At 37.6% G+C, this 110,439-nt stretch overlaps 2 protein-coding genes and 1 long non-coding RNA gene across 6 annotated transcripts; 1 reads left to right on the top strand and 2 right to left on the bottom strand.

Moving 5' to 3' along the window:
* Window positions 1-1,498: 1,498 nt before the first annotated feature.
* Window positions 1,499-63,787, bottom strand: LOC105072618 (uncharacterized). The gene is made up of 10 exons (XM_045520073.2): window positions 63,625-63,787; window positions 57,351-57,433; window positions 52,910-53,036; window positions 52,547-52,642; window positions 44,952-46,528; window positions 24,427-24,592; window positions 23,174-23,226; window positions 11,862-11,985; window positions 11,461-11,556; window positions 1,499-7,261 (listed from the first exon to the last, which is right to left on the bottom strand). The coding sequence occupies exons 1-10, from the start codon at window positions 63,647-63,649 to the stop codon at window positions 5,817-5,819; spliced, it is 3,792 nt and encodes a 1,263-aa protein (XP_045376029.2). The 5' UTR covers window positions 63,650-63,787; the 3' UTR covers window positions 1,499-5,816.
* On the bottom strand, window positions 25,291-28,803 carry LOC141578734 (uncharacterized). The gene is made up of 3 exons (XR_012509398.1): window positions 28,765-28,803; window positions 25,719-25,815; window positions 25,291-25,610 (listed from the first exon to the last, which is right to left on the bottom strand). It is a non-coding gene; the product is annotated as an uncharacterized LOC141578734 (long non-coding RNA).
* Window positions 63,736-83,976, top strand: ZNF829 (zinc finger protein 829). Of its 4 annotated transcripts, none has more exons than XM_010959627.3 (5): window positions 63,736-64,092; window positions 64,699-64,772; window positions 68,061-68,187; window positions 68,488-68,583; window positions 82,144-83,976. In XM_010959627.3, the coding sequence occupies exons 2-5, from the start codon at window positions 64,740-64,742 to the stop codon at window positions 83,121-83,123; spliced, it is 1,236 nt and encodes a 411-aa protein (XP_010957929.1). In that variant the 5' UTR covers window positions 63,736-64,092; window positions 64,699-64,739; the 3' UTR covers window positions 83,124-83,976. The 4 variants fall into 4 exon arrangements, with proteins under 4 accessions (XP_010957929.1, XP_010957928.1, XP_045376040.1 ...); XM_010959626.3 differs by having other exon boundaries at window positions 63,736-64,331; XM_045520084.2 differs by lacking the exons at window positions 63,736-64,092; window positions 64,699-64,772 and having other exon boundaries at window positions 68,058-68,187; window positions 68,298-68,583.
* The last annotated feature ends 26,463 nt before the right edge of the window (window positions 83,977-110,439 follow it).

Here is a 110,439-nt window from a genome sequence, read left to right as displayed (position 1 = left end):
CAAGTGCAGAGAGTGGTATGCCAGGGTTACTGTGCATTATCATGCAAACAGGAACTTGATCTCTTTTTCTAATACTTAAGCTCCATCCACAAATCAATTAGAAACCAGGGACCGCAAGCTGGGAGCTAAGAGGACAGGAGCAGCAGAAGCCACCTGTCCTCTTTCCTCATCAGCCTTCTTCCTCACCCTCCAACACGCCTGAGCTCAGGGGAGGCGAGAAGCCCCACCTGTAAACAACGCTTACGCATTTGCTTTCTCCACTGGCCTCAAAGTCAGGGCACAGTCTGCCTATTATTTCATTTGGGGTCAGAGAAAGTACATGTTCCACCCAAGTAGACTTAATGGGACAGTGTCTGGTAAGAATGAATCTGCCTTGTCATCTCCCCAAGTTGTGATTACTCATTACAAGCCACACACTCACCCGGACTCCACTGTAGCTGGGCATGCAATTCGCTAAGGTTCTCCCAGGCACCCCCGGAACACTGGAGGTGGAGGAAGTGAGCAGCGGGGTGGGGGCAGCACATGGAGGGACAGGCGCCACAGTGGCAGAGTGACTGGTTCCCCTGAGGCGGCTGTGGAATTGCTGGCATCCATTCCCCAGAACAGTGGGTGACGTGCAGCTGGTGGCAGTGGCAGCAGCAGGTTTCTGTGAGCAGTACTGGGTTCAAGTACTGTTCAAGGAGCAGTGCACCTGAGCCTCGATTAGAGCATCTGAGGTACATCTGGGCCTTTATCTTTACTACTTTTTCCTGGGTTGTGCGGGCCAAATTTTTTGGCCTCCTGAAACTTGCTTCAAGTTCTAAAATATCCTTTATTAAATCCCTTGCTTCTTAAAATAGAGAAAAATTGCAGATACAATCCATTCTATTTTACCAGTAGAGACATCAATGAATAACTGCATAAAAATACAGCAGAGCAGGTAAAAGAATGAGATTGGTATTTTTCAGTAGTTTTATATCCTACGTACTGTCAATGCAAATTACGGAAAGATGTGTCACTGCTTGTTACTTAGGTGGTACCTAGTAATACGGGTCTCTATGTGTACATCTAAGTATTTGTTTGTGTGTGTGTGTGTTGGGGGGGGATTAGGTTTATTTTGATGGAGGCACTGATTATTGAACCCGGTACCTTGTGCGTGCTAGGCACGCACCCTGCCACTGAGCTGTACCCTCCCCCTAAGTACTGATTTTATTCAGCTTCCGCAGACCCAGGGAGAAGAGCAGGACCGAAGAGAAAACACTTCACCTGTTTCTGAGATGACTTACTTACGTTATAAAACATTAGTCAAAGACAGTAAGATGCCTAATTACTAGGCAGTAGTTACACAGGTGCTACTGCTTTTCTCTATTTTAGTCAAGGTTTAAAAGCATAAAACAGAACTTGGAAAAATGAGATGAAAGACAATTCAGGAATAAAACCAAAAACTAGATACCACATAGCAAAAAGATAAAATGGGAGTCAACAAACTACAGCCTGTGGCCCAAATGCGGCCTGTTGCTCGTTTTTGTGAATCAGTTTTATTGGAACACAGCCACGCCCACTTGCTTACAGATCAGGATTTCTCAACCTCAGGACTGCTGACATCCTGGACCAGATAATTCTGCTGGAGGTGGGGCAGGGAGCGGGGTGTGGGGAGGGTGTTTAGCAGCATCCCCGACGCCAGCAGCACCTCCCTTTATAGTGACAACCGGAAATGTCTCTGGACAGTCTGCTGGGGCCGGGGGCAGGGATGGCAAAATGACCCCTGGTTTATGTACTACGTGTTTTCACATTAGGAAGGCAGAGTATGACCACAAACCCTAAAGTACTTATTATCTGGTCTTTCACAATAAAGTTTGACTCCTTTTGTCATATAAAGGAAATACATGCTAGACTAAGAAAACAAACCACGACCTGACAAAACAATTTCCTAAAGTTTCTACAAATTGCTTCAAAAACTACTCCAATTATAAAATGAATGGATAAAAACAAGCAAGTCATAGAAATACAATTTAAATGACTCTCAGGCATGGTAGATAAGATGCTCACCCTCACTGGCAGCTAGGAAAATGCAAATTGAAGGCACATTTCCCCCCACCCCTCAACTTAACAAAAGTTCAGTCCTGGTTGAAGCTGCTACAAATGGACATAAAATCCTGTAGAGGTTAATGGCAAGTTTCAGAATATAGGACATTAATTATTACATTTTAAATGTGCTATGTTGTAAGGCAGGGAATCCAACCGTTAGGAATCCATCCACTTTACAGAAACACCAACATGTACAGTAAAATTGTTTTGTACAATTTGTAAAAATAACTCTCATTGGTAGAATGGACTGCATGTATAATGGTTTGTCTCTCTTAGGTCAGTGATGAAAGCTAAATGGTTACGTCTGTAGGTTCCAGTGGGAAGGCAGGCCGTGGAGTGTTACCAAGTGAGAAAAGGCGGCTGTGCTTCAGCCTGTCAGCACAACCCCATTCGAGCTACACCCTCCCCACCAGGACCCGATCACCAACAAACATCCCTGGTGTGGGGATGAGAATATGGAAAAAGCATGGGAGGGTTTTGACACTGGCACTTCAGGGAATAAGTATGGACTGCTTTTCTTTTCTTTTTTCCTTCCTGTTTAAACCTTTGCAGTACACCTCTTATTTCTGGTAAAACATGTTATATGACATTTACAATTCAACAAATGTTAATGATTGTAACAGAACCAAGTACACCTAGTTTTACCTGGCTTTTAAAGTTTTTCAAGTCTTCTAAAGGGCACATGTTCCCGTAGAATACTATGTACAACTTTCAAGAACAGACTTAAGAATAAATATACCAGTGTAGAAAAAAATTTGGTAATCACTTCCCTCTTTTAAAAAATGCTCAAATTTTTGTTATAAACTGCCTTCCAATGGATTGACTGATAGTTAGCTATGGCCAATTTAATCACATAATACATGTTTACATTAAACTTACTTAAAGTATGTATTCTAAAGCATGGGGCAAAGCTGGAACCCACTGAATGGTGACTATTCCAAATGCTATGAATGTCTAGACCATGAGGTGTGATTAAATGGACCAGAACAGTGACATCACAGCCCCTGAACACACATGCGCTGTAACAGTTTACTACTTTCAGTAAGTTATTTTAGTGTCTAGTTTTCAATGTGCAATGCTACACTTACACATTTCTTATAATCTGACAGGTCAGATAATGAACCATTTTATTCTGGATTTAAAAAACCCTATTTTCTTCTAAAGGGCTGCTAGATTTGACTTGCTATTTTAATTGGAATATTCATTATGAGTACAATGGATTATTTTTATAGCTGATTTGACCTGGAAGCTGTCCTTTTCCAAATGTGGTATAAGGGGTCTGCTGGCCTCATGGCTGATACTCTGTATCTTAAAGACTTAGAAGATTTTATCTGTAAGATACTCTAGTATAAGAGGAATTATATAGTGTAGCTCTTTAATCACTTTCTTCTTGGTTCTTAACTATGCTCAGAAAAATATTTTTCCTGGATTTCAGACATACTATAAAAAACTGAATATAAACATACATTATAAAATGCTGAATGTAAACAAGCATTTCCCACATCTTACCAAATCGAAGTTGTGCATATATATCCACATATATGTTTAAGAAAATACTTAAGAAAATGCTTTTTCCATAATTTCATATATACTATAAAAAGCTGAATATAAACATTTTCTCATCCTACTAAAGTTGAATAAATGTGAAATATGAAAATGTGAAATATGAAAATATTATTTTCCAGGACTCAGATATATTCTATAAAGTGAATATAAACTTAGGTAAGCATAAAATTTCTTATTTAGCACAAGTCCAGGCACAGGGCAATTCTGAGTTGTTTCATCAGCTCAACAATGTCAAGGACACAGGTAATTCCCATCTATTGCTTGTGCCAACCTCAGCTTCTGCCTCCTCTGGCTTCAAAATGGCCACAACCCACGTTATCCCACAGACGTACAGGCGTGCATCCTGTGTGTAGGAAGATTTCCTTTTACATTGTTAGTAAAGAAAATTTAACTGAAGCTCACGTGCAGAGCTTTGCTTAGATCTTCTGTGGCCAGGGCTGTTTCACATATGCAAAGCCGTTAGGAGGGCAAGCATCCTGCATGTAGACTTAGGTGGGTAGCAGGCAAGCCTGGCAAAGGGCGAATGGTGAACACCAACGGCCAGGCAACCAAGTGTCCACCATATTGACACCGCCTTATTTCTTGATCTTCATTTCTGTAGTTACGTATCCTTTCTCACTTACGAAGCTTGAGTTTTTTCTTTTCAGGTTGCAATCTTTTTCATTTCAAAAGTTTTCAAGGTGTTTTTTTTTTGCGGGGGGGGGCTCTCCACTTTGTTAGAGTACTTCAACATACTAGAGTTGAATGCGTGTTCAGTCACTCTCTCATTCCTCTGATCAACAAATCTTCTCTGGGAACCTACGAGGAACTGTTCCAAGTAGTGTACCAAGTACAGTGAAGTGAGGATGCATCCTGGCTTTTAATTGTCCGTTTCTACATATACTGAAGTTAAATTCTCCTAGAGTCATGCTCTGGTTGCTTGCTACAGATTTCAACTGAAGTTGTTTCTGTCATTCATTAGTAATGATAATTTGCTTGGATTTCCTTTTTAATATAAAACGATAGGCATCTTTTAAATTTCTCTGTGGAGAAATGGATTTTGGCTAAGGCTTTATTTCCTAATTCTCCAGAAAAGAGGTAAGAGATTGTGGCATGTCTGTTTTTTGGAAGGTTTAAAAAAAAAAAATCATCTAAATCTTCCCCCTGACCTCACAGCAACCCACTTCCATTCTGCTGGGGTTCTTTACATGATGAACCCCCTGACAGGGAAAGGGGCAACATGTGAATGAAAGCTTCAGTTTTTAATTTTTCTCCAGAAAGAGCTGACATCCCTCAAAGAGATGAGGTAAGGTGTTGATATAGTCACTGCACACATGCGGCCTTCCTCTCATCTTGACATACACAATTATGAAAAAAAGTAACAATAAAGCAGCTCTTATTTTAAACGTTCAGTATGAGCCAGACACTATTCTAAGGGATACTATGTACACAATGCTACTAAGAAACATGGTGCTAATACTACTAGCTTATAAGTGAGAAAATTAAGCTTATAAGTGAGAAAATTAAGCTTATAAATGAGAAAATTAAGTAAGTGGCCCTATAAAAATGAGTTATAATGATGAAGGCAAGAAAACACTAAATATTGGTTAAATCTTCTCCAACTCTGATTCAGTTCAGGTTAATTTTAGAGAATGAGCTTGCAAATGCTTGACAAGAATTGAGTGGAATGGAACAATCTGCGTTTTTAACATTAATGTAGCCTTCCTTTAGTACGAATTATCAGATGAATAACTTGTTAACTGAAGCAAATTGGTGTCCCACATATGTATTTGTCTTATGAATCCTCTGATTTCCCCTGAGGGCTAATGACTTGATGTTAAGTTCGAACGATTCATGTCTCTAACACATTCACTATCTTCCTAATAATAAGTCCTCCCACTTCCCTTATATTCGTGGAGTGTTTTCTACTTTTTCACCAGTTGAACTCTGACGTCTGATAAACTGTGAAATGCAAACCCCTCCTAATTCTTAACATTTAGGTGGTTTCTCATCAGTAATAAATGTCAAACTCTGGCCCCTAAATAAAGAAGGCCTCACATCCACATAAGAACTCTGATACTGAGTAAACAGTTCTCTCTAAATGCTTCCTTATAATCATTCCTTATAATCAGATGGGGTTTTATGATTTACTAATATGAATTTTCAGGTGCCAAATTCTGGGCCTTCATTCTGGGTACATTTCTTCATTCACTCCTCTGTCCGGTATGAATTCTCTGATGTTGACTGAGGTGTGAGCCACGAATGAAGGCCTTCCCACAGTCCTTACATTCATAGGGTTTCTTACCCGAGTGAATTTTCTGGTGTCGATTCAGTTCCGAGCCCCGACCAAAGGCCTTCCCGCATTCCTTACACTCATAGGGCTTTTCGCCCGTATGACTTCTCGCATGATGAGTGAGCTCTGACCTTCGAATAAAAGCCTTCCCACATTCCTTACATTTATGAGGTCTCTCACCCGTGTGAACTTTTTGATGTCGAATCAGTTCTGTGCTACAAGTAAAGGCCATTTTACATTCCCTGCATTTATAGGGTTTCTCCCCAGAGTGAGCTCTCTGGTGTCGAGAAAGTTCTGAGCCCCGGCGAAAGGCCTTCCCACATTCCTTACACTTATATGGCTTCTCCCCGGTATGGACACTCTGATGGCGAACAAGGTGTGAATCGGAGACGAAAGCTTTCCCACATTCCTTACATTTATGAGGTTTCTCACCGGTGTGAATTCTTTGATGGAGATTCAGTTGTGAGGCGCAGCTGTAAACCTTGCCACATTCCTTACACTCGTAGCGTCTCTCACCAGTGTGAATTATCTGATGAAGACTAAGTTGTGTGTCGTAACGGAAAGCTTTCCCACATTCCTTGCATTTATGGGGTTTCTCACCAGTATGGATTCTCTGATGTCGAAAAAGGTGCGAGGGACGGGTAAAGGCTTTCCCGCATTCCTTACATTCATAGTATTTCTCATCAGTATGGATTCTCTGGTGTAAATTAAGTTGTGAGGTAGATGGAAAGGCCTTCCCACACTCCGTGCATTTATACGGTTTCTCACCTACGTGAATCCTTTGATGTTTTCTAAGTTGTGAGCTAGAATGAAAGCCTTTCCCACACTCCTTACATTTATGAGGTTTCTCAGCAGTATTAATGCTCTGAGATTTAGTCATTTCAGAGTCACGAAGAAAGGCACATTTCTTATTCTCATTACTTTTTTTGCTTCCATGAATTCTCTGATGCTTAACCAAGTCTGACCTACTACTAAAGGCTTTCCCACATTCTCCACATTTAGAGCCTTTTTCCTTATGACGACGTCCTCCCTGTCGACTGCGGTGTGGCTGGCACCTGAAAGCCTCATTACATTCCTTGGATTCACAGGATTTGGCTCCAGCATGAACTGCCCGAGGTGCTCTACGATCTGTGCGCTGGATGGAAGCGAACCTTTCTCTAGAGGCTATTACGGCTTGTCTAAAACGCTCCTCCGGCAGCCTCTCCACGCGGCACTTGACCTCTCTGTTACTCCTGACCCTGGTGCACTCAAGGTGAGAACGTGTAGGTCTTTCTGTTACTTCCGGTTGCAAAGATTGAATTTCATAGCTCTCCTCCTTTAGAGAGAAATTCTTAGCTTCTCTTCTGGACTTCCAACCTGTAGGATAACAAGAAGGAAAACAGTATTTTCATGTTGCAGAAGAAGGAAAAGTTCTAAGGTAGGAATAACAAACTAGAAACAGCGAATAATTTAAATAGCTCTTAACACTGCACTGCAATTTGAAAAAAGGGGAATTGGGAAAATAATAAAGAAGGTGAAGGGAGCTTGTGAAGGAAGTGATTCTTTCATCTCTGGTGAGAATCTGAGTCAGCTGGGGACCCTGTTAAAAAATACGATTTCCAGACACTACTCAGCCATGAAAAAAAAAAAAATGCCATTTGCAGCAACACGTATGGACCTAAAGATCATCATTCTATGAGAAGTGGCCGGAAATAGAAAAATACCATATGACATTATTCACATGTGGAATCTAAAAAATAAATAAATAAAATAGAACATCTGATGTCCAGGAACCACCAAAGACTAAGTAAACGGGAATCTAAAGGAGCAGGACGTTGTATCTAACAGCAGTCCTCTCACGTGCAGCCTCAAATAGAGCCAGACTTTGCCTCCTTCTCTCTGCTACTAACTCTAGTGGAGTCACTTTGTCCAAAGCCATCCCTCACCAAGATTAACAAAACACTATCCTCATGCATCTCCCTGCTTCCACTGTTGCCCCTGTCACCCCACAGCCAACACAGTAGTCAGGATGTTCTTGCTAAAATAAGTCAGATCCTGCCAGTCTTCTGATCAAAAACATCCACTGGATTTCCTTCTCATACAAAGTAAAAGTCAAAACCCTGATGTGGTCTACAGGGCCTTCCCTGAACTTGTCCTGCACTACCTCTTTCTGACCTCAATGCCTGTCTCCTCCCCGTAGCTGACTCTGCTCCAGCTCCTTGACCAGCTGGATGTTCACATGTGCCAAGTACGCCTCTCCCTCAGAGTCTCTGCCTGCAAATGTCTCCCCTGAGATATCACTACGGCTCATTCAATGACTTCATTCTGACCTCAATTCAAATGCCAACTCAAGAGACCACTCTTTACAAAACAAGACCCACATCACTATTTTTTTTTTTGCAGTGCACTTAACCACATGCCATTTTATCTATTTCCCAACATTATTATGAAACCTTTCAAAGGAACAGAAAAATAACAAGAATTGGACAGTGAACCACCATGTTCCCAGTACCTAGATTCGACAGTCAACATTCGGCCCCTACTTGCCTTACCACACATCTGTCCCTCCTTCTCTCCAGTATCTGGACCCTGCTTCCCTGCTCACCTTCATTTGAAGAGCTCTCACCTTCACGCAGCATGAGCCCACTCTACTGGCCTCCATTTGACTCCCACAAAATGCCAATGACTGTCTCATCTTAGACCCTTTCAGGAAATGTTTCATCCTCCATGAACGTTCTCTGTTCCAGGATCTCTGCATGGCCAGCTCCTCTCATTCTAAGTATCTTATTTTCTGTCATGTATCCTGTTCTTTGCCCTCAATCTTTTCCTCAATTATGGAATTACATATTTGTTCATCAGTTTATCTACCGGTATAACTTCTCCCCAAATGGCCTAGAACTAACCGAATTTTTATTTTACTCTCCATGATATAACCAATTCCAATCCCCAGCATACAGTTCAGTTCACGTTAAATAATCTAATCCCCAGATGAAGGGAATTCAGATGGAAATAAAGAGAAACGTGCTGACGATGATGAGCTTAGGAGAGTGACCTGAGATGCAGAGATATCACTCCACATCACTAAATAGCTTTTAATTATTTAACTGGTGACGGAGGTGTCTTCTGCCCAGCTTCAACGTGCTCTCCCTACATCACTCCTCACGCCTGTGGCAGCGAAGCATAAACAAGCCAGCACCATTAAGAGTACGTCCGCGCATGTGCCTGCACCCGTCTCCTAGAATACCGACAGTTTTACACAATAAAAATCTTATGTAATCCTGAGAAAATGCCAGTGGAAATCAAGGATACTATGGCAACCACTTACAAGAGATTGTATGGTATTGTGACAACACATTCTAGAGCCAGAATGCTCGGGTGTGAATCCTAGTCCCACAATTTGCTGGCCTTCTGACACTGGACAGTTAACTACTCAGATACCAAGAAGGGCTGCTCTGAGATAAGGAGATGCTTGTTCTCCAGGTGCTCAGTGTAAGGTGTCAGAGCTTTAGGCAGGCACCCCGCTGCTTGGGCTATCCCCCTTGCTCTTGTTATGGTCCTGGGTGGCTGGACTGGCCCAGAGCAGGATGCAGAAAAGATAAACAGCTGGGAAGCCTGGAAAGATGAATAACCCTGGCACAACTGGTGAGCAGAGAAGTTCTTCTGTGACTAACACATGGTCTGTCTGTGGGATCTAATGAAAATGCCACTTACACTGGGGATGCTCTGATTTTGTCCTTGGGAGAAGAGTACTATGCAAGTTCTATAAGTGACTGGTAAAATAATGGCTTTTTATGTTGTATGGGAAGTTCCAGACATCAGATATCAGAAGATGCTATTACTTCAAATATTTTGGAAAAACAATCTGTCAGAAAAAAAAAAAAAAAAAACTGCAAAAAGCATGGACTGGAATCATAATTATGGACCTTAGAGGAATGTTCACAGCGAAAAAGTAACATCCAACAAGGATGCTCACATTGCTCTGTCCCGTGCACTCACTCATGAATGCTAAAAAACCGTTCCTCTAAATCAATCTCAAATCTCTCCACTTTTTCCATTGCACAGTTAATTTAGCACAAGTACAAATAAAATAGAAAAAAAAATAGAGAAAATCAATGTAACTATAAGTTGATTCTTTGAAGGGATCAACAAAAGTGACAACTTTAAACTGGATGACTGATCAAAGGAGAAAGAGAGGACTCACACTAATACCGGGAATGAAAGAGGGGATATTACTACCAACCCTACAGAAATAAAAAGCATTACAAGGTAATATATGGACAACTATACGCAGCAACTTAGACAACCTAGATGAAATGGACAAAGTCCCGGAAAGGCACAACTACCAAAACTGACTCAAAAGGAAAGGGAACAACTGAAAAGACCTGTAACAAAGAGATTGAATAATAATTTTAAAACTTTCCCACAAAGAAAAGCCCAGGACCAGATGGCTCCACTGCTGAATGTATTAAACACTTAAAGAAAAGTTAATACAAATCCTTCACCAACACTTCCAGGAAACAGAAGAGGAGGGAATACTTCTCAATGAATTCTGAGGCCACTACTACCCTGATACCAAAACCAGAAAAAGGCACCACAAGAAAACTATAGATTAATATTCACTGTTTAATATAGACACAGAAGTCCTCAACAGATAAAACCAACCTAAATCCACCAATAAATAGAAAGGGTTAGAGACACCATGACCAAGTGTGATTTACCTGGGCAAAGCAAGGTTGGTTTAACAGCCAAAAATGTATCAGCGCAATATACCATATTATCAGAACAAAGGACCAAGACTACATATCTCAATATATGCAGAAAAAGTAGTTAACAAGAGCATCCAAAAAACCCTTTCATGATAAAAACATTCAACTAGGAAAAGGGAAGCATTATTCATAACAGCCTAAAAGTGGAAAACAAACCAAATGTCCATCAATCAATGAACAGATAAACAAAATGTGGGATAGTCATAACTTGGCAATATAAATAAAGTACTAGTATATGCTTCAACATATATGAACCTTGAAAACATTCTAACTGAAAGACGCCAGTCACAAAAGACTACATAGTGTGTGATTTCATTAATATGAAATGTCTAGAACAGCCAGTCTACAGACGGAAGGTAGATTAGTGGTTGTCTAGTGCTGACTGTGGGGAGTTACTGCTAATGGGCATGGGATTTAATGGCAGGATGAGGAAAATGTTTTAAAATTAGATTGTTGTCATGGTTACAAAACTCTGAAAATACTAAAAACCACTGAACTGTATACTCTAAATGAATGAGTTGTATTGCATGTCGATTATATGTCAATAAAGCTATTTTAAAAAGTCAGAACAAAACTGGACCCAAAGTGCAGGGAAAATGATTGTCTCAAGGGAAGGAGGAAGGCACTTCCTTCCCAAAATCAGAGGGGATATGAGGAAGGGTGGCAAGAAAGTGGGAAGTGGAGTAAAAATTTGGGGGCTCATGCTGAAACATCCTTGCTTTCATCTCCAGATCTCAGGATTTTTCAGGGATCTTTCTTACCAGCATCTCAGGAGTGTCACAGGCCAGCTGGGTGACCACCATTACTCACCTGGGCACCATTCTTTTGACTCTTTGCTCTTAACCATCCAAGGGTCCTTCCCCTGCTCCAATAAGGAGATCACATCTGGCTTAGAATCTGAAAATCCTATTCAAGGAGGGGAGAAAAAGGACTAAGTTAATGTGTGGCTATCTCAGAATTAAAATCAGTCCATGATTATCAAGAAAGCAGAATAAGTAAAGTAAAGGTCAGAGGAAAGGGTGAAGGTCAGAAGAATGAAAAAGATAAAGTTGTCCAATGGAACAGCCAATTTCTAACTTCACAAGGGACAAAGCATTCTTTGATCAGCAAGAATCATTAATTCAGCCAGGCACTTGGAAAGCACTCATGAGAAATTTATAACAAAGATTCCAGAAGGCTGACTCTGAATTTTGGAGGGCAGATAAACTCACCCAGTGAGAGCAGGTTGTCATAACTCTCCAACATTACATCTCGGTACAAATCCTTCTGAGCAGAAAGCAAGCCTTCCCACTCCTTTTGAGAGAAGTAAATGGCCACATCTTTGAACTTCAAGTCCTGAAACCACAAATAAAAATACACAGAAATTAATGGACAAAACTTTGTAACAGGATAAAAGAAAATGGATAAAGCAATTCAATAAGGGAAAACAGGCTTGGCTGGACCTTTCAACACAGATGGGTCAGTGTGGAAACAAGGATGATCACAGCACACATTCCTGGTGCACACATCCTTCTCTTTTGTTTGAAACTGAGATATAGTTGATGTACTATAATGTTTCAGGTATACAAAAATAGTGACTCACAATTTTTAAAGCTTATATTTCATTTACAGTTATTATAAAATAATGGTTATATTCCCTGTGTTGTACAAATCATTCTTAAACATGCCTGCAACTACAGATATAACCTCTTGGCATCATTCTCTACCGTTATCACCCAGGTCTAGGAATAAACAAAGGTCAGATAATTGGTGTTTCCCAATTAAATGAAACTGTACACGCAAGTACACAGCACATGCTACGTTCAGCACACAATACTTCTGTCTCCTTCCATTCTTTCATTTAAAAAAAATGTTTAAAAGTTCAAATATATCTTTAAAAATGTCCATCTCTGGCAAGGAGGGCATAGCTCAGTGGTAGAGTGCATGCTTAGCATGCATGAGGTCATGGGTTTGATCCCCAATACCTCCGTTAAATTAAAAAAAAAATAAACAAATGAACCTAATTACCTCCCCTACAAAAAACAAACAAAAAATGTCTATCTCTGAAAATAGGATTTGAACATAACTTACATGATTTAATAACTTCTTAAAAACTCAGACTCACAAATATACTAGAATATTTAATCCTAATCATTTTCCATGTCACCACAAGTAGACATCATTTTTACTGGCTGACCAACACCCCCATCTTATGTAGTCAATGTTCATATTTTGCAGCACTAGGTTAGACAAGTTTTTTAAAATCCTTTTGAAGTTCTGAGAGTCATTACTTTTCAATAATTTATACACGTGGTTAAACTGTTCCTTTTACAATAAATCATCCCTAACTATTCTTTCCTTGTTCCTTAGCTATCAGAGCTGATGAAGTAAAATCCAGATGATGTGACCCAAGATGAGCATACACTAGGCAAGTTCAAAATGGACCCGAGACTCCTTGGAATATCATATAACTTTATACAGTGAATCTGTCATTTCTCCTGTCATATTCCTAGTCTAAAAAACCTGAGTTAAAGACATGGACAAATACTGAGAATGTAATGAATTATTATCAGTTACCTTCTTGTCTAATTGGAAAACTCAAATTCGCAACATGGAATCTCACTTAACCCCTCACCTCCACTTTATGCAATCCCAGGTCTCATGAGGGAGGTACCAAATTTCCAGCAAGGGTTGGTTTTCCCATCCCATCAGTACTTCTAGTAGAAGGATCTGCACGGAAGGAATGCTAAGTGGTTTTCTGAATGAATAACTAAGGATTTGCTGGAGATGAGAGGAACCCTTAGGGGACAGCAGCCCAAAGCAGCATCACTCACTGGAATGGGAAGAACTGGGGAACAAAAGTTCCTTGGAGGGGCTCAGAAATGTAGGCAGTTTCAAGAAAAAGAAATACACTGTTCAAATCTTCCAAATTAACAAATGCATTCCATGAAGGAGAGAAGACACATCAATTCATATAAACAATGGCTTTTAGAGTTGCAAAATCAGATCATTTATATCCTGCGTTCATCCTAGAGAAATGCAGAGCTTGAAAAGTCAAAGGAGGAAGAAGCAAGAGTAGCCCCAAGTCACCAGACTGAGCTCAGAGTCCCCAAAGGACTGTGTGTGCACGTGCATGTGCACGCGTGCGCGCGCGCTCTCGCTCGCTCTCTCTCTCTCGATATCTCGATATTTAGGGGACAATAACAAACCTTTGCTTTCCTTGAACCCCAGGGAATCCAACTATACATAATGTATTCAGAAGAAATATCTTTTTCACCATCAGAAGCTCATCTGAACCCAGAAGGGCCTACTCTGACCTGCCCTGGGCAGACCCTTGTTCTGTCTACAACCTGGGAGACACTGCGCTCCTCAGCCATGGAGGCAACCCAAAGACATGATGGAGCTCTCAGGCCCAGGAGCACAGGGTATTTGGGCAGGCCCAGAGCTGGACGGTTTCTGCAACAGAGGTCTCCAGCCTCCTCCAGGCCTAAGACTCAGTACATCAGGTACCTCCTTGGCTTTGTTTCCATGTCCCAGTATTAGGAACTTTAGAACCGAAATGGAAACCTCTTTCCACAAAGATCCTGTCCAGAGTCACCAATACTGAGCCAGACCACCACCAAGATCGGCAGGTCCTGACTTGCCTCAGCCAAGCTCAACTGGATGCAGGTTGCAGCGGCTTTACGTGAAACCATGGTTCTCAGAATCCTCATGCCCAGCACATCCTGGTTCCCATCCAAGGCTTTCCTGCCCGACATTATTCCTTCTCACCCCTACCCTCCGCCTCACTGCCTGACAAGCAGTGCTCACTGTGTCTCAAGTACAATGATTGTGCATTAAGCACTTTAATTTCCTGGCGCCTTGTATGTATTAATCCTCAGGAGAGGCTCACAAATATTAATTCAAAGGAAGCTTTAGCTTAGAGAAGTGTTATCATTTACTCAAATATGCAGTCAGCAAGGGCACTGCTGGGCTTTAAATCTACAGCTGAATGCCTTCCACTTCTGGCTCCTGCATATGCAGTCAGGGGTTTCCTGATCCTCTGAAAGAAACCTGAGCTGGACTCTGCACTTACAGGAGCAGAAAATGCTCGGTCTGCTCTGTTTGGCACTGCAGAGCACAGCACTCTATGAGGGGAAATCAAAGGCAGAAGGGAAAGGGCGGAAAAAAGCGGTTCTGCAGACAAAATTCCTTTATCCAGAAACATTCATCAAAATCCCCCATGGCTCTGCCTCTGCATGGGCACTGGGGACACGATGACTCTGACTCAGCACCTGTCCTTAAAAGCTCAGAATCAGGGAGGGAAACAGAAAAGCAGAGACAGTCACAGGGCATCAAGCTCTGTGGGGGGCTGGTTACCACAACCAAATCAGCAGCTGAAAAATAATGTACGGAATAGTAAAAAGATTTTAAGGGAATGTAATGATGAGCTGATAAGGAAGGAGAGAGGCTAAAACTGAGTCAGAATGGGAACCAACAGGGTGTGCTGAGCCACTGACGCTGATTTTACCAAGAGAACCTCTGCTGAGCCCAGATGTCTCGTAAGCTTTGATATGCGTGACCTTAAAGGGTCAGGAGAGACAAGACCAAGCCACAGCTGGCCCAGGTGAAGTCCAACTGGTCTGCACTACAAAGACCTGGGCGCTCGGGACCAGGCCCTCAGGGTAAGGGAAAGTAGAAGCAGCAATCCTATTCTCAGGCTGCAAGGAAAATTGCCTGACTTGAACTCTGGCTGTTGGTGGAAGGAAAACATTCTCCCCTGAGGAACTGTAACCACAAATCAGTCCTCACACTGGTCGGGGCTCACATGCATATTACTAAAGTGAATCTAAAAATCCCACCATCTATGAAACTACTTTCAGGTGGTTCTGGTTTGTCAGTGCTCCGGGCAGAAGCAAACACAGATGTGTCCTAGAGGAACAACCTTCCACCAGACCCCAAGAATCCATGGGTAGGATTCCAAGGAAAATGACCAAAGAGTCAAAAATAATAAAACAGCACAACATTGTGAATGCACTAAATGCCACCGAACTGTACACTTTAAAATGGTTAATTGTATGTTATGTGAATTTCACCTAAATAAAAGTTAAATAAAAATGAAACATGCAAAGAGGCATAATTCCATGATCAGAGAGTCAGGAAAATGAATTGTTTCAACTTTCCATTATATTTGAAAATTTCCATAATAAAATGTGGGAGTTGAAAAGATCACACCAACAAAAATTCATATATTATATAGATAATGACAGAATGTAAGAAAGGTATATTACATATATTTTTTTTTAAAAAGGTAAGGTAGTAAGAAACAAAACTCTATAAAAATAACAGGTAGATTTGAAAGAAAAAGAATTAAAACTTAGAATAAAAAACTACTTAAAATTAAATCACACAAGAGCTGGAATAAATATCTCTGAAGAGAAAAATTTCCGGACTGAAGGATTTAAAAAGAAATTGTGCAGAATGCTGTCGAAGACAATGTGGGAAAGTAAAAGAGAGGTTAAGAAGATAAGGTAGGAGGATTTAACAGATATCTAACTAGACTTCTGGGAGAAAAAAGAGAACTGAGAAAAAGGTAGTAATTAAAGACATAACAGCTAAGAAATTTTCATAACTGGCAAAAGAAGGCATTATTCAGAAGTTAAATGAGTCTCAAACAGAATAAATAAAAAGAAATCCCAGACAGTTATATCAAAACTACAGAGCATTAAAAGAGAATATATTAAAAGCAATTTGATAAAGACAGATTGTCTACAAAAGAACAACAGTCTGACTGACAAATCTCTTTTCAACAGCAATAATGTGCACCACAGATAACAAAATAAAAATTATCTCTCACAAGTGAGGACAAAGACATTTTCAAAAAACCAAGGAACAGAAATGTATTAAAATATTTACTTCCACCTAAAGGAAAGTGATGCCAGATAGAGTCTGAGACATAAGAATGGTGAATGGCGCCATTCTTTAAGATGGCAAATACGCAGATAACCTAAGCTAATATTCGATATATAAAATAATAAAAATGTGGGGGGAGGATATAGCTCAAGTGGTAGAGCGCATGCTTGGCATACACAAGGTCCTAGTTCAATCCATAGGACCTCCTCTAAAAATAAAACACGTAAGTAAACCTAGTTACCTGCCCCCTGCCCCAAAGAAATAAAATTTAAAAAACAATAAAGATTTTATGGGTTTAGAAAAAGAAATCAACGAAAGAAAAATACTTGACAACAATATAAGCCTTTTGATCAGCTGGAATCTCTAGTTCCTTACACTATGCAGCAAGAGCATAAAGATGTTCTTTAGTTTTAGACAATGGTAGGAAAATATGTTAAAATGTCTAAGGTAAACAATAAACAAAAATAGTTTATAACTTTCAAATTCACAGAAAGGAAAAGGGGGTGAGAGAATAAAATACAGAAGAGGTAGAATAAATAACACAAACTAAATCAACAATGATACTTTCAATTATATCAGTAATTACAAGCACTGTATAGACTAAATGCTCTCATTAAAAGACAAAGCTGATCAAAAACCAAAGCCCAGTTATATGCTGTTTATAAGAAACACATCCAAAACTTAAGCCTCCAGAAAGACTGGAAACAAAAGGCTAGCAGATAACTTGTGTACACACCTAACAAATAATAAATATACATCATACACATACACACACATAGAAGAAAAAGGAAGAGGATTATGACAGATAAGCCCTCACCATAGTGGGAGATTTAACATACCTCTCAAAATAACCAACAGATATAACAGACAAAAAGTCAGTAAAAATAGAGAATATTTAAATAACAAAATTAATAAGCTTGATTTAATGGCCACATACAGAAAAATGCACCCAATTCAAATAATATTCAGTGCAATCATATCTGGAAGATTCAGAAAAACTGACTACATTGGACCTTAACACAAAACACAAACATTTTTCATGAATACACGCTAATAAAAAGATGTTCATTAACAGGATTGCCTACGGCTGAGGTGGTACAGGATGGAATGGAAGAGATATAAATAAATCATCAAACAAGAGAACAACCTTGCTCAAACCATTAACAATATGCCATGAAGTGAAGATAATGATTAACACTGTACTCGATACCACCCCATCCTACCAAGGGAGTAAGACAAATGAAGAGAAGGGTACACTATAACATATTTTATGAGGCTAGAACAGAAGTCAGCAAACTTCTTCTGTAAAGGGCCAAATAGAAAACATTTTAGACGCTGTGGGTGATACCATCTCTTTCAACTACTTGACTCTGTCACTGCAGCTTGGAAGCAGCCAAACATGTTACATGAACAAATAAGTGTGACTATGTTCCAATAAAGCCTTATTTACGGACACTGAACTGTAATTAATATAATTTTCATATGTCATAAAATATTATCTCTCTTTTGATGTTTTTCCCCAATCATTTAAAATGTAGAAAACATTCTTGGCTTGCAGGTCAGGGCCAGTTTGCTGACTCCTAGGCTAGAGTAACCTTGACAGTTTTATAAGTTGCATAAAGATTTCATGCAAAATGGAAATTATAGGCCAAACTTACACATGCTACAGATGTAAAAATTCTAAGTAAATTATTAGCTGAATTCAGCATTATGTAAAAAAAAGTGTAACACGTCATAGCCAAGTTAGGTTTTTCCTGATAAAACCAGGTATAAATGATTTTAGAAATCAATTTAAGTTATTAAGCAATTAACAAATTAAAAGAGAAAACCTGTATGATCACCTCAAGAGATGTAGAAAGGCATTTAAAAAAATTAAATATTCATTTGTGATCAAAAACTCAGCAAATTAGGAATAAAAAGCAATGTCTCCCACCTGATAAAGAACATCTTTAAAGAAAACAACAAAACACCAAGAGAAAAAGTCATAAATAAAAGTAAAATATCAGGGGGAGGGTATAGCTCAAGTGGCAGCACAAGTCTTGGGTTCAATCCCCAGTACTTCTTCTAATAAATAAATAAACCTAATTACCTCCCTCCCCTGCCAAAAAACAAAATTAAAATAAATAAATTTAAAAAATAAATAAAAGTGAAGTATCAAAAGAATCTCCTCTAAAGCTGGGACTAAGATAAAGGTGCCCACATTCACTAGCTAATACTGTTCTGGGAGGTGGAGCCAGTGCAATAACACAAGAATTAACACTAAATAAAGGTTGAAAAAAGAAAGAAAACATCAATACTTATAGATAATACAATTATTTATAGACAAAAGGTGTTTTCATTCATCAATGATATGATTATCTAAGTTAGATGACCCCAAATCCAAAACAGTCTACAAGATATTAGAATAAATCAGAGTTCAGCAAATTGGATGAACACAAAATCATTATCTAAAAATCAATTTCATGTCTGGATACAAGAAATAATGACTAAATTTACACTTATGGTCAATTAATCTACAACAAAGACGGCAAGAATATACAATGGAAAAAAGACAGTCTCTTCAATAAGTGGTGCTGGGAAAACTGGACAGCGACATGTAAAAGAATGAAATTACAACATTCTCTAACACCATATACAAAAATAAACTCTAAATAGATTAAAGACCTAAATGTAAGACCAGATACTATAAAACTCTAGAGGAAAACGTAGGCAGAACACTCTTTGACATAAATTGCAGCAATATTTTTTTCAAACCAGCTCCTAGGGTAACGGAAATAAAAACAAACAAATGGGACCTAATTAAACTTAAAAGCTTTTGCACAGCTAAGGATACCATCAACATTACGAAGAGACAACCTACAAAATGGGAGAAAATATTTGCAAATGACACAACTGACAAGGGACTAATTTCCAAAATATACAAACACTTAATACACCTTAATATCAAAAAAAACAAACAACCCCATCAAAAAATGGGCAGAAGACCTAAATAGACATTTTACCAAAGAAGACATCCAAATGGCCAACAGGCACTTGAAAAGATGCTTGATATCACTAATTAATAGAGAAATACAAATCAAAACTACAATGAGGTATCACCTCACTCTCACCAGTCAGAATGGCCATCTTTAAAAGGTCTATAAATAATAAATGCTGGAGAGGGTGCAGAGAAAAGGGAACCCTCCTACACTGTTGGTGGGAATGTAAATTAGTACAACCACTATGGAGGACAGTAGGAGGTTCCTTAAAAAACTAACAATAGATTTACCATACGATCCAGCAGTCCCTCTCCTGGGCACATATTCAGACAAAACTATAATTCAAAAAGACACATGCACCCCACAGCAACACTATGTACAATAGCTAGGACATGAAAACAACCTAAATGTCCCTCAACAGATGAATGGATAAAGAAGATGTGGTATATATATACCAAATAATACTCAGCCATAAAAAAGAATGAAATGCCATTTGCAGCAATATGGATGGACTTACAGATTATTATACTAAGTGAAGTAAGACAGAGAAAGATAAATATCATATGATGTTGCTTATATGTGGAATCTAAAAAATATATGTATTATATATATATATATAAAAAATTTTTTACAAATCAGAAATAGATTCAACAGATACAGAAAACAAACTGTGGTCCCTGGGGGGAAAAGGCAGGGGAGGGGTAGATTAGAAGTTTAGGATTAACAGATACACATTTCTATATATAAAATAAATAAACAAGGACCTGCTGTATAGCACAGGGAACTATATTCAATTCCTTATAATGAGCAGTAATGGAAAAGAACCTGCAAAAATATATTTATGTGTGTGTATACATACATACATATATATATATATATATATATATGTATATACACACCTGAATCGCTTTGCTGTACACCTAAAACTAACATTATAAATCAACTACACTTCAATAAAAAATAAATTAAAACAACAATAACAACACACAGATGGAGAAGCGATCCAAGTAGAGTGACTGGGGTAAGTTGGAGGTAGAGAGGGAGACTAATTGCATCCTGTGTATCTAAGCAGCAGACAGTTCACTGGGGTAACTGGTGAGGGATTCTGGGAAAGGAAGAGACAGAAGCTGATGTTGGAGAAATCCACAGGGGCCAGGACTAAACACAGAACGGTCTCGGTTGACAGTCACCTGTGTCAGGACTAAACACATCATCCTTACTCACCACTTTACTCCAATACTAGGGTTGGTGCTCTGATAAATATAAAATGTGATTTTTAATAAACAATGAATGTGAGAATTGGAGCTTTATCCTGAAAGTAAGAGAGATTCATTGAATGAAGGAAATGTTTGGACTATTTTGTTTTGGAAGAATAAACTAGAGCCAGGAAGTCCAATTAAGTCAACACACTATCCACTCCCACAAAGGTCCAATTTGATACACAGACAGTGAAGTGAGGTCCCAGGGCATGAGCTCAAGGAACAGGAAAGGGACAGAAGCAATGGGATTTGGCACCTCACTGGATGTTGAGGACACCAGGAGGTAGGAGTTGGGGGACCTCCAGGTTGCCAGTGTACGTGCACATTCAGGTGAATTTCCATTACCATCAAATTCCCCAAACCCTGTAGACTACGTTATACAGGAGAAGTTATGAGAAAGGCCATGGTCAGAGAGTAATAAAATGGCAGAAATAGGGTAAGACTATACTCTTTTATGTAGTGCAAAGCCTCTCATTAACACAGAGGAAGGACAATGACCACCCTGAGGAGAGAAGGAACTACAGGGAGAAATGGACAGTCAAGGGCTGAAGAGCAAGGCGAGCCAGCGCTCCTTCCTCTCAACAGGTGCTGAGAACTGACCGGGAGGATGCAGTCCTCTTCTGAGAATCTTAGGAAGGTTCTGGCCAGAATGGAAACAGGAAGACAAACTCAGTAAGTTCTCACAGAATTTAGGAGAAAAGTCAGAGAGAAAGGAAGAAACAGATTAATCCAAAATAGAATATTTCTTCAGTCTTCAGAGTGAAAAGAATCCTTGAAAAGCGACTGGACCAAATTAATGAAGAGCCACACTCAGACACATCCAAGAGAAAACCCTGAATTTCACATACTACAAGTACTGTGGCACTCTTTAAAGTCCATTACTCCAAAGTCACAGAAAAATAATCTAAGTAACATCCCAAATTAGAACTTTCACAGCCAACTTTTTCTGGTTATATCTTATACTGGATACTTTAAATATTAAGTTGTTTATAAAAAAGATAAAAGTACTTTAGGAAACTATGAATGACTTTTTTCTAGTAGGGAAGACCTTTGGGCATGACATAAAAGGAAAAGAACAGTTTTTGAAAATTCAGAATCTAAAAATAGATTAACTGTGAAAAAATATTTCTTTTTTTTCTATTGTTTAACTTACAAATGACAAAGAGAAAATATGCTTAATGTATAAACTGTTATTTAAAATAAACCAAAAAAGATTAACATTATGACAAGCAAGCAAAGGAAATCACTAGGCGATTTAGAATTTCCAGTTGTATCATTTATTAGCTATGTAATTTTGGAGCAAGTGGCTTAATCTATTTCCTCGTCTGTCAACTTAGAATACTACCATATTTCATCAAATCTGAGATGCCACTGACTGTAAAGCCACTGTTACTTTATACACCGGGAACTAAAAAAAACGCCATCAATGAAACTACAGCTTGCCAGGAATTGTAAAACCCATTCTGATTTCAGAGAAGTTAAAATGTGGGGATTAAAAAAAAGCATCACAGAATTAATGAAATATAGTGGTATCTGACTCATAGGGTTGTTCTGTGGATCCAATAAGATAACAAGTCAGGAACTTCAAACTACAATGGCTCAAAGTAAACATTCAATACGTTAGTTGCTTCTATTAGCAGTATGATCCCTTTCTGAAGACAGAATTACATACCCACACATATGTGCAGACAAAATAACTTTATTTTGTTTATCTTTTTTTTTTTGAGGGGGAGGTAACTAGATTTATTTATTTTGGGGGGAGGGACTGGGGATTGAACCCAGGACTTTGTGTGCATGCTAAGCATGCACTCAACCACTTGAGCTACACCCTCCCTCCCAAAATAACTTTAAAGTATTAATAGTGATTGCCTCTAGATGGTGGGACCATAGGTGATACACTTTAATAACTTTCTCAAATTTTGAAATTTTTGCAAGAATTCTATAGTAATCATTAGAAAGAGAGCAATTAGGTTATTTCTATTTGAGGAGGGGAATTTCTAGATCTGAAGGGGACAGGCAGCCATTCCAGGCTGTTAGAAATTTGGAAGCAAATAGGCTACTGCAGGTGACCCTGAAGGGGACAACAAAGACCTTAGTGAGACTTAAGCAATCACATTCTGTTCTTCAACTTTCCTGCCAATCACGGAGACACATTCTGTCAAGACTATGCTAGCACTGAACAAAATCCTGAGAAATGGAAATTCCAGATCAGAAAGGACAATGTATGCAAAGCAGATAGCCCAGGTTTAGGTTCCTGGCTGGTTTAGGGAAACTGCTCCATAAATGTGGTTTTCTCCTCTCTTCCCCTTTCTCCAAATCACTACTGTGTACCTTTTGGATAAAATTCTGAAATAGGACAACGTCCTGGAAAAACAAGAGGCCCTTTCCAAGAAGAAAATGGCAAACACAACTTACCTCAGCCATGGTTTTCGATGCGCAGCGGTTCCTCTCTTCTCCTCTTCTGGATTCTTAGAAAAGGAAAAAGGTGGAAAAGGGTTAAGAAATTGAGACAACAGTTCCCTCCTGGAGCCCAGAGGAGGCCAATTCAGAACAACTCTCTCCCCTACCCCAGGCACTGAGAGGGAGTCCAAAGCCAAAGAAGCCTGCAATCCCACTACCCTCTCCCAGCATCAAAAAGAAGAGCAGGCAACCTTAGGGGCCCAGATGGGAGTCCTGGCAAAGATTCCCAGACTGTGGCCTCTTTCCTCCGTAAGAGACTGACTTTGGATTCTTCCGGGCCCAGTATCTTGCACTGAGCCCAGATCTGCGGCTCCAAGGCACATCTTAATTGAATCCACCTGTCAGAGTCCCATGTTCCTGTCCTCTAGGCTGGGGACACCTCTGTGGGCCTGGATCCCTGATGGCCACAGGGTGGAAGAACAGAGAAGTGGAAGTAGAAGGGGCTCCCTGCCCAAAGCTCTAGAAACTCCCCATTTCCCCACCCCCAGACACCACCATAAACAGCCCCAGGAGAACGCCATTAACTGCGCTGAAGAGCGAACGGCTGCAGCTGTGTTCGTTCTGGGCTCGAGAGAGCAATGGGAGCTTAAATCGAGTCCGGAGTAGACTCCCAGAACCCATCCATCCACGGCACCCACCCAGTATGTACAAAGAGGGAGCCATTCAGCTCTAGCCCCAAAGGTACAGTTCGCGACGTGACCGCATTGGGCGCACACACAGGGCTACAGAGTCCCGATTAGATGGGGCCCACCACGGCCCCGCGAGGCACTGGTCGCCGAGCACCGGACGTCGGGCGCACAATCCAAGCCCAGAGTGTATCGCCCCAACTTTCCCCAGGCAGGAGGCCACACAGCTGCGATACCCTTGACCTCTGGATCTCTCCAGCCCTCTCCCACACCCACCCGTGCTGGCGGACGGCCGACACCTCCCACCCCCGAGTGTGGCCTAGCGGCTGAGATACCACCGCTCTCCCCAACGTCCTTTATTTCTCAAGCGCGGGCACGCAGCTGGACACGTGCCCGACAGCCACCCACATTTAAAACTCCTGACCGACCACAGCCCTGCCCCAGGACTCCTCACCGTCCACTTCTGCGGGGTCCTCTCACTCCAGTCTGATCGAATCCGCCCCAAACCAGTCAGCGAGGTCGTCCGGAATGCCCCGATCCCTTGCGGCCGGACTCCCGCCAACTCACCGCTGGCCAGCTAACTTCGGCCGGAAGCGGCAGGCACCGCGGAGGCCTCCGGGAAGTATAGTCCAGAGGAGGAAAAATCCAGGGAGGGCCTGGGCCGGCACAACAGAGTCGCGTCGTGTTCCAAGCCTTCAGTGAAGCCCAGTCCTGGCCGCCCAGCCGCGCCGGAGCATCCTCGGAGGACCTGGGCGAACCGACAGGTCGAGGTAGTGGTAGGTGGCCGTGGAGGGCTAAGAAAGCCTTGTGGACCGTGGAGGCTCCTGGGAAATGTAGCCCACGGCCGGGGGGCGGGGGTGCTCGAGTTTCAGCTGAGCATTCATTCATTCCCAAGCCCCGCCCGCCGCCGGGAAGTGCAGTCGGAACGCCGGAAGGCTGCAGCCCCAGCTCCGGCTTTTCAAGACGATTCGGGCGGGATCAGAGGGATGCCTGGTCGGGGCCGGGCCCACCCAGAGGCATCTGGGAAATGCAGTCCTAGCCTAGCGGGTTGGGGACTTGGCGCAGGAGAGACTGAAGGCGCGCAGTCTAGAGCTGAGGATGACGGAGTCTGAGAAGGGCCCGGTGAGGTTCAAGGACAACCCTGAGTCCAGAATGGAATACCGATACTAAACTCTATATACCATGTAATACTATTTTAAAACATTTTATAAGTACATAAATACAATTAAAAAGACACTTGGGTAATAAGATCGCTGGAAAGTCACACCAACATTTGTTAACAGTAGTTAATTTCTAGGACGTGTAATTGTGAGCTTTTTTTACTTTTAAGAGTGTTCCCTTATATTTTAGCCATTATCATGTCCTTCTTATAAAACATTATTTATTAAATTTTGTTAAATATAAAATGAATACTGCGGACAAAAATAATCAACAAACAATCTATAATAAGGAGTGGAAGAGAGTTTTATTCCAGATATTCTGAAGACTGGTGGCAGGATAGGGAGGCTGATACAATCTCTCAGTAGCTCTGAGAAGCATGGTTTTCAGCAGTTTTGCAACAAGGAACATATATCAAACATGACATGGGTGCATTCCTTCAAGGTTTCAAAAGAGACAGATTAGCACGTATATGGTGAGTCAGTATGGCCTTGGCCTCTGAGAAAGGAACTTATCTTCAGAGGAGTACTGGTGTAAGCTTATAGGAAGAGAGGCATTTATCCCTATCTTCAAAGTGGATGTTCTTCTGGCTAGTGCCATTTTTTTTCCTTTAATAGTTACAGCAGATGTACAATGTAAGATACACAGGACGTAAGGCTGTTCTAGTAATATATCAAGTTCAAGCCAAATTATGCATAAGCCACAATGACACATACCTTAAATAAGTAAAAATGTCTTCCATCAGTATAGATTCTGAAATTGATGAACTAGAAAACAAAGGAGTGGACCCAATTTTTGAAATTCACTTTGGTTCTAAAAGATAAATGAAACACAATATTGATAAAAAGTAACAAAAACAAACAAAAAATTAAAATAAAACTATTAGAAATGTGAAAGGTTAAACCATAGACATAATGTTTAATACAATTTTGAGGCTATATGCAACTTTATAACAATAGTAGAGGTAATTGTAGATTTTCTAGTAAAATTTAAATTACTAATTTCTACTAAGAAGTAGAAAACCTGAACAGAACAATAACCATGATAAAATTTAAATATATCTTTAAATATGTATCATTAAAAAGGACCAGGTGATTATAGCTGAATTTTAGCTAATTTTTGAATTACTAATGACCGTCCAATTTATTCAGATTCTAGGAAAAGGAATGCTGTCTAGTTAACTTTAATTAGTATAAAACCTGATAATGATAGGCCAAAAGAAAAGTATTAATCAGTTTCATTTGTATTAAAAGATAAACTGAGACAAAAGTTTTCCAGAGCTTACTTGAACATACATCGATTTGAATCAGGCAGCATTCAGCTGAAAGTGGTTAGGAGCACTCACCCAGCAGGAGGTTTTTTATACTGAAGGCTCCAAAGCAAAGCAGGGAAATTATTTATTTGATTGGCTATAGCTTCATCAGTTGCCTTATTTGGGAAAGCTGAGTTGGCTGTTTGTGATTGGTTGGAAAATAAACCCTAAGGTTTATTTTCTTGGATCTGAGTGCACTGACTCTGGGGTAGGTTTTGGTTTGCGTATAGAGGCCACCAAGGCATTAGAGCCACCTCAGTCTTAACAGCCACCTTTTAAAATTACTTCAGCATTTGTGATTATAGATGCAGATATTCCAAATAAAAGGCTGATTTCAATAATGTAGTATAAAATTTGTATAGTAAATTATGTCAAAAGATTGCCTAATATTGGAAAAGCAATAAACAAATTAAAGGAAACAAATTAAAGGAAAAGAAACAAATTAAAGGAAAAGAAAAATATATCAAATAATGCCAAAAAGATAATGTGGTACACTGAATAATGTCCCTTCTCTCCCAAGACATCTAAGTCCTAAGCTCCAGAACCTATGAATGACTCTGTTATATTACATGGCAAAAGAGACTTTGCAGATATGCTTAAATTAGGGATCTTTGGAGATAAGATTATCCTGGTTTATCTGAGTAGGCCCAAAGTAATCACAAGGGTCCTTATAAGAGGAAGGCAGGAGGGTCAGAGTCAGAGAGATGTGAAGACAGAAGGAGAGGTTAGAATGGTATGCTCCAAAGAGGGTGTAAGGGGCCATGAAACAAGGAATACGGCAGATTCTAGAAGCTAGAAAAGGCAGGGGAAAATATTCTCCCCTAGAGCCTTCAGAAGGAATGTTGCTCTGCCAACACCTTGACTTTAGCCCGTAAGATCCACTTCAGACTTCTGACCCCAGTCTCTGGATAAGTAAATCTTCCTTCAGAGCAGAAGGAGGATGGAATGACCTGTCATTCATCAGAAAGCCAAGTCCTCCATGAGTTACTCCTTCTGCCTTACTTCCTGAGGTACTTCAAACACACACACACACACACACACACACACACACACACACACACACACACACACACACCCCACCCCCGGCCCCAACCAGGATATTCTGCATTCCTTCTCCAAAAATTTCTTCTCTTACAGAAACAAATTCCCTAGTTGCCTAATTCTCTTGTTCCAGTGGGGTCTTTGCAGACATCCTTAAGCATCTCAGTGCCCTCCCAAATTTATTTCTCCCACATCATTGAGCGGAATCATCTAATAGGCACATTTTCTTCAATTTTTTATTTGGAAAGTTTTCAAATCTCCAAAAGTACTGAAACAAGAGTACAAAGAACTCTTTTACATGCCTATCCCTTGGATTCATCAATGTTAACAACTTGCCATGTTTGGTAAACTTTCTCTCCCATTTGAAAATAAATTCAAGTATCATTATACTTGAGTACTAAATATGTCAACATGTATCTCCTAAAAACAAGGACATTTTCTTACCACACACCACTAAGCACAGTGTATCACACATATATCACCACATACCACAAAACACTGTCTCACACTCACATCAGTAAACACAGTAGCACATCCCAGGTACCTCTAACCACAACACCATGATCAGAGTCAAGGAAATTAATAATTCCACAATTCACACAGTTTCTCCCAAATGTCCCCCAAATGTCTTCTATAGGGTTTTCTGTAATCAGGACACAAAGTTCATGCATTACACTTGATGTTATGTCTCTAGTTTCTTTTAATCTAGAACAGTCCCTCCACCTTTTTCTTTTCTTTAAACATTGATTTTTTAAAAAAGGAATCTAGCTCAGTTGTTCCAAAGAATGTCTTACATTCTGGATTTGTCTGGTTACTTCCTCAAGGTAAAATCCAGGTTAAACATATTTGGTAAGGACACTACATAGACAATGAAGGACACTAGACATAGGCAATATAGTGTCCTCTTGTTGTGTTATATCAGGAGAAACATGACGTCAGCTCATTTCACTCTTGGTGATGCTAAATTCGATCACTCAGTTTAGGTGGTAATGGCCAAATATCTTAATTGTAAAGTTATGTTTTTTCCTTTCTACTTGGTGAGTAATCTGAGGGCTCATAACTTAGGACCACACGAATCTCCTATTTCCCAACAATCATATGCACATTTAATACAAGGTATGTGTTACCCTTTCACATAGATTAATACATATGTGTTACTCTTTCATGTAATATGAATCATGAAATTATGTTTTGTATATGAACTTTATATATGCATGTTAATGATATATTATTGACACATATATACATATTCTTCTTCAGTGTTAGATAATCAAACCATGTTATATGCCTTGAGAACCATTTAAGATATTTTATAGTATAATTTAGAATACAACCAATTTTTTATTTTGTTCCTGACTTTGGAATTTAACCCCCACAAAAATACAACATCACCATAAACAGATACTCACCTCCAGGTTGTTGAGCTTCTCCAGCATGCTCAATGATCTGCTAGGAACACTAATGGGCAGAAACATCTCTTTAGGAGAGAAAGCTGAGAATCTTTATTGTAGAGATTATGATCTGTCAAGGAAGCAGAGAGCAAACTATCCTGCCTTATGAGACTTTTAAGAGTTGGGTATCATGGAGAACTTAAGTGTGGATGGGTCTTGGTGAATAACAGTGGGATTTCTGTACCAGTATGTTCAGTTTTTATCAGTTTGGGTTCAATCAGAAAGCAAAAACTGCACCAGAATTTAAACAGAAGTTTAATATAAAGAATTATTAATCAGTGATAGAATAACTACAAAGACATCAAAGAACTTGAAAGGGTCATTTAGGGCTGAGGAAGGACAAACTTGGGAGTCCCTCCCAGAAGTGGGTTTCAGTCCTCATTTGAGAAGATGTGGTTGCAGCCCACCAGATGGCAGAGAAATTTGTTGGGTTGCCAAGTTCTCAAAGAGAGTTGGCGTAGCACTGCAGGAATGAGGCCTGAGATGCATGGTATCCATATCACGAGGGCTCCAGGAAACAGCCCTCCAAGGCACATGCAAGCCAAAGCTGATCAGCAGGCATGCAAAGAGAGCTGGGATGCCCCTGTGAGCATGGAGTCTGGAGAACACAGTGTCTCATTAGAAGGGCCTCAGCAAGGTGGTCACTGGGTCCAGGCCAAGTCTGCAAGACTTCCAAGAGGCTGCATGCTCTGGAGCACAGTGGTGTTGAGCATGTCCTCATACACATACACTGACACGAACAACCCATGGACCATGAAGCAAGAGCAAGAAAAAGCAAAATACAGCAACCAGAACCAAGAATAGATGCCACCTTCCTTCTCCAGCACCCTCTATTGACAAAGCTTCACATCATATTCACTGTAAAGAATGTTTACAACCCATCTCCTTGAGTAATGGAAATAAAAGCAAAAATAAACAAATAGGACATAATTAAACTTAAAAGCTTTTGCATAGCTAAGGATACCATCAACAAAATGAAAAGACAATCTAAAGAATGGGAGAAAATATTTGCAAATGATGAGACTGACAAGGGATGAATTTCCAAAATATACAAATAGTTCATACAGCCTAATATCAATAAAACAACAACCCAGTCAAAAAATGGGCAGAAGACCTAAATAGACATTTCACCAAAGAAGACATCCAGATGGCCAAGAGGCACATGAAAAGATGCTCAACATTGCTAATTATCAAAGAAATGCAAATCAAAACTACACCAGTCAGAATAGCCATCATTAAAAAGTCTACACATAATAAATGCTGGAGAGGGTGTGGAGAAAAGGGAACCCTCCTACACTGTTGGTGGGAATGTAAATTGGTGCAGCCGCTTTGGAGAACAGTATGGAGGTTCCTTAAAAAATTAAAAATAGATTTACCATATGATCCAGCAATCCCATTCCTGGAGAAAACTATAATTCTAAAAGACACATGCACCCCAGTGTTCATATCAGCACTATTTACAATATCCCAGACATGGAAGCAACCTAAATGTCCAATAACAGATGAATGGATAAAGAAGATGTGATATATGCATATGCAATGGAATATTACTCAGCCATAAAAAAGAATAAAATAATGTCATCTACAGCAACATGGATGGACCTAGAGATTATCATATTAAGCAAAGTAAGTCAGACAGAGAAAGACAAATATCATATACCTCTTATATGTAGAATCTAAAAAAAATGACACAAATGAACTTATTTACAAACCTGAAATAGACTCAAAGACATAGAAAACAAACTTATGGTACCAGGAGGGGAAAGGGGTGGGAAGGGATAAACTAGGAGTTCAAGATTTGCAGATACTAACTACTAACTATAAAGAACTTTATAATGTATAGCACAGGGAACTATATTCAGTATCTTATAGTAACCTGTAATGAAAAAGAATATGAAAATGTATGTATGTATGTATATGTATGACTGAAACATTATACTGTACACCAGAAATTGACACAACATTGTAAACTGACTATACTTCAATAAAAAAAATGCAAAATAAGAAAAGAAAAGAAAACAAACTTATGGTTACCAAAGCATAAAGGGGAGGGGGAGAGGAACAAATTAGGAGTTTGGGATTAACAGACACACACTACTAACTATATTCAGTATCTTGTAATAACCTATAATGGAAAAGAATCTGAAAAAGAATATATATATATATGAATCACTTTGCTGTAGATCCAAAACTAACACAACATTGCAAATCAACTCTAATTCTATTTTAAAAAAAAAATAATGTTTAACGAATCCAGTCCATATTCACAGAGCAGGTATTGAAGGGTGAGTTTGGAGCTGAGAGGCAATAATAACGGGCACAGTAGACCCCTTTGGCTACTCAGTTTCTAAGCACCTTTCAATACACATTTGAGCCCCCATACAACAACAAAACAGCTCTACACATCTACCTAGCAAGACACAGCTATCCAAACAAGAAAATGCACAACAAAAAATAAGAAAATGAGAAAATCCCAACAGCTAGCTCTATTTATTGTTAATTAATTAATTAATTTCTAGTATATTAATTATTTCTCAAGCCAAAGTGGGATTCAGTTACAGCCCCACTGAATATTCTGTTGCCTAGAGAATAAATTGTAAAGTTAACTTCCAACAACTTCTTGTAAATAAAATAAAAATGAGAAGAGAGGAAAAAAGTGGTTAGTATATATAAATAAACACATACAACAAACAAAGAGAAAATATGCAAAGCTACTACAGTCCTCATGTCTAACTGGATATGGGTCATAGTTGGTGTCTACGGCTTCCTTCTTCAGCAACCCATTCTGTATTTCCATTGCCTTTAGTGAAAACCTCAGATGTCCTAGGTTCTTTACCTGGTAGAGTTACTCAAACCTTCAATCCTAAAGATTCTGTGTCTTCAATCATGCTGTATTTTTTTCTTTTTATCGCTGTCATTTTTCCATTAACTTTACTTCGAGGCATGGAAGTACTAAGAGGAGTGCCAGAGAATCCTCTGGGTTCCAGATACGGCCCTCTTTACCTCCACTGGATAGCAGTAAGCTGCTTCATCCTTGGTAATTAGGATCCATCATTCCAGCCAGTAGGTTGACTTCCCCCTCTCCTCGCATTGGCACAGTGGTATAAGGAGCCCAATATGTATAAGAGGCTAAGTCTCATCTTTCAAATCAATAGACCAAGTGCCAGTGGTGTGTCCCCAGGTGGAAGCTTTGCCCCCTTGGGGGCTACTCTCTCCACAACAGCAAAGCTCAAATTCCGGGGGTGGGTTATTAGGTGTCTTAGTGGGAGAAGCCACATTCACTTCACCTCTTCATTCCTGGAACATGTATTTTGGCTACAGGGGAGACCATAATGGTCACCAATTCAAAATATATACTGCATCGTGTAAATCAGAACTCTAGCCTTTCAAGAGTGACGTCTCCAACTGGCACCGTAACTGAATCTTCAGTAAGCCATCCCACCTTCAGTTGTGCCAGCTGATTCCAGGTGACAGAGCATGTGGTAAGACCAGTTAATTCCATGGGCATGAATGCATTGCTGTACTTCCTTTGCTATGAAATGAGCTTCTTGCTCAGACAAAATGCTATGCAGGATGCCATAATGGTGGATAAAGACTCCTATGAGTCCGTGGTTAGTGATGCTGGTAGAAACATTATAGACAGGGAAAGGAAATCTAAGATAGTATATGTCTATACTTGTGAGAACGAATCTCTGCCCCATCCAAGATGGAAAGGTCTAATGTAATCGACCTTCTATCAGGCTGGTCCTCACAGGGAATGGTGTCATATCAGGGACTCAAGATTGGTCTTTGTTTTTGGCAAAAATTAAGGGGAAAGACTCTGCTAGCTGACTGAGCCCTTTTAATTAAGAAAGCAAATGCTTTCTAACACCCCTGACCACCAAATATTTCTGCTTACATATCATTGGCCAAATTTATGATATATAGTTGCCCTTAGTGACAAGATAGGCTGCAAAATAAAAGATTGAATTCTTCCAACATCTATAATGGAAATCAGAAAAGAAAAGGTGAGCTGAGGCTGTCTGTTTTGTCTATCAAATATTGGTGTATAACACAAACACCTACCACCAGAAACCTGGTTTCTTGCAGGAAAGATATGAAGTTGGGCCCCAGAGTGAAGATTTCAGGCAAAGAGCTAATGATTCTGAGCTTAAAACTTGGGCAAAATCCATAGTGTTAGAGATAGAGATACCTGCAAATCAGATTCTTTGCAGGGAAGTAAGAGGACAAAGCCTCAGGAACAGGAATCACTCCTGGGAGGAACCCCTGCTGAAACCTGTGAGAAAGGGCCAAGGTGAGACGTGCCTGCACATGGTTGAGGCTGGTGATGCTTTAATAGAGCATTTATTACCAGGGTCGAAGAAAGAATGTAGACTCCGGGTCCTGTGGACACAGGTAAGAGTGGCAGGTGGATGGGGGCTGGGTAGCACAGAAGAGGGAGGTTCTTACTCAGCAACTTAAATAGCTCATTTGTTGTAGAAATTCTAAAAATGGTTATACACAGTGTTCATTCAAAGTGTGTGTACAGGACACAGTGTGGAGAATTGCTATTTCTTGCATATTTTCTTTGGTTATGATCACAGAACTACACAAAGCTATGAGTGTAATAGTAATTTTGAATCACCCATGCACACTTTAAGGAACAACGCAACCTGTTTAATACTATTTTCTTTCTCTCTGTTATGTTCATTCTGATTATATTTATGAAAATCTAATTTTATGTCACTTGAAAATAAAAATTTAAAAATTAGGGCTTGTGTTAGTATGTCTTTTTTATTTTTCATGAAACTTATGTTAATTATATTTTCCAAAAGTCTTGGTCTGTAATAGGTTGCAAATTTTAAATAAAGAAAGAAAAAAACCCTTGTCTTTCACCACAATTTGAGAAGCACTACTCTAAAAGACAAAGGATGGGATGGGATATTTACTTAGTCTTCTTTGAAAAAATAGCTAAGTAATTTTCTGTATTCTAGTTACTATGACCAAAGAAATAAAATAAGATCACATTCATATCTTTAATGAAAATTTCAAGAGCAGCTGTAATCTCCCTCCTGTAACATTTATATATCCCCAAATAACTAAAGACCAGACCAGGTCCTAACTAAGAGAGTGCAAAAGATAAATTCTTTTATTCACAGGTACCCCTCTTCCACCTCTGACACTGGGGCCATCAGTCAGCCCATGGGGACACATCTTATTTGTATTCTGCTATAAACTCAGCCACGTCTTATGTCTACCTTCACTTAATCATTTTTATTTAAATATCAAGACCAGTTCAGGTGCCTCATATTTCAGATAACACTTATGGCTTATTCTGTGCCTCAGTTTTAGTCCCTGTAAGGAACTCCCAGACATAGCAGAAATCACACTTGCATGCTAGATACCAGGAGATCTTAGAAAGTTACTATCTAACATGCAGCAAAAAAGTAAAATTACACAAAAGTTGAGGCTAATATAACAAATTTGTATGTGACTTGGGCCTCTAATTCATGCAGAGGTACCATCTCGGTGGTAAGAAACGACTTTGGAGTGGGGCTTCGGTCGTGGGGCAGCTCTCTGCCAAGTTCATTTACCACAGGCTATACTGGTATTATTACATGAAATGCCTGCTAATGTTGCTCTCAGTTGGCAAATTTAGTTCAAGGAGAAAGAGCAGCTGGTTATCGGGGAACACTAAGACGGTTATTAATTATGCCCCTTAAACAGCTGCTGAATCTTGCCTTGACTTTTGCACTGGCGCTCTGCCCAAAGCCCGGCGCAGCTGACGTTCATCTGTATTTGTTGGTCACAAAATTGTCAGCTGAAATTGCCACTGTGGCTAATATTTCCATGGCTTGCCAAGCTGAGAAAATGAAACCACTGACACTGGACTAACAGTATCAAAAATTAAGAACTTTCATACACATACCTTCTATAGGACCCAGCTAACCCACTCCTAGGTATTTACCCAAGAGAAAGGAAAACATAGATCTATATATAGACTTGTACACATATGTTCATGGTAGCTTTATCTGTAATAGTCCCACACTGGAAATAATCTGAATATTCATCAACAGGTGATTGGATAAACAAACTGTGGTATCTACCCTTATTCAGCAATTAAACAAACTTCTACACACAACATAGATGTCTGAGCAAATGAAGCCAGATGCCAAAGACATATGAATCCACTTACATGGAGTGTTAAAACAAGCAGAACTAATCTATGGAGATGGAAGTCAAAAGAGTGATTACCTCAGAAGAGGACGGTAGTTATTGTCTGGGAAGGAGCCAAGGGAACTTTCTGAGGGAATGGAAAATATTCTACATCTTGATCTGGGTGAGATCACATATCATGTGCATTACATAGTTATATGCATATGATGCATACTTAAGATTTTTATATTTTATTATATGTAAACTATACCTCCATTTTTGAAACATGTGTAGGCTTTAAAACATGAGAACTACAATGTGAAAGTTAGTATTTATAATCAAATGTCTCTCAAATTCAATTTGGCAGGTTTAATACTCAACACAATTTTATGTAGCTAAAACTAATTTTAATGTAGGCCATGTGTCTTTTTTTACTGCATTTATTTGACTTTAAGTGTCTGAAACCTTCATAAATCCTTAAAGTTTATTTCAATCTTAAAATAGCACTGACCCTTCCTTCACTTCCTCTCTCCCCTCTGTTTTGTCTCCCTCGGATTTTCCAGAAATAGACTCATGGACAAAGAAAACAAACTGTGGTTACCAAGGGAGGAAGGGGTTGGGGGAGGAACAGATTAGGAGTTTGGGATTAACAGATACACATTACTATACATAAAACAGATAAACAACAAGGACCCACTGTATAGCAAAGGGAACTATATTCAATTTCTTGTAATGAGCTGTAATGGAAAAGAATCTGAAAAAAAAAATATATACGTATATGTATAACTGAATTGCTTTGCTGTACATCTGAAACTAATATTTTAAATTGACTACACTTCAATAAAAATAAGAATTTTAAAAAATCAAGGCACTGGAAGAAGATAATGCATACATCTGACAAAGGATGCATATCCAGAATATATATCCACAAATTAAAGACAGATAATCCAATAAATCTATGGGCAACAGACTACAACAGGCACTTCACAAACGAAGATATCTAAATGCAAAAAGGTATTTCACGTCATTAGTCATCAGAAAAATGCGGTAGGATGATACTTCACTCCCAAATATCTTTTTGCCATCAGTTTTATCAAAATAGGATCCAAACAGGATCTACACATTGTGTTCGATTGTTATGTCTCTCAAGTCTATTTATTTATTTTAAAATTTAGTTTACTTTGATTGGAGCTAAATTTTCTGAATCCTACAGTTCAAGTCTCTTTTAATCTAGGATGTTCCTCTCTTTGTTTTCATGCCATTGACTTACTTCATGCCATTTATTTCTGGGCTCTCTATTTTGTTCCCTTGACCTATGTGTGTATTTCTGTGCCAGCACCATATTATTTTGACTACTATAGCTTTATAGAATGCTAGGTTTCCCCCCAACACTTTAGATACTTCATTCCATTCTCTTCATGCTTATACATGGCTTCTGAAGAGAAGCCCAATGTAATTCTTATCCTTGTTCCTCCATAGTTAAGGTGTCTCATCCTGGCTTCTTTCAAGATTTTTCTCTTTGTTTCCGGTTTTCTCTAGTTTCAATATATTATATAGTTGCCCCTTGAACAACACAGGTTTAAACTGCACAGGTGCACTCATACACAGATTATTTTCAATAAATATAGCACTTATATTTTCATTTTATAGGTCTTTAAATTAAGTGTGGGGAAAGGTTTGTGTTTGATTAGAGATCACAATATGTGGAATCAAAAATGGGACCTAATTAAACTTTTAAGCTTTTGCACAGCAAAGGAAACCATAAGAAAACAAAATGACTATGGAATGGGAGAAAATATTTGCAAATGATGCGACTGACAAAGGTTTAATTTCCAGAATATATAAACAGCTCATACAACTTAATAACAACAAAAAAACCCCAAACAACCCAGTCCAAAAATGGGCAGAAGACCTAAACAAGTAATTCTCCAGTGAAGACATACAAATGGCCAGTAGGCACATGAAAAAATGCTCAATGTCACTAATTATCAGAGAAATGCAAATCAAAACTACAATGAGGTATCACTTTACACCAGCCAAAATAGCCATCATTAAAAAGTCACCAAACAATAAATGCTGGAGAGGGTGTGGAGAAAAGGAAACCCTCCTACACTGCTGGTGGGAATGCAGTTTGGTGCAGCCACTGTGGAAAACAGAATGGAGATTACTCAAAAAACTAAAAATAGACTTACCATATGATCCAGCAATCTTACTCCTAGGCATATATCCAGAGGGAACTCTAATTCGAAAACATACATGCACCCCAATGTTTATAGCAGCACTATATACAATAGCCAAGACATGGAAGCAACCTAAATGTCCATTGACAGATGACTGGACAAATAAGTTGTAGTATATTTATACAATGGAATACTACTCAGCCATAAAAAATAATAAAATAATGCCATTTGCAGCAACATGGATGGTACCTGCAGATCGTCATCCTAAGTGAAGTAAGCCAGAAAAAGAAAGAAAAATACCTTATGATATCACTCATATGTGGAATCTAAAAAAAAAAAGAAAAAGAGAGGACATGAACTCATCTACAAAACAGAAACAAACTCACAGACACAGTAAACAATCTTATGGTTACTGGGGGAAAGGGAGTGGGAAGGGATACATTTGGGAGTTCAAAATTTGTAAATGTTAACCACTATATATAAAAATAGATTTAAAAACAAATTTCGTCTGTATAGCACAGGGAACTATACTCAGTATTTTGTAATAACCTTTAATGAAAAAGAACATGAAAATGAATATATGTGTGTATATGAATGACTGGGACACTGTGCTGTACACCAGAAATTGGCACATTGTAATTGACTGTTCTTCAATTAAAAAAAAAAAAAGAACTAGGGTGAAAGTCCTGATTCTATCCAAACTGTTTCAGCTTCCTGCCCTTGGGTGAGCCATTTCTCAGTTCCTTTGTTTTTAAAGCAGATAGCAGTATGCGGATTTCTGATTGCTCTGGAGGGGTCAGTGCCCCTAACCCTTGCATTGTTCAAGGGTCAACTGTACATAGGTGTAGATTTCTTGGTATTTCACATGCTAGGTGTTTCCTGAGCCTCCTGAATCTGTGATCTGGTGTTAATTTTGGAAAATTCACTCCCATTATTATTAAAAATATTTCTTCTCCTTTACCTCTTTCTTCTCCTTCTGGCATTCCAATTACATTTATGTAACTCCTTTTGTCATTTTCCCACAGTTTTTGGATATTCTATTCTGGTTTTGTTTTGTCTTTAGGGCTTTTTGTTTTGTTTTGTTTTGAAATCATTCTTTCATTTTTTCTCTTTACATTTCATCTTGATAAACTTCTATTGATGTATCTCCAAGCTCACTGATTCTTTGGCTATATTCAGTCTACTGATGAACCTATCAAAGGTGTTTTTTGCTTTCTAGCATTTTCTTTTGATCTTTTGTTAGTGTTTTCATCTCTTTGCTTACACTATACAACTACTTTGTATATTGTCTACATATTCCATTAGAGTCCTTTAACATATTAATCACAGTTATTTTGAATTTCCTATCTGATAATTCTGAAATCTGGTCATATCTGGTTCTAATGCTTGCTTCACCTCTTCAAATCACTTTTTCTTGCTTTTTTAGTATAGCTTGAAATTGTTTGTTCAAAGCTGGATATGATGTATTGGGTAATATAAACTGAAGTAAGTACAACTTAGTGTGAGATTTTATGTAAATATGGCCAGTAGCCCGACCATGTTTAATCTTTGCTACAGCTATAGGTTCCAGAGGCTTCAGTCTCCCCTGTATCCTTGTTCACCCCACCACCCAGTTGTCTTTGGGTTTCCCTAAGATCTTCTTAAATTGCACCTGTACCTTGTGGCTCTTTCCATTGCAATCCACTGTTACTATACAGGAGACCTACTGATGTAGTGCTAAGGGGTGGGGGAAGGAATAAACAAATCTTATAAACAAATCTCATTTTTTAGTGGGTCTGAATACTTCTGAAGTATTTCTCATCCTTTTATTCCCCTTTTCCCTTTCAGTGAGACAGGAAGGTTGAGGAGGGGTGTGCTGGCATTAGCTAATTGCCCTTCCCTTAAGGAGATAAGGCTCTGATAATGTCATTTGTTTAGGAGAGCAGGCCTTTGTTATAGAGAACACTCTGAGTGTTATTTTTAAAAGGTTGCTTTGCCCCTTCCCCTGCCCCAAAAATGAGGGGGTGGGGTTCCTTAGAGGTAAAACCCATTAAATGTGGGGGTCCCCTAAGGTTGGACCCCCAGAGAGTCTCATACTCAAGCTAACTCACACTCACCTTCAGCAGTTCATCAAAATTATTGTGCTGTACACCAGAAAGTGACACATTATCACTGACTGTACTTCAATAAGAAAAAGAGATTTCAAAAAAGAAAAAAAATTATCATATAAATGGTTCCTAATAGTTTATGACTCCAGTGGCTTTTGCTCCAGATAAGCTGATTTTGGCTGTTATCTGTATTTTTCCATCTCTCCACAGTTCAGGATGGTGGTTTTCTCTGTGATCTCAATTCTCTGATGGGTTTAAGAGAAGTCATTGATTTTGTTTGTTTAGCTTTTCCCCCTTGTTGTAAGGATAGGAGTGACAACTTCCAAGTTCCTTAAATATCAGAGCTGCCATCAGAAGTTTTGGATTTTTTAATAGGTAGTAAAACTTTAATTTCTGAAAGTCATATATTTCTCATCCTCACCAGCAATGATTCAGTATTCACTAACTTGCATCATCACCAGTGCTGGATGTTATAAGTCTTGGTAATTTTCCTAGCTGGCTCTGCAGCTATGTCTGTCCTTGTTACTAAGTGCTAGCCAGCAGGATGTGAAGGAAAGTAATGTGTGCAACTTCATCTATCTATCCTTAAATTTTCCCCCTCCTCTATTTGGCTCCCTGGGATGTGAATGTGATGGCTCTTTTGAATGTGGGGGTGATGAATACAAGAGAATCTGTACCAGTTCTATACTACCTGACTGCAGACTATAAAATGTGAGGATAAAAAAATCAGTTTTTAATCTTATTTTAAGGTACTGTTATTTGGGATCTCTTACATTCTACTAAATGTGTATCTCAAAACATTATCTTTAACATTAAAGGGATTTGAAATACTTTGAATCAAACTCACTCCAATCCTGTGAATTATATGCCATTGTTTTCCAGTAATTTTATTGTTGTTTTTAATGCTGTAAAGTCAATTGTGCTATTTTGTTCCACTGTCAATATTTCTTTCTATTTACCCACACTTTAACATTTTCTTTGGCCACTATTCTTTCTTTTCATCCATCCAAGGCCACTATATTATTAAGTAGAAGGCCAGTACCTCTCCTCGTTCCTCCTCCCTTCACACCTTTTTAGTCCATAACAATGAGTTTTGAAGAGACTAGGCCAGATGTCAAAACAGCAGTTCTTAAAAGAGTGGTCAGCATCCTTAGGGGTCCCTTCAGTCAAAATTATTTTCATAGTAATTCCAAGATTTTTTCCTTTTTCATTCTCATTCTCTCATGAGTGTGCAGTAGTTTCCCTGTCTATATAACATGTGAAATTGTTACAGAATGAATGCAGATATGACAACCCAGCTGTCTTCCATTAAACCATTAAAGGTATTTGCAAAATTGTATAATGATGCCACTCTTCTCATTAAGTATTTTTGTTTTGGAAAATAATTATTTTTCATAAAAATGTTATTTATGTTAATATGTGATTTTATTCATTTTTAAATGAATTTAAAATTTTTATTTCAATTTGAGACTTGCTGCTGCAAAATATCCTAGTCATAGGTCAGGTTCCCTGGGAAACAGCCTGAGATGAAAATTTTTGATAAGTTTTATTAGGAAGAGCTTTTGAGAATACCTGTAGAAAATGAAGGAAGCAGGATTGGGTGAAAGGTGAAGCTGTGATGCAGTTGCAATCTTTTGGGGAGCTCTAGGACTCGGACAGCTCTTTGAACTTGTTCTAAATTGCCCTTGGGGAGACAGTATAACCTTGCACAATGCAGCTCTCTTCATCTGAGACCAGTTTCCAAAGAGGAACTTAGCTGTGAGTCGTCAGCAGCTGAGATCCTCAGCAGCTGGCAGCACAATGAGGTAGGAATCTTGACAACTCGGAAGCCTAGCTTACAATGATTCTAGAGTTGCCTTAGAAATCAAGCTGAAATGACCCACGGCAGGACGATAGCTGAGATCACACCCTTGATTTAGTTCTTTCTGTCCTGCTTCCTCTATGCCTTCACCCTTCTTACTGGGAGCACTTCCTTAATAAATCACTTGCATAGAAATCCTCATCTTAAGGTCGGCTTCTGGGAAATATAAGCTAAAAGAATGCCCACAATAGATCTCAATTTCATCTTCCAATCTTTATCCCAAACTGTTTCTCCCAAGTCTGCTGCACTTTTAGCAAATAGTGACCATTCATGAAGCCGTTGCTCTCCACAAAAATGTAGACGTTATCCATTGTCTCTCTTTCCTCATCTTTCATATCAGCAAACTTCAAGTTAAGTCCAAATCTACTTTTTTTTTATTATAGCTTATTACAGGATATTGAATACAGTTCCCTATGCTATGCAGTAGGACCTTGTTATATAGTTTGTATCTGCTCATCCCAAAATCCTAATTTATCCCTCCCCCAACCCCCTTTCCCTGTTAGTAACCGTAAGTTTTCTATGTCTGTGAATCTTATTTCATAAATAAGTTCATTTGTGTCATATTTTCAATTCTACATATAAGTGATATCATATGGTAATTCTCTCTGATTTACTTCACTTAGTATGATAATCTCTAGGTCCATCCATGTTGCTGCAAATGGAATTATTTCATATTTTATGGCTGAGTAGTATTTCATTTTATATATATATATATATATCTATCTCACATCTTCTTTATCCATTCATCTGTCGATGGACATTTAGGTTGTTTCTATGTCTTGGCTATTGTATATACTGCTGCTATGAACAATGAGGTGTATGTATCTTTTTGAATTAAGAGTCTTCTCCAGATTATGCCAGGAGTGGGATTGCTGGCTCATATGGTGAATCTATTTTTAGTTTTTTAAGGAAACTCCAGACCGTTTTTCCATTGCGGCTGAAATCTAGAATGGAAATTCTCCAGGCAGTAGTTTATGTGTGTCCAAGTAGAGAGGCATTTATCGTGATTTGATTAATGATTTTTTCAGTCATTATCTCAGCCACTTATACCTTATTCCTACTCCTTAAGGCAGGAAAAAAAATTAACTTATGGAGACTAGATCATCTTCTTCTTAACACATAGTCAGGAAAAGAGCCTTCCTAGACTTGAGATTCAGGTTTACTCTCAGGCACTTTATCTCATCCAATAAGCACAACCATTCTTAGTAGGAGAGGCTAAAAGAGGCACCTAAGGTGGTCCTTATAAAAGGTAAGTGAAATTTAAAACTTTTCTGTTGACTCCAAAGCTATGTAAAGAAAGGGGCCTAGGATTTAAATGAGATATGAGCCAAATAAAGAAACATGAAGAAGAAAATCAGAGTGAAAAGTGACAGTTTAGACAAAAAAAAAAAAAGTTTTGCAATTAAAAAAATATTTACACAGGTTTTGTTGTGTAGGCAACACATGAACTTTGAAAACTATTTTTTAAAAGTCTACAAAAATTAAGTGTGCTACCAAAATTGGTCTTAGCACAAAACCATAAAAGAAGAGCTTATGAAATGACAACATTCATTTAGATAATAAGTTTTGGAAAATTTTTGATTTCATAAAAATCAGTGCCTGCTGTTTACAATGATAAATCACTGATAATCTTAAAAATTGCTAATTAAAGCCAAAGCTGGTATTAGTCATGCTTGTACCTCACAACTTCAGTTTGAGGAAGTTTTAGTTTTGTGAAATCAGCTTCAGATGCAGCTGACATTCAAATATTCAAAGCTAAAGATTCCTTTTGATTGACATCCCCAATCATAATCTCCTTTTTTAAAAAGGCAGTAACAGTCTTCTCTACATTAAGTAATATTATAGAGATGGGATAATAAAAAAAATTATCTGAAGTAAGAGTTGGTTCATGTATTGTTACACAGCATGAGATCCTTTTAGAGGAACTCTATTATTACTGCTTCCAACTGAAATTACATATGTGTGTAAATCAAGGGTTGTAGAAGAAATAAAATGATCTGTAGATTAAGGGTGAAGCAATTTTACATAATTGCTTATGGGCACCTCAGGAAAATAAAAGGTTTTCTTGTTTCAAAATATTGTAATAATTAACCATGATATTAATGCTTATCTTGCTTGTATGGAAATTTACAAGGGAAGAAGACTAATATTGTAGAGTCAATTTCTCAAGAAAATCTGGTTCTTTCCACAATGACTCTAAGCGTATTACTAATTAGGTAGCTATGAATCCAACAAATCAGTTGTCAAATAACGCAAGACACACTGAGAAAGTAGGGACCATAATGCCTAAAACAGTAAATAAAATCATTTTTGATTTATCACATTGCCCTCTGATTTTCAAGTGTTTAATAAATAATCATACACTTTCTTGAATCTGAGTCATAATTGGTTGAAAGTTGAGTCCTAATTTCAGAAATGTTAAAATGTGAACAAAAGGCATCATAGGATTGATAAAATATGCTTATTTCATATTATATAGCAAATAGCACTATCACTTCTAATTACTAATTTTCTGGAGCTATTCTTGACAAAATAGTCCACCATCTGATATGGCATATGGATCCATTATAATATTTTCTTCCTTGGGCATAGTTGCCCCTAGCCTGTACATTCTGAGAAATAACTACAAAAACACTACTAGTCAAGACAGCCATATCACCATTATATTTCATTAACTTTTAAGATTTATTTTATATGCTATCAATCTTTTTTTAAGGCATGAAAACTACAAGTAAAGCTAAAAGTCCCCTTTGATCAACACCCTCAGTCTAATCTCCTGCCAGAGACAACACTATCAACAATTTGGTATGCATCCTTTTTAATCCATTTTAAATAGTTTTACATACAAATGTCAATAATAAAAACATATTCTATTCTTTGTGATTTCATTCCAATTTACATGAATGTTACCATACAGTATGTTTCATCTGGATCTTGATTTCTTTTTTTCACTCAACATTATTTCAAATAACTACCCATGTTACACAATACAGATCAAGTTCACTGCTTTTAACTGCCGTATACTATTCTGTTGTTTGAATATAACACATTTTATTCATCCATTACCCCTCTGTTATATAGGTTGTTTTCAATTCAGTTATATGTATTTCTTATGCATATTTATGAGTTTCTTTAGGAGGTACATCCAGAAGTGAAACTGCAGGGTCCTTTTATCTTAAAAAAAAAAAAAAAAGCTTCCCTGCTTCAAAGTCATAGACAATAGCCTGTTATTTTCTTCCAAAAAGTTTGGAGTTTGGCTTTTCACACTTCAGTGTTCAAATCCTTTGGAATTCTGTTTCTTTATATATTGCAAGATTGTATGTAATTTTATTTCCCCCAATATGGAGATTCAAATACTCCAACAATTTTCATTGACAAGGCCATCATCCTCCTACTGATTCATAATGTCATGTCTAATACACACCAAGTTCACATATATTCATTAGTTACTTACATTCTGTAAAATCTTTTTACTTACCCATTAATGCACTAATATCTCACACTATTTTATAACCATAACTTCATAAAATGTGTAGTATTTGCTAGAAGGTGTGTCCTCTCTGTTCTTTTTCAAAATCATCTCAACAATCCATAGACTTCTATTTCACATGAATTTTAGAGTTTTTTAAAGATCCTGGCAAATTCTTCTTAGATGTTTGGAACTATATTAGGTCTATAGATTAACTTGGGGAGTTCTGGCATTTTATGATACTGAGTTTTTCCATCTATATCCATCATATTTCTCTCCATTTACTCTTTTGCCCTTCAATAAAGCTTTATATTTTTTTCATAGAGATCTGGTTCATTTTTTGAGATTATGCCAAGATTTTTAAAGTTAAGGAAAGCATGGGTTGAATTTAAGAGGTCTTTATTCATTTAGTATACTTGGCGTTTCTCACCTGTATGACCTCTCTTATGGATAGAAAGGGATGCTCTTTGAGAGAATGCTTTCCCACATTCATTACATTCAAAGGGTTTCTCTCCAGTGTGACTTCTCATATGTATAATAAGTAACGAGCACTGAGAGAAGGCTTTTCCACATTTATTACATTCATAGGGTTTCTCCCCTGTATGACTTCTGACATGAAGAGTAAGGGAAGAGATTCGAGAGAAGGCTTTACCACATTCATTACATTTAAATGGTTTCTCTCCAGTATGAATTTTTTCATGCTCAAGGAGGTTCTGCCTCTGACTGAAAGCTTTTCCACACTGATTACAATGATAGGGTTTCTCTCCCGTGTGAATTTTCTCATGTTCAGTGAGATTTGATTTCTGACTAAAGGCTTTCCCACATACTGTACATGCATAGGGTTTTTCACCAGTATGAATTCTCTGGTGTCGAATGAGGTTTGACATCTGAATAAAAGCTTTCCCACATTCATTACATTCATAAGGTTTCTCTCCAGTATGAATTTTCTGATGTGTGATGAGATTTTCCTTCCGGCTGAAGGCTTTTCCACATTCATTACATTCATAGGGTTTCTCAGCTGTATGATTTCTCATATGTACAGTAAGGGATGAACTTTGAGAGAAAGCTTTCCCACATTCGCTACATACATAGGGTTTCTCACCTGTATGACTTCTCATATGTATAATAAATACTGAGCACTGAGAGAAGGCTTTTCCACATTTATTACACTTATAAGGTTTCTCCCCTGTGTGACTTCTCATATGTAGGGTAACAGATGACATTCGAGAAAAAGCTCTACCACATTCATTACATGCATAAGGTTTCTCCCCAGTATGAATTTTCTCATGCTCAATAAGATTTTGCTTCTGGCTGAAGGATTTTCCACATTCCTTACATTCATAGGGTTTCTCTCCAGTATGAATTCTCTCATGTTCAATGAGATTTGATTTCTGACTGAAGGCCTTCCAACAATCCTTACATGCATAAGGTTTCTCTCCAGTATGAATTCTCTGGTGTCTAATGAGGTTTGACATCTGAATGAAAGCTTTTCCACATTCATTACATTTGTATGGTTTTTCTCCAGTATGAATTTTTTGATGTGTAATAAGATTTTCCTTCCTGCTGAAAGCTTTTCCACATTCCTTACATTCATAGGGTTTCTCTCCAGCGTGAATTCTCTCATGTCTGATGAGGTCAAATTTATGACTAAAGTCTTGTCCACAATGATTACACTTAAAGGGGGTTACAAGATGGGATGAGCAATGGTAAAATGGTTTCTCATACTTATTACACTCATAGCTTTTCTCTCTTATACAGCCTTTCTCATAACTAAGTAAATCTACATTATGTTCAAAACCCTTATCAAGAGAGTCACATTCATAGAAGTTTTGTCTTGAAGTAACAATGTCTGAGCTCAGAGGAAATATCTTGGCAACTTTTTTACATTCAATGACATTTTCCTTTATTAGAGTTTTCTTGGAGATGCATGTGACTTTCCTCACAAGTGTTTCCTGTTGCTTCTTGATCTGTTCATCAACTTCCCAAACTTCTAAAATGGAGGACCAAAAATTACTTTTGAATTTTTCTACTACTGCACTATTGATAACATTTCCGAAATTCCCTAAAGTGGGGTTGATCTTTGTTGTTGGCTCTAGTCTCCAAATACAAAAGAAATCTAAAGTGCAAATGTCCCTAGTTCCTAAGACTTGAGAAGTTAACTCCTATAGATAATACTATGGAGAGAAAACTGCCAATAGGCCCACGCTGCTTTGATTGATTTAAATGTGTACTTATACAATGCAGAAATCAGTAAAATGAATAGAATAATTAAGATGAAAAAGCAAACACATAAATAACTGGATAGGGAGTCAAATGACTAGAGGATAAAATTAACACTTGTGGTTTAACACAATGGATTGATTGTGCCGTTTATTCTTTTGCTGTCATTTTAATGGAAATTTCCATTAAAATGACAGCAAAAGAATAAAGATTCAAACCCACAGGAGCAAAGGAACTAGGAGTGTAAAAAGAGTAAATAAGAGATTTCAACAAAATAATGGATGATGAAAGGCATATAGAGAACTGTCAACTGATAGCTGCGCTAAGAAATTCAAGTTTTGTGCTATCAAGATTTAAATGTCAAGCAACAAAGTGATTTGGCGATAAGACACTGCAAAACCTCAAGAATTGGAGGATTCAGGTACTCAAAAGGCAGAGATAAGAGTAGGGCTGAAAAAAAGAGGATTAATCTAGAGTCTGAAAAGGGAGCAGATCCCTGAGGCAGATATTATGGATCTGCTTAGGTAACATCTATTCCAATCTCCTATGTTTTTCCATCCTGCAAAGGATGAGACAGTTAGAAGTACATTTCCTAGACACATTTGAATGCAGGGTTCTGAATGTGATTTAGATTCACCATACAACATTTTAATTCAAAAATGAATTTAAAGGGGAAAAAAAGTGGGCATTTTGTTTGTGATGTTACAACAGAAATGGAAGCTGTAGAGGCACTTTCCTGGTTCAACAAGAAGCAATTTCTTGATCACACAGTAGCAGCTCACTTCTATGGTATGGTTTTGAGACTTATTCCTAAAGGCTTATCCTATAGTCTGTCCTTCAGTCCTCCCCCAAATTCTGTGGGGGTATTTAATACCTTCACATAAATTCCTTCCTTCTTAAATCACCAGTGAATAGATTCTTTTCTCTATGACTGAACCTTGACCAATACACCACAACCCCTGAGTCCACACAGGAAGTAGCCATGTGTCCACCATCCAAGCAGGAAAAGGAAGCCTCACTTTCTGAAGAAAACGAAACACAGAGGCTCTAGACATAGGAATAAGTGAACTAGATACAGAGGAATGGCTTCATATTAAAAAAGTAGGAATTATACAAACATTTATATTTTGAATAGTGAGACCTCCAATTCCTTTCTGTTGGTTAGCCTCACAGGTACTGGCATGTACCTCCAGGTAGGAGATAGGAAGAGATCCACAGAATTGGCTTTTGGATTCCACAAAACACTCCTAGGTTCTAATCTAACCATTACAATACACTATGTCTCGTACTCAAAGAGCAACACAAATGTGTTAACTGTAAGAATTTTAGAATTTCCTTCTTATCCATTCATATATCAACATGAAGTAAACTAATGACATTCATGGATTCCTTATTTAAATAAAGATTTTAAGAGCTCAGTAAAATTAAAACTAGATTAAAAAAACAAAGCAAGCAGAAAAATTAGCTAAGTAGTAATTGTAGAAATGATAAAAAGTAATACAAAGATATGTAATTAACAGCCATATCTTGGCTCAGTAGTAACAGTATGTCAATGATAACAAAATAAGCAGTGAAAAATGAGTTGAGTATTTATCTTTCTTGGTCTGTAGATACATATATCAGGGTAATCACATAATTGATGAGAGTTCTTTACTGGAGAATTTCAGCGAATAAAATAATGGATCTAGGCAATAATCATCAATGGCTGCTAAAATCCTTAAGTGAAAGGTTAATAAATATCTTTAAAACAGGTGAATTCTGATTCACAACACATGCATCTGTCTCAACACATGATCAATCTCAGTATTTCTCAAAGTGACACAAACCAACATAAGATGCAGTAAGATGTACACAGCAACCATCAAATCCTGTTGTGTTCAGCTTTTGTTCTTTCATCATGGCTCACATACTGTTACCAAAATGATAATATTCTTTTCTGTGTCATTGGCTCTATGTTGGTTTTCCATACTCTTGGAGTTCCATCAGCTGTGGGTTACTGAAAATTCAGATAACTGGATATTTTTAAATCTTTATATTCAGTTATCTTACAAGCGTCTGCTTGTAACTAACTATTGTAACCTTGCTGCCAAGTTAGATGCAACCAGGCAAAAGGCAAAACTATAGCTTCAGTGGTTAAAGAAGGGATAAAGTTAAATTGCCAACAACATTTAAAAACATAAAAGAGGTCCTGAAAGCAGACAAAGATTGGAACTCTCTGACTCTCTACTAGATAACCCACCAGGTATTTCACTAATCCTTTACAATCAGACATACTTATAATTTTACTCCACAAATATGTCATGTTAATTTTACTCTCCAAATCTTTTGTTATTTTTTTTCATTTCCTAAGTAAGTCTTAAGATCTACAGATCTTAACAGGAAAACAGCTTTAAGCCCTCTTTAAAACAAACAAAGAAACAAACAAATACTTTCTTGATCTTGTTACTCCTTCTACAGCCCTTCTCTTAAAACTTTTAAGGTATTCTCTGTCTGATTCATTCATTTACTAAATAAATGCCTCACATGTAACTTAAGATTTCAACAATATTTCATGTGGTTCTGCTGTCTTTTTTTTTAAACTCTAACTGAATCCTTCTGCACTTACTCTGAAGTTCTGTAAGTATTTTAAAACAACAAAAACAATAAGAAAAATCTCTCTAAATATAGCTCTACATTAATCAATTCATGAATCTTTTACATGAAGAATAAGACACAGACTTACTTTCTGTTGGTGAGTTAATAACTTAAGTCTCAGACATCAAAGTCTGAAAATATATACTATAACACAGTACTGTCTTATATGTTTTTAGACACCAAGTCACTCCAGTAGATGAAAGTAGAAAGTTAGCTCAGAGATGGGGGAGGATTTATATAGGCTGGAAATGCTGGGGACCATTTATTAGAAACTGAGATCAAAGTTAAACAACTTCTAGAACCAAGACAGGTAAGAGCACTCATAAAAGGCACACTTAAAGCCACACTTAAAGGCAAAGTTGTGAAGAGTTTCACAATACTGGAGACATTAAAGACAACATATTCCAATCTTGTCATTTCTGCAGATATATACTGACTCAAAGATATGAACACACCTATATCATAAAGGAAAAAGGAGTCTCTATGTAATTTAGAACCATTATATATAATGTTCAATGAGGGCTGGAGAAAAGAAGCCATGTAAAACAGTTCATAAGGGAATAAGAAATGAACAATAAACAGGAACTAAGGAGAAATCAGAATCCTTTAGAGAGGAGCAAAGAAGAAAGTTCCAAGAAGGTGATCCACAGGATAAATACAGAAGAGGACTTCGCTGTTTCAATATGGTGGAACTAAACATCTCTGTCTCCTCTCCTCTCTGCAAACATGAAGAAGAAACAGAAAAAGAAAATATATCTTCAATAAAAGCAAGACAGCTAAACTCCAATTCCAGTGCATAAGGAAAGACCAGAGGACAGACTGAACCAAGTAGGGAAAAAGCCAGGGACAGTGGCTGTTCTCTCTTAACTCAGACAGAAAGCATGGTGAACAGAGTTCTCCACAGAAGGCACACCCTGTGGGCAGAATGAATGAGTCATTTTTTGCAAAAATGGGATCCAGATGTGTTTATAACAGGCGGGAACATCATGGTCTTTATCTGCCCCTGTCAAATGGTAGGAAAGACAGAGCTAAACAAGGAGATGTGAAATAGACATTATTCTTGTACAAGCAGGCTGCTGGCATTGGGGTGCAGAATAGATACTAAGTGCCAGAGGAAGCAAGCAACTGATAATCTCTGATTCAGGAGAAGCAAAGGGCAACCCAACTTTCAACACAAAACTCTGTGTGATAAAAGAGGTCAAATGAGCAACAGAGGCTTCCTACTAGCTCAGAGCATTTTTCAGGACAATCTTCAACACTCTCCTTCTGTAAATAGTGGGTCCAGCAGGAAATAATCTTATTCAAAGATGAGGAATGATAGTTATAAAAGGAACCAGCATCAGATCTATGCAATGACACTATAGAAACCAAAAAACATGAATATATAAGTTTAAAGGAAACTCTGATATTGACTGATCAATAAGCCTCATAAAGTTCTAAAGCTTAAAAAAAAAAAAAAGAAATCTATGGGCATCCAAGCAAATATATAAAGTCACCTATGAGGAGAAACAATTGAGCTTCAGATTTCTCCAAGCAACATTCAAAGCCAGGAGACAGTAAAGGACTGTCTAAATTCCTTAGGTAACTGTCTACAAAAATGTCCAGGAAGACACTATGCTCAAGAATTATGTACACAGCCAAATCTCAGCTAAATAGAAAGGTTTTTTAGAAAGGTATTTTCTTACATGCAAAACCTCAGAGACACTAGTTCGCACTAAATTACAAGCTCCATGAGGACAGGACTTTGTTCAGTACACTGCCATATATCTATGCCCAGAATAGTACTTCATCCATATTGTTACGGCTATAAATGTGGTTTCCTTTTCCTTATAACTTCTACTTAATTGTTGAAGTATACATGAACACCACTGATTTTTATTTGTTAATCTGATAACCTACCATCTCACTAGATTCTCTTACTATTTGTTGCAGTTGATTCCCATGTGTTTTATGGGGATACTATCTTATCATCTGTAAATAAAGATGGTTTTTTACAGGGTCCTTTCCAATTCTTCTAGTACTGATTTTTTTTTCCTCTTGTCTATTACTTAGGTATAAACCTTAATAAGAAATTTACAAAAGTTACAAAGGAAACATTGGAAAGCATTTCTGAAGGACATAAAAACAGACAGATCTGAACAAAGAAACAGATGATGTTCTTGGATAGAAAAGTTCGACATTATGAAGATGTCAACTCTCCGAAAGTTAATTTATACTTCTAACACATTCCCAACAAAAAATCCAGCAGGTTTTTCTCTGGAAATAGACAGGTGAATCTAAAATTCATATGGTAAAATAAACAACTTTTTCAGGACAACCCTGAAAAAGAAGTGTATGCAACTGAGAAAAGAAAGGGACTGAGTGTCAAGGATAAGAGAGAGACTCACTCTTCAATGTTATCTTTTGGACTATTTATATTTTTAACCAACTGTGCATGTGTTATATTTTCAAAAAAAATTTAAAGGAATGAAAGGTGGGAATAAGCAAAAGAAGGCAACAATCTGTAATCCAGAAACTTTTAAAGTTTGGTGTGGGGGTGGTAAGGCTGGGAGGTTTAGCTCAGTGGCAGAGCTTAGCATGCACTAGGTCCTGGGTTCAATCCCCAGTACTGCTATTAAAATAGATTAATTAATTAATTAAATTAACCTAACCCCCTCCCCCCGACACAAAACTAAACAAAGAAAACAAAGCTATATGGGAATATGAGGTTTGTGAAATGCAATGGGAAGTGTGAATACTGTTACAAAACTGAGGCTTTTCAAAATGGGAAGAAGGTAAGAAACGAAAAGGAATCTAACTCTGAAACTCTGTTTTTAAATACTACACATCCATGAAATATTGAATGCATGAGGGAAAAAAAACACTATGAACACAAAGGAAAGAGAGAGCTACGGATCAGAGACAGGGACAAAATCCTGTAAATGAATTAGGGAAGTTTTGGTATCCTGAAATCAGATAGGGCTACTGGCCTTCTTAAATTTGAAAAAGGAAGATTGCTCTAATGTATGAATAGCATCTGAAAGCATCACAATGATCTAAGGCACTTTAGAAGACTAGGGCCTTTAAGAAAATCTTGGAAAATGTGAAATGGTATCAACCCCCTGAACAACTGTCATGTGGCTTTCTATTCAGACCTGCCTTTTCACTTATTTACCTGGATAGTGTCTTCCAAATATTTCCTCTTCTACCACCCATGGCTCCTCCTCCTGCTCCAACTTGAAGATCACATCTGGTTTGGTGACTTGATAGCCTATAATGGGAGACAGCAAAGGACTTGAATGTTAACGCTAGAGACAGTCATCTAGATTTTGGGCTAAGTCCTGGGAACTTGACCTGTGAAAGGTAAGAACGGAGGAACTTCCACAGTAAGACAAAGTAATTAGCCTTTACTCTGAAGACAAGCACATACAATCACATGGAGAAACGGAAGCCTAGTTAATGACATCAGGCAAGCTGAAGTCTTCACACATTGCAAAAATGGAAAAGAATCTATGTAAGGTTGCAAAGCTACTCTTACCCACTGTGACTAGGTTGCTATAGTTCTCCAGCATCACATCACGGTACAAGTCCCTCTGAGCAGGTTTCATTTGTTGCCATTCCTCCTGGGTGAGGTCCACAGCCACATCCTTAAATGTTACTGTTTCCTGTGAAAACACAACCTTAATTAATCTGAAGCCATCAAAACTAGACACTATGGTCAAAACTGTAAGAACTCATTTAGCTACTATCCAGGGATCAGATACTGTATATCAGGTCTATATTTACCTAATTTTGTATTTATACTGTGGGAGAAAATACACCATAGTAGAAGTATCCTATAAGAGTATGCTAATTATTGAGTCAGCAAACTTTGTAATTCATCTATTATGCAGGAAACTGGAAATGGTGGTCACTGATTTGCACTGGACTGTGACAGAGATGGAAGAGTTAGATGTGACTCACAGGTAACTGGCTTAGAACCACTCCAAGCAATTGTGTGATCTAGTGAGAAAGAGAACACGGAAAAAGTAGGGAAGGGAGAGAATTAAGGCAGGAGGAAGGAGGAGGGGTATGAAAATTTGAATGTGCAAAGTTTGAAATTTCTATAGGACTTTCCAGATGGAAATGTTCCACCATGCAGTTAGCAGTACAAAGAGAGGAGATGACAATTTCTCAGTCCATCAACCTAAAATTGGGAGCTGAATGCATGGCTAAAGGATATGAGGGGTTGTAGAGAACATACACAGTGGGTAAAGGGCCAAGGGCATTATCAGTAGTGAAGCATCAAAGAAAGAGTCTCAGGTTTTTGTTTCTTGCTTATTGTATTACAATCACAGGATGAGAAAACTATGAGAGTGGTATAATAGAAACTAAAACACAAATCATAAATTTCTGGAAAAGAATGTTACTTGATCACAAATATCTAACTCTTCCTCCTTATTTAAAAACTTCAATATCCAAATAAGGAAATAAAGAAAAATATTTATCTATAAAGGCTCTAAGAAAGAAATCTATATCCCACATTTGGGAGAATATTCAAGAAATAGTATAAATAAGATAGAAAAACAGGAAATACCAATGAAAATTACCAAAGGCTGAATCACAATGAATGTTTCTGAGAAACTATCTCTATGATCTATGATCATTACTACCATCAATATCATCATCATTGTCATCTATTGAGTACTACTATGTGCCATGCAGTTAGAATTTCTTTAGATATATTAACTTTCAAAATTCACCTAATAAGGTTATGAAATAGCTACTATTATTGTCCATTTGAAAGATAAGGAACTCAGGGTTAAGAATAACTCTCCCATGGTCATAAAGCTACTATGTGGTAGAGCTGAAATTCCAGCCCAAGCAGTGTAGCAGCAGAGCCCATATTTTTATCCATCAAATTGTACTTCTCCAAGTCAGCAGGAAGTCTCAGGATCCCACAAGTATGCCCCAATTCAAGACAGATAATTGGAAACACAAGAAGTCCTGCACTCAAAACTCACTTTCTCGCTATGCCACTCCTGGGTGTTTTCCAGAGAAAACTCTAATTCAAAAAAATACATGCATCCCAATGTTTATAGCAGCATTATTTATAATAGCCAAGACATGGAAGCAATCTAAATGTCCATTGACAGATGAATGGATAAAGATGTGGTGTCTACACACGTACACACACACAGAGGAATACTACTCAACCATAAAAAAGAGCGAAACAATTCCATTTGCAGCAACATGGATGACCTAGAGATTATCATACTAAGTGAAGTAAGTCAGACAGAGAAAGACAAATATCATATGACACCACTTATATGTGGAATCTTTAAAAAATGACAAATGAACTTGTTTACAAAACAGAGACTCACAGACATAGAAGACAAACTATGGTTATCAAAGGGGAAAGGGGTGGAAAGGGATAAATTGGGAGTCTGCAATTAGCAGATACAAACTACTATATGCAGAATAGATAAACAACAAGGTCCTACTGTATAGCACAGGGATCTATATTCAACAGCTGCTTATAACCTATAATGAAAAAGAATATGAAAAAATATATATGTGTAGAACTGAATCACTATGCTGTTCACCAGAAACTAACACAATATTGTAAATCAACTATACTTCAGTTAAAAAATACTCCAAAGCTATGAAAAGAAACTATCTCTATAACTTAATATTAGGAAAGATATCTTAGAAAAGATCAACATTGGCAACTCATGAAAGAAAAGACTATTAAATATTAATGTTGCATAGATCAGTTCAAAGAGTGCTCTTGGGATGAAAGATTGAAGTTCTCCATAGGATGTAACAGTCACTCAATAATGTATGTTATCCTGAGGAGATAGAAGATTTAGCCAGTCGTCCCCATGATTAGTGATGTGGGAAGGTAAAAATAAATGTCTCCCAAGTTTAACAATAACTACCAAAATTAATGTTGTGTATTCATTTTAACTAAATTCTTATTGGATGCACATATTTATCATATGCTAGATGTACTATCCAAATTTAAAGTTTCTATACAACAAAAGATACACGATAACATATAAGTGACAAGGTGGGGTGTATAGCTCAGTGGTAGAGTGCATGCTTAGCATGCATGAGGTCCTGAGTTCAATGCCAAGTACCTCCTCCAAGAATAAATAAATACATAAACTTAATTACCTCCCCCCAACCAGAAAAAAAAATATATAAGTGACAGATTAGAAAAAGATACCTGCATAAATCCTAATACTGAAGTAGGCATTCTTAAAATTCTTTAATTTCAAGTAGAAAAAGGACTAACAACATAACATTATTGTAAAAGATTTTTCTAGCTACTATGTAGTCTATTCAAACATAAATAAAAGCTGCCGTGAATATTACATCCATATTCTAGAATGAATTTAGGTCTGCATGCGCAGGAATGTGGGCAGTCCATTTCTATTCGATAGTCCAGAACAAAACACCTGGTTCTAGTATCTGAAAGGAACTGCATGAATTCTTTGAAAGCTAAGAGTGTCCTATTTGTAGATCACAACTCCTTATCTCTAGCTTTTTATTCTATAAAGAAAATGCACATGTGAACTAATTATTTGGAATCCTCTTATAAAAGATGGTCATTACCAACTAATTCAAAATACATCTAAAAATGTATCTGCAGATCTTAATGGTCTATTTCTTTGTGACATTATTATTTAAAAATATTTATTGGCCATCCGCATTTTTTCCAACTACTTCCCCATGTTCTTCACCTAATTTTCTATATTCTTAATTATTGTTTTTAAAGAATTGTTAGTATATTTCTGTATATGTACTATAAAAAGTGTTTCTAGTTTTGCCTTATTACAGTATTTATGGGAGTTTTACTGAAGACAAGGCTTAATTTTGTGAACCCAAATCAGGCATCTTCTCTTTTATCTTATCAGTTTTATATGTTAAACTAAAAAGGTAGGTCAGTAAATACAGCCAACACATCCAAAGATCTTTTCAGGTAGGAAAGATTTATATAGCTAATAATTAACAATATTACTTATGGAGCACTTACTATGCACATTTAACCCTCCCAACATTTTTATGGGATAAGTATTATTATTATCTCCATTTACAGATGATGTAGTTTAGACCAAAGAGATTAAGAAACTTGCCCATAATTATGCGCTTAGTAAATTGCTGAGCCAAGATTTGAACCCAAGTCTGTCTAGGCCCAGAAAACCACTCTGCAGGAGAAATAACTGGATGAGCCACATAATCATATGGTCAAAAAAGTGTGTTTCAGGATGGAAAAGATAGGAGCTGAGGAAAAAGAGGCAGTAAAGTGGAAAGTATTTAAAATACAGGAGTGTGAGGGATTCCAGAGCTGGAAATAAACAAACAAAAAAAACAAGAGCAGAGGAAAATGAGTCATTCTGCAAGAAGATGAAGAATACTGCATCTTCTGAGACCATTAAAAAACATTTTAAGAGTTGTAGATACCAGAACTGTAAGATTTTTCCATAGAATATTAGTATATATTTTAGCTCCACTTAAAAAATTTCAGCTGAAGACAACATACATGTAGTATCATTTGAAAATGGTGTTCAATTTACTCTTGAATATAATTCTAGTTTTTAATCTATGGCCAAGATGTACTTTTTAAAAATTGAAGTTAAAATTATAAGAATTATGGAGTTACTTTGGAATATGTACCAATGAAACACTTTTCTTTTTCTTGAATTGTAAGCTCTTCCCCATAAACAGTGCAAATTATGGGGTGAACTTTATGTCTCATTTGGTTTTGCTTTTCCATATCATAATTCAAATTTGAACTCAACTTTAATAAGTCTGAATGGACCTATTTCTGCATAGCCATATCTCGCATTTCCCCTGGTTCTGATTTTCTAGCCATATTTTCCCTCACCTTGATTTTCAATTTAGTTTTTATCCAGCTTTCTAGTAGGTTAACGTAAGCCACTGCAACTGCATTGTAAAATAATGCAGGAAACAAGTAAATGCTTAAAACGTACAAGAGAACTGGTCATATCCTCTTCCAGAGAACTAGTCATATCCTCTTCTTCCTCAAAAAGGGCACAGTCCAGATAATGCCAAGCTGAGGAAAGAGAAATAAAAAACAATTTACTTCAGAGCTTCAGATAAAGGAATATAGAAATCTTCATCACCAGCTCTAAGATCCCCTATAATGATCCTCAGAGCTCTGAGAAATGTTAACCACCACCAGGCTATAGAGACACTGAAATATACATAGATGGCTTGTAATTTAATCATATAGGGTCTGATGGGAATTTCTGGAGGGCTAAGTATAGGATGCCCAATTAATCCGTTGACACTATAGTATTTCTGTAGGCTTCTGCTATATTATTCCTAATAGGAGATTGATCTTAAGTATATAATAATAAATACCACAAAAATTTAATGATTAAACTATTTATGAAGCACTATAAATAATTTGGAAAAAATTAATCACAGACAGGTTATAGGCATTATGGAACATTCATATGATGGAATGAAATGCAGTTATAATTCTAATGTCATTTTAAAATAACTTAATTTATTATTTACCCTAAAAAATTCAGGGCCTTCAGGTTAAAAATGGAAGACTGAATACTTGCATTTATTTCTGCTCTCTCCAAAACACAAGCAAATAAAAGTAACAAAAGAAAATGAAACTCACAAGGACAAAGAATATAGAAGACTTTAGCAGGTAAGAGATGTCAACAAAAATTTTGAAAGCTAGAGAGCCAGACAGATGATTGGTGTCTAACTTAGAGAAAGCTAAAGCTTAAGTGAAGGTGAGTGAGGAAATCATGGCTGAACACTCGAAAGGCTCAGGAATGGAGCCTATGGCTATTTCTGCAGGCAGGAGGAGTTTGGGGTGGGACTGAAAAATTGGGAACTGAATGTAAGGTTGGGTTGAAGCAATGTAGAGAAAATAAGGGAATTAGGTGAAAGCTGTCATATTGAAAGATGAGATGCTCCCCTGCAAACTTCTTCTTTTGCCTCCCAAAAGCAGGATTCTGGCTTTTCCTCCTCAGACAAAATCTAGAACTTCTTGCTGGGGAAACTGACCAGCCCAAAAGAAAATGCATGCAGATCCTGACATCTGGTCAACGTTCAACCTCTAATAAAACACCATATTAGAAAGAAGGGCAAGGAGGAGAGTGGGTTGGAATGGGCTGGGATAACAAGCAAGGGGTTAGGTAGAAAACAGATAATCCTTATCTCCAATGTCAAAAGTCAATAGGAAATACCTAAAACAGAAATCAAACATTAGCAGTATGAGGATGTTATTCAGAAAAGCAGAGATGAAAAAAAGTTCAAAGTGGTTTGCCTATGGGTGGTGGGAACAGGGGATGGGAAGGGATGGAATAGGAAACTTTTGTTTATGGTTATATACTTAACAGCGCTCTTAAAAAAGATCTAAACATATTTTAAAAAATAGAAATTACATTGAAATTTACTAAAAAGACAACAGTCAAGTTTATAAAATAAAAAACAGATGTCAACCATGCACAGTCAATAAGTTGTGAATCTTCTTGGTAAGAGTAATGAATTTCCTAATTCTTTTTACTCTCTCTGTCTGTGAATGTATGGCCTCTCTCCTAAACTGCCCATCTCTGAGCCACCTCACCTCGCCTTTCCAACATCTGCATCAAACGCTCCACTGTCAGACAGCTACTGCTGATCTCTGAAGGTTGAGCTGTCACTCAGGCCTTCCTCACTCTAGGCAGAGGAGTTAAGGTAGGGTGCAGGTCCAGCTATTCCAGGGTTCCCTCTATCTCAGGACTCCTTAACTTCTGGGGAAGGTCTCAGATCAGGAGGTCTTTTTCCATAATAGTTACCTTCTCTTTAGGGTTCTTTCAACTCACATCATAGATCTGTCTTATCTTTGTGGAGCCAGGACCTGTAGGCTTATGACACAAATCAAATTCAACTGAGGTCTTCCCACTGGATCCCTGTGGGAACCACCCTCCAAGGTGGCCCTGAATGATCACTGTTTTCTGGTATTCATGTCTTTCATACATCCCTCCCACACTGAATAGAGTTGACCTGTACAACCAATAGGATATTGCAAAAATGACAGTGTATGACTTCCAGGGCTAGGTCATAAAATACATTGTGGTTTCTGTCTTGCACATTTTTGAGTCATGTACTGAGAAGGAAGTCGGCCACCATGCCAAGAAGACACTCAACCAGCCCTAGCGAGAGGCCAGCAGCCAACACTAACTTGCCAGCCCTCTTGGAAGCAAATCCTCCAGTTCCAGTTAGCCTTCTGATGACTGCAGTTCTGCCAACAACTTAACTGCGACTTCATGAAATATCTGAACCAGAATATCCAGCTAAGTCATTCCCCGCTACAAAAACTGAGATAATAAATGCTTATTGTTGTTCAAGCCACTAAATTTTGAGGTACCTTATTACACAGTAATAGATAACTGATACAGTTCCAAATAATTAGCTTCCTTGTTTGTAATTCACATTGCCTGTTGTCACTGACCAGAGATGCTGGATGCAGAGACAGCAGGAGTCTGTAAAACTCAAAAGACTCAGCAACTCAGGTTGAACCAAGTGCTCAAATAGAGACACCAAGAGTTTAGAAACAAAGTAAATACAATAATGATGTTCACATACTTATCAAATATATTTTGTGAGCAAAAGAATAGGCCTGATGCAGTGACAGATAAAGAGCTGAATCAAAAAACCCAAGAATTGCAGTAAAAGAGAGTCGCATTAAAAGTCCAGCTCTTCCATTTCCTATCTATCCTGACAACTTGAGTAAACAAGAATTGCAATTTATAATTCCCATACTCTTCATTTGAAATGAGAATTACACTCATGTCACATTGATAGCTGATGATAAATAAAATGGCTATTAAGAAATATTAATTTATAATTTATGGTAAAAAAGATACACAAGAGAGTAGACTAATCCTTGCCCTGAATGACAGAACAGAAACAATAAAATAGAAAACATTCAATTATAATAAATTTTGAGAATTATTATGCATGGGATATACTCCTTATATCTTTTACATAGTTTCTATTTTTTTATGGAAATTATCACTAACAAGTTATATAATTTATTTATCATACATATCATTTGTCCACCCCCTCATATAAAGTCCATGAAAATAGGTATTTATTTTTGTCTGTGTGCCACTGATAGAAGATGTTGCTAAAGTGGTACAGCCACTAGGGAAAACAGTATGGCAGTCAAAAAATTAAGAATTACTATATGATCCAGAAATTCCTCTTGTGGGTATATACCCAAAAGAACTGAAAGCAGGGACTCGAAAAGCTGTTTGTATACCCCTGCTTATAGCAGTATTATTTGCAATAATCAAAAGATGAAGCAACCCAACTGTCCATTGACAGATGAATGGATAAACAAAATATGATATATACATACAATGAAATATTATTCAGCCTTGAAGAGGAAGGGCATTCTGACACAAGCTTTAATATGAATGAACCTTGAGGACATTATGGTAAGTTAAAAAAAAACAGTCACAAAAGGACAAATACTGTATGATTTGGCTTACATGAGGTACATAGAGTAATCAAATTCAGAGAGACAAAAGGTAGGATGGTGGTTGCCTGGAACTGGAGGACAGAAGGAATGAGGAGTTACTGTTTAATGGATACAGAGTTTTTGTTTTGCAAGATAGAGTTCTATGGATGGACAGTGGTGATGGTGGCACAGCAATGTAAATGTAATGCCACTAAACTGTACACCTAAAAATGCTTAAGATGATAATTTTTTGTGTATTCTTTAGCTTTGGTGAGGTCTGATACACCAAAAACTTCACAGATTTAACATGTATGTCCTGATGAGTTTGGACATATACATACATCCATGATACCAATACCATAACCAAGGTACTAAACATATTCATCACCTCCAAAAACGTCCTTGTGTTGTTTTGTTTTTTTTTGGTAAGAACACCTAATATGAGATCTACTCTCTCAACGTATTTTAAAATGCACAATAACATTTTGTTAATATATGTACTATGTTGTCCAGGTCTCTAGAAATTATTCATTGAACATAACAGAAATCTTGTACCTATTGGAAAACAATTCCTCATTTTCCTCTCCCTCCAGCCCCTGACAACCACCGTTCTACTCACTGCTTCTTTGATTCTATTTTGGATATCTTATGTAAATGGAATCATGTAGTATTTGTCCTGTGACTGGCTTATTGCACTTAGCATAATGTCCATGTTGTCACAAATGGCAGGATTTCCTTCTTGCTTAAGGCTGAATAGTATTCCATTGTACGTATATGACACATTTTATCCATTCATCTGTTAATGGATAGATGTTTCCACATCTTGACTATAGTAACTAATGCTGCAATGAACATGGGGGTACAAATATTATGATAGTACATTTTATGTGTTATGGTATCTCAATTTTAATACAATTGAAAAAATACACACACATACAGGACCCGTGAACAACACAGGTTTGAACTACGTGGGTCCACTTACATGCAGATTTTTCCCAACAAATACGTACTACAATACTACACGATCTGAGGTTGGTTGAATATGCAGTTGCAAAACCTAAGATACAGAGGGCCAACTGTAAAGTTCTACTTCGAGTTTTGACTACGAGGGGAGGAGGGGGAGTGATGCCTCTAACTCCCATGTTGTTCAAAGGTCAGCTGTATATACTGAGCAAATGAATTACTACTAATTTCAGGTAATTAAAATTAGAAGAAAGCAATATATCAGTCAAGAATAACATAGAAATCGGTGGGTAGTTTGGAGTTCAAGTGTTCTAAAATCTTAAGTTTGGGTTTTGTTAAATATGCATGTTAAAAATTCCAGGATAAGAAACCAAAGCAGTGGAGAGAGAAAGGGGATAAAGGTAAACCTGCACAATAAAAAAAAGAAGCTATAATAGAGAATTTTAAATCAACAATCACAATAAATGTAAATGAATTAAACTCACCTATTAAAATAATAGTCTAACAGGATAAAAGCGGGGGGGGGGGGGAGGAGGAGCCCAGCAATATGCACTTTACAAGAGACAGACCTGAAGTATAAAGACAAACAGAAGGGGTTGTAAAATGAAATTCCTGTAAAATACAGTAACAAAACCTGAAAAACGTATTACCAGACAAAAGATAACCTGGACTAAAAAGCAGTCACCAGAATAAAGAGGTATGTTTCTTAATGTTGTAGATTGGAATATTGGTCCCAATTCTTCATTTTACCCCTAACAGGATTATACTTTCACATTCTTTACCGTGTCACTTTGCCTTGCTCTCTGACTGTGGGCGTAATTAATGTTAAGCTTAGGCAGGTGACTAGCTTTGGCTAACGTAGTATTAGTATATTTGGGAGCAGAGGCTTTAAGGGAATTTTATGATCTATCTTGTGCTGGTGATCCACCATGAGAAGAACACGTCCTAGTAACCCCTGTCCGTTTAGCCTGAGCTGCAGAAAGAACACATGTGAATCAAATCTAAATCCATTCTGCAGCCCAGCCACCCAGCCAAGCCCAGACTAGATAAACTGAACACAGAGAACCTACAAACCTGTGAACAAGAGAATAAATGCTTGTGTATGCCATTCAGTTTCAGGGTGGTTTGTTAGGCAAAATAAAAATTACTAATACATATAATAAAAGAAGCCACAGGAAGAGTAGATAATAAATCTGGCGGGGAAAATCACCAAGGGAAACTGGAAAGCAACAGAACAGGGCCAAGAACTGCTGGGGGGGGGGGCGGGGGGGGGGGGAAATCGCAGCAAAGGATATTATGAGAGTGGCCAATGGGGAGAAAGGACCACTCGAAACCAAACACAGAAATTTTTTTCAATTACCAATTATGCCAAAGGCAACTCACAAGTCAACTCAGGTAAGAACCACTATCAGTCACAAATATCTCACCACACTCACAGACACTGCACAGCTGCCTGACAGTCACAGACACCACACACGTTGTCATAAATCACAAACATAACCATAACACAGACATCCCATCACAATTACTCCATCACACTCACATCATCACAATCACACGTACACACACACAGGATCACAACCCCACAGATTATTATAATTACGAACTCTCCACGACAGTTTCTTGTTCTAACAACTTCACAAACACTTTCCAGGAGCGTATTCCCACCCCGCGCACTCCGCACAGCCACTACTCCAGACACTCTGGGCCTCCTCTAAGGCTCCGCCCCGTCAGCCGCGCGCGCTGGTGCAGCCCAAACTGCTTGAGCCCCTCCTTCAAGGCCCGCTCCGGGGACGCGGCAGCGTCACCTGCCGGAAACGCCCGAATGCGCATCTAGTGCGCAGTTTCTGAGAGGCCAGGCGAAGGCGACCCGCAGGAAGGCCCGGGCCAGGTGCCGGTAACGCCGAACTATCCCCCCACGCCCGCCTCCCAACGGACGTTCGGCTACACAGCACCTCCCAGAAGGCCCCGCGGCCCGAATCAACTTCCGGCCAGAATCGAGCAGGCGTTTCCTGTACGAGGGAGGGGATGAGCCAGGTCCGCTAGGGAGGCTGAGCCCAAGCCGGCCAAGCTACCGCGAGACGCAAATTTGGGACCTGACGAGACTCTGAGAATTGCAGGAGCCGTTGTTTCGCCTGGAGCCGGCCGGGCGCTGAGAGGAACCGGCCGTGGGGCCGGCTGTGGACCACATTTACCAGAGGACCCAGCGGCCCGTCGCTCTTCTCGCAGGAACTTGAACTTTTCGTGTTGTCTGGCGGGACCGTTAGATCCGCGGGGTGAGAGATCGTGGGCTCCTGGGGAACTGGCTCAGCTCTGCAGGTTCAAACCTTGGGGGACCTGAAAGGCCTAAGTTGAAGAGACCAGAGGCCGACGCGAAGCTGGGTCCTTGAGCCTGTGCGGGCGGAGCGACATGGAAAGAGGAGGTTGTGCGGCCAGTGTGCGGACATAGGATGCCTATGGTTGTGGGATTGTGACCCCGCGGCACTGGGGTACCTGCGACTCTGAGAGTGTAACTGTATGTGTTCGTGGGGAGTTTGCGTTTGTATTACGGCTCTGTGTGTGCGGGTGTGGAGTGCGTGTTCCCTTGTTTTAAGTATGACTGCGCCTAATGTATGTGGCACAGTGTGTGTGGGTATCAGGCGTCTGTCAGCTGTGAGATTGTGACTCCAGAACTCTGTCCCTAGGAAACCTCTGCTGTCCTCGACAGCAGTGACATCAGCCTTTTCCTAAGACACTAGGATAGGACAGGATGCCCCATGTTCCTCTAATCTCCATTCTCTGGGTGTGTTGCGAAGGGCGGGGGGCTGGGGCTGACCTCTGACCTGACCAGTTTGAGCAAGAAGAAAAACCTGGTGTCTCAGAGTTACTTTCTCCTCTCCCAGTTCTACCCTTCTCCAGGTGAGGCGCAGAAGCGAGGGAAAGAATGCACGATGAACTTCTGCAAGCAGTGTCCAAGGTATGTTGGGGTTTCCTCTTTGCTTTCCTTCTTATGAAAGTTAATGCTTGATAAAGATACTTCATTTGATTATAGGTTCCTATAATTTTCCCACTGGAGGGAAGGATAGTTGAGCCTGCTATTGAAGCACAGTAACTCCCATACACCTAATGTTTACTTGATTGGAAAACGGCTTCACTTCCTTTTGCCGAGTTTTCTTCTTTTTAAATGCAGTATTGTGATTTTAAAATAAAATCATGATTATTCTAGAGATTTAAAAAACACAGAATTACCGAGAAAAAAAATGGGACCACTTAAATAACTAGTGTTAATATTTTGGAGTATTTTCATTATTTTTTCAAAATGAAATTATACTTCATTTACCATTTTATATCTTTCAGTTTCTCTAAATAAAGGGTCATTCTCCTTTGTCGTCAGGTGATCTTTGTAAATACCATTTTTCAAAGATACGTATTATTTTTTGCATGAATGAGTTATGGTTTATCTTTTCTTCAGATCAGTTGTGTCAAACATGAAATCTTTAAATATTTATTTTAAATGTGTATTTATACTAACACATATACATACATTCACACAGGTTTGAGTTTGGATTTCCATGATTAATAGTGAGATTGAACACCATTTCCTATTCTGTTGGTTATCAGGGTTTCTTCTTTCACGACATGCCTGTTCAAATCTTTTACACATTTTGCTCTTGGATTATCTTATTGATTCATGGGAATTCTTTATATAATCCGGATATGGATCCTTTATTGATTATATTTTTCTACTATTTGGATTGTTTTGTCACTTCCTTTAAGGTAGTTTTATGAATAAAATTCCAAATTTTTTAATGAAGCCAAATTTACCTATTTTTTTCCCTTTATGGTTGTTGTTTTTGGTGTTTTATTTAGGAAATCCTTCCTTGTCCCAAAGTTATGCAAATAATCTACTATATTTGTACTTAAAGTGATAATTCTATTTATTTAACCTAGTCTTGATTATTCTAGCTCCTCCTTTGAGGTAATTTGGCTTTTCTTCCTCTGGCTGTTTTTAAGACTTCCTCTCTGTTTTACGTTTTCTGTAATTCTAGTATGAAATGTGTAAGTGTGCACTCCTTTTTATTTATTTGCTTGCAATTTGTTAAAGTTTTTTGAATTTGTGTTTAGGTGTTCAGGAAAATCTTCAGCCATCTTCATAGATTGGCCCTGCCTCATTTTCTCTCCTCTTCTTCTTAGGCTCTAATTACACATAGGTTATAATTTCTCACCATTTTTTTTTAATCTCTTAATCTCTTTTTGGTTTTTAGAGTTAATACTTACAGCTCAAATCAAAGCAATATTAAGCAAAAGAACCTTGCCTTGTCACAGAAGTGGGTGGAGGACATGGCAGGTAGCTAGAGTTTTTGGATTTTTTCTCTAACTAGTAGAAAAAATATCTTTATTCAGTTGTGTTTCAACACTTCTAATCTTGGGGAACTCACCAAATCATAAGGCTATTCATTTTATGATTCGATTATCTGAAAATGAGAGTGTACCAAGGTAGAGTACTCACAGTAGGAACAGTGTTTTCTGAAGGTATAAATTTGGAGCTGAGGAACTAAATTTGGAATTCTCAGTTTAAAAAATGCATTTGATACAGAGGCAGAGAAAATCAGGATGAGAATCAGTCTCCAAGTCTATTCTGCTTAAGGCCTTTCTGTCTGAATTTCTTCAGAAAAAGGCTGAGTCTTTTCAATCCATTTTCCTGTGCCAAAGCCCAGACAGTATCTGGTTCCCCTCTCTCATCAACATCTAATTACACTCGTCATCTCTATAATGAAGATTATTGCCCAATATTAATGCGAATAACTCTAGGGAGGTAGTATACTGAAGTGGAAAATAAATTTTAAAAGGAATAAAATGAATTTTATGTTCAGTAGCTAACCTTTTGTTTAATCAGGAATATTACGAAACATCCTTAGTAAATTTGAAAAAAAGACAAGGGTATATACCATTGCCATTGTTATGTAACATTGTGCTGTAGGTGTTAACCAAAGCACTTAGACAAGAGGAAAAATAAGGTTAAAAATTAGAAAAGAGGATGTAAGATTATCATTTTCTGCAGCTGATATGACTGTGTACCTGAAAAACCAACTCACCTTATAACCAATACTTTGAAATAAGCAGGACTCCATAGGGATCAAGCAAAAGAATTTATTTTCCTATAATTCCCACTCTCAACTCTATGGCTAATTATTTTGTTGCCCTGGATAAAAGCTTGTGCAGTCCCTATAATTGTTTTGATCACTCTGGTATTCTTTGGTTATTTTCAGTCACAAGATCAGTCTCGTTTTATAACCTCTAGTTGAGTGCAATATGGAAGTTTCATTCAAAGCCTTTTCTCTGAGTTCAAGCTTGCTTCAAGCTAGAAGCTTGCAGTGTGAAAAGGGAGACATACTAAACTTCATTGTTTACTCAACCTGAACTCTTTCTTTGCTCAATGGTTTCTTTCCCCAGTCCTCTGTCCTCCTGTTCTTAGGTGCTGCTTTCTAGGTCTGCTGCCAGATATGTCCTGGGACTAGACTTTTACAATTATACTGGACTTTGTTCACCATTCTCATGTTAGTTTTCTAGTTTCTGAATATGATACCTTTCATTTTCTTAATTTATAGGCCAGTAGCTTCCTAAGAAAGGCTAGATAAGAGATAATTTTATCATTCATTCTCTGCAGATCTACAATTGTCTTGATTTAATCTTTACACTAGCTGTGTATTTAATCTTGCTTGGTATATAATCTTCATACTAGCCTTGGCTGGGTATGGAATTCTCAGCTGGAATTCATTTTCCTTTGTAACATTAAAGGAATCACTTTGTTTTCTTACTTCAAATGGTGCTGTTGAGAAATCCATTGCCATTCTAATTCCTGAAAATTTTCCTGTGATCCACAGAAGCTTTTAGAAAGTTCTGTTCTTCTCTAATATTCTGAAATTTTACTCCAAAATATATCTAAGATTTTTTTTAAGTCCATCACCATTTTTTCCTCTCTTGGGGCTTAAAGGGAACATGGGGAGGGGGAAGGAACCCTCATTTATGCAGACTTTACTGTGGCCAGGCACTGAGCTGCATCCTTGCTATTTTACCTCATTGGAAAAGTCCACTCTATTTGCACATTCCTAGACATATCCCTCTGTACATAGGAGATATGTCTTGACTTATATAATTCCAGCCCCTTCAATTTTCTTAATAATCTCTGTGCTTATCTGTAGAGCCCTCTGCTACCATCTTTTCCTTCTCTCCTTCCATTGTGAAAACATGTTTGTTGTTTCAGGGGTCAATGATGTTCAAGGATGTGTCTGTAAACTTCTCTCAGGAGGAATGGGAATGCCTGGACTCTGGTCAGATGAATTTATACAAAGAAGTGATGTTGGAGAATTTCAGCAACCTGGTTTCAGTGGGTAAGGATAACTATCCCCCCAAATTCAGAGTCTGCCCTTGGGAATGTCTCCTTTCTCCATTGTTGAATTGTTCAAGTAACCGGCTAAATTTCTGCTCCCTGTTCCCCAAGGAATGGTTGAGTTGGAATGGAATGGAAGAGTTGGAAGCAGGCAGCTCCAGTGGGCCGTGGCTGAAGCTTTATCTTCATCTTTCTCTGATTCTTCCTATAGTGGCATCTCTTTCTCGATCATCAAGGGACAGGATCTGATTTCTGGGACACCAGCAGCATAACAATGTCCCATATCTTTTCTTGTGATCAGGACTTTCCAATTCTAAACCAGCTGTGATCTCCTTATTGGAACAAGGAAAAGAGCCCTGGATGGTTGACAGAGAGCTGACAAGAGGCCTTTGTTCAGGTAAGTGAGAGATGATATAGCACGAGCAGAGCCTTGAGGATATATTACCTACAAGATGTTATCAGGAAACTCCCCTCAAAAACCTAAGGCCTCTTCCATAAAAAAGGTATCTTGCTTTGTTTTCTCTTATACTTTCCTCCCAGTCCAGTGTAACAAATACCTTCCTTCTTCATTTCCAAGACAATTATTCTACCGTGTTTTAGATTTCATTCCTTCATAGGATCTGCTGCATTTAGACTTGTATAACAGTAGATATTCCCACCCTGAGTAGATATTCCCACCCATTCCATACCCAGCCAAAGCTTGTGTGTGTGTGTGTGTGTGTGTGTGTTTTCTCTTCCTATACTGGTTTTTGTTTTGTCTACTTTCCAAGTATTTGTTACCTTCAATAACCAGTTTGTCCTGGATTTAGTAGTTCATTCTTTCATGTATTAAACATTTGATTATTTTTTACATTAAAAAATTAATATATAACATACATATGGAAAATACATGATTATGATCATATAGTGACAGATTATGCAAATGAATGTGTATCGATATAACCACCACTTCAGACAAGTAATAGAAAATTACTAGCACCCTTTCTGCCCTTTCCCAATCACCAGCCTCTTTGTTTTCCCCCAAAATAAACACCATCTTGACTTCTACCTCCATGAATTAATTTTGCCTGTTTCTGAGCTGCATATAAGTAGAATCATACAGTATTTATTATTTTGCCTCTTTTTTTGTTTTTCCTCAACTTTGTTTATGGGATGTATCATCCATGGTATTGGATATAGCTGATGTTAGTTCATCTTCATTTTTGTGCTGTATTCCATTCTATGGATATATTTTATATTATATATTGCTAATTATTATAAATAAAGTGTCCTTTCTACAATTGACAGTTGGGTCAGTTGGGTTGTTTTCCAGTTTTTAGCTATTTTACATAATGCTGCTGTAAACATTTTTTTGGGGGGAGAGGTAATTAGGTTTGTTTATTTATTTTAATAGAGGGACTGGGGATTGAACCCAGGACCTTGGGCATGCTAAGTGCACACTCTACCACTGAGCTATACCCTTCCCCTGTTCTTGTACAGACCTTTTGGTGCATATATGTACACATTTATTCTGGGTGTATATCTAGGAGTGGAATTACTGGGTAATAGGATGTGTGTTTGTTCAATTTTAATAGATAATGCCGGTTTTCCAAAGTCATTACACCAGTTCATACTTCTACTAGCAATATGAAAGTTGCATTGTTCCACATTCTTGCCAATTCTTGATATTGCTGGACCTTTTAAGTTAAGCTGTTCTGGGGTGTGTGTGTTCTGTGACTTGTTTAATTTTCTTGGGTTGTTCATTGGATTGTATGTGTTTCTTAGTGATATTCTGTATATGAGCCCTCTGTAAATATTATTGTATATGAGCCCTCTGTAAATATTATCTACCACTCTGTGGCTTATTTTTTATTCGTGTTTTCTTTTGATGTTATTAATTTTAAGTAGTCAAACTTATCTGTCTTTTCCTCTGTAGTTGTTACTTTTTGTGTTCTGTGTAGAAATCATTGCCTACCCCAAAGTCATGAAAATGTTCCCTGTGTTTTATTCTACTAGCTTCACTGTTTTACCTTTTACATTTAGATCTACAGTTCCCTGGAGCTGATATTTGTATGTAGTGTGAGGGTAGGGGTCAAATTTCATTTGTTTCCATGTGACTATCCAATTGACCCAGCAATGCTTATTTAAAAGACTTTTCCCCACTCCCTGTAAGGCTACCTTTGTCATAAATCATGTGTCCCTGTATCTGTAAGTTTGTCTCTGGACTTAATTTTGTTCCATTGGCTTGTCTACCTTTGTCTCAATACCACACTATAATAATACTGTAGCATATAACAAGGCTTATTATCTGGTAGAGCAAGTTCTCCTGCTTCTTCTCTTAGTATTTTGCATTTTCATATAAATTTTAGAATCAGCTTATTAATATTCACACACATAAAAATAACTGCTGACATTTTGATTAAGGTTAAAATGAATTTATACGTCAGTTTCCAGAGAATTAATATTTTAAGATAGAGTCTTCTAAAAAAGTTTGATTTTTCAGTTTGTGCAGGTACTCTGCTAGGTGTTACATAGTTCAGAAAATATGTAGACTTATTAAGAAACTCATTGTTTAATGTGGAAGCTAGAACATTTTTGTAAATATACAAAGTAGAATTCAGCAAACAAGAAGATCAAACAGGAAGCTCAGAAAAAAGTTATAAAACAGTCAAAAAATTTAGAAGTGGAATTGATTGAAATAGATATTAATTGCTAGATCCTTGGAAGTAGACGTCATTTGTGGAGATAGTGTTGGAAATAGACCATGCCTCCACTGAAAGAGAATTCTGTATTCAACAAAGCTCTGGGAACCTAGATAGGAGTTTGTCAGTCTCCTTCCTTGCCCTCAGTAGATCTCAGCTAGCCCTAAGTATTTTATTTTCCTGTGTCTCCTCTTACTGTTTTTCCTCCCTATCAGTTTGCTTATTCACTCCCTTCACTGTCTTCCTTTGACCCCATACTTTTCCACTCATGGTCTCTGTTTATTCTTTTTCCATTTTTGTATAATTAATTAAATTTTCCTTTTTACCAAAGTAGTATATTATAGAATTTAAAATCACATAGTATTAAAGAGCTTATATTGAAAAACAGCAGCCCACTTTTTCCATCTATACGTTCCCATCCCTACTGCCCCAGTCCCTTCCATCAAAGTCAACAGATTTTCAACTCTTGGCTTGAATAATTCTTAAACTTACCTTTATATTTTGGATAGTATGCTTATTTTGTCATTTTGTGATCTACCAAATTATCAAAGTATTTCTAGATCTCTTATTCTGGTAGGACTGGGCTCCCACAACCACCACACGTTTCTTGATTATATAACTACAGTTTATATACTGATTATATAAATAGTGTTATAACTTTCCTTTGTTACCTGCTTAATGTGTAGCCCCATTTTTGATATGTATTACTTTAATTTTCATTTTAGTTTTTATTTCCATTTTGATATCTTTGTTAAATAGTAGTTATTTAGGACTGTTTTTACATAGTTTTCCCAAGATCAAATGCTAAATTGAAAATAAACCCATCAAAACTATTATCTGGTTTGTTTTATTTTAAATATGACAAAACTATATCCCATTACATCTCTGCAACTGTTGTTTCCAGATAGTCTTAACTACTCATATTAATTATAATTTTTAACCACAGAAAATTGTGGGAGGTAGATAATTGAGAACTGTCATATGTAAACATTTTAACAAACTAGAAGGGTTCTTAGCTCATGTGATACCACTCCCCAAAGCTACCTACCTCCCTTTTAAGCCCTTATAAAAGGGACAGAAATTAATGTGTTTGTTTATAATACCCAGAGGTATAACCACTCTCTAACATAAAGAATAATGAGGTATACATATTAAATAGTAATGGCATATATGTTAAAACTATGCATGGAGACCAATGTTTTTATATTTTACCTTAGAAATCATTCAGATTTCCAAAGATTATCCATTAATTTTTCTTATTTAATAACTAAGGTCTTAACTAAGAATCTTCAGTATTATATTTAAGCTAACACACTCCAGAGCAATACAATTACTTTTGATCTCAAAAAGTTTGAAAGGATTATAACAATTTAGTTTAACACATATTTTATAGTTTTTATAATCTAAAATCTTATGTTTTACACTGATAAAATCAGAATGAAGATATATGATTATTTTTAAACCAAAATTATTATGTCAGTCTCATTTATCTAAGGATTCACTTTGAACCCCAGATAACTGGAAGAGATTTCTATCATCCCTGCAGAAATCACCATAAAATTTAGATTCCTAGTCAGTATAACTTACCAGCATTGTACAACCCAGAACCAAAACTAAACTTGGCCCTAAAACAAAATCCAAAACATGTTGGAGAGAGGATAGAGAGAAACAGAGTGAAAGAAAGTAGAGTTTTACTGCTGCTTGGGATTTACTGAGGCAGCCAAGAAAAGAGTACATGCTGGGGCTGAAATAGCCCATGAAGTCCACTTCTCAAGTCACACAGTATAATTGACTCATATAGGTGAATCCATTTGGACATCTCACTGGGACCTTCAGAATTGTCTGAGTATAACATTTTCAAAACTTTTCAAAAGTATAACTTTTCATGAGTTAAACATGACTCTTGTAAATATGTGATAAGCACATTTGAAAGGTTTATTTAACTCATTCATGACATAGCCGGAGGCATGATCAAGCCTAGTTCAGATTATCTGGGAGAGACTGAGTTCATGTTGTACCCTAAAGAATGAATGCAGGAATAACATCACTAAGTTGGATACAAAAATGAATTACTGTCTTACAGAATAAGACCATACCCTTCGGGCTACCTTTTCCACCAGATAAATCATTTGTAACTTACTAATTTTTTAAAATTAAAGTTTACATCTAATTTTAACAGAACCTTGTTCCTAATGAGTAGTAAATAGTAAGTGAAACCAAGGTACATTACCCCAGAGAATGAAATAATCCTTGAATGGACCTGATAGGTGATATACTGGTATGACACTTAAGAGGCATGTAATATTTATCCTTCTGCATTACTTTCAATTTTAGATACATACCCCAAAGTGGAGCAGATGTATACCTGTTTAAGTAGTACCAGATGGCTATACAGAATGGCAACACCACTCTGTGCTTTCATCAACAGTACTTAAGAATTTATGTGTCCCCACCGAGAGTTGTCATTTTCCAGCTTTCTACTTTCCCATGTCTAGTAAGTGAAAAGTGATATTTCATTATTGCCTTCATTTGCATTTCTAACTGTTAGTATGAACATCTGGTAGGTTTATTAGCATTTTAACCTTGTTAACCTTTATCAGTATTTTTATTGAGACCACTTACTTCTTCCTATTAATTAGCAAGTATCTTCTAGTCTACTTTGCATTAAATTTATCTGTTGTGGCCTTCATTTAACAGAAATCCTTGATTCTGATGTATTTTCAGTTCATGTGTTTTTCTTTATGGTTTCTATATTTGGAGTTTTATGTAAGTTGTCTTTCCTTGTCTATTTTTCACAAAGATTTTCTATTTAAAAAGTTTCCTTTTTATATAATAGTTTTACCTTTCATATTATGTATTTAATCTATTTGGAATAACCCATTTAGGAGATGTTAAGTAGGGATCCAGAGTTTTTTTCCTCATAAATTGAATCATTTCCCCCTCTATCACCTGTAAAACAATTGAGCTTTCTTCATTGATTTCTGGTGCCATCTTTACTGGATAATAATTTCTCATATATGAATCTTTCTCAGAACTTTATTGTCTTATGGTATAATGCCAGTACCAGAGTGTCTTCATTTTTGTGGCTTGTATTTTTTAATATCTAACATCTTATTTTTCAAATCCAAGGTTTACTTAGCCTCTGGTATACTTTTGCTTTTCCGTGTAAAATTTTAGTCATTTAAAAAAATCCAACTAGAGTTTTGTTTTGGATTACTTGAATTCATAGATTAATTTGGAGAGGATTGACATTTTTATAATATTAAATTGTCCCTTCTAGATCATGTAATGTTTCTTGATTCATTCAGGTTACTTTCATGTCTTTTATTAGAGTTAAAAGTTATTCCATAGCAATTTTTTTCATAGTTCAGATTTTTCTAGATTATTTGAAATAGATTTTGTTGCTACCGTGAGTATCTAAATTTTTCTAGTTGGTAATAGTAGTGCAGAGTAATACTATTTTTCTTTTAAACATGTGAACAGGAGTTTTAACTTACTTAGTTATCAGGAAATTACAAATTAAAAGCACAATGGGATACCATTATGATACCCACAACATGCACAAAAATTTAAGTTTGACATTAGTAAGAGTAGATAAGAATGTGGAGCATTATGCACCCTCATAGGCTGTAGATGTGGTATAAATTCACACAGCCACTTTTTTGGTCTTTTTACCTTTTCTTTTTTCAAATTTTATTTTATTGAGATAAGAACATTTAACATGAGATCTATCCTCTTACCAGATTTTAATTGCATAATACAATATTGTTACTGTAGGCACACTGTTGTATTGCAGCTCTCTAGGCCTTACTCACCTTGCATAACTGACTAGCAACTGCCCATTTCCCCCGCACCTCAGCCTCTGGCAACCATCATTCTACTCTTTGCTATGAGTTTTACTCTTAGATACCTCCTATTAGTGGAATCATGCAGTATTTGTTCTTCTATGTAACTGGCTTATTTCACTTAGCATAGCATCTTCAAGTTTCATCCATGTTGTGACATATTGCAGGACTGCCTTTTTTCTTAAGGCTGAATAATATTCCATTGTGTGTGTGTGTGTGTATCACATTTTATTTCTATATTCATCTGTCTGTGGAGTTGAGTTGTTTCACATCTTGGCCATTGTGAATAGTGCTGCAGTGAACATAGGAGTGCTAATATCTCGTCAATATTCTGATATCTTTTTTTTTTTTGATGAATAACTCAGAAGTGGGATTGATGGATCATATGAAAGTTATTTTTAATTTTTTTGAGGCACCTCCATACTGATTTTCTAGCAGATGTACCATTTCACATTCCCACCAATTATAAACAGAGTTCCAGTTTCTCAATATCCTCAACATTTATTATTGTTCAGTGATAAGTAATATCTCATCATGGTTTTGGTTTGCATTTCCCCAATGATTAGTGTAGTGATACTGAGCAACTTTTCCTATACCTTTTGGCCATTCGTATGTCTTCCTTGGAGAAATGTCTGTTCAAGTCCTTAATCCATTTTTAACCAGGTTATTTGCTTATATAGTTTAGAAATTAACCCTTTATCAGATATATGGTTGGCAAATATTTTCTCCCATTCGTAGGTTGTCTTTTTACTATGTTGATTGTTTCCCTTGCTGTGCAGAAACTATCATATAGTTTGATATAGTCCTGTTTGTCTATTTTTGCTTTTGTTGCCTTGCTTTGGTGTCATAATGCATGAAATTATCACTAAGACCAATGTCATGAAGCTTTTTCCTTATGTTTCTGCTAGTTTTACAGGTTCAGGTTTTATGTTTAAGTCTTTAATCCATTTTGAGTTGATTTTTGTTATGGTGTAAGTTAAGGGTCCAATTTCTTTCTTTTGCATGTAGATATCCAGTTATCCCAACACCATTTGTTAAAGAGACTTTCCTTTATCCATTATATATTATTGGTGCTCTTGTTGCAGATTAGTTGACTGTATATGCATGGATTTATTGCTATGCTCTCTATTCTGTTCCATTGGTTTATATGAATGTCTTTATGGCAGTACTATACTGTTTTAAGTTCTGTAGCTTTGTAATATATTTTGAAATAAGGACGATTGATGCATCTAGCTTTCTTGTACTTTTCTAAAGATTATTTTTGGCCCTTTGAATTGTTTTTCTCCATTTCTGTAAAAAATGCCATCGGGATTTTGATAGGGATTGCACTGAATCTATAGATTACAGTTTAACAATATTAAGTCTTCCAGGCCATAAGCACCAGATGTTTTTCCATTTATTTGTGTTATCTTTAATTTGTTTCATCAACGTTTTATACTTTTCGGTGTACAAGTCTTTCACCTCCATAATTAAGTTTATTCCTAAGTATTTTACTCCTTGTGATGCTATTGTAAATGGGATTGTTCTTTTAATTTCTTTTTAGATAGTTTATTGTTGGTATAAAACCACTATATTTTGTATCCTGCAACTGAAAACTGAATATATTTAGTTCTCTAACAGTTTTTATGTGGTGTCTTTTGGGTTTTCTATGTATAAGATGTCATTTGCAAATAGAGACAGTTTTTTCTCTTCCTTTTCAATTTGAGAGCCATTTTATATCCTTTTCTCACCTAATCTTTGGCTAGGACTTCCAGTACCATGTTAAAAAGAAGTGGCAAAAGTGGGCATCTTTGCCTTTTTCTTGATCTTTGAGGAAAAGCTTTCAGTTTTTATTAGTATATTAGCTATGGGCTTTTCATATATGGCCCTTACCATGTTGAAGTAATTTCCCTCTAAGTTTGTTGAGACTTTTTATCATGAAAGAGTGTTGAATTCTACAAAATTCTTTTTCTCATCTATTAAGACGATTATGTAATTTTTATGCTTTATTCTGTTAAAGTGGTGTATCATGTTGATTTTTGTATGTTGAACCATCTTTTCATCCAGGAATAAATTGCAGTTGGTCATGACATATGATCCTTTTAAAAAGTGTTGTTTAATTTGTTGAGAGTTTTTGCATTTATATTCATCAGGAGGATTGGCCTATAATTTTCTTTATTTCTTTTTTAATGATTTCTTTCTCTGGCTTTGGACTGAGGGTAATGCTGGCTTCATAAAATGACTTTAGAAGTATTCCCTCCACTTCATTTTTTTGAAGAGTTTGAGAAGGACTGGCATAATGTTTGGTAAAATTCACCAGTGAAACCATCTGTCCCTGGGCTTTTGTTTGTTGGGAGATTTTTGATTACTAATTTAATCTCCTTACTAGTTTCAGGTCTGCTCAGACTTTCTATTTCTTCATGATTCAGTCTTGATAGGTATGTTTCTAGGAATTTTCCCATTTCTTCCAGTTTATCTACTTTCTTTATGTATAATTGTTTATAGTGCTCTCTTAGTTTTCATTTCTGCGACATCATTTATAATGTCTTTCATTTCTGATTTGAGTCACCTCTTTTTTTCTTAGTCTAGCTAAAAATGTGTCAATTTTATATTTTCAGTAAACCAACTATTAGTTCCATTGATCTTTTTTATTGTTTTTCTATTCTCTGTTTGTTCATCTCTACTCTAAGCTTTATTATTTTTTTTCCTCCACTAATTTTGGATTTAATTTGTTCCTTGAAATGTAAAGTTAGATTGTATATATGTGATTCTTCCTTTTCAATGTAGGAACTATAAACTTCCCTCTTTGTACTCCTTTTTCTGCATCCCATAAATATTATGTTTTTGTTTGTCTCAAGATATTTTCTAATTTTCTAACTATTCTTTGACCCCATTGGTTGTTCAAAAATGTATTATTTAATTTCCACATATTTGTGAATTTTCCAGTTTTCCTTTTGCTGTTGATTTTTTAGTTTCATTCCATTGTAGTCAGAACAGATACTTGGTATGATTTCAGTCTTAAATTTCATAAGGCTTATTTTATGATCTATCCTAGAGAATTTCCATTTATGCTTGACAAGAATATATTCTGTTGCTGTTGAATGGAATATTCTGTATATATCATTTAGGTCCATTGATCTGTAGTACTGTTCAAGTCTCCCTTCTTTCTTGATTTACTGTCTGGTTGTTCTACCTTTTATTGAAAGTAGGCTATTGAATTTTCCTACTACTATTGTATTTTTGTCTATGTCTCCCCTCAGTTTTGTCAGTGTTCGCTTAATATAGTTAAGTGCTCTCATGTTGGATGCAGGTATATTTATGATTGCTGTAGCCTCCTAGGGAATTGACCCTTTAATCATTATATAATATCCTTGTTTGTTTTTTATGACAGCTTGTAACTTAAAGTCTGTTTTATCTGATGTAAGTATAGCCACCCTTGCTCTCTTTAGGTTACTGTTTGCATGGAATATCTTTTTTCACTCCTTCACTTTCAGCCATTATCTGTGTCCTTAAATCTTAAGTGGGGTCTCTTGAGGACAGCATATAGTTGGCTATTATTGTTTTCTCCGTTCAGCCACTCTCTTTCGATATGAGAGTTTAATCCATTTATATTTAGTTTTTATTGATAGGGAAGGATTTACTATTGCCATTTTATTCATTATTTTTTGTTCTTCTTATAGTTCTTTTGCCCCTCTTTTCCTCCCTTGCTGTCTTTCTTTTGTTTCTTTGATTATTTGTGTTGATATGCTTTGAATCCTTTCTATTTTTCTTTTGTGTAACCTCTATAAGGTGTTTTCTTTGTTATTATCATGGGACTTTCATAAAATATGAGTTTGTTTTAAGCTGGTAATAATTTAACTTCAGTCACATACAAAAACACTATAGTTATTTTTAATACTTTTGTCTTTTAGACTAGAATCAAAAGTGATTTACCCAATACTGTTATAGGAGTACAATATTCAGTGTTTGTTTATATATTTATCTTTACCAACAAGTTTTATGCATTCTTATGTCATGTTTTGCACCATTTTGTTTAAAGTTTAAAAGCTCCCTACAGCACTTCCTGTAAGGTAGGTCACGTGGTAATGAATTTCCCTCAGTTTATGTGTTTCTGAGAATGTTTCTCTTTCCTTCATTCATGAAGAACAGTTTTCCTGAGTATAATAATCTCGATTGGCAGAATGCCCCCTGCCAGACACACTTTGAGTATATCATCCCCTTCCCTTCTGGCTTTTAAAGTTTCTGCTGAAAAATTCTGAAAGTCTTAGGTGTGTGCCCTTGTTCATGACAAATTGTTCTTCACTTGCTACTTTCAAAATTCTTTTTATCTTTGTTGACAAAGAGGTTATGTCTCAGTGTGGCATAATGTGTCACAGTATGGATTAGATTATAATGTGTCCTTGTGCAGATTTCTTTGGGTTCATCTTTTTTGGGGTTCTTTGGCTTCCTGAGTCTGGATGTCCCCAGATTTAGGAAGTCTTCATCCATTATTTCTTTGAATAAGTTTTCTGGTTCTTTCTCTTTTCCCCTCTGGGAGTGCCATAATGCATATATTGTGGTCCATTTGTTGGTGTCCTATAAAATCCTATGCTTTCTTCACTCTTTTTCATTCTTTTTCCTTTTTGCCCCTTTGAATAATTTCAATTACCTGTCTTCAAGTTTGCTGATTCTTTCTGGTGCTCTTTCTGCTGTTGAACTCTACTGAATTTTTCAGCTCTGTTATTGTATTCTTCAGCTCCAAGATTTCTGCTTGGTTATTCTGTCTCGTTGAAATTCTCACTTTGCTCACACATTGTTCTCCTGAGCTCATTGAGCATTTCTGTGGTGGTTGTTTAAAATTCTCTGTCAAGTAATTCCTGTAACTACATTTCATTAGGGTCATTTTCTGGAGCTTTATTTTGTTCCTTTTGTTTGGATTGTGTTTCCCTGTTTCTTCATTTTCCTTGACTCATTGTGCTCATACCTACACATTAGAAACAACTGCCACCGATCCCATTCTTTATGCGTTGGCCTCATCCAGGAGAAAACCAATCAGAGTTTCTGTGAGACTGTCAAACCTTCATGCTGGTCCAAACCACCATCTGTTCTCAGTAGCCCCCAGTCATCTATAGTATGCCAGGTCCCATCAGTGTTCCCAAGACAAGTACCAATCCCTCAGGTAGCTCCTTGAGATATTAGAACATTGAATATATGGTCTAGCTCTTTCCCTCCCCAGGGAGAAGGTGGGAGCTGGAGTTTTTCGCCTCTTAGTTCTGATCTGGGCTGGGGAGTAGGGCTATGGTAGTGTTTGCATCCTAGTTCAAATTACCTTCTTTGATCCCAGTGGCCTCCCAGCTGTTTAGAATATGCCAGTTCCCAAGACAAGCTAGTGCCAACCCCAGAAAAGTTGGAATATTTGATACATGGTCCAACACTTTCCCTCCCCGGGGAGAATCTAGGAGATGAGCTTTTTCTACCCCTCACCCTGCATTTAGCAGGGAGAGGAGCCGTGAAGAGTGCCAGCATGCTAGTTCAAACCAGTGGTTTTGTTTTCTGTCTCCCCCAGGAACCTAGTGCATGCCAGATGTCAGTGATCCAATACGGTCAGAAGAGAAGGCAGTCTTTTTGGGCAGTACTTGGAAAAGTTGAGACATTGGGTGTGCAATCCAAACTTTTCATCCTCAGGGAGAAGCTGGAAGGTGGAGATTTCCTCCCAATTATATGGCACTCTGCCAGGTGAGAGGATGTCTCCAATTTTCCTGGCAGTTTTGATGTGGCTGGCTCATGCTCACAATGCAGGAACCTCAATTCTAGTTTCTTGATTTCTTATAAAGGGAATTGATCCATGTATTTTTGTTAAATCTGTGTATCTTTTGGTGGAAAGAGTCTGGGGATTCTTATTCTACCATCTTGCTGATGTATCTTGAAATTATTAAATTTTTTTAAGTTGATATTTTATTTAACAACTTTACTGAACTTATAGTTTTTCATTCTGTTGGTTTTCCTAGTTAGATCATCATATCTGCATTTTAAGATTTATCTCTTCCTTTCCAGTCATCATACTTGGTATTGCTTTGTTACAACGGTAGGCAGGATGTATTAATTGGTAGCAGTGGTAGTGGACCTCTATTTCTTTTTCCTCCATCTTATAGGGAGCATTCTAGACAGGAACTGTTGGTTTGTTTTTTTTTTAACTTCTGCTATTATATTTTCAGTTTCTAAGAACTTCATGTGTTTGTTTTCTTAGTGTTCCTTTATTTAGCATCTTATTCCTGTTCAGTAGATATCAGATCTTCTGTTATCTCTCTGAGGTTATTTATTATATTTCTTTGACATTTTTTTCCCCTGTTCCTTGCGTTGAGTGTTTCCTCACAGATACTTTGTCCTTTTTGGGGCTCTTTTCCATGTTAAAAGCTTACTTCAAATGTAAGATAAACTGTGACTTACTGGTCATGTTTAAGTCTGAGACACTAAAAAGATGGCTGGAGTCTTTGTGTAGTGAGGAGTGGGTCTTGTTTACTTTAGGATGATCTGATTGGGTTGATTTACTGAGAACTGCCCACTTTTGGTAACCATTGGTCTTTGCTCTTGCACACAATTTTCCCATGAGAGGGGACCTTCACTTTCTCTTCTGGTGAGGAAGGTAGGAACCTTTATCAGTATCCTGGGTGTTAAATTGTGCTAAAACAACAGTTTCATCATTTCAGTAATGCAGGCTGACATCAATTTTCTGACACCCACTAAGTGTCTTACACTTCAATTCAACTCAGTTCTCATACTAACTACCCAGCGTTAACATCAGGTCCCACAAGTTAAAGGGCAAACGTATCCCAGAAGACTGCGCTCAGTTCAAACACCAGCTGCAAGTGGCATTTCCCAGGCTACTCATGCTCCTGCCTGGCTGACTAAATTCACACACCCCTTCAGGTTTGATAATTCATTAAAATAACTCAGAACTCATGAAAGCACTACACTTATGATTACCATTTTATATAAAGGATATAATGAACAGTTAGATGAAGAAGTACATAGAGCAGGGTCTAGGAGGCATAATTGTGACAACTATCCACAGATTACAAAACATATAGTATGATGCTCTGTGTGTGTGTGTGTGTGTGTGTGTGTGTGTGCTTATATAAAGGTATTTGACTAGATTCACTGTAGAATGTGGAGGATGGCCCTGAATAGTGTGGTTTTCACTGAAGTTTTGGATAATTCTGATCCACACCAGAATTTCTGGATTATAGAGGTCATCTATTTTCCTAGTCACTCACTTCAACTTCCTTTATTGCCTCTCCTTAATATCTATGCTTTTCCTATTAATTTTACAAATTGCTTAGCCATATTTGATAACTGTCTAAGCACTTACTTTCCCAGGCATTATTTTTAGCTTAATCTTTGGATTCCTTTTTTAGAAGTTTAACCTTTTCCAGAATAGAAAGAATGAATGTATGCCTTTTTATTTTCTTTCAGATCTGGAATCCATGTGTGAGACGAAGTTATTATCTCTAAAGAAGAGACACTTTAGTCAAGTAATATTTACCCATGAAGACATACCCACTTTTATTCAGCCCAGATTTCTTATTCCACATCAAAAAACTATTAATGAAGAGAAACCCTGTGAATGTAAGGTATGTGGAAAGGCCTTTAATCAAAACTCACACTTTATTCAACATCAGAGAATTCATTCTGCTGAAAAAAACTATGAGTGTAAGGAGTGTGGGAAATCCTTTAGTCGTGGCTCACTTGTTACTCGGCATCAGAGGATTCACTCTGGTGAAAAACCCTATGAATGTAAAGAATGCGGCAAGGCTTTTAGTTGCAGTTCATATTTTTCTCAACATCAGAGAATTCACACTGGGGAAAAACCGTATGAATGTAAGGAATGTGGAAAAGCCTTTAATTATTGTTCAAACCTTAATGATCATCAGAGAATTCACACTGGTGAAAAACCCTATGGATGTAAAGTATGTGGAAAAGCCTTTACTAAGAGTTCACAACTTTTTCCACATTTGAGAATTCATACCGGTGAGAAACCTTATCAATGTAAGGAATGTGGGAAAGCCTTTACTCAACACTCAAGGCTTATTCAACATTACAGAATGCATACTGGTGAGAAACCCTATAAATGTAAGGAATGTGGGAAGGCCTTTAGCAGTGCCTCAACACTTACCAACCATCACAGAATTCATGCTGGCAAGAAACTCTATGAATGTAAAGACTGTGGAAAGGCCTTTATTCAGAGCTCAGAACTTATTCAACATCAGAGAATCCATACAGATGAAAAGCCGTATGAATGTAATGAATGTGGGAAGGCTTTTAATAAAGGCTCAAACCTTACTAGACATCAAAGAATTCACACTGGTGAGAAACCTTATGATTGTAAGGAATGTGGGAAGGCCTTTGGTAGTCGCTCTGACCTCATCCGCCATGAAGGAACTCATACTGGATAAATGAGAGGCCCTTTTGGTAACCTTTATAATAATACTTTTAAAAAACAGGTAATACAAAAAATAAATCAGAAGTCCCCCAGATAACGCATGATTGAAGGTTCCCCTGTGTGATATTTCCTAGGGCTACTGTAACAGAGTACCAGGTACCATGAAACTAGGTGGTTTAAAACAACAGAAACTTATTCTCTCACAGTTTTTGAGCCTTGAAATCCAAAATCAAAGTTGTTGGCAAGGTTGGTTCCTTTTGGGGACTCTGAGGAAAAATCTGTTCCATGTCCTTCTCCTGGCTTCTCCTAACAGCTAGCAATTTTTCACATTCCTTGGCTTGTAGATGCATTGCTCCAATCTCTGCCTCCATCTTCATACTGGTTTCTCCCTTTGGGACCCTGTGTCTCGTCTCTTATATGGATGCAGGTCTTATTGGATTAGGGCTCACCCCAAGGACCTCATCCTAACTTGATTACATCTGCAAATACCTTATTTCCATATGAGATCATACTCATAGATACCAGGGGTTAGGACTTCAACATAGTTCAACCCATTGTACTCTTAACTCTATTTTTTCTAATGTATTTGTAATTTTATACATAAGATTTATCAAATATATTTAAAATGTGAATTCAAGGTCTAAATTAACGCCCCCCCCCACCAAAGAAAGATTTCATTCCAAAACTACTTATTCAATAATTCCTTCCCAGTTGTTTTCCATTTTGGTTATATATTTATGTTTGTACTGCCTTATGTTTTAGGGCCATCTTTTCTAGTTCTGTGGCTTACAGAGTACTACACTGTAAATTGTGTTACATAGGCTATCTTTGACTTTGTGGTGGAATTAAAACTTTGTTTTTTTGAAGGCAGCTCTATTCTTTTTCCCTTTTGCAAAACTGATATTTTCTTACTGTAAAAAAAAATTAGAGGACACAAAGGGAAAAATAAAGATTATTTATAAGCCTACCAAACAGAGATGACTACTTTCATTACAGCATATCCTAGGCTTTATTGAGTGTGATCATGACGTGCATGCTGTGCCATGACCTGCTTTTATCATGCCACTGTTTCAGTAAGTATAGATGTTTATGTATCATCTTTTTAATGGTGTCCTAGTAATCTCTTCTGTAGTTGACTATCACTTTGCTAAATAACTACTGACAAACATTTTGGTGCCTGTTTAAACTTTGCAGTTTATGAAAGTTCCCTTCTAAATGCAACTTCAGTATTTTTTTCATTTGAAATTTAAAAACATTAAATTTCAGTGCTGAAATAACTGATGAATATAGTCCCCCTGTAAAATATTCCCAATAACTCCAGTTCCCTCATTGTAATCACTGTTACCAATTTGTTTTTATCCTCCCAGACCTTTTTAAAACAATCTTTTTACATGCATATGCACACACAACCAAATATGTAAGTATTTGTAGGAAAAGTTAGTGCTGTTTTATATATATTTTTTGTATAAATGTATCCTAATGATGTGTGTGTTGGGTTGCTGTAAGGATAAACTAGTTAATAAGTGTAAAATGGTTGGGGCTTTTATAACATATAGTAACTATCTAGCTGATAGTTATCCAACATTAGCATTAATATCTTCATTGTTATTATTGTGAAAAGGACTTATACACCTTAATTGACATCAAAGAATTTATAATGAAAAAGATCAGCGGGTGTAATGTTTGTAAAAATCAGCTCACCAACACTTACTCCTTTTTCAGCATGAAGTTACAAAAAAAAAAAAAAACCCTAAGAAAACTCAAGGACAGAGAATGGGTGAATAAGCCTACATTCACACCTCATATTTCACACTACACAATAACTTCATACCCATCAAAATCCTATTTATATATCAAGATTAGTTGAAAACACTATTTGTCAAAAAAGAGAAAGACATGAAATATTAACTCAATAATCACTTGCCCCTCAAAGTAGAACATATGTAGGTCATATCCTTTTCCAGAATGGGAAAAAAATTAAAATATGATAGCCAACAAATATCTGAATATTGATAATACCCCCTCCAAATATTGTGAGTTCACAGGGAACTATATTCAATATCTTATAATAGCCTTCAATGAAAAATGTGAAAATGAATATATATATATGTGTATGTATGACTGGGACATTATGCTGTACACCAGAAACTGACACGTTGTAACTGACTATATACTTCAATTTAAAAAAACACAAATATTGTGAGTTAAGTAGGATATCAATCCCCAAATTATGTTTATATGAGCATGAGCACATTATGCAGAAAAACATTGAGGGTTGGCAGGCAGCCAGATCTGCCTTTAGATAAAAAACGTATAGCCTGATAGGAATAGTGATATTAAAACACTAAGACATGATTAATAAATGAATTAAATGTACAAGACAAAAAGCTAGAAGAATAACTGTAAACTAAATCCAAATATAGAAGAAAAGTTATCAGTAGAAATAAAAGGCAAAAATACTTCAAGGAAAAAGTAAAATTATTTCTTTGACAGAAAAAAATACATATAGATACAAGCATTGGTAATTCTGATGGAAAAAAAGAAGACAGATGAATTATATATGAGATAAGTATGTTTAGAGAGATTAACATATTTACCAATATCTAGAAATCTTGTGAAGTACATAATAGTTGTAGGAAAATGTAATTCATCAGAATTACTCCAAAAGATGTAGACCCATAATATAACAAAATAATAAATGCAGGGGAAATGTTTTAATGTAATCAAAAGCTCTACCTCCCCCAAGCCAGATGATTTTATGGGCAAAATCTATCAAATAATCAGGGAACTTCCAAATCTAATGAGATAAAAGCTTGCCATCTGGTTCTATGAATTTTTCATAATCCTGATGTCAAAATAAGTAGATCACAAAAATATAAAAATTGACTGTTATATATTATCTAAACTCTATAAAGACTGAAATTTGCTTGACCAAGCCCCAACATCTTATATGCTTCCGTGAGCTTTAGTTTTCTTAGCATTATTAGAGTTAGATTTTTAACATATTATTATAACACACATTCATCATTTTACATATGTCAACATACATACAACTTGATCTAAAAAATATGAGTCATTAAATTTGACCCAAGTGCTGTGAAGTCACTGCTGTCATCACTACCATTCTGTCCACACTCCAAATATTGAGCAGTCCAGAAAACACTGGCCAATCACCTATAGTTTAATGGATCCCACCATGCCATGCACTTCTGAAAAATATTTTGTTAAAAGCAAAACAATATATTACATTATGTAGTAAAATTGATGTGAATGAGTGACTTGTAGTTACTTCCAAATACCATGTCTCCATCTTAGCGAAAGCTTTATAACCCCACATATTACAATGCACCACAACAGCAGCAGTTTAAAAAAAAAAAGACAAAAAAAAAAAAAAAACAAAAAAAACCACCTCCCCCTTAACTCGTTTATCCGAGCATGAGCCAACTAATTTGAACGTGAAATCCTATTTGCTCCTAATTGCTGTTAACATCTTTGGGAAGTGTATATATTTGGGAATCATTTGGCACTTTTGGTTTTTTTTTTTTAATAAAATCATGACTCAAAGGGTGAAATTAAATCATTACAGGTAAGCTAGGAATTTGGAAATGGAGCATTTTCCACTTCCCTGATGTCAGACACTACAGGATGCTAGACATAACTGTAAGCCATCAAAAATATTAAGATCCCTGATAAAGATAAATACATGGATAAGTATAAAACCTGTATTAATGTAATTTTGATTTGCAAAATTTGTGGGGTTTTTTTTACAAGATCTAAAAGACAAACACATAAAAATAATTATAAACCTAGGTTAAAGTACACATAATATATAAAGACTCAACTTGTGATATTAATAAAGAAAAGGAGCCAACTGTAAAGGAATAGAGCTTTAGTATGGAATTGAAGGTGGTATCAATTTAAAATAAATTGTAACTTTAGGATCTTCCTGGTAACCACAAAGAAAATATCTATAGAATGCACACAAAAGGGAATCAAAATGTGTTAGATTAAAAAAAAAAATCAACTAGAGATACGACTTCCAGTTTCTGGTCCACAACTAGCTTGGAAGTCATCGATCCATCATAACAACAAGTGAAAAGCTGAATAAACTAAAAGCCAGTGACTCTTTTTAGTTCTATCAGAATTGAGGTCACAGGGTCAACTACTGCCCACCAAACTAGAGACAGGTGGATCCAGAGAATCATAGCTTATCAGAGCACATTAGCAGAAACCTCTGTGGGAACCAGTACAGAGGCTGGAAAACCTAAACGTTAAGGGACAAACTGCAGGAGGCTCAGTGTGGATAAATGTGAAAATTAAAGACTCCAGGAGGATCCCAGTTTTAAAGAAGCACCCACATTTTTATGAGTTTTACCTCTAGGAGCCAAATCAAGTTCTCATAGTGAAGACTGGAGAAAAATCCCCATTATGCTTCTGCCAGAGAGGGGGAAAATAGCTATTTTGAAATACACCCAAAGCATTCTGTTCTTAACAAGGCATGCCCCAAAGAGAAATTATTGTACCAGAGCCTGCACCCTACTGGCTTTTATTAGAATCTAACCAGCCTGATGAAGAAATGCCCAACTCCGGTCCACTCTAGCCATCCTGTCCCACCTAAGGGAGGGAGGTGGACTGAGAAGCACTGGTGAAGTTCTCAGTCCAGTGGCAGTTTCACCAAGACCGAAGCCTAATCATAGGATTATCAAACACTCCCCCTCTCCCCACACCTTACCACCACATCACTAAAGGTCTGTTTACCAGTGTTACTTTTACCCAGTACTTGAACTCTAGCTTTAAACAAAAGGAAATAACAAAAAATGAAACAAAAAAGGCAATAGAAAACAGTAACAAATATAGTAGGTGTAGGTATTAATCCAATTATATCAATAATCACTTTAAATATCAAAGATAAAATCAAAGATAAAAGTATAGTATGCTGGTGGAAGGGTATATAGCTCAAGTGGTAGAGCGCGCATGCTCAGCACCCAAGAGGTCCCGGGTTCAATCCCTGGTACCTCCTCCAAGTGGAAATCAATGAAGAAACCTAATTACCTCCCCCTCAGAAAGAAAAGTATACCATGCTAACACTAATCAGAAGAAAGCTGGAATAGCTATATTAGTTTTAGAGGAAACAGACTTCAGATCAGGGAAGATTTTCAGGGATAAAGAGGACCACTACATAATGGTAAAGGTGTAAATTTTCAAAGAAGTAATCTTTATGTGTGCCTAATAATGGATTATCCAAATATGTGAGGCAGAAAGTTTTAGAGCTACAAGGAGAAGTAAAATATGAAGACCAATGTATGTATGTATATGCATGACTGAGATATTGTGCTGTACACCAGAAATTGACACACTGTAATTGACTGCTTCCAAAAAAAATAAATACTACAAGGAGAAATAAATGAATCCACTATTATAATTGGATTCTTTCAACACATTTTTTTAAACTTCCATACTTCAAAAAAAAATTGAACTATAGTTGATTTACAATGTTGTGTTAGTCTCTGGTGTGATTCAGCATAGTGATTCAGTTAGTTATACACACATACATACTTTTTCATATTTTTCATTAGAGGTTACTATAAGGTATTGAATATAGTTCCCTGTGCTATACAGTAGGAACTTGTTGTTTATCTATTTTATATTTAGTAGTTAGTAGCTACAAATCCTGAACTTCCAGTTTATCCCTCCCCATCCCCTTTTCCCTGGTAACCATAAGTTTGTTTTCTATCAATCAATAAGGACAAAGTTGAACTCTAGCCCCATCAATCAACTGTATATAACTGACATCTATAGACTATTTCATCCATCAATAGTGGAATACACATTCTTCTCAAGTTTACAAGGAACATTCACCAAGATAAACAAAACAAACTTCTGTGGCCTTAACTCACACCTTAACAAAAGAACAGAAATCATACAATTTATGTTCTCACATTAGAATAGAATTGAACTAGAAATTAATAACAGAAAGATAGCTGGAAAACCCCAAAATACCTGGAGATTAAACAACACACTTCTAATTACTACCCAAGTCAAAGGAATCTCAGAAATATTAAAATATCTTAAATAAAAATGAAAATACAACTTATCAAAATGCCACCAGAGAAATTCAGTTGTACTCCTGTATTATAAGTATCAAACTATATAATTGGAGGTCTTGTGCATTTCAATTTGCAAGGCACCCGTGTACTTAAGATATATACAGAGACCCACTGCACAGTAGCTTTGCCCCTTTAATTGGGGTACCTTAATCTTACATTATTTAGCCACCCAATCGCAGATTGAGATATTGCTCCAAGGGGCCTTAGGTAGCTGCCAGTAAGTAATTTTAATGGCTGTCTTGAAATTAACAAGTGTTATAATGAAATAATCCACCTATGCTAAATAAAACTTTTAGAATGTTCCCAAAAAAGTCCTTTCTACGATTCTTGAAGAAAAGTATTTTTGAAAAATCATCAAAGTACAATAATCTTTGTCTATAAATGACAAAAGCTTAAAAAGTCAAGGTTAAAGACTTTTTGATTACAAAGCAGTTGAAAAGAAATTTAGTTACTGCTGTGACATACACTAAAATTGTGACCAATATCATTTACTAGGACATATTAGAATTTTAGGAATTCCATGTAACTTCTAGAATGTATATTAATGACATTTACCCATATGATACAATTGAAGTTTTATTACCACATATTTGATGATGCTTCCCATGTAACTTTATATACCAAATAAGCCTAGTTAGTTTGATATTCTTCTCTCTGAGATGAAGAGAAAACAAACATTTTGAAGTGTTCCAGGGACACTTTGGAAAACCTGAAAGTTAGCTAGAGGTCAAATGAACCTCATTTAGAGTTGGATCTTTGGGAAGTTTGTCAAAAGTATCTAAGTTTTAAAACACTTGGTCAAATTGAATCACCGGTTACTGTGAAAAAAATACCCATTCACTTAATCAAGGTGCCAATAAAAGGTCTCAATGGCAAATATAGAACACTCACAGAAATCTATTACCAAACACAGTATTCAGTATTTTAAGAAAACTCTGTTCTCCTAGAGAGAGAAATCCAGGTTTTGTACCACTTTACATTTAAGACTCACTTTCTTAATTAAATTCAATCTTATTTTAGTGATACAGGAAAAAAAATGAGGCAGGAGAGGATGACCATGTCCCAGGTCTCAGGTGAGTCCAGGGGACATGCCCCATCAAGTGAGAGTCCTTGGCTTCACAAAGGAAAGAACTGAAGAGCAAGACATAGTTGAGTAAAAGTAGATTCATTCAGAGAGATGCACAGAGAGATTCCACTGACCAAGTGTAGGCTATCTCAGAAGGCCAGAGAGGCCGCAAGGTGTGGGGGTGGGTGTTTAGTCTAAAGTAAAAGTAGATACGTACTCCACAGACAGAGTGTGGCTCATCTCACTCAGAAGGGAGAGCAACCATGAGGTGTGGGGATTGTTAGTTTTTTTTTTTCTTTAAAAATTTTTTTTCCTTTTATTTTGGGGGGAGACAATTAGATTTTTTTTTTTAATGCAGTTACTGGGGATTGAACCCAGGACCTTGTGCATGCTAAGCATGCACTCTTCCACTGAGCTATAACCTCCCCCCCCCAACACTGGGTTGTTAGTTTTAATGGGCTTGGTAGCTTCATATGCTAACAATTAGCATATGTAGCATATGGATTATCCCAACTACTTTGGGGAAGGGGTGGGGATTGCCAGGAACTGGGCCACTGCCCACTTTTTGACCTTTTATGGTTAGTCTCAGAATTGTCATGGCACCTGGGGGGAGTGTCATTTACCATGCTAATATATTACAATGAGCATAAAATGAAGCTCAAGGTCTACTGGAAGTCAAATCTCCTGCCATCTTGGGCCTCAAAGTCTACCAGGAGTTGACTTCTCTGTCATCTTGGTGCTAATTGCTGTGTCATTCCTTTAATGGCTGTGCCCTGCCCCCTTTCTTTCTGGCTCATTAGCCAATCCTGACCATGCAGAAAACTCTCTGTGTCCCCCCTCCACAAACCTGCAACTTTCTGTATCAATATTCATCTGTCCATCAATTTCTTCCCCATTTAGAAACAGAAACCAGCTCTAGAACCAAATCATCTTTTTTTTTCTTTAACAGAATGCATTTTCATTGTTCATACCTTCTTTGCTGAGAACACACATCCTACTTTCCATGCATACTGAAATGTTTCCCTTAAAATCTTAATCTCTAGTGAAAACCAAGGCAAGTAATTGTGAACTGTCATACTGGCATTTCCTGATTGACAAACATGCTTTAGTCTTCCTCTCCTAAGAAGGCAAAAGTAGGTGACCTTATACTGGCCGACAATTAATGTCCTGGTATTTTATCCCATTTGAAGTGACCTGGATAGTGAATAAATTCTCATTTTAACTTGGTTTAGTTTCAAGTTACCAAAATCTGGAGATATTCTTAAAGCAGACATTCCCAAAACACAAAAAGAATTTACCTCTATTTACTTAAAAGCTTTGTCATATCATTTTTGTAACAAATAATAAGGTGTTATTTGATTTCTAGTAAACCTAGGTGCAATGAAAGTATTATATTTGTGGGGTCCTCAGATGTCTGGCAGATTCCTGCTCCAAAGACCCTCTGCTCCAAGGCCCGCCAGGCACCCAACTGCTGCCCTTGAAAGATAACAAAGAACATTCCTTTCCTAATACATACCTGCCTTGGCTGAGATAATCACCTATACAATGCCCGGAAGCCTGACCACCAGAACCGGTCACAGCCTCCCACCAGATTCACGAAGCCCTACCCTTTCACGGCCCCCTCCCTTCCCTATTATCTCAACATCAACCAATCTGAGACTTGCACACAAGCCAATCATGTACCTTGTGACTCTTTGGTACAGGAAGCAACCGACCCTCAGGGCTCACCCAGGCACCTCTCATCAGTGTGGCCCTCTGTAGTCTATGACAGAATACTTAATAAATTCCTTTTCTATTTTCATCCTTTGTCTTCGGTAAATTCTTTTACCACTTCCACACCAGCCCGCTGAATCCCATGACAAATACTTAATGTTGATGACTCTAAGAACATGATTGTGTTAATCAAAGCAACAAGCTTAAGCTAACTTTAATGCCAGATATTGATTTAATACTGCATATTTCCCTGATTACATGAACCTGATATTCATTCTGGCCAGATTCTTTTATATTTTTGAGTATTTATATAAATGCTTAATTTCCCTTAAGCCAATTAAATAGAGCTCTTTTACAAATTAATTTTGGCAGTATCACACATCTACAACACACATCTACAACATATGTACAGACACACAAAGAAACACTAGACCTCATAGTTCCCATCCAAAATTTCAGCCCTGAATCAGGTACAATATAAAACCCATCAGTTATATAAGAGGTTGGATTCAAATTGAGTTTCTGGTAGATGAAACAAATCAAGGTCACCTATGTAAATGGTTAAACACTTTTTACTAATATTTATGGAGAAGACACTTAAGATTTCTATCTGTCTTTGATAAGTCAAGTTCCAAGTTACCTACCTCCTTCCCTAAAAGGTGATGGAGATAAGGGAGAAGACAAGGTAGCACATTCACGTCTCAAGGGCATTGGAGGAGAAAGGCAAGTTCCTCCAGAGTGATTCTGGTCCCTAAGGCCAGATTTTTTTCCTCAGTACTTAAAAGCCTCCTAAGATAACTACGGTGGGAGTGGTAAAAGGATTGGTAGGGTTTGGATTATTACTGGAGCCACACCCTTGGCCCTGTAAAGACTAGATTTCTAAGACAAGGAGTTTGTTTTCCTCAAAGAATTGGGCGGCCACCTCAATGATATAGAGGGATTGACACACGCATTCACCTATGTTGGATTGTTTTACTTTCCCTCATTTAGATTAGGGGAGAAGGCCTCCCCCAAAATTCCTATCAGACTCTGAATATCAGCTGTGGTCAATTTAGTAAGATTGGTAGCCTCCCATTTTGGTAATCTATTTACAAATATTTTTGAGGATCCTCTGTGGGTTTAAGAAGTTCTCTAACTATGGCCCTCACTTCAGGCCTTTGATCTGAAGCGACCCACCGACAACCTCACATGGTCCCATTTCTAAAGGTAACCACTTAATAGTGCCTTCTGAGTGGAAAGGCAATTTAGAAAGTTATTAGAATGAGTACTCACATAAAGAATAGAGGGGAGCAGTAGTTAAAATTTTAGGTACCTTTTATATCATTACTTTCATTAGCCTTCTACAACAAATCTTTCAATGAGGCTATTTTGGAATTTTGAAGCCTTTGGGACTTCCACGTATCAATTAAAATAGGTGTAATAAATAGCTTAAGATGAGAGCTCTCTAAAGTTTTAACAATTTAGATGTTTCCCCAATTCAAAGGATCTATGGAACTAGCCCTACAAATATTTTGCCCTGCTTATCTAGTTTTAGAAAAGAGATAAATATTTACCATGGTTGTTTCCATAGACCTTGAAGGCACAGACAACTGCTCGCTTTAATTGTGGGGTCAAAATTCAACTCTGGGAGGTCAAAAGAACCCCACCTTGGCCATTTCAGGGCCCGATTTTCTTTAGTTCCCAATTGAGTACTCGCAATCACACATAAACCCAGCTGGTATTCCCATAGGTGGCTCTTGGCACGGGAGCTGCTTGGCTTTTGAGGCACAATTCCTGTATTAATTTCGTAGCCTAATGTAGATATGAGACGTGACCTGAACAACTTTGTGAGGACAGTGTGGGGATCACACAAGTGCTGCTTCTGCATCTAACTCCCCAAAGAGTTACCCTTTGGTAGTTTCGACTTCTTTCACGTAGCTCGGTTTCTGCCAATTACAGCCTGAAACCATCATGGATGCTCAGAGTGCCAGGCAATGGGCCTCTGTCTCACCCCCCTGGTGAGCAGTACTTACGTGATGGTCTTGGTGGGGTTCCCCTATGGACCACTGCGCATCTTGAGAGATTGATCCACAGACATTTCTGCAAGGTCAGCAGTCACCTGAGGACACCATCTGGCTGGAAAGAGCAAAATGTCCCTTTATTCTTCAGAGCTGAATAATTCAGTGTCTCATTACACTAGTGAAAGCTTTGTTCAGACCATATATCAACTCATTTTTTTCTCAATTTAAGCCAAATTTAACAAAAACCCGTCCACCTATGTTCTAGCCTAGGAAACACACTGGTGCCCCTTAAGACTCCAAGTCTTAAGTGAAAACCAGCTTGAAAAAATATTTTAGGATCATCATCCAAACAAAGAGATCAGAATATCAGGAGAACTCACCAGGACACCTGAGGAGTACCGAGAAGCCGGGTGGCTCAATGGGCCCACGCTGGTACCAACTGCTGGTTTGAGGTAGACTCCAGGTGTCCTATGGTGGGTTTTCTGATATCCTGCCAACTATGCCAAGTATATGTCAATGAAAAATTAGCCAATTTAAGAAAGAATTGGAAAATTTTCTTTGAGCCAAATTTGAGGATTATAACCCAGGAAGAGCATCTCAGAAAGCTCTGAGAACTGCTCCATGGGTCAGAAATCATGGCACAGTTTTATAAGTCTTTGAGACACAGGGCTGTACATCAAATGACCTATCATTGATAGTTTACATAATCCAGGTCTAAGTGTCATCCTGGTGGGTCATGTGATCCCTTACAAGATCAAGAAGGAATGTTATCTTTTAAGGAGTGGTCTTCTTGATGCTAGGAGATTGTTGGTCTTCATGGGTGAGGAGATATTCCTGCCGATGGGAAGGTTTGGTGGATACATAATGCACAGTCAGGGGAGAGGTGGACAAAGGGCAGAGAACTTTTTATGTTTAAATTTTTCTTGTCTGGCCACATAAAATGAGTTTTATTTCAAATATTCATGTTGTGTGTAGTAATATTTTTTAAAGTAGGTGGCTAATTTAAGAGGTATTTCCACTTACCGTGGGCTCTCTTAGTCACTTTTTAATCTTCTTTTTAAAGTTAACCACATGAATATGTAAATGAATATATACTTGTATATGCATGACTGGGACATTGTGCTGTATACCAGAAACTGACACATTGGAATTGTACTTCAATAAACAAAAATTAAAAAAAAAATAAAGTTAACCACACAAACTGCCATCTCATTAAAAATTCTTCATGGAAATGAGTTAAAATTCTACATCACATACCACTCATGAATGCATTCTCATTATTGAAAAGATCACCATTATTAATTTCCAAAAATTAATAGTAATCTATGATTCAGTATAACATTACAGACACCTAAGGTGACTCCACTTGAGTGCAGTGTCAGGCTCTTGCCCAAAGGTTCTCCTCTTCCCCCATCTCTACCCAGCCCACAATTCTTTTCCATCCTCACTAGAAATGATCCCTGGCTGTTCTCCTTTGATTTGCAAACTGAATGAACAACTGATAGTGATTTTCCAATGGTGAATCACTCTTGTTGTTAGAGTGACCCACTGGGTTGTCAAGTATTATTCTTTAGCAGGAAAATACCTCCTTGGGCTTTTTGTATTGATGATCAAGAGTAGGAACTCTGTAGCCGCCAGTGAAGTGGGACCAATCAGAGGCTCTTTTCTTGCCACCTGGAATTGGAAAAGGGGTGGAGCCTAAATGGGCCAGCCCTCTGTGTGTCACAATTTAGGTCAAAGTCACGGTTCACAGGTCTACTGCTTCTAACGTGGCTGAAAGCTACTGGTAAGTTCCACAGACCTGATTCTCCACTCTCCCTCCCATTTCTCCCCAAGTCCTCCACTAGCCTGCAGGGGTCTCTGTAGATTCCTACTAAACTCTGGGAGGGGTTTCCACCCTTTTCTGAGGCTCTGTGTGTATTTTTAGGTTAATTTCCTGTGGTTTTACTTGTTATGGCTTGATAATCTTTTATATCTGATGAGATCATTACCACCTCCTTAATCTTTTTAAACAATAGCAAAATTTGTTCTGTTTATTCTTCCAAATTAAAGTTAGAACGATTTAGGTAAGTTAAAAAATTCAAATACAAGCAATACCTAAACATTTGTTAGTGAGAATGTGTCTATTTTGCATTACTCAGTCTTTCTGCCGCGAAACATGGCATACCTTTTATTTCGTTATTTTTATTTTAACTTGTTTATGTATTTAACTTAGCCCCATGCATCTGTCATTAAGGGTAATCTTAGATATTTTAGTAAGGAGACAGAAATGCTTTTCACTGGCGACAAATTTCTTTTTTTCCCTAAGACAGATTTACCTATATTTTCTCCTTTCAGCTAGACTCCTTTATGTCTTTTTGTCTTTGTTGTGTGAGCAAGAAATTTCAGAATGATGTTGGTGGAATGGGGTCATGTGGATTACCCATTCAATACTTAATGTCAAAAGCATTTAGCACTTCACTGTTGACAAATACATGAATTTTGATTAGATAGATATTCATCACTGCTGACTTCTACTGTTCTTTTAAAGTGTTAGAAATGTTTGTTGAACTTTACCAAATGACGGATCATCTATCGGAAGGATTTTTGTTTCCTAATTTGTTCAATGGACATTTTATGCTGTAGACAGATGGCCATCTATTATTTTAACATCTTGCTTTTATTGATCACAATCAACCCTACTGTGGTGTTTATTATCCTCCAGGGCCACCAGGCCATGAGAGTTCTCATAACTACTATTATTTCTGTTTTTCTTTTTTTCGTGTTTTGACTGGCTTATTTAGGAGGTTTTTCATTTTTATTATTACTTAATTTTGTTTCCCAGACAATATCTCTTTGCTTAGTTTACTGATGGAGTTTTTTTTATTTATTTTCTAGTTCAGTTATTCTGTCCTATATATTTATAGTAATTTTCCTTTCCCATGACATATTATTACATGAGAGTGAACAAACCAAATGTTGAAACTTTAAAGTAACTTTGAACATTAGCATATATTTGAATAAGCACTCTGGCCAGGAAGTGGTCTATATAGTTTGTGCTTTAAAGGATGGTTATAGTTTTATTTTGGACAAATAAACAATCCAGAGCTGTTGAAAATCTGTATTAACTATATTTTCCACATACCCAATTTTCCCTAATTCTACCATTCCTGAAAACCTTTCCCAAGGGAGTTAAAAAAAAAAAAAAAAAAAAAAAAAAAAAAAAAAAACAGTGTAAAAATGCTAAAGATTTGTGAAGAGCAAACAGAAGACATTTCTAGTAGTAACTCTTTAAAAGCAAGTTGAGCAATACTGATAACGAAACCACTGACTTGTCCTCTGCTTTGCATAATGTACATTTATAATAAGTAACAATAATACAAATTATTTGGAATGATAAAGCCACCTACAAAACATAAGTTGTATATGATTACAATTTTGCATGTGAATTACAAATGGTGGGGTAGCAGCTATATGGGTGTCTGGTTATTAATTAGTCATTAAAAATGTACATTTCTGTTTTAAGCACTGTCTATATTTCATATTTCATAATTCAACCCTCTAAAATGACAGTAGATATCATGTGGCTGTAACAGAGAGGTAGGGTGGATAGGTCTAATTTCCAGGTGTTGTTTTTAAAAAGGTAGTCTGAACAATTGTTCTCATAACCTGGCTGGGGGGAGCCCTCTTTGGTGGCTTTTGTGACTCACACCACAGCCAATTTCCAGCTACTAATGGTGTAAGAACTGCCTCTCAAAATTCTTGGAATATTCAACCACTGGCTCAAGTTCAGGCTATTTTTACTGCACCTCTGGATTTATCCCTTTATTTAAAAAGATGCTTTCTTGATAAAATTAGAAGTAAACTTGGTGCCCACAGTTCCCACTGCCTTGCTGAGTGAGGCCTGCCTTTCCTGGCTGCTTGTGGCCTGTGACTGACCAGAGGGTAATGTGAGGCCTATCCCTGGAGCTGACTCTGAGTGACTCCAAACTGGAATATCGCACATACAGAAAAGAAGTTTGCATTATTGCAATGGGGTAGGCAGTAAAATGTCAGAGATAATGCTACAGTCTGAGACCTGAAGCCCTAGACAGCAATGAGGAGGTGCCAAGCAAGTCAGCCTCTTGAGAGGGAGAGGGAGAGAGAAAAAGAAAGGGAGAGAGAAAGAAAGAGAAGGAAAGAAAGGAAGAAAGAGAAAAGCTATTTTAAAAACCAAAAAACAAGTAATTCTGCCCTATATTATACTTATTATAGAATCATAAAATATCATGGCTTGGAACAGACCGCAGAACTTGAGCTCTACTCCTTCCCTCCCACCTCCACCTCTTCATCAACAAAGACACCACCTATACGGCAAGCCTGAGGAACCCAGGTCTCCAAAAATGCACAGAACTACTGACCTGGCTCACTTGGCAGATTTTATAGATATAGAAATTACAGGCCTGTGAAGTTGGGGGGGGGGACTGCTATTTTCAGCAAAGATATACATCAGGAATAAAGGCAAAATAAAGACATTTTCAGATAAAACCACACTATAAAGATGGTAGTTTATCAGCTTGAAGGGCAATTATACAAGATGGAAATTCAAATCATGAAAAATAGTAATGTGGGCAAATATAAGAAAAATTTACTCTCTTTAAAGAACGTGACTGTCTATGGCAAAAATTATAACACTGTATTGTGCAACTTACAACACATGTAGACACAATACAAACACATAACCTATATAAAGGACTAGAGGAGGGGAGAGTACAACTCCATATACAGTTTAAAGATTCTTAAAACTTCCAAGCGTTAGATTATTAACCCTTAGTTGCCTTAGACTGCAAAAAGGTAAGAATGTATGTTGCCTAGAAGGACCATCAAAATGATGCAAAATGGAATTTTTAAAAAAGGCAAAAAATAAATTAAAATGGAATTCTTCAAAAGAAATAATACTTAACCCAAAAGAAAGTGGGAAAAGAGGAATAGAGTAATAACAAAATAAAACAGAGATGGGACAAACAGAAAACAAATGATACAACAACATACCTTAACATCTAATCATATCATAAATCCAACCATATCAATAAATTGGGTCAACATTCCAATTAAAAGAGAATTTCACCCTAGATAAAATAAACAAGATCCCAACATACGCTCTCTAGAAGAGATACACATTTAGATATAAAATATATAAAGAAAATTAAAACCTTAAACAAACATAGAACATTGCATACAGAATACACGTTCAACTGCAAATGGTACATATACCAAACAGACTATTTTGATGAACTATAAAAGTCCCAATAAATTTGGAAAAAAAAAAAAAAAAAAGCTTACAGAGCATGCTTCTGACTGTGACAGGAGGGAAGAGGGCAGGGCACAGCCATTCAAAGAATGACAGCAATTAACACCAAAATGGGATAAGTTCAATTCCCATTAGGCCTTGAGGCTCAAGATGGTGGAAGGTTTGGCTTCGAGTAGACCTTGAGCTTCATTATATCCTCACTGTAATATATTAACATGAATAACATGCCCACAGGCACCAAGACAGCTCCAAAGCTAATTGTAAAAGGTCAGAGTGGGCAGTGGCCAAATTTCCAGGAACCACAGCCCCTTCCCCAGGGTAGTTAGGATGGTCCTCCCACCAGTTAACTTATGAAGCTAAGGAGCCCATAAAAACTGGCCACACGGCAGCTCATTGCCCCCTCTGGCTCCCTCCTCTTCAGAGAGGGCCTGCACTGTCTAGGGAGTGCGTACCTACTCTTTAACCTAAGCACCCAACCCACACACCTTGTGGCCTTTCTGTGAACAGCCTACACTCTATGCAGTATGTATCTCTCTAAACAAATCTACCTTTACTCAACTGTGGCTCGCTCTTTAATTCTTTCCTGCTTGAAGCCAAGAATCCAGTCCTGGCCAGGCAGGTCCCAAGGGCTCAACCGAGGACCCTCCTCACACCCCCCATACGTTTTTCCCTGCATCACGAAAACAAATATTTGGAAACCATAACAACACTTGTAAAGATACCATAGGTCAAGGAAGAAATCAAATTTTTTCATGTTTCAAACTAAATGAAATATAACATGTTAAAACCTGTGGAATAAAGCTAAAGCAGTAATTAACAGAACAGTTACAGCTTTAAGATGCTTACAGATGAAAGGAAAATGAAGCAAAAACAATGCCACACACCCAACCCTTAAGAAGAAGGGAAGAGGAGAGTAAAGTAAACCAAAAGTAAGTAGAAGGAAGTAAATAACAGGAATTAGGAAGAGACAATAGAGGAAAAAATCTCTTCTTTGAAAAGATTAACAAAACAAAATGGAGAGAAACTACTTCCAAAATGTACCTGAAGTCATTGCAGGAGAAGACAAAGTCTAGAGATAAAAATCAAGGACACAAATGAACTCATTTACAAAACAGAAACAGACTCAGAGAAGACAAATGTATGGTTACCAGGGCAGGATGTGGGTGGGAAGGGATAAATTGGGAGTTCCAGATTTGCGGATACTGTCTACAACATATAAAATACACAAGTTTCTACTTAATAACACGGGGAACCATATTCAATATCTTATAATAATCTATAAGGAAAAAAATAAGAAGGAATATATGTATGTATACGTATAACTAGAACATTACGCTGTACACCAGAAATTGATAAAACTTTGTAAGCTGACTATACTTAAAGAAAAAAAATTTTTTAAATCATTTGAGTTTCAACAGACTCCAAAGTAATCCACTGGGAAAGAAAAATCTTCAGTAAATTATACTGGGACAAGCAGACATTCTTCTAAAAACTTAATAAATCACAACCCCTACCCACATAACCCACAAAATTATTTTAGATGGCTCATGGGCCTAAGCATAAAAGCTAAAGCTTCACCAAAATAAAAAATCTTCATTCAAAAATGTTAAAAAACAAACAAACAAAAAACTCCATTGGCAAAAATCCCCATTAAAACAATGAATATGGAAAAAAAAAAAAAAGACACTGAATAGGGAAGCAATGGTAAGAGGAAGAGGGGGATATTCACAAAATGTAGCTTATAAAAGACTCAATTCCAGAATATATAAATAAATATAGTTTTTTGACCAAAAAACAAACAAAAAACCCCAAAACAAAAAAATGGGGAAAGGATTTCAACATGTTGCAAAAGATACACAAATGGCCAATTAGCACATGAAGAAGTGTTTAACCCCCAAAAGTCATCAAAGAAATGCAAAGTGAAAGCAAAGTGAGGTACCACTGCACACCCAGCAGGCTGACTGACATTAGGATACTGGCAACACCACATGTCAGTAGAGATGTGGAATAATTAGAAATGTCAAGTGTTGCTGGTCGAAGTACGGAAATGGTATAATCACTTTGGAAAATCTAACAGTTTCACTTACTACAACCTACTTTGATGCAAACGAAGAAACAAGCCATAGTATATTCATGCAAGAGAATTATTTCCAATAGATCTATGAGGAAAGTTTCCAGTGAAGAGCTCATATAAAAATAGAAACAGAAGGGAAAAAGAAAACTTAAGACACTTAAAAGACATCCCATTATGAAGCAATGCCACAAGAATTTTAAAAAGCAGCAAATAAGAAAAAGCATTTATAAACTAAAAATAAGATAGCTGAACCAAATATTCAAAAGATTTGGAAGACAAAGGAAATATCCTAGAAATTTTTTTTTTAAAAAAGTGAAATTAGATGGAAAAGAATATCTGATAATCAATTTAGTACCATATGACCAACAAGATTCTCAGGAAAGTAGAAATCCTAAACAGTAAAAAAAAAAAAAAAAAAAAAAAAAAAAAAATCCTAAATGGAAAAAAATGCAAGTATGTGTTAAAAAGGTGCAGAAGGCCTAGCACAATGAATCAAAAAATTATGTAACAGGGCACAATTCTTTCAAATTTAAAAACGCAAGGATAAATGAAAGATTCTAAAATCTACTAGAAAGCCTAAGAAAAAAATCGCAGAATACTGGTCTTAACAACAGTACTAGGAGCTGGAGGACGACAACATCTTCAAAATTCTGAAAGAAACATTTTCCCAACTCAGAATTCTGTATCTAGCCCAGTTATAAATCAAAAGTGAAGGTAGACCAAAACATTTTCATTATTTTAAACTGCAGAAAAATGATCACTTTGGAAACCTTTGCAGCAAATGTCTGAAGCATGTGCTTCATCAAAGAGTAAAGCAAGAAAAACAAGTTCTCATAAAACAGAAAAGGAAGGGAAATTCCTAGAATGATAGCAAGGACATGTCCAGAACAGCTGTGCACCAGGCACAGAGAGGGACACAGGTCCAACTTGGAGCAGGATGGAACACTGACCGGGCAGAGAGGTGTGTGGACAAACGTGCAGGAGAGCTTCTGTATAGCATGAAATGACTTAACCAAACATACAAAGAAAACTAAGGCAATGAAATATTAGTTACTCTAGGGGAAAAAAGGTGTAGGAAAAAGGGGAACACTGCAGCACAGCAGTAACTAAACTTTATAGTGACAATAATGAAAAGACAGAGTGTGGATTAAGCCAAAATACTATATAGGGGTGATAAGGGAAAAGCGCCAAAGTATTTTCTGTTCTGCTATAAGAAATAATTAGTACACCTGAAATAAATAAAATATTATATGTTGATTTTTACCATTTTTTTAAAAAGACAAATTATACTGTTTAAAATTTCCATATATGCACATTATCCAGAAATATCAAAGTATATACGAGGGAAAAAAGGCTAAGGCATTAAAGACATTTGACTAATATACATCACTTTCAGACTTTGCCATTATATAACTTTTTTAAAAGAATGTCTGTGTTACTTCAACATAAAATTTTTATGTTGAGAAACAAAACAAAAAATTGAAAGGTTTTTGTATTGGGGCTACAACAGTTAGTAAGACAAAGTTCATGCCTCAGTGAGTTTCTATTGAAAGAAAAAGACAAGTAAACAAATAAGCTTATACGATGACAGGGATAACTGTTACTCAGAAAAATGGTAAAGACAGAGACTGAGTGTCGGGGTGGTAAGAGTGGTCAGGGAAGGAAGGCAGGCAATGTATATGTGTATGTATCTATCTTTAGTAACCTTGAAAAAAGGCTATTTTAGTATTCTTATCAATCTACAGCACAAGTGAGCTAAAGCCATTTCATTCTCTTCATGACTTATTAAGTCCAGGAAAAAACCCCCACCATATTAGCAGTAACAAATTGGCCATAAAAGACTGCCTTTCTTTAGGCCTGGGCATTAAATGCAAAATGAAACTAGTTGAGTTTTTAAACTGGCTTCAAATACTGAGAAAACATTCTGTTAAAAGAATGCCTAAAACTTTACCTATTGCTGGCCCTTTGTGTGTGGGTCAATTTTCTCTCTTCAGAAGGCATCACATCTGAGTCACTCTGACTCACAACAGGTTTTACAACTTCTCGGCCCTTTGGACTTGCAAGTTTTAGATGTCTCAGAACCACTTCTAGACTAGTTACGGACAAGCAACATAGTAAATGGAACCAAAAACATTCAGTTTTCCAGCACTGAAGAGAGGAATAATCGGTTTGCAATGAAGATTTCCAGGAAAACCGTGAATCTCTACAGGACAACATATTCCCGAGTCCTGGTGAGCAGTCGAAACAACAGAACGTGAAGGCGCACGGGCTTCAAGAGCAGGGCAGAAAACAAAGCAGCACTAGTTTTAAAAAGTTGATAGGTTTGGGGGCAGACATTTATCCTCAGGCAGGACACTTAGGATGCTTAACGAGAGACGAAAAAGGCCCTGCAAGTGCCTCCAGGTAGCATTAGGTGCTTTCCGCTTTCCTTCACTAAAATCCCCAAATTCTTGGTTTGGCTCTTGGGAGACCAAATGCCCCTTTTCTGACTCTCCATTTCTCCCCGTCATCACGTCTCTCCAGCATCCACTCCCAGCCTAAAATCCTGAGTTTTTACCCTACCCTCTCGACTAACTCACTTCTCTGCGTCTCAGAACGCCAGTGACCACAGAGAGCCCTGCCTCCCGAGCTGTCCCCTTCGGCGGCCAGACCCACTTCCTCCGGTGCGAGCCGTTAGGCAGCACCATCCTTCTTACCTTGGTTACAGAAGAGGCTCCACGGTTTGGCGAAGATCAGCCCAATCGTGAGCACCTGGGCGGGCCGCGGGGTCCCTCAGCAGCAGGTGCCTCTGCGCCAGGCCCGCACCGCGGCGCTGGCCGCGGGGATCCGAGGAGAAGCCGATTGGGACCGCGCGGGGAGGGCACTGGCTGGCCGGGAAGCCGCGACCGGCCGCCCTGCTACCCGGCAGGAGGCGCCGCGCCGAGTCGCTGCCCGAGAGTCCTTCGTTCGAGCCCACTGAGCCCAACGCCGACCCGCAGTCCCCTTGGTCTGAACCCACCCACCCACCGGAGCCTCAGCCAGTCCCAAGCCCGCCTCCGCCCCGCCTCCCCCGCTCATCCCGGAAGGACGGCGCCGGACGTCGGCGGGCTGATGTCGCACCCCCCCCCCCCCGCCTCCGACGCGGCGTTTCCTCGGTTTCACTTTCGGCGGGCGGGCTCCCCGCCGCCGGATCGCGGGACGGCGGGGGGGGGGGGGGGGGGGGGCGCGGGGTGCGCTTGCAAGTCGCGGAGTTTCCCTGGGTGAGCCCTTCTTCTCTCATCGCTGTTCCGAAGTCCTTTCGCTTTCTTGAGTCGCTGCTGGCTGGCAGGTGCGTCCCTGGCCCCTCAGCCTGGGGGCAGAGTGCAGTTTCTCTGGCTCAGCCGCCGCCGTTTTCCACCTTTCTGCTGCACAGAAAGGAGTGTTTCAGCTGTCACCCGGTTCAGGCTGGCAGGCAGGCCTGGGGTTTGCCGTGATTTTTAATTTTGAATAGGGTTGATTGGGATAGGATCCATGGAATGCCAGCAGCCACAGAGTTCATGTTTGTGAATAACCTACAGTCCCTCAGTTTTACTAAATATTTGGTATTTTTCAGGATCCCAAATCCACAAAATAAAACTTACTGTCTCAAGTGTTGAAAGGAAGTAATTTCCTTTAATTAAAGGGGAATCCTAGGAACAGCTGTCTCCTGTTCAACAAAATGGGAAGAAAATCTACAAGTGCAGTACTTGGAGCAAGGAACTATTGTAAACTTACTTACCCAAGTACTTGGGGGGACTGGCTGCAGCTGGAATTGAATTCAGTTTATTACTGAATAAACATGCCAATTCGCTGCTTAATGGTTTCACTTCCATTTTCCTTTCCGTGGTTAGGTTCTACTCTATTGCTCTTCATTTAGCTTATCATCATCATCATTACTTCTTACTTTTGGGGAACTTTCCACACTTCTGTTTTGGATTAGCAATGCATTTCAAAAAATAAACTTTTTGTGCTTTATCAAGTCTGTGTTTCTTTTATGTTGTAGTTTGTCATAATGGATTCAGCGTATTAATTCCCAAATGGGCAGAAACAAATGTCTCAAGGTCTTTTCAGAAATAAATAGGAAATACCATTGTAATTACTCTGAGCTTCTGGAGAAGAAGGAAATAAAGGAAGTAAGTAACTGCCTTGCAATATAGGAAAGTACTTTGCAAATATCTCAATTTGGGGAGGTGGTGTGGCAAGATAGCAATTAGAGAGAATGTTTTACCTGAACTACAGCTTCTGCAGTGCCTGCAGGTTGGAGGGGGCTGATATATTAATTCTGTTTTCTGTGTAACTGGGAACTGTTGCCCTAAATTACTTTCTAAAGGTTCTAGATTTTAGTCAAATCCTCACGGACAGGATTAGATGGATAGGAAACCAGTCACAGAATCTGTAATAAAATTTTCTTAGCCAAGGTCCTTCTTTCTGAGAGTATCTACAACATGAGTATTATCTAAGAAGTCATAAAATTCAGTATCTGCTAAATGGCCTCACATTTCAAATGTCCAAACATTATTTTATTTTAATAATGAGCCAAGTGGTACCACCCCAATAATGGACTTGAAGTAGGTTTAAAAAAAAAAACTTTTATGAATCTTATTAAAGATCTAAAACTCAGGGAAAATTAAAAATATGTTGGATTAAATTTCTTGACACTGGAATAACACTGGAAAATTTAAGTGACCTCTTGCCTTTTTGATAATCCTGCAGACAACTATAGTATTTTCTTGAATTATAGGACTCTGTCCAAGGCCCTTCCTTTACTTAAGAAACTTTAATTGCTATTTCTGACTTCTTTCCAGACATCTCTATGTGGATGCCCAGTTCACAGTCAAATGATAACTATCTGAACGTGAGCTTAGTGATGTTTACTCCTGTCAAATCAAGATTTATTGAAATCTTCCTTTATATCATGTTCTTTGTAAGGCAAAGTGAGTGAAAGATGAATTAGCCATACACTTATCTTCCAAGTGACTTTCAGTCCACTAGGGATGGGCAGGAGGGACAGAAAGCATGTTTCTCAAAAAAATCACATTGTGTGGTAAGGGCTAGAATGGAAACTTATGCAAATAATTCTTTTTCTAAATGTTCATAGCATCTTATCTTTTTCTCTCTCATGGCATTATTACTTTTACCATTTAATACAGTCATTTGTCACTTCTATGCCTTCAGGCTTTTTTGAGCGGTGAGACATGGATATTATGTCGTGTGCTTTAAGAAAATTTTTTGAGCAGTTTTAGGATTACTGCAAAACTGGGGGGAAGGGACAGAGATATTTGGTGTGCTCCTTCCTCCCCCTCCCCCACAGCTTCCCTTATTGGTAACATTCCCCCAGCAGAAGGCTGCATTTGTTACCATTGCTGCACCTGCATCCAAACATCACAATCACACCAAGTCTGCAGTTTGCATTAGGAATCGTTCTTGGTGTTGTACTGTCTTTGAGTTTGGACAAATATATAATGACATGTATCTACCATTAGAATATCATAGGACATTTTTACTGCCCAGAAAATCCTCTGTGCTCTGCTTAGTCATTCCCATCCCCCCCCCCCCGTAATATCTTTTTAAAAGCTCTCCAACACATTTAGCTGAGTGCCTTGCATGGGAAAGTAACAGTAAAAGAACAACAGCAGTAACACCTTTAGCAACAAAAGTCACTTAAATGTTGCTAACTATGTGTTAGTCTCTGTTCTAGGGTTTTGTCCCTGTTACTTCATTTAATCCAAACAACAACTCTGCGAATCGGGCACTAACATTATCCCCTTTCAAGTGATGAAAAGACTCAGGCACAAGTTAAGTGGAATAACTTGCTCAGACTCACCTAGCTCCTAGTGCAGAGTCCACAGCTGGACAGCAGGTAGTCAGTAAACACTCACTGAAGACATAATAAATTAATATTAGGTAGCTGTTTAAAGAAAAACTTAAACACAGAAGTCTTGGAAATTCTACATCTGATACTAATGCATTTTCCTTTGGTGTTGGGACTGCATCATTTGTGGAGACTGTAACAAACTACCTCTGCATTAAAGGATTTTATTTATGTCTGGTGGGGAGCTCCTCAGTAGTGTCTCTGCCCATAGACACGAAAGATCAACACATTTTACCCCTAGCAGTTCTTTGGTTTTGTTGTCCTGTTTTTCAGATCAGATTGTCGTCAAAGGATGGATGCTTCATTGCCATGCTGTACTTCTTGTGTTTTACATGGAAACTTCCCCACTGCTCTGAATGTAAACCAGTGTTACCGGCAGCACATAACAGCTGACTTTACAAATTAATGGAACGCACCAAACTGGAAGTCATTTGGAAACCTGGACCCTGTTGGCCTTCTTAGTCTTTTACCTTCAGGCCCTAAGATAATCATAGCCTGTTGGAGTTAGAAGGGGCTTTGGATCATGTGATCCAACCATCTCCTTTTCCAGACAGCAGGCTCCGGTTCAAAGCAGCTCTGACCCACCTGAGGCCACACTATAAATAAAGGGAGGACAGAAATGAGGACAATCCCTTTTAGAGATGAGATGGACATGCATGAAACAACAGGAGATATGTTTTGAGGACAGCATGAGCTGTTACCGTGAAAAAAATTAGCCATTCTCTGTATTCAACTACTCGATGGGGGACTGGGGAGGACAATACAGGGCACAGGGTACTATGTACCAGGCAGACTGATGGCATCCACACTAGTGACAGAAGCTAGATTTTGTGGGATTGCAGAGAAATAAGCAGTGCATTCTGGCTTTTGTATTCAGGGAAGCTGCCGTTTATTCATCTGATCTGTCATTTTTATCTAGCATATGCTCTGAGCATTACTCTGTATGCTGGAGAATCGGTGAACATGCTTTGTCCTCATGGGATTTATATCCTTATTGAGATACACTGGTCTTCATTTATTTCTGTATCATTAACAATGAAAATACAGAGACTGGGTAGGGAGTGCGGGTTGGCATCTGCTCGAAATGGAATGGTTTTTAATAGCTTTGAAGTCGATACATTTTTTTCAAAGCTCTTTTTTTCCCTTCTTTCATTCTTCCTACCCCTCCCCCCAGCTCTTTCTTACTGGACATACTGAGCTGTACTCGGCTCGTAGACAATTCACAAAATATCAATGTTGATATCATTTCCATTCTGTTTACTAAATCAGTGCATGGTGAAACCATTTTTTTCTGTACCGTAATAGGAGAATCAGAATGCTTTACAATGCTGTATAATGGCTTAGAAAGTTGGAATCAGAATGTGTAAGGGGATTTTTTTCAAGGAGGCTGTAGACTCTCACGTTCATTACATTTCTTAATTCTAATGGGGAGGAAGGAGGAAAGAAAAAGGAGACTTTTAGTTATTTGCTTTCTTAATGTGCTTTCTTTGACAGAATAACGCTTCTATATAAGCTCAAAACAAGCCCAGAGAAGAGGTGAAATTAGAAAACAGATATTTAGGATTTTAGGTCAATACCATATGTATCACGTCAGGCTGCACACATTTTAAAAATTTACTGAGATTTTTAAAGGATTTTCCTAAGTCCATTAACTGTTTTATTATATTGTCCGTTTTCCAAAAATTAAGACTAAAGCAACATTTCCTATCAGTGAGGAGACTGAACAGAGTGGACGCACTTGAGGCTATGCCTACCTCCTTAAGACATTTAATTTTAAGCTTAAATCCTAATTAGTAATATCTGAGGATTTTTTTTTTTAACCTTCCTCCATGTTTGCTGGGCTGGCCATGGCCAGTTTGCCCATCGATCTGTTCCCAGCCTCTCTCTTGCTTGGCAGAGGTGTCAGCATTCTCAGGCTGATTTTCCCAGGTGATGTTGGCTTCCAGCTGTGCCTGGCCAATGGAGGCTGGGTGGGGAGTTAGAGGGCAGTGGGAAGGAAAAGCCAGGGTCCCCCCACTTGCTCTCTCCCCTTTCCCACCGTGATCCACCCCTGCCGGCTGCTCTGTCCCCTCAGGGGTCTGCATTGTGCCTGGCAGGCTCACTGTTGCTTTAGCTGCTGCTGGGTGGCTGGCATCCCTGGGCTCTGATAACATCACTTCCCTCTGCTCACACGCAGGAGTGAGAGGGGCTGCTTCTGTGCTAACATCTGGGTTACCTTCTCTTCCCCGGTTTGACTGCTGCAACCATCCAAGTGCCACTGTAACCAATGTTATTAAATCAATTCTGTTGTAAATATTTGGAGTGGTGTCTGTCTACCTGAATGGTCTTGCCAGTAGTATGATGATGACTTTCTGAATTTTCTTTATTCGAGAATAGAAGCAGAATCCCTTTCTTTGGGGCATACCAACTGGAATGGGGTGAAGAGTTTTCCTCCAAATTCATGTCTACCTGGAATCTCAGTATGTGACCGCACTTGGAAATAGGATCTTTGCAGGTGTTAGTAATTACTGAGGTCATACTGAAATAGATGGAGGTCCCCAGTCCAGTGACTGGTGTCCTTCTAAGAAGGCTGTGTTACTACGGAGGATGGGTTGAAGCTGGGTTTGGATTTAAGTTACACAGTCTGTCTCTGGCTCATCTTTGTTTCAAGGGTATGGCTCTCCCACACATCTGGTTTACAGCCTGGTGAGTCCTCTTTTTCTTTGGAATGAAATACTGTTGTGACTCTAGTTCTGTGCTTCAGAGCCAAATCTCCAGGCTCACACCCTGTATATTTTCAAAATTTGATGAATACTGAAACAAAAACTTGACAGTGTGCTTAAAGCAACTTTTTGTTTCTCTAAGCATTGAGAAACTGAGAATTTCTGTCTGCTTTTAGGAGGTTTTGACCTGTGTTCTTTTACCTTTACAGCCCCAGAAAACAGGAAATATCCTGTTGACTAGACGAACTGTTGTTTTGGTTCTCTCAAGTTCCCTATTTGCTACCCTGTTTCTTCTAAGGGTAGTCAAAGCTTTTTCTCTCTACATTTTCCCCTTAAAGGCTCTGTGCTAAGGCAGACTTCAAGTCTGGACAAATTAGATCTTGAGTCTACAACAGAAATTTGAAGGCTTTTCTTTACCTCAGTCACATCATACGCCATTCAACAGAATGTGTACAGACCTTTTACACTGAGGAGGGAGAGGACTGTGAGGACGGTGATAAAAGAAACAGTGTTATTTTTTTCCCCTTGA

Source organism: Camelus bactrianus, chromosome 9 (assembly GCF_048773025.1).
Source record: "Camelus bactrianus isolate YW-2024 breed Bactrian camel chromosome 9, ASM4877302v1, whole genome shotgun sequence".
In the NCBI taxonomy this organism is placed as follows: Eukaryota; Metazoa; Chordata; class Mammalia; order Artiodactyla; family Camelidae; genus Camelus; species Camelus bactrianus.
This window is presented reverse-complemented; position numbering and strand designations above follow the sequence as displayed.

What these genes read in the sequence shown, in the direction of transcription:
- LOC105072618 (XM_045520073.2), bottom strand. Translation starts at nt 63,649, where the DNA reads ATGCGCATTCGGGCGTTTCCGGCAG. An exon ending in CAGGTGAGAAACGCCAAGTA is followed by an intron (nt 24,593 to 44,951) that starts TACTAAATGAAT and finishes CGGTTCGCCCAG; the next exon opens with GTCCTCCGAGGATGCTCCGG. An exon ending in CATCGAAAACCATGGCTGAG is followed by an intron (nt 11,986 to 23,173) that starts GTAAGTTGTGTT and finishes TTGTGGTTTCAG; the next exon opens with GACTTGAAGTTCAAAGATGT.
- ZNF829 (XM_010959627.3), top strand. Translation starts at nt 64,740, where the DNA reads ATGCACGATGAACTTCTGCAAGCAGTGTCCAAG. An exon ending in TTCTGCAAGCAGTGTCCAAG is followed by an intron (nt 64,773 to 68,060) that starts GTATGTTGGGGT and finishes TTGTTGTTTCAG; the next exon opens with GGGTCAATGATGTTCAAGGA. An exon ending in GACAAGAGGCCTTTGTTCAG is followed by an intron (nt 68,584 to 82,143) that starts GTAAGTGAGAGA and finishes ATTTTCTTTCAG; the next exon opens with ATCTGGAATCCATGTGTGAG.